At 36.4% G+C, this 121,896-nt stretch overlaps 1 protein-coding gene, 1 long non-coding RNA gene and 1 pseudogene across 2 annotated transcripts; 1 reads left to right on the top strand and 2 right to left on the bottom strand.

Annotated features, from left to right (window-relative positions):
• Positions 1–522: 522 nt before the first annotated feature.
• On the bottom strand, positions 523–104,925 carry Mms22l (MMS22 like, DNA repair protein). Its single transcript, XM_042679571.1, has 25 exons — positions 104,785–104,925; positions 104,247–104,479; positions 103,036–103,161; positions 100,896–100,945; positions 97,275–97,362; positions 97,008–97,185; positions 94,632–94,722; positions 93,019–93,149; positions 90,185–90,298; positions 87,784–87,960; positions 81,405–81,467; positions 78,355–78,474; positions 77,000–77,223; positions 73,938–74,447; positions 33,336–33,529; positions 27,738–27,888; positions 24,799–24,947; positions 23,610–23,752; positions 18,477–18,636; positions 12,375–12,544; positions 10,961–11,172; positions 7,590–7,753; positions 4,590–4,686; positions 2,675–2,842; positions 523–994 (listed from the first exon to the last, which is right to left on the bottom strand). The coding sequence occupies exons 2-25, from the start codon at positions 104,396–104,398 to the stop codon at positions 913–915; spliced, it is 3,714 nt and encodes a 1,237-aa protein (XP_042535505.1). The 5' UTR covers positions 104,399–104,479; positions 104,785–104,925; the 3' UTR covers positions 523–912.
• On the bottom strand, positions 38,235–40,185 carry LOC122107754 (annotated as a pseudogene).
• Positions 104,926–105,163: 238 nt separating the features above from the next.
• LOC122107756 lies at positions 105,164–118,477 on the top strand. The gene is made up of 2 exons (XR_006147410.1): positions 105,164–105,216; positions 117,405–118,477. It is a non-coding gene; the product is annotated as an uncharacterized LOC122107756 (long non-coding RNA).
• The last annotated feature ends 3,419 nt before the right edge of the window (positions 118,478–121,896 follow it).

Here is a 121,896-nt window from a genome sequence, read left to right as displayed (position 1 = left end):
ACAGTTAAAAAGCTAAGAAACTAGCTGATAAAGGAAATCAAACAGGTTCTGGTAAGCATTTAAGATATTAAATTATATGAGAAAGAGAAAGATCACCTGACTTCTTAGACTTCATTAGTAGCAATCTTAAGATGTTTCCAGTATACTATTTATTCTGTTTCCTTACAAGCTCTGTATTTTTTCCTACTGGTATACCTATAGTATTGACAACTCAAACAAAGTATGAGTCAAGAAAAGACCTGGAAATTCTTAAAACCTAAACACAAGCACAGTTAGTATAAGTTAAAATACTTAACATATATGACTGGTATAATTTGATGGTTAGATTCAGTCTATTCCTGACAGTGAAGTGCATTTGCAAGGATTTTTTTACTGATCAACTTGTCTTATACACAGTATACCAAAGGAAAACAAACTGTTCCATCCCCTAACAATCCCTGCTCCTTCACAAAACAATAATAAAATAGGGCAGTAAGGAAACAAACAAAAAACACAGTACATTAATACAGAAATTATATTTAAAAAAGACAACACAGAAGCTAAAAAACACAGACAAAACAACAATTACAACAAAAATCCAAAATCCAAAAGTCAATCACCTTATAGTAAAAAGACAGAACAGTCACTACAAGCTGCTTGATAAGACACAGATAGCAAACCTTCACAGTTAGAAGTCTTCTTTAATTAAATTAAAATCTTTTCAATAGAACACAGCTTTACAAAGTTCCAAAGATTCAATTACAGTCACTAATTAACTTTCATTATCTTATTTATAAATGTTGTACTTACAGGTATACAAGGAAAATAATCCTAGAAATTATTTAATGGAATATTAAGCAATTAGTTAAAAGGAGTTCGAGTGGTGCAAAGTGGCTTGAGACAGGGATAATCAATAGATAGAATCAGAAGAGATTATGTATTTTCACTTTCCAGCCTTTGCTTCTCATCTTGTCCCACCTGTCCTAGGTGAGATAGTAGTTTGCTATATGCTTCCCTGTTAAAGAAACAAAGAAAGCACATTTTTTTTTATCATTTCCATTTTTTACTTACTCATTTACTAATTAAGACTGTTCATCCACCTAGCTGAAAATGTAGCACAAGATTTTTAAAAATAATGCTTCATATACATATATGAGCAACCTTAGAGATGATTTGCTGTTTTTATTTTTGGTTTGCTGTTTTTAAATTGTGTTCAGAGATAATGAACTATGTTTATGAAATGTTGCTTAGGGATGATAACAATAGGATTATAATAGGAAGACTCAAGTCACAATCTTAAGTTTGTACATACAGGTTTTAAAACGTAAGACAGATCCATATAATGAAACTAGGAAATACATTATTTTTTTCCTTATCTTAGAAATAACAAAGATTAAAAATGAAATTCTGTTTCTCATACTGTTTAGTACTCTCTGTATTTGAGATGTCTTAAAGAAGTATTAGGCTTGTTACTTCATTAGTCTCAACAAACACTTGTGCTATTCAGAACCTTCAAAAACAGCACTTGCAAACATGCCTAGTTAAAGTGGTGCACTAACAAGCATTTGTCTCAACACCACACTGTGTTGAAAACTTTCACATAGTCTCTCCAATTTTTTCACTTCAGAAGCCAAATCTCAGAGAGGTCTTTGCATTACTGTTTTATGCCATTACATTAAACATCATTTCTTCAAAGCCAAAAGCTAAGATTTGAACTAACCCAATCTTCTGTCTCCAGAAGTCTGTAAGAGGCTAGACAAGTTACTATGAGAGGTGTTTCATCATGAATCAGAACACAGTCAAATAGGTGTGATCCCTGCTCTCCCCTTAAAATGTTCATTTATTGTGCTGAAAAGATGGATTACACTAATGGATGCCATTAGTAAGCTATAGTTATAATCAGTATAGTCATGCCTCCAAGCACAATCGGACACTGTACAATTTTTTTCAACTGAAATTTGGAGCATTTATATTTAAGCTGTGTATACACCGATACACAGGTTTAAGTATTTGATTAACAAACTATGACATTTAAATTCCACTATCAGTACTGACTTCTCTAAAATAATCCCTTTAGAAAGTATATGAGTTACTTTACAATGCTGAATTTTTCTAAATAGTCATCACTATTTTGGGCTAGTAAGCCAAAAAGAAAACAAAAATTTCAGACTGGGACCACACTCAAGTGGTAGAGCACCAGACTAGCAAGCTTTATTACCTATTTTTGTCCAAAATCCATATTATCTAATTGGGTCACTTATTTGCTGGATATACATGCTATAGTTTACTCAAAAATCAATCAGGCTAGAGGCATGGCTCAAATGGTAGAGCGCTTCCCTACCCAATGAAAGGCTCTTGAGTTTAAATCCCAGTGTATCAAACAAAATAAAAAGCAAGCAATCCTTGACTATGGAATTTATAATACAAGACACCAGAGGCTCCAAAATGTACTTCTTAATGAAGAACAAGAAGTATGTGTTGAGAAGCAGCAGCACTACAGGTAAACTGACAGTTTCTAAGGGGATACGTTAACAGGAATAACATGGAAATGGACATACAAATTTGGCTTAAGTTTGTTGAAAAAAAAAATCATACTCCAAATTTTTGAGAATGGTAAAATAAGCCATTTTTACATAATGAAATACAGATTTGGTAGTCTTAGTCCAAATGAATACAATTAAATGATCAAACATACCTTTGTGCAATATTCCTGCCAAGGCCCCACTTCAGTTCTGAATCCTTCAGAGACTGAGTGAGGGCAGGAATGAGGTGGATAACAATCTTCTGGTTCAGCGTTGCTGCTGTCTCTAAAATACTATAAACTTGATATGAGTATGTCATGCCATACTCCTGGATGAACAGCCTGAAAGTGAAACAGGCAATTAGAATCTAGTACAATTGCATGGTTCAGTATCTACATTGTGTCAGCTATAAACTGAACACAGGAAAGATCATTCATGTAAGATTTCATAGAAACAAACAAAAAACTATGGAATACAAATACTACTGGTGACATACTGGCTTTAAAATTCATGTTTCTTCAGTCTCAGCTTTCCAAGTGCTGAGATAACAGGTATATACCACCACACCCAGTTTGGTAACACTTTAAGAGATAAGACATGCCAAACTAATACCTCAATGATGGGGGCAAAAAGGAAGATGTGGAATTCTAGGAGAGAAAAACAAAGGGGGCTGGAGAATGACTTTAGTTCTTTCTACATAAAAATCAGTGAGTAAAGAGTATAAAAGATACCAAGGAAGAAAATGTTAGTAGCTCACACCAGTAATTCTAGCTACCAAGGAAGCTGAGATTTGAGGATCCTGGTCAGTCAAAGCTACCAAGGCAGTAAAGTCCATGAGACTTTATTTCCAAATAACCAGCAAAAATCCTGAAATAGAGCTGTGTGGCTTAAGTGGTAGAGAGCAGACTTGATCAAAAAAGCTCAATACCAACACAATGTCAACATACACACACACACACACACACACACACACACACACACACACACACAAAGAGAAGAAAGTCAGATTCTTTTTAGCCCAATTCATCTTTATATCAACAATAAACTTAACAAGAAAAATAAGTTAGTTATAATATGTACCTTTATGTTCATTAAATGAACAAAAGACTAAACACAAAGCCTTTACAAATATAAGATATGTTAAATTCAAAATTTCATAAATTTCATTTATCATAAAATAAAATCTATTAGCTATTAATAATAGAACACATTCAATTTTTCTCCCTTTTTTAGAATTTCACAGTATTCATAAATTCACCATTGTCAAGTAATCAATGGCAGATGAGAACCAATTATGATTTGAAAAATCCCCCAAAATTAATGAATCTAAGACCCAACACAGAATTAAAGAAATTGACCCCAAATTATTTACCAGGGTGGGTGGCAAGGTAGAGATAAGTACCATCAAGGGGAACTTGTAGGAATCTTGAAAAAAGCAACAGTAAAAAATGCTGCCCCAATAGAAAGAATGAGATTTTTTTTTTTTTGAGGGGGGGCGGCCATTGTGGGGCTTGAACTCTGGGACTGGGTGCTGTCCCTGAGCTCCTCAGCTCAAGATGAGTGCTCTACCACTTGAGACACAGTGCCACTTCCAGCATGAGATTCTGAAGAGGGCAAAGCAAGACAAAGGAGAAGGGAAAGAATTCTTGAACTGCAGTTATTTTTGTGAACCACAGATCCACTCCTGTAAGATCCATGCTTCATAGGTTAAACAGAAGGGAGCTCTGTGAAGCACAGTAGAGAAAGCAAGTCAGAGCACTAGGAACATGTGCTTTTCCACTGGGTTCTGAGGAGTGTGTTGAAGCACACTGTGAAGGTGCAGGCACTGGTCACTGTGATTCACATTTCCCATTCTTCCTTTCTAAAGCCACAAGAAATTACAAGTGGGTTTGCTTATCTTTTCCCTGGCACTTTTACTTTTCAATACAACAACACAGTGTAAGAAAACTACTGCCAAAAAAACAATAATTGAAATACTACACACAAGTAGTAACACATTATGTTTTGGATAATTAGTTATTTAAAAAACATGTTGGCTGTCAAATGGCTGGCAATCGTCTCCTGCCAGTTGGCTTGTTTTCCAGTTACCTAAACACAGAAGTCAGCTGGGCGGCAGGATCTCCCTCTGACCCCACTTGGCAGGTTTTTACCATGTATTGCAGGTTCTCTGTGGCCAGCCTTTTAACTAGGAGGAAAAATTACAGCATTACACAGTGTGTCTGACCATCTGGTTCCTCATTCTTAACACTCTTGATTTAGAAAAATATGTTGTTTCCTTGAAGGAAGAATATACTTTTTTTTTTCCCTTGGTAAATTTTCAAAGGAGAATAGTTATGAGTTTTTGTTTTGTTCTCAAAAATATCTAAGAAGTTTCACAGCCTATTTTTGAGTCTTAAAACTGAAACAATAGCATGTGATAGTAAAAGGGTCCCGTATTCAAAACTATTTCTCCATCCTAAGCTTGAGAATGAAACAGAAAGAAGCCTTTAAAGACATATATTTGCAGATACTTAAAATTCCTCACAACTTCTCACAAATATGTAAGTAGCAAACTAAATACCACCAACACTTCACTTAAAATGTGAATTCCAAAAAGTAGAAATAAGCTGGGCATGACAGCACACACCTGTAGTTTCAGCTGAGGACAGCCTGGGCTATAAGACCATGTCTCAAAAACAAAGAGAACATTTGTGCTCTTTAGTGTTTAACCAAGTTAAAGAACTTATGAACAATCATAATGCAAAAATATTGCTATAGCTTGATTCTTAAATGGTCCCAATGGTACATGTGCTATAGTCCCCCAGGCCATGGTGTCATTGGGAGGTGGTGGCACCTATAAGAGATTGGGCTTCATGAAGAAAGTCATTGGCTGGGTCCTTAAAGGGAATGGGGAATGGGGGGTGGCGGGTGGGGGTGGAGGATAGGAGACATCCTTTTCCTTTCATTGCTCCACTACCATGAGATGCACAGCTACTTCCCCTTACATGGTCCCTCTTTACTTAGAGTAGTTTATTTTGTGTAACATATTTTGGTACTTCATTCCCTTTAGGTCTGAATAATACTCCATCATATGAATTAACTGTATATTGCATAATCATTCAAAAGTTGATGGACAACTGGATCTTTTCCATTTTAAGGCTGTTAAGAATACTGTTGGGTTGAAATGAACATCCATATACATTTTCTTTTAAACTGACAACTTGATTTCCTTAACAGAGCTCAGCTTTAGAAATAAAAGAGTAATCATGTTTATTTTTTAAACCAACAGCTTTGTTTTCATAGTTTCTATATTATATATTTATCCATTTAAGTGTTTAATTCACATGCGATTTGATGGCTTTAGTATCTATAGAGTTCTGCAAGTATGTCACCATGGTCAATTTTTTATTTCATATAGAAACTACCTTATCCTTGTAAGCAACCACAAACTTATTTCTATGTCTAAGGAATGGTATTGATTTTATCAAGCTATTCAGAATGACACATAATTTAAAACTATGAACTTATTATTTATGGTATTCTCCATTTAATAGTTCTGATTTAAAAAAAATTTGTTTTTGGTAATGTAGTTTGAACTAGGGCCTAATGCTTGGTAGGCAGGTGCTACTTCAGCCATATCCCTGGGCACCATTTAATATCTTTGGACTACTTTTGAGGACAAGTGGCTAAAATCATGGAAAGCAAAATTGTGGATAGACAGTAGCTACTGTTCTATTTTCTCTGGGTAAGCAAATTTTGTATTAAACAGTACAACAGGTTTTTGCTGAGGTTCAAAGTATGCATAAGTTTTCAAGGAGAACAAAATTTCTATAGCATCTGGAAGCTACCAGTAGACAGTCTCTGGGGATAACTTGATGCTACCAATAAGTAAGTGTACTATATACAATCATTACAAATTTTTTCTAAACCTGAGATTTAGGAACAGTAAAGGAACAGTTTTAATGTTAAATAGATTTAGAAAAAAATGCATATGTTTTTGAGATAAAACACCATGTCAAAGAACTGATTAAGCTTTCCACTACCACTCTGGGTACTGTCATCAGATTCTTCCGGGCAATGTAGTCATTTATTTTAGCAGTTAAAAAAAAAGATAAACACACGTGTGCCTGTTTACATTAAAATTTCTTCAGGATAGAACTATGACTCCCATTCTGCATATTCCCAATAAGCTTATTAAACTATGTTACAGTAGGGATTAAATAAGTCATATTTCAAAGCCATCACTAGAAGCAAGAATGGTAAGATCAAAACCAAAGAACTAGAATCAAAGCATCCTTACAGGTACTGTATACAGACCAGCTTAGATATCCTAACAGATCATGATCAGAAGAAGTATGCTGACCCCTGACACTTGATAATTGATAATTGTGTTTAGTACTGGAGTTAGACTGAACAAACATTTGAGAGCCTAACAAGTATAATGAGAGGAAATAAAGTATTTGTCTCAAGGAAGAAAAACAACAACAAAAAAGACCCTAGAAAATCAAAACTAAAGTAAGTAGAAATCTAACAATTTTCAACCATTTTATCACACCTAACCTCAGCTATTACTTGGTGTCTGTTCTTTAGCCATGATATATATCAATGGATAAAAAAAATGATGTAACTCCTCCCCCACAGTATAACCCCTGCTTTCACTGTATTTGATGTCAGTATAATTTGTGGAGGGGAAGGGGAAAACAAGTCATTTAAATAAGGATACAAGTGGACCCGTTGCAACAATGAGAAGTACAAGTTCTCAAGTCGAAAACGAACTTTACAACTTTGGTAGGGGGGTGGGGTGGGGGGAGGATTAGGTGGGGGGGTGGGGTGGGGTGGGGGGAGGATTGGGTGGGGGGGGTGGGGGGGGGGAGGATTGGGTGGGGGGGTGGGGGGAGGCTGGGAAGGGATGGGAAAGGTAAACAAAGGAGGAGGCTACAATGCTTGATAAGAAATGTACCCACTATCTTGCCCATGTAATTGTAACCCCTCTGTACAGTATTTTCACAAAAAAAAAAAAAAATTGTAACTCGTCATTGATGGATATGGACAGTTGCTTGACTTGTCAACAGAAAGCAAAGACAAGAAAGAGCAAGATGATAAACTAACCTTGGGGCTCGTTGACCAACAGCAAACATTTTAATATGCCAGGGAGGAGGAGCTCCACCTCAGAAACCTCTACCTTGGTTTCCTTGAAGAGCTGGAGGATGAAGGCCAAAACAGATGCTAAGCGAGGAGGAGGTACGGACCCCTTAAAATCAAAGTAGGATTTCCTAAAAATAAGCAAAATTTTGTTTTTCTTTTGTTTAAAGCTTCAATAAAGTGAAGTAAATGCTATATACTTCAAAGATTATCGAAACTTACCAACTTCATAAAGTTCAGTTTAAAGGTTTGTGCTTCAAGCATAAGATTTTAGAAGCAAATATTCCACATCCTTCCAGTATGTGAGAAGGCCCAAACCATAATACAGATATAAATGAAATTTAAAGCAACCTGGTTTTAAGATGAACTTAATCAAACCTAATTGTTAATTTGTTTTTTTCTTTTCTAATATAAGTCTGATCTCCCTTATCAGCACCTCAATACTTCAACATCTTCTCTAATGTCAAATTTGCATAAATAAATCTCTACTCACATTATTTTGTTTACAATTTAGGAGGGAGTCTTATGTTTCCAGATAAATAAAAGAACTATTCTAGGAATTAACTTCCAGCATAGCTTTTACTTTCTCCTATAGGGAAAAGAACTAGAGAACTAATTTAAGATTTAATGCCACCTCTCAGGGCAAGACAAATTTTAACATTACAACTTAGCACAGATTGTAAGGAGCATAATTTACCTAACTTTATCTCTTAGCAACGGGTTGAATGTACATTTGCTGAATGAGAGAATGAGTGAATGGAAGTGAGATTACATAGTTTCTTTGAAAACTATAAACAATACAAATAGTCAAATATTTTTATTTGTTATGGTGCTAGGGATAGAACTCAGGACCTTGTCCATATCAGGCAAGTGGTCTACAACCAAGAACTACACATTTCTCAATCTACTTTGAGGAATTACAGACCTAAGTATTACTACATCTACATTAGATATCCATATGGGTATGAAAACAATAACTTACACCATAGGAGATATGCAAATCACTAAGGATCATAAACTCCTTTGAGGGTAGTAATCATGTCTATTCCATAGTGACTTTCAACAAATAGTAGACTCACTATTATTAATATTAGATTCATTCATTCTTTTGAGAAAAGGTTTAATATCTTTTGTTCATTTCTGAATTACTAATGTCTAGAACAAACATTTATTGATAACCTATGGTGTGCCAGGCACAAGTCTAAAAATAGGCAAATAAAATGAAGTTTTGTTTAAAAAAAAAAAAAAGCAGGTACCAGTGGCTCATGCCTGTGATCCTAGCTACTCAGGAGGCTGAGATCTGAGGATGGCGGTTCAAAGCTGGCACCGGGTAGAAATGCTGTGAGAGTCTTATATCCAATAAACCACTCAGAATACTAGAAGTAGTGCTGTGGCTCAAGTGGTAGAGTGCTAGTTTTGAGCTGAAGAACTGAGGGATAGCACCTAGGCCAGAGTTCAAGCCCCATGACTGACAAAACAACAACAACAACAAACCCCCCCCAAACAAACACTCTCCCTCCAAAAAACAAAAACCAAACATATGGTCTTATTTAGAGAAGTTGTTGGGGGGGGGGGAGACATTTACAGCGTAACAGGTGTTTTGGTAAAGACAGATGCAGAATTCTCAAGAATTAGCCCTAAATCAGATGGGGGATTGCAGAGTAGAGAAATAAAGATTAGAGGAGGTCACAAGGACCATCTCTTGAGTATTAAAAAAAAAAAAAGTGAAAAACAGAAGTGTTACATTTTTAGAAACTGAAGGGGGGAAAAAAACCAACTTTTTTTTTTTTTTTTACAAGATACTACGTAAATAAAAAAAGAATTAAATCAGGTCCGATCCTAAACAAAAGGCTATACATTTAGTTTAATTTAGATAAGACTCCTGAGATTACTTTCCCACAGTCTCAAACACTGATAGATACTACAGTTTGGCTGGAAATTTAAGTAAAGCAAAAATACCCAAAACAAACAAAAAACCCCGAAACCTATTGTGAATCTATAAATTGAGGTAAGCAAGGCAGATGACTTCAGAAAGCAAAGAACCGCATGGTACAATGAAATTTTAGGTGAGATTTAGCCCAGAGGGATGACATCTTGATGAAGAAAATGGCATGAACAAAGTCTCAGTGTAGGGAAGTATAAAAAGTTTTTGAGAAGCAATAACTAAAGCAATCTCACTAGGGATGGTACAGGGCATCAATTTTAATGCATTTGGAAAAAGGAAGTGACAGATTATGGAGAATTAAGATTATGAAATTTACCACATGGGGGAAAAGAGCCAATAAAAGTTGAGGACCAAAGAGTGTCAAAACTGAAAGGTACTCTAGGAAGACAAAATGAAGGACATGGAAAGACAGAATTTCAGCATTGAGTTCTGTAATGAAAGGTGATGGGTATTATTTGGTCATTAACAGAAACCCAATATTTGGTAAGAATTATATATATATACACACACACAAACACACACACACACACACACACATATACATATATATATGTATCACCATCACTGTTTAGGAACTGATTTCATATGAAGGTAAATATTACATGAAGACAAAGAAAGTTCTGTTATTCAATCTCCCCTCCCCTCTCTACCCCATGGAGCTGAGAACAGAACTCAGGGCCTTGCACTTGTCAGGTAAGTGCTCTTACACTGAGCTAAATCTCCAACCAAGTCAACCTTTTAATGTCACAGTTTAAGGACATGGAGTTGAGTTAAAAAACCTAAGTTTCATTTCTTTGCTTTACAATGAATTACAGTGAGTAGTTAAGATAGAACTTCATATTGTTTCCTTTTACTTACTAGCTTTCACCTTTTTGATATTTTTTATACTTACTGTTCATGGATGAAAATGAAAACACAAAGTATATTTTTAGAAATATATATATAACACATGCATAATACATACACATAATGTCTATGATACATACCTGAAAAATAATAGTGACATAGGAAAGAACAATTTTTAAATGAGCAAATGTCATTTTAATAAATTCACCTTTTTCTTGGGAAAAAGGGTTTCTAAACTACCAGTATCTTAAGGCTTATCAGTATCTTTGAGATACTGCAGTGATACTCGTTAATAAAGATGGATATATACTAGATGCAGGGGTGAAAACGAACTTTACAGCTTCTGGGGGGGGGGAGGTGGAAAGGGGAAGGTGAGGAGGGAAGAGATGGTAGGGGAAAAACAAAGGGGAGGTAACAATGCTCAATAGGAAATGTTCTCATTACCTATCTCATGTAACTGTAACCCCTCTGTACGGTATTTTTACAATAAAAAAATATATATAAAGATGGATAATTTGTACACGCATTCCTTAGTCCTGAGCTGTACCTTAATACTTGGACGACATGTTTCTTTAGAGATGACACCGGTGGAACACTAACAGAGTTTCTCAGTGCCAGTAAAACAGGATGTTGTCCAGGATTTGAGACATTCGGTGAAGCTGGAAGAAACCGTCCAATATACTGCTCAATAACATTCCCTAGCAAATGGTTCATATAGGCATTTGGATTCTGAGACTGACAGCACACAATACACATGCCCTACAGGAGAAAAGAAAAAAATTAAAACAAAATAAAAATAAAACAAAAAGAAAAAACTAAGAGGTAAAGATTCAAAAATAAGGCTGGAAACAAACTAATATAGCTGCAAGCATTCATACGCATGTCAGAATTTGTAATATCACAATCACAAGAACATCTGGCTTCAGGTAATACACACTTGAGCCTACAGGAGTTGAGTCTGGATAACACATCTGCAGTGGTATCTAAGCAAGCTGTGAATTTGGGGAAATGTGCAAAGGAAGATGGGAAAACATGGAAGAAAAAAAAGAGAGTTTCTTTCTTCTTGTCTCAAAAAGTTGATCACTATAATTATACACTAAACATCTTTGACATTAGTCTTTTTATGGTGTTTAAACCAAAGTTTCTTATATCATCACACAGAAATATAAAATGTGGAGGTAGGGGACTTTTAGGGTAGATGGGCAAAAGGAAGTTTTCCGTGATTTTTTTTTCTCTAAGAATATAGAAGTTGTGCTAAAAATGTTCTGTGTTTAGAAATGGTGTAATTTAAAAAATTAATAATGTATGAGAAAGAGTATGACTCATAACAACAATTAATTTGGAGGGTTTTTTCATCTATGTAAAGCACTGTGCCGAGTGCTTTAAAGTCATTATTTTATTTAAATATTTCAAAACCAACTATCTCTATTTTATAGCTAAGAAAACTAAGGTTTAGAAAAAAATAACTTTCTAGAGGTCACAATGATTCCATACCTGTTGATATGGAAGGGATTATTTCCATATATCTATATAGACACACATATACATGCCAGATTTTCTTAAAGCTCCTGCCCTTGCACAAGTTGCTTTCTCTGACAGCAGCATCCTGAATCCTCTCCAGTCTATTTTATACCTAATATCATCCCCAGTGCTTTCTCTCACATTTCCCAACTCCAGTCTGGCTGACAGACAGCTAGTCTCTAAAGAAAATATTGAGCACATCTCTGTAAGTGGCTGCACTAGTCTGCATCCTCTCTACCTCAAGCTTGAGGTGAAGCTGCTTTTTCATCTTTGTTTTCAAAGACAAACCCCAAGGGAAATTTAAGACTTGCTCAATGGATAAGCCATACACATGCATGTGCCCTTGAATTTATAAGGTTCACTTTTAAAAACTGTATTAAGTAAGCTATGTTTTAAAGCACACTTTCCTTTTTGTAGCTTTTAAGCAGCTGTACATATACCTGGAGATACAAAGGAAGACTCTTCTGGATTGCAGTCAGCATAGGTGCAGGCAATTCTTTTTCTTGCTGTAATACTACATGTGGTAGCAGTAAACAGTCTATGATCCGAAATAATAACTTCTGGGCTTTAGAGGTGGCAAAAATTTGTGCCCATGATTTAACAAGAAATCCTAATAAAGAACAGAAGTTTAATCAGTTATGGTTATCTTCTAACTTGAACATTTTGTTATCCCATAAAAAATTACTTTTAAAGCACACAGGACCAAGTTAATAAGACAATAAAATATATGCCATGAATCAAAGCACTTAACATTAAGGCACATATTTCATTAGTGATATAATTTCTCTGAGTTTTAGATTAAGAAAAACATAAATGTGGAGGAAAAAAATGGTGATATATAGACCTACAATCCCAGGTATCAAGTGATAAAAAGGCAGCCACACCATAGTTTGAGGTCAGCTAGGAAAAAAAAAGTTAGTGAGACTCTCCCCATTCCCATTTCAACAAAAATGCTGAATTGATAGCACATGTGAGAGGCAAAGGTGGCTTGAGGATAGTCCTGGGCAAAAAAATAGCCCTATCAAAAAAATAAAGCAAAAAAGTACTGGGTACATGGCTCAAGTAGAGTACCTGCCTGGCAAGGCTCTGAGTTCAAACTCTACCAGGACTAGGGGGAGAAAAAAAGAAAGAAAAACATAAATTTCTGAGCATGACACTTACACATACTACTCTGCATTTATATTCTTGATAGTTCTATTTCTTTGTTTTTATCTTACATTTAGTTTTACAGGCTTCTTCAATCTAACTTGCAAGAAAGAGAAGTATAACATGTAATTGTTAAAATAGGAAAAGTGAAATTCACTATAATACCTTGGAGAAACATTTAACCTCCTTGGATTATAGCTTTTATACCTTTCAATTACTTAACATAAACACAATTTTGTTTTTTAAAGAGAGACTTCTTTACTACTTGAAATTGGATCTTTTGGGGCTGAAGGTATGTCTCAGCGACAGAGTGTCTAGCAAGTATGAGGGCCCTGAGTTCAAATCCTAATCGACCCCCAAAACAAAATATGAAATAGGATCTCTTCCATCCTAGCACCAGCTGGCATGGTCAGCTGGCACCAATGATGACAGCAAAACTTCAAAAGATGAGTATGTTTTATTTAATAAAACAAATATGAGTGAATGTATAATTACAATTTAGATGTATTACTGTTACAAAAGTCCCACTTATTGAAGAAAAAATAAACTGAAGAGATTAAGCACTTTCCCAGATATCAGAGTGGCTTATCTGGTACATAAACTTTTATATTTTATTCCATCTTAGAAAGCAAAAAAGATGGTAACATTTCAAAGTCAAACAAAAACTTTAACATCCAAGCTCAGAAAGAAAACAAACATGCTTGGACTAGTATATTCATGTTTTCTTAAAAAAAAAACCAACAACTAATAATCACTTCTAGGAACAGCAGCATTAATCTTCTGTTATAAAAGGAAGTACAATAATCAATCATAAAGAAATACAATATTCACTTAGCAATATTTTAAATAATGATGGTTTGCTCCTCATATTTTTCAGTGGGTGGAAAACTTGAGTTTGACAGCAATATAAGCAGACCTCACATTCTAACTAACATTACTATATCATTAAAGGAACTGCCATTGTCATGAACATTTGAAATGATTCATAGGACTCTCTTGTGTCACAAAGGTACTACTTACTTAGAAGAGGCAGGGAATCTTCTAACCCAAAATGATCACCTACATTTGTACTTCATCTTTAGAAATGATAAAATATCTTGGTGAAAGTAGTTAAGTTTTATGAGTTCATAGAAGGTAAATGCTTTGTCTTACTGCCTTCTCAGATTCCTACTTTTTAAGCTTCAGTTAGAGTTTGTATAAGTGTACATGTTGCAGTGGTGGGGGGTAAGTTCAAAACTTGTAATGAGGAAAGATGAAATCTTTTCAGTTTAAAAAAAAGTTGGGAAAAATTTAAATACATGTATTTTTTTTTAAAAAAGAAAAAAAATCCTGGTTGTAGCTATATTATTTATTTACTGATGGAAACATATACAAAGAAATGTTAATACAAAGGTACTTTCTTCATACAAAGATTACTGCTATGAAAGTTTTTGTATAGTCTCTTGGGATTGAGGTACAGGAGCCACCACTCCCTGGGGTCATTTGCAAAGAAGCTGAGAATTGTTAAAGCACTATTATATATTCTTAAACCACTACTGGTGTTGGTGATGAGCCTCTCTCCATGGGCACCCCTTTTGATGTTTACTTTTTCCTTTAGTCTAGGGCTGAGTGATTTTATTCTCTGGTAGTCATTAGGATCTTCTGGGGTGTCATAGCTGCCTGGAGTGAGCTAACCAAGAAGCCAGCCAACTGTCCTCATGACAGCCACAGCTGTTTGCTACACTTAGTCCCAACTTCAACTACTCCAGATTGCACTTCATTTTTTACATAGACCTTGGTGAACTCTAGATGACACTGTAGCCATTAGCAGGGAGGCTGCAGTGTATATACACCCTCTGATGATCCTATGGAAAGCCTATGACTAAATGCAAACCAAGTCCTTACAATGTATGAAGGGACTGCCACTGCTGGTATAAACATCCAGTCCCACTCCCTTTCTAGTTGCATAAGTAGCCTATTTGGCTGACTTTAGGAGTCAGTTAGAAAGTGCCCTTCTGTACTGGTTCCTTCCTTACAATATTAGGTCCACTCAAAAAAGCTTCTGGAAGCCGGGCGCCGGTGGCTCACGCCTGTAATCAATCCTAGCTACTCAGGAGGCTGAGATCTGAGAATCGCGGTTCAAAGCCAGCCCGGGCAGGAAAGACCGTGAGACTCCTATCTCCAATAAACCACTAGAAAACCGGAAGTGGTGCTGTAGCTCAAGTGGTAGAGCGCTAGCCTTGAGCTGAAGAGCTGAGGGACAGCGCCCAGGCCCAGAGTTCAAGCCCCATGACCAACAACAACAAAAAAAAGCTTCTGGAGTAGATTTTTCTTACCTACTCTGGCTTTTGGTCATTAGCTAATAGGTTGAGCTGGTAACTCAGATAAATAAGAGATGGCAGTAGTTGACAACAGCAAAGCCAGTGGCAGAGCCTTGGTGACAGTATCACAGGCACAGTTACCATGGCAGAACCATAGGTGGTACATTATAAGTGGCAATAGTGGCCTTCTCAGGGACAGAGCAGTAGCAGAGTGGAGACAGCAGATATAATATTAGCTGACACTATCATAGGCTGAGGTACCCACCCAGAAGGCCCTAACATTAGAGCTCTAAGATTAGAATGCACCACCACAGGCCAAAGGCTACAAGACCCATCTGGGGCCTTGGGTTACAGCACTAGAAGAGCCTCTCCTTGCCTATCCAAGATTCCTATGTGGGCAAAGCCACATGGCCTCAGACGGCTGATTATTAAGTGTACTGTTATATATTTAAGTACTGTTACTTATATTCAGGAAATATTCTTGCTCAGAAACATGAACATAATATGTACTACTTCTAGTTTTATAAAATCACTCAATTTTGAGAAATAACAATTTGTATCTGCTATTCTTTACATCACAGAATTTTTGTTGCTGTTGTTTTTGGGTTATGATGGTTTCACTCAGGGCCTGGGTCTTGTCCCTGAGCTTTCTTGCACAAGGCTGCTATTCTACCACTTGGGCTACAGCTCTACTTCCAGCTTTTTGGTGGTTAATTGGAGATAATAGTTGGCTTTGAACCTTGATCTTTAGATCTCATCCTCCTAGGTAGCTAGGATTACAGGGATAAGCCACATTCTAATGTCTGGCAGAAGTTCTTAAACCAATATATCCTCAATTTCCATCCAATACTTGGTACAAACTCAGACAATAGTCCATTTTTTTGTTCACAATAAAACATGAATGAAAAATCTGAAAGACATGGACAGTTTAAACTTTAATAGGTACCATCAAGTACACAAAGATAGCAAATGAAAAGCCATAATAAAAGATGTCCTCATGAAGTACAATTGAGGAGGAATACCAAGTCTACTTGAGAATGTGAGGTGTGGGAGGGGGCACCTGGTCTGGGCACTCAAGGGTGGGGGTGAAATTTCATCTGGAAGACAAAATAGCTGAAGAGACAGGGATGATCAAAGAGGAATGGAAACAGAAACTAAGAGATATGAAGAATAAGAAAACCAAACCCAAAACAATCCTTCTTGTAGCTCCTCCTTAAAATGACATAAATAGAAGGGAAATGAAAGCTATTATTAATGTGTCAACCCTGTCCCTTAGGATATTACAGAACTATGATTAGGTTTAGGTTTAATATGGAGGGCTAAGGAAGGTTTATGATGATCTCTCTGCCTTGGTGGTTAAGATATCTCAACTCCAACTTATTTTCAATGCTTCTGAAATGTTTATACTTGTTCTTTCTTCATTTGATTCTAAATCATTAAAATGAAGAGAACATAAATTACTTTTTCCTAATTCTTAATGAGTAGATGAGAACACTGTAGCCACATACTCTTCCCAGTCTTTGGGATGTAGGCAGATGTGAAAGAATACAGATACATATGCCACTATATCAGAAATCAACAAGGTGACAACAGAGTAAAAGCTCTCAATTATTCCTGGGCAAAATCACAATTTCAATGTGATTTTGTATTTTCTGATAAGGCTATCATGTATTTTCAATGAAAAGGCATATCCTATAATTTGTTTGGCAAAAATCAAAATCTCATAGCATCAGAGAAGTTTTTCTTGTTTCAGAGAACAAATGCATTATAAATTTAAGCTTAAATGCTGAAATACGTACTAATCTAGCTTTTACTATATCAAATTTATAATAAATCCCTATTTATATTTTTCCTCTAAAATTAAAATGTCTGAATCGCAAGTGGTGCACATTCTACATCATTCATATTTACATATTTTCACATTCCCCTTCATCTTTCACAACAAAGGAAAAAGGTTTCAGACAGTCAAATCAGGTTTATTTATACATTCACAAGATTAAAGGGAATAGATACAAGGTTTTGGCCACAGAGAAATAAAAAACAAAACAAGAAAAAAATCTTAAATTCTATACACAAACTTCTAAGAAAGTATTTCTCAATTACTTTTATCCAGTTCCTATTTTTGGTTAGCAACATGGTTTTAGTGAGCAAAGATATTCAAATTACTGGCTTCCTAAAGAAAGATGAATTCCATTATTATAGAACAAGCACAGAAAAAGCTTTTTTTTAGAAGAGTGAAAACACAGTATAAGAAATTTGAAGTGTAAATATCTTTAGTGCTGTTTTAAACTCTCTCCTGACCTCAACAGAGCAGACCATAAAAATGAAAGGGAGTAATCATTTTCTTGTGCTTTTAATTCTAATCAAGTATAGAAAGGCATTAAAGAAAGGTCCATTTTAAGAAGTTAAGTACTCAGAACACAACTCATGACAATATTGATAGCAACTAGTTTTGGTATGTTTTTTGTGCTGAGTGTAAGTACTTTTTGTATCCATGGTGTATGGTATGGGTGTGTATAGGGTGTGTGTGTGTGTGTATAGGGTGTGTGTGTGTATAGGGTGTGTGTGTGTGTGTGTGTGTGTGTGTGTGTGTGTGTGTGTGTGTGTGTGTGTGTGTGTGTGTGTGTGTGTGTGTGTGTGTGTGTGTGTGTGTGTGTGTGTGTGTGTGTGTGTGTGTGTTCTGGGACTTGGACGTGGGGCCCAGGCACTGTTCCTGAGCTTCTTTATGCTCAAGACTGATACTCTAGTGGAGCTAGAGACACAGCTACAATTTCAGTTTTTTAAGTTGCTTATTGGAGATAAGAGTATTTCATGGACTGCCTTGGTTAGCTTCAAACCTTGATCCTTGGATCTCAGCCTCCTGAGTAGCTTACAGGTATGAGCCACTGGCACCTGCATAGAGCATGAGTAATTATGAAGACAATTTAATATGAACACTTGAAGGGCCAGAATGAATTATTTTATATCACCAAATTTCATCTTATTCTTAGATTGCACAGGGTAAGTAATTTGGATGGTCTATTTTGTCCACTTGGATGGATACAACAGGTTCAACTAAGCAAATATATATGGCAAAACAGCATCAATAGTACATACCCATCGTCTCGTAAGTTAGAAGCAGCCCTGCACTGGATGTTTTTTTCCCCAAATAGGGTTTGATGTATTTTAATATTTCACCAAGGTATTCTAAAGACTTTGTGACCATGGCAGATTTATCAGTAAGTATCTGAAGATTCCTGTAAGTTATACCAACAGCCTATAAGCAAAGGAAAACGGAAAATATCACTTAACTTGCCAACTCTTACACAATACAGACTCTGAAAATATTTGTTTTGTTTTGTTTTGGGTCCAGTCGTGGGGCCTAAACTCTGGGCCTAGGTGCTGTCCCTCAGCTCTTCAGCTCAAGGCTAGCACTCTACCACTTGAGCCACAGCGCCACTTCTGGCTTTTTTCTTTCTGCTTATGTGGTGCTGAGGAATCAAACCCAGGGCCTCATGCATGCAAGGCAAGCGCTCTACCACTGAGCCACCTTCCAGCCCGAAAATATTTTTTTCTTTCCAAAAACACACTATCATACTTGGGCCTTCATCCTTAACTATTGTAAAAGAACTTGTAGTTAAATCATGCACAGTTTTTCAACTCTAATGGCTCATACCTTCATTTTATGACTTGAAATCCCCAAATTCAAATCTCCAAATTCTTACAACAAAGACTTGTATGTTACTAAACTCTTACAAGAAAAATCTCTAAGAAATTTAGCTTTACTGTATGAATTGATATCCCATCACCCCTAGAATCTTCTTTATGAAGCATCAACTGAAGCTTAACTTTCTCAATGAAGAGAAAAAAGGTTAGAAATGTTAAAATGAAGAAGTTGTGAATAGAAATGTGAGATGAGGCAGTGAGAAAAGAACAATAAAGAGGAAAAAGAAGAGAATAAACTCAGGAAGATAAGGTCAGTTCAAGAGGTGAGAGGCCAAAATGAACAAAGAGAAGACTTTCCAGAGATGGGCTAGAGAGTTGTCCAACACTAATCCATGAACGGCACCAATGCACACAGTTAAGTGATCCCCTCCCCAGCTCTCAGTAGATAAGAGAGACGGCAGGTAGCACAATTATCCAAGATTGAGGGTTTGTGGATGAGAGTAAAAGATAAAAGATCAGACTGTGAGGGTATTATATTATAGATGATGCGAACCTCTTAAGGTGGAGGAGATAAAAAGTACAAGATGGAGAGAAGGCCACTTAAGGTGGAGGTGAGAAGTACAGGCTTGGGAGAATGCTCTGCTTCGATAAAGGGGAATGAGAGGTCATAATGTGGTTGCTCATGAGTTGGATGGAAACATGGTAGTAGTCTAAGCACTTTCTTATGACTCAAGTGATGATATAATTATGGAAGTGGGATAAAGCACACAGCACAAGTTAAGAACACTGAAAGACCATTCATTGGAAGATTTTCAATGACCACTTAAGGAGATACGCTGCTAGTAAGATATGGAATGAAGAAAAATTAAGGAACCCAGTTAAATGACTGTTAGAAAAGCAAGTAAGAAGAGACATACGCTTGTTCTGTTTGTTTTCCCACATTAATCTAAGCATTTCACATACGTAAAAGTGAGGACCTTAAAAAGCTTTGTATTATTTAGATTACATCTATTTGTATCTAACATAGTAGAATATTTTAAATAATTTATGTGAAGGCATATAAAACAATGAACAGTATATTCAATATATATAGGTACAAAATTATTTTCTACCACAAATTCATGAGAAGTGTGGGGACTTTGTTTAGTTATGGTTTTCTGACTTAGTGGGGGACTGAACTCGGGACTTCTCATTTCCTAGCCAAGTGCTTTAACACTTCAGTAATACCCTCAAGATCAGGAGTGGTATTTTCTGGGTATTTTTGCAAATCTCTTTATATCTAGCTTAAGAGAAGACAACTAGATTTCAAATCTGTGTCTATATGTAATTCTTACAATGTGCCACAAAGAAAAATGTATCTTCATAAACACATATAGCTGCAATATATATATATATATACACATATATATGTATATATATATATATATATTTGGTCAGTTGTGGGGCTTGAACTCTGTGCCTAGGTGCTGTCCCTGAGCTCTTCAGCTCAAGGCTACCATTTGAGCCACCCACCACTTCTGGTTTTCTGGTAGACTTTCTTGCCTATTCTGGCTTTGAACCACGATACTCAGATCTCAGTCTCCTGAGTAGCTAGGATTAACAGGCATGAGTCACCAGTGCCTGACTTGGAAGAAGTTTTTTTTTCAAATAACTATGAGGATTTCTCTTTAGTATTACGAGAGACTGGTAGTTCTTGGAGGCCAATCACAACTAAGCCACATTATTCTGAAGAATAATGGGATCTGAGACAATGTCTATAAATATTTTGTACTTTGATATATATGTTTGGTATGTTCTGTTCTTTGAATAAAATCTTTTACCTATGAATGTTTACTAAAAAGCCAGTTAGCAGTCATTTGGAAAAATTTGATTCACTGAGTTAGATACTACCCAGTGCCGACACATTTCATTATCTATATTAGAAAAGAAAATTCAAATCTATACCACAGTCATTCTCTTCAGAAAAGTATTAGGAGGCTCTCAAGTTCATGATGGCAAATATAAGTTTCCTCCAATTCTAATTTTCCTGAAAGCTTGTGATTATAATAATTATATTAGCAACAGACACTGTCAGTTGTTTTCTTTGAAGTGATAGGCTTGCTTTGCTTTCTTCATTCATTTTTGAAAAAATACCAAACACCCAAGTGGGAATAACCATATTTTGTCAGTTGTTCTTTCAAGATAAAAGCAGTCAGTGCAACTTGCAACTCAAATCATCATACAAGTCATTTCATTCAGACAACCACATTGCTTTGGCATGCAGCAAAAGTGCTTTATGTGCACTTTGCACTGTCATTCACAGAAACTAAAGTATACGTGGCTAGGGTCAAAATGCAATACAACAAATATTTTACAGCTTCATTAAGGATATTGTCAACAGTGGTCTGCCCTGTGACTACTTAGAAGTATACATTTTAGGTTGAAACCTTTTCACCATTTGTGCAAATGTCAGTGAGCTGGTATAACCTCTTGAGTTTTCAAGATTCCTAGGAATCTATAAACCATACTATTGAATATCAGTGCATCTCCATGCTTAGCTTTAAACTCCCCAGAGCAAAAAACAACAACAAAAACATGTACTTTTTACTTCTGTTACTATATTTGTATGTCATAGTATCATTCTTGTGCAGAAAAGCATCAACATATCAGGCCCAACAGGCGTTTTTTAAAAGGCCTGCTGGAAAGGAAGTGTCTTCACTGGTGTTTGGGGCTTTAGATTTTTGGAAAGTTTCTCCTCATCCAGTGAAAATAATGATTCGCCATATCTAAAATCATCTATGCACAGTCTGATTTATGTTGAATATCTGCTTTCTGCAAGTCTGGAATTCTGCTAGTGCAAAGTAAAGAGAACATAAGTAACCTGTCTAATAAATGAAAAATATTGTACTGAGTTGCTAATGAGCTTCCCTGATAAACAGTATTTCATGACTTGTCACAGTTGCTCCCTGGAAGAATCAAATATATCCTGTGTGATTTCCCTGGGAAAGAACTGTTGGAATCTCCTGACTTCATCTCATACAGCTTTTCCCTTTGTTGTTTTGTGTTTTGTATCCTTCCAAATTGGTCATCACTGCAACTATAACTATATGCTGAGTCCTAGTAATCCTTTTGCTGAATCAAGAACCAGAAGATAATATTGGGAACTCGGATATAACTGTAAACAAGTTTAAAAGTGAACCCCTTGTTTAATTATCCCTACCCTAAGGAAAATTTATAAGGTATTACCACTTTTCTAAAGGTAGTATGTGGTTAAAAATGACATTCCCTTTTAATCTTCAATCCTTCCTAAACTTCAGAGTTATGGCCAGTAGTACTCCTGCAGCTTTAATCTACATTATTGTGATTGATTTTCATAAAAAGTAATTTGATAAAATCAGACTTACTTAACAACTTTCATATTTTTCCCAGGATAAATTCTCAACATCGTATGCCAGGATGCTCTGAATTCTTTACCTATTGATTAATTTACCAACCAATTGGCACTAAGGATAAAATGCCTTGTACTGTGAGTTTAACCTTTGTATATGTCTTATATTCTCACACAAGTAAAAAAGTTCTCTGAGATCTACGACTTTTTTTTAACCTCTAAGAAGTCCTAAATAGGACTTTTTCCTTGGTAGGGCTTTAAATCTCTTCAGTATCTAGCATTTAGAAAAAACAAAAGAATTAAGGTTTGGTGATAAAATAAATTAATATGAGCTAGAAAAGACTTTGAAAACTAATGGAAAGCTTGACTTCTATTTCCCTTACCGATTCTGAATTGTGGGTTGAGATTCAGTCAACAACTAAGTAAAACAGTCTACAGAAATGTGTATTTTACATCTGTATATTAATAAGCATCATTAAGGCTTTTAGGACGTATTTAGTTGTTGGATCCCTGTACTTTATCTTGAGTTACCATTATGGAAATGGTTGATTGTTATAATTGTCTTCATAGAAGTTAATACTGATTCCTCTGGAAAAATAAACCAAAGACAAAACCAACAACAAAAAACATTAATCCAGGCACATTAACAACCTCAACTGGCTCATGAAACTAACGCTATTATACAACTTTTATTTCTTTAGTCACTAAAAACAAAAATTAGAATGGGGCTATTTATTTTGAAGAAAAATAAAAACAAATGGGTGAAATGTTAAAACTCTAGCCATGCATCCAATGAAGTAGATGGTGCTCGTGCTTAGTGTTTGCTTGAGTTAGGCTGGTAAGTATTCAGCTGGAGTTATTGTGAAGCCTGCACAACTAAATTTACTTCCTGGCTATCTAAAGAACATTGTTATCCATCAATGTCAGAGTATGATAGTCATAAAATTTTCGTTGTGTTTGGAACAAAGTTTTTATTCAGTATTCCTTAGTTTTATTAATTCTCAATTAAACCGAAATTTTCTGCCATCATTAGGAACAAACTACTCTAGACCCTTAGATTCCTATTTTTCTTGCAGAATTTTATAATAGCAGGCAACCAATAATACAATTCACATTAAAACAATTTATTTTATACAAAAAGATTAAAAACATTTCAAGATTTTCTGAAAAATAATTGTAACTGCATCTAGACAATTATAGAAATATATGAGCAATACCTCAAAGAAGTGAATAAGTGCTTTTTTAGGGTCTTCAGGGACGGGCAAATATTCAACTTGAGACTTTGAGAAAATAGTCTTTACTTCTGGGAGTTTAAACAGTAACCTTGTCAGCTCTGTCAATTGTTCCATATATTCTGTTACTGTTAAAATAAAATAAGATGAATGTTTATTATGTAAAAATCACATAACAGAAAGTTTTATAAATGCTGTACACACACATGTGAGGAACAATGAATATATAGGATTCTTCATTTATAATATGTTTTCTTTGAAAATTTACATTTTCACAAATTGAAGGCTAAATTTAGTTTCTTTCACTTATGAACAACTTAGCCCCCAAAATTACTCATGGAAAGCAAATGATGCAGCAAGATATTACAGAAAATTTAAAGCATATTTTTAGGCCAGGTTTCCTAAAATTTACAAATTACCATACATCACAGCTTTAGGAAAAGGCACATTCTACAGAAAACATTAACTGCCTAAGGTATTAACAAAAAAGTATCAGTATCATTCAATGACTTATACTAAGACAGAACACAAAATATCTAAGTTTTTAAAATGGGAGAAAAATGTTTACAGTTGGATGCTTTTTAGGGAGTTGATGGTATTATATGTGGAAATTTAATGCAGACTTCTGCTTTTTTGTATATGTTTTTCAGTTGTATGCACATATGCACACACACAATACACACACAATAAAAGCTTTTTACCTAAGAAATTTTTTTGATTACTTCCAAGAAAACAAGTTCTTTTTCTTTTATTTTCATAAAATAGAATTATACAGTTACAATTAAATATCAAGAAAGAGAACAGGTTACAAATTGACAGAAATTCTGTTTATATTCATTTACATTTAATATAAGTACATTTAATATATTTTCTTTTACTTTATAGAATAAAAAGCTCTACAATAAAAACAAAGCTTGGGCTGGGAAGTTGGCTCAGTGGTAGAGCGCTTGCCTTGCATGCCTGAGGCCCTGGGTTCGATTCCTCAGCACCACATAAGCAAAAAGAAAAAAGCCGGAAGTGGCACTGTGGCTCAAGTGGTAGAGCACTAGCCTTGAGCTGAAGAGCTGTGGGACAGCGCCCAGGCCCAGAGTTCAGGCCCCCCCAAAAAATAAAATAAAATAAACACAAAGCTTTTCATGCCTAGCCAAACAGAAAGTATGCAACACTTACTTACCAACTGCCTGTTCAGGGTTTATATAAATGAATATATCATCAGGCTCAGAGTTTTTCGTATACATTTGCAAAACACAACGGATCCATGATCTTACAGTTAAAGATTGAAAAGGTACATAGCCTGAATGAAAAAGTGTTTCACATAATGTGCTGTAAAAACAAGTTGATAAATATTTTTAATGGCAATATAGTCTGAGATTAAAGAATATATTCTAACAGATACAATCCCTTACCTCATTTACTTTCCAATAAACACACTAATGCAGATGTGCACTGCTGAAAATGAGCATTTCAGATATACAGCAAAAGACACGTAAGAGAAATTGTAGTTTCTGTCTGTAATGTTCTAATTTTTAATTTTGTGTTTCTCACTTATGGTTGAGTTTATGACAAAGGAATGATTAACAATGAATACAGTTAAAATGAGAATGAGAAAACGCACGTAGTTAACAAGGTAACATAACAAGGAAGTGGCACACAGATAAAAACAAAGTAAAACAAAACAAAGTAATGGGCCTTGGAATAATTAAAGAGAAGTCATGACCATGTGGGTTTAAAACAAAACAAACCCTGCAAAAACAGAAGGTATTTCTACATGTGTCTCCTGATCCTCCTATTATTATTATTATTTTTTGCTCCTCCATCCCACAGGTTTTCATTGTGAAGGATTCCCTCCCACTGGATTCCAGATTAAGGTCATCCATAAATTATAAAAAAGTTGTTTCCATGAGGCCAAATGCCTGCCTAGATCTCATCATTGCTAATTTCTTTATAAATGGAAGTGGAGATGAAGATTTGCTTTCTTGTTTTCTTTTGTCAGTCCTATGGATTGAATTCAGGGACTAGGTGCTGTCCCTGAACTTCTTTTGCTCAAGGCTAGCATTGTACCACTTGAACTACAGCTCTACTTCCAGCTTTTTTGGTAGTTTATTAAAGAATCTCATGAACTTTCCTGCCTGGGCTGGCTTTGAACCATCGTCCTCAGATCTCAGCCTCCTGAGAAGATAGGAATACGGCTTGAGTCACTGGTACCCAGCTAACAATGTAGATTTTCTTAACCTTAATATATACAAAACTGAAAAAAATATATATATATATGTCACAATTTTATAAATGCTGTTTTGAAATACCTTGAATAACAGTTGCCATAAAAAAGTAGTCAATACTCAGAGTGGCACTATGGCTCAAGTGGTAGAACACTACCCTTGAACTGAAGAGCTGAGGGACAGTCCCAGGCCCAGAGTTCAAGCCCCACTACCAACAACAACAACAACAACAAAAAAAAAAAAAGAAAAAAGAAAAAAAAGTAGTCAATACTAAAGAACACAGATTTGTCATCTATTAAGCTGCATAACTTTTTCAAAGCCATGTAAGACTTTTGTTGTATAAATCAATTTTACATAACAAATTATTTCCAATTTTAAAATAGTTATTAACTAATATAAATGTTCATTGTTATTTTACTTAAAAATAAATTATTTCCAATTTTAAAACATATTTTATAAATAATATAAATTTTCATTATTATAGGACTTGCAAGCCAGAAGAGATTTTAAAGCAATACCAAGTGCAAATGAAATCCCTTACTTTTTAACTAAAAGCTGAATGAACAGACAACCTTCTTAGGTAAAGAAATACTCAACAAAGAGCATCTTTCTTCATTTTCACTGATACAAGAACTACACAGTACTCTCATGAATATTTATTATATTTCCCAACATCTTAATCTTACTCAAATCTTCCTGATCATTCCACATTATTTCTATTACAACTTTGTTTCTTCAGAATTTTTTTTTTGTCCGTCATTGGTCTTGAACTCTGGGCCTGGGTGCTGTCCCTCAGCTTTTCAGCTCAAGGCTTGTGCTCAACCACTTGAGCCACAGTGCCACTTCGGGCTTTCTGGTGGTTTATTGCAGATAAGAGTCTCACGGACTTTCCAGCTTGGCTGGCTTTGAACCTCTATCCTCAGATCTCTGCCTCCTGAGTAGCTAGGATTACAGGCATGAGTCACCAACATCTGGCTCTTCAGAACTTTTTTTTTTTTTTTTTGGGTCCGGTCGTGGGGCCTGAACTGTGGGCCTGGGCGCTGTCCCTCAGCTCTTCAGCTCAAGGCTAGCGCTCTACCACCTGAGCCACAGCGCCACTTCCGGTGTTTTTTCTTTTTGCTTATGTGGTGCTGAGGAATCGAATCCAGGGCCTCAGGCATGCAAGGCAAGCGCTCTACCACTGAGCCACCTTCCCAGCCCCTCTTCAGAACTTTTATGTAATATGGCAGGAGATATTTAGACATAAGGAAGCCACTGTTCAGGTAAAGTCCTTTTGTTCATGATCTCACAAGAATTAAATCTTTAACAAAAATTCTAGCTGTAAGAGAACGTTATTAACTCTCTATATACCAGTGTCTTACAGATTCAGAAATAATAAGTATGTGATAGCCATCACAGTAATCACAGTAGAGAGTATAAAAAGTTTAGTTCAGAATCAGAATAAAACAGTTTTCAGAAGCCTTCCTTAGCAAAATTTGCCATACACAGAAGGAAAGAGAGACAAAGAGAGAAAAAGAGAAAGTAAAAGAAAGAAAAAAGGAAGATAGAAAAAAGACGAAAGAGAAAGAAAGGAAGCAAGGAGGGGGGAGGAAGGAAAGAAGGAAAGGAGAAAAGAGAAGAAGGAAGAGGAGGGAGAAGAGGAGAAGGAATAGGAAGGGAGAAGAGAAGAATAGAAAGGGATGGTAGTATAGAGATGTGGAGGGGAAAGAAAAGACTGAGAAGGAAGAGAGGAAATCATGGAACAAAAATTAGCATTCTTACAATTGTCAAAATGTTGATAGACTTAAAAACAAAAAAAGACCACCCTTACTGTGAGTCACTAAAGATCAGTTTCCATTTGAGATTTTTTTTTTAACCTTGCATTAATGTGTACGTCTGGAATAAAGGCACATACCTATTTTGTAGCACATGGCTTAAGTATCTTGTTACAATTTGAGGACATATGATATCATCCCAACCAAAAAGCTGAATTATTGATATAACTGGCTGCGGCTGCAGATCAGATGGGGCCGTGCTTGGCATATCCGCTGCTAGCAAAGTGAAATCTAGATTTAAAGTGAGACAAGCTTAAAGTGAGAAATTTTTAGTGTCTCCCCAGAGTACTACAAGTCAGGATATAGTATAGATACTTGCACATCCATGTTCACTGCTGCACTATTTACAAAAGCCAAGTTATGAAAACAGCCCAGATGCCCTCCAATAGATGACTAGATCCAAAAGAAATGTGGTACACATATACAATGGAACTTTATTCATCCATTAGAAAGAATATTATGTCATTTGCAGGGAAATGGATGGACCTAGAACAAATCATGTTAAGTGAGGTAAGCCAAGCTCAGAGAGACAAATGGTGCATGTTTTCTGGACACGATAACTTACACAGGATTCTAGACATTCACACATGAACTGTCAGACTAAAAGAAAAAAAATTTTTTAAATATGCTTTTTATTGTAAAAATACTGTACAAAGGGATTACAATTACATGAGCAAGGTAATGAGTATATTTCCTATTGAGCATTGTTACCTCCTCCTTTGTTTTTCCCCTATCCTTCCCTTCCCACCTCCCCAAGTCTCCTCCCTACTCCAAGTTGTAAAGTTCATTTTCAGAATGACATCGCCCCATTTTTTAGGAAATGGGAAGACTTGGAAAAATTATATTATAGAAGATTTCTTATGGGAGAAACCCAATGGTTTAACTCCTTTTGACATTAAAGAATTCTAGAATTTACGTTGTAATACATACTTCTGGTTGTTGTTGGTAGTGCTGGTGGTGGTAGTGATGATGGTAGTGTTTGTTTTGCTTTTTTAAAAAGTCTTTTTGCAGAGACAAAGAAAGGGTGCAGAAATGGAGGGAGGAAGGATGAACAGAGGCAGTCATGGTATTCGGTATACACTTTGTGAAAAATGAACTATGCAACATGTGGGCAGGGACAGGAAGGGGAAACTGAGAAAGCAAAGGAGGCGGTGACATTGTCCAGAAAAAGAAATGTACTCATTACCTAACTTATAAAGTGGCAACCCCTCTGTACAACATCTTCATACTAACAATAAAATTATGTTTAAAAAACAGTTCCTGCATCCATTTCTTTTTTTTTTGGGGGGGGGGGGGGAGGGGGTCCGGTCGTGGGGCCTGAACTCTGGGCCTGGGCGCTGTCCCTCAGCTCTTCAGCTCAAGGCTAGCACTCTACGGCTTGAGCCACAGTGCTACTTCCAGTTTTTTTTTTCCCTGCTTATGTGGTGCTGAGGAATCAAACCCAGGGCCTCATGCATGCAAGGCAAGCGCTCTACCACTGAGCCACCTTCCCAGCCCCCATTTCTTCTTTAAGTTACTTGTCACTTGCCACTAGGGAACAATTCACTCCATCTTAGAAAACATTATCTTCTTAGAAACAATATCTTCTTTTTTTTTTTTTTATTTTAAAGATACTATACAGAGGGTTACAGTTACATGAGTGAGGTAATGAGTACATTTCCTCTTGAACATTGTTACCCCCTCCATTGAGAAACAATATCTTCTATAACAATAGTGATCACTCACAATCAACAACATCTTACTTTCTTTAGAACCCACAAAGTCTAGAAGCTGGAATTTAGTTAACTATATTAAGTAAATATATTTCATGTCATGATTTTCTCCAATCTGTACTAGATTAACTTTTGTTTGTCAGTCAGTTGTTTATATAAAGCACTACTTCCTATGCAGCTCTTTCAAACGGTGGCTGCTACTTCTCACACTGTCCTCCAACCACTTGACAAGAGTCTTACACCGGGTGTTTCTGCATCTTTTCCATTCCTCCCTCTCTCCCCCAGGACTGGGGTGGGAAAAGAGGTTTTTTCTGTTTTGTGTGTGTGTGTTGTTGTTTTTTTTTTTTGTCAGTCATCGGGCTTGAACTCTGGGCCTGGACACTGTCCCTAGGCTCTTCAGCTCAAGGTGAGTGCTCTACCATTCGAGCTACAGTGCCTCTGGAAGAGAGGTTTTGAACTCAGTGCTTACCAGAACTTTTTAGTTACCTTTACTTTTTGAATAGGATATCACATTGTTTCCTGGGGTTAACCTACATTGTGATCCTCCCATTTATTTCTCCTTCACAGCTTGAATGACAAGTGCAGTCAACAAACTGGCTGAGAAAAGGTCTCATTAACTTTTTTCACCCAGGCTATCCACCAACTGAAAATCTCCCTAATAGCTACAGATGTGAGTCACTGTGCTTGGCCTGTATCTTTACTTTTTTATGTAGGGTCTTCTGTGAGAGACTATTTCCTCTTAGCACTAAAACAAGTACTTTCTGGATCATCAATTTTTCCTTCAGTATGAAACACTGCTATAGGCAGTATCAACATACTGAAATGTCTCCAATATTACTTAAAAACAAAAACAAGCACTTTTCTAGCTCATACCCCTAGCTTTTTCCTTCTTTTCTTTCTTCCTTCCCTTCCTTCCTTTTTGGAGACAGGGTCTCATTACATATATGTAGCCTAGGCTGGCTATGATCTCCCTTGCTTAGCCTTCCAAGTGTTGGGATAACAGGTATGTACCATCATACCTGACCATATCTCTATTTTCCTTAAACAGTGATATTTAAAAAGATGTATTCACATTTACAGTCTGTAATTCTTTTCAAACTTTCTCTTGAATCATCTCCAATCACTGATTCCCCACTGCATAAAATGTTACCAGTGAGACATCCCTCTTGTTAAAGTCAGTTCTATTTTACTGGACCCATCAACAGTGTTTTCGTTGTTATACGATTCATTTCTTCGTTTCCAGTGCAATAAATTTAACTTGGGTTTCTGTTACCCTGCATTCCCTTTTAGTCTCCTGACCGGTTTCTCCTTATTCTACAGACACTACATGAAATATTCTCTGGACCCATTGCTCAAACTTTTCTTTCTACATACCATGCGATTGCTATTCCATCCAGCTCCATGGCTTTTAAAGGACTGTGTATATATGAACTGTTTCCAAATTTAAATTTCGAACTTTGACCTCTTCTTGGAAGCCTAGGCTTATTATCCAACTTCCAATTTAATAGAGATCTTTCAAAATGTTCAAAATAAAATCTTAGTTTTCAACAGCAAATCAGAAGTGGTGCTGCAGCTCAAAATGTTAGAGCATTACCCTTGAGTGAAAAAGAGCTCAGGGACAGTGTCCAGGCCCTGACCTACAACCACCACCACCATGACCACCAACAAAAATCTTAGTTTCCTTTCACAAAATCTGTTTCTTCAGCAAATAGCTAGTTATCTTTATACTCTTCTCAGGCAACTATTTTGTTACTTCACCAAACCTACTTAGCAAATTGCTAGCATTGCCATTAAGAAACTTTCTGTAGCTTCAAATCTGAGCACTGATCACCTTAGTACAAAGCTACTCATTTCTAGGTTGTGGCACAATTCCATTACTTGCCTCCCTATTTCTTCCCTTGTCTCCATTGAAAGCTAGAAGAACCACATCAAACCTCTGCTCAAAATTTACTAACAGTTTCTAATATCAAAGGAAAAGCAAAAGTCTTTACAACTACTTACAAGGCCCAGTACAAACTAGCTATTCAATGTGTGATTGTGTTGTTCATTCTCCATACCACTCTATCTAGTTCATCAAACATGCCAGACATACTCTTGCCTACAGATTTCTGCATAACACGGTCTCTTACCTCCTTTAGGTCATTGCTCAATTGTTACATACATAGGCTGACCTGACTGCTCTATTTAAAGTTGCAATCCATCTCTGGCTTTCCCCACCCTCATCTTCATCTTCTGTATTTTCATAGTTTTCCATAGCATTTATCACCATATAACATTAAACATTTAAAAGTCTTACTTGCTTTTGGTCACCTCCCCAACTAGACTATAATCTTTATGAGAATAGGATTCTTCTTTTTTTTTTCTAAGTATATTCTCAATGCTATGCTATAGGAGTATTTGGTGAATTTTTTTTAAGTGAAAGAAATCATCTTCTCCTAAGCTATTAAGTATTTCCAATCAAATAAAAAAACATACATGTTGCTTTGTATCTATGCTCCATGTATTTTCAGACTCTAATAGATCACTGATAAATTGTTGCAATGCTATTTCTGTTGGTTGACTCAACTTGGGATAATAAATGTTAGAAAAGTAAATCACATTAGCTATCAGAGACATCAACTTGTTGAATATCAATGCTTACTTTCAGGATTATAGTATTTGAAAACCATTGCCTCTCTACAATCCTCCCACCTAAAATCTTAATTATACAAGTACTGCCAGAATTCAAGATTGTCTTAAGTTTTTATCACTCAACAGTCGGGGGAAAGACAGTTGTTAATTTAAAAATTCTGAATACATAAACTTTTCTTAGGCACAAACATATTTGAAAGTTAAGTAACAATTATGTCTAGGTTTAAGTAGTATATTTTCAAATGTATGAGAAGCTGTATAGATATGAGTAAAAGCATATAGAGTGAGAAGTACTTTACCATCAAGGGGAGTGGGGGGGTGGCTGGTGCTAGGGTTTGAATTCAGGTATTGGGCACTGTCCCTGAGCTTTTTTTCCCTCCCCTCAAGGGTAGCAGTTGACCACTTGAGCCATAGCTCTAATTCCAACTTTTCTTTTCTTTTTTCTTTTTTTGATAGTTAACTAGAAATCAGAGTCTCACAGACTTTCCTTCCCAGGCTGGATTCAAACTGCAATCCTCAGATCTCATATGAGTAGCTAGGATTGAGTACCAAGCTCATGCAACCTTTTAAGCAGCTGTTTTTTGTCTCAGCTTTCCTCATTCATACCAGGGTAAAATAAATACTAATAATTTAGATCTTAGACTTCTTTAAAACATTACATTCAAATACAAAATAACTTTAAATTTTACTTAAATATCTATAGTAATCATTATGAATTGTACTTTTAAAAATATGTTTTTGGTATAGTATCTATTTGAGAACAGGTAGTCTTTTCTTATAAAACTGAATATACACTCATATACTCAAAATCTTGCCTATAATTTCATAGGATTCATAGATACATAGGGCCTAGAGACATTTGTTTAGGTCAATAATCAAATTAAGTAGGAATTACAATATAAAATCAAACCTAGTAAAGTCAAGACATTAGAATTTTACATATTCAATCTCATTCTGATGTAATAACTCTTGGTGTTAAAGTACTACTCACTCTATATGCTTTTACTCATATCTATACAGCTTCTCATACATTTGAAAATACACTACTTAAACCTAGACATAATTGTTACTTAACTTTCAAATATGTTTGTGCCTAAGAAAAGTTTATATTCAGAATTTTTAAATTAACAACTGTCTTTCCTTTTAGCAATAATCGATTTCTAATATAAGTAGGCCAAGGGAACCCAATTTCAAAATACAAAATTTGTTTCACTTTTTCTGGCTGCCAAATGTTTATTATGCTGTTATAAAGCAAAAGTTTGTTACCAAGAAGACATAGGAAAATATTGGAGTTTGCAAAAAAGAGAAAGTGGCAAATTAACAATTAATGCTGACCTGCAGCTGCATCTGCAAGTAGAGAGAGTGGCACAATCTGTGCCATTCTCTGACTCTTTAAGAATGAGAAGAAATGTTTCCACAATACACTGGCGATTGCAGCAAGGTGGCGCTCTTTAGCCGATAATGAAGTCTGTGTAATTAGGTCCACATTCTCCCTTTGAAGTTCTTGACACAATTGTTGATGAATACTCCTAAAAAGAAATAAAAATACAGCTAGCACCGAAGAAATGCTTACAGAGATCTTCTTTAAATACATTTTTGCCTTTTTTCATTTATATCATGAAAGCTGAAAGACCATTTCATATAATTAAAACCTTTACACCAAGACATAATGCATTTCTGCTTATTTGATGGATGAATGATGGCATATTAAGCACCATAAAGTTAATGTTAATTACTAATGTCAACCATTAATTATATGCTTTTTAATATGTCAGATCCAAATGAGAAACAGGCAGCTTCAGAATGAAGGTCTGCATTTTGCAACTCATGTATGACAAGTGATTTTACTCACAATGTAGACATGAAAACAATTCTTCAAACCATTTTCTCCTGAGAGCTTTAGGACGCAGATGTACTAGGAGGGAGGTAAGTACATCTGGCTATGTGAGGTGTTTTAAACTATTTTTTTTCCTTTCATAGAAAAGATATATGATTTTTTCCCCAAGTTTTTCCATTTCCTAACAAATGGGGTGGTGTCATTCTTCCTGATAGAAGCATAGAATTCCATTTTGTGTGTGTGTGTATGTGAGACATTTTCTTGATCCGTTCATCTACTGAGGGGCATGTGAGTTGGTTCCATATCTTAACTATAGAACATAACATTGGTCCCATGGTTTCCCTTATTTGCAATAATTAGTATATATCTATAATTATCTTATCAGACAAGCAGAATAGCTCAACAGCTATGTACATATGACCATATAAGGTGATGTTAAGCGAAATGAACTCCAAAACACGGACACAATAGGTTTTTCTTTGTTTTTAATGTACTGTGTGATTTTTTTTTGTTTCTTTTGCATCGTTTTCCCCCTATGGTATATCCCCTGTTGTCACTGTATTTGATTTTGGTACGCTGGTATTGCATATATGTTTATCTGAATGAGGGAAGGGAAGGGGAACAACACAATGGTGAGACACGGACAAGGGGGGAGCCAAGGCAACAGCGACATACACAAGACAGTCTGTTGGAAATGATCTGTACAAAACGTGGGGGTGGGCCTCAGGGGGAGGGAAAGTAGGAGAAAAATGAGGGAAGGGGTAACAAGTTTGACGAGAAATGTACTTATTACCTTAGTTATGTAACTGCAACCTCTCTATACATCACCTTGACAATAAAAAAAAAAGACCTTGTGCTAGTATACAAAATCATAGTACATTGGTCCAAAAAAAGGTCATTTATAGGAGACAAGCAATAAAAAGTTGCTTAGTTAATCCAACTAATAAAAGGTAATTTCATGATGCCTTCAATTTTTCTTTTTCTTTTCTTTCTTTCTATTTTTTTGCCCATGCTGGTGTTTGATTCAGGGATTCTTGCTAGCTAAACAGGTACTCTACCAGTTGAGCTACTCTGTTAGCCCCTTTGGGATTGACTATTTTCACGATGGGGTTTTGTTTTACGACCAGGGCGTAGCCTGGACTACCAGCTTACCCATGTTTCCTGCCACTGATTGAGATGGAGTCTAATGTACTCTTTTGCCCAGGCTGACCTTGAACCATAATCTCTTGATCCCCACCAATCTGAGCCACCAGACCCAGCTTCCACCTTCAATTTTGATTCACCATCTAATTGCTTTTTCCACTTAATTATATAAAAAATTTAGACACCTTTATTCTCAACAGAAGAAAACTGAGGTCACCAAAGAGGGAGTGATACTAAGAGATCTTTCGTAGTGATATGGAAAAGAACACATCTCAGCAATGCCTCCAGAATTATGATTTATGATTAATCTATTATTGATATGATCTATTAAATATAAAATCAGGCTATTCTTGTCTTTGTCTACATCAATGTTATGACCTAACTCTATAGATAGATCCTTCCATTTGCTTTAATCAATTGTACAGAAAGAAAGTAAGATGTAACCTATGGAATGTTATTCTTCCATTGACAGGAAGAATATTCTAAGTAATGAGTACTTTAAGAAACATTATACCAATTCCAATGCAGTATTCTTGATGCTTTTAATTATATGTATACATACATACATATAATTATTTATACATGTATATGTATGAAGTAGACATTACTTGGAAGAAACACACAAGACATAGAATTTGTACCTAAAGCAATTTCACAAAATGATCATGCTGGTAGTAATCACATCTTGTTACGTAATTATTACACACAACGAAGTAAAGATTCTAAGTAAATTTTATACCCCTTTAAATTGATTGGAATCCTGCATAATCCTGGGCCAATATTTCATCCTACCTGAGGTATTGGAAACTGTGTACAAATGCCTACAGAAAGAGAGCACAGCAAACAAATCTCATAAACACTAACCAAGTATCTGTATGTCCTCTCTGTAAAAGCCTGCCTGAGATGCTTTCAACTGGAACTAAAGGCTAGAGACTCTTTTAGATCCTTTAGCTTATAATAAAATAATACACTGTAAAAATTCACTTGGCAACTAACTCAACTGCCTCTATCAACATTTGTACACTCTGAGGTCCAAGTAAAATCATACTACTTTCAAGTATATTGATCTCAAAGATAATAACTGCTTCATTATACTTTGATAGCGTAAGTAATTTTTCAGTATTTCTAAATAAGCCACTCTGTTTTCTAAAACCTATTATCTAGAAAATGATAACTTTCTTGATGTCTTCATGTGTTAGAAATTATTTCCCTTAAAAATCAGGCCCCTTTTGATTTTTTTAAATTTGTTTTTTTCTTTTTTCTGATGATTCTGTATTTTTTACCTTATATATGGTATATTCATGGGCATATCTGTGGGAGAGCGGAGGGAGGGCACATAATCTGAGAAAAAAGGGTGAGAAAGTACAGCAGTGGAGCACACTGGACACAGATGAAAGTGATCTATACAACTTGTGGGTTAGAGATGGGAGGGAGGGAATGGGAGAGAATAAAGGAACAAATGACACTCTAGAAAAGGAAATGCAACCCCTCTGTATATCACCTCAATAATAATACATTTGAAAACAAAATCAGACCCCTGCTAAAAAAAAATTACCAACTCAAAACTAATCAAGGATTACCTACAAGCCCACAAACTATAAAAACTACTTGCTTCATGCCATTGGAATGGTGAAGAACATTCTGATAAGAACTATCCCCTTAAAAAGGAAAGACACAAAAGAAAAAACAGGCAAATGAAGTTTCTGCACAGCAAAGAAAACAATGATGGGAGTGAAGATACAACCAACAGAACTGAAGAAAGCATCTGCATCTGGCTAACATCATTAATCATCAGGAAAATGCAAATCAAAATCACAATGAGCTTTCACCTCAGAAGAGCTATCATCAAAAACATGTAAGGGGGGCTGGGAAGGTGGCTCAGTCGTAGAGCACTTGCCTTGCATGCATGAGGCCCTGGGTTCAATTCCCCAGCACCACATAAGCAAAAAGAAAAAAGCCAGAAGTGGCACTGTGGCTCAAGTGGTAGAGTGCTAGCCTTGAGCTGAAGAGCTGAGGGACAGAGTCCAGGCCCAGAGTTCAGGCCCCACGACCGGACCCCCCCAAAAACAAAACAAAACAAAAAACATGTAAGGTAACAACTACTGGTGAGGCCGTGGAGAAAAAGGAACCCATACACACTGTTGGTACAAACAAACGTAAATTAATAGTCATGGAAAACAGTACGGGGGTTCCTCAAATAAGTAAAAACAGAACTGCCACCTGGTCCAGCAGTCTCACTTTTAAGACTGTCCTTATTCATATTGTTTTGCATATAGGTTTTTTTTTGTTTTGCTTTGCTTTATTTTTTCAAACATAACACAAAGAAGGTGTTAAAACTGGTGAAATAGTGCAACAGAATAAGTATTGCATAGAATTCTGTTGTGTATATATACCACATTTTCTTGATCCATTCATCTACTGAGGGGCAACTGGGTTGGTTCCATATCTTAGCTATCGTAAATAATGCTGCAATAAACATAGGTGTGCTGGTAGCTTTAGTATGGTCTTGTTTGTGATCATTTGGGTAAATTCCCAAAAGTGGGATTGCTGGGTCATAGGGGGGCTCTATGGGGAGTCTTCTGAGGAACCTCTATACTACTTTCCAAAGTGGTTGAACAAGTTTACACTCCCACCAACAATGCAATAAGGTTCCCTTCTGTCCACATCCCCTCCAGCATCTGTTGTTATTAGAGTTCTTGATTATAGCCATTCTAACTGGGGTGAGGTGGTATCTCAATGTTGTTTTGATTTGCATTTCTTTTATGGCTAGAGAGGCTGAGCATTTCTTCATGTGTATATTGGCCATCCCAAGATAAGTATTCAAATGTTTTTTCTTTCATGCAATTGTTTCTAACATATTTATAAGATGATTTCTTTGTTGCTTTGTATGTCCCTCCCCACGGTATAACCCTGTTTTCACTGTATTTGATGTTGGTATAATTTGTGGAGGTGAAGGGGAAAAACAATTGTTTAAATAGGGATACAGATGGACCCATTGCAACAATGAGATGTACAAGTTGTTATGTCGAAAAACGAACTTTACAACTTTGGCGGGGCAGGGGGCGGGCGGGGGGGAGTCATGGGAGGCAACAATGCTTGATAAGGAAGCACTCACTACCTTGACCATGTAATTGTATGGTATTTTCACAATAAAAAAAAAAAGAATAAGTATTGCAGATTTTATGAGGGATGAAGAGGGAGATATTCAGAATCCTTCACCAGAATCCCCTAATTTAACCACAGTGAATTAATGATGAGCTCTGTGGATGTGGTTAGTCAATGACACCAGCTTGATGGATTTTTGTTTCTGCACCAAATCCCATTGAGTTATCTGGTCCCTGGGCTGATGAACCATTAGGTGAGGAGTAGTAGCATCATCCAGGGTGATGTTCTTTAAGCTATCAACTAATCAATCAGGCTGAGGAGCTGCTACTGCCGTGGGGCCCTCACAGACTCTCCAGACATTACAAGCACTGCACTTGCCCATGCACTGATTCACAATCACTGGCAAATGCCATCCTGAACTTCTTTCACATACGAAAACAGCTGTTGCTATCTCCTAGTTCATAGTTAATGAAGCCAAACTGATCTTTCACGCCATGGTGGCTCTACACAGGGGTGTGATATTGTAGGCCACAGACAGTGCCCAGAACACACAACCAAAACTTGACACTCTCCACTTTGTTGGCCATCCCTACTATGCCAAATGGGTAACCTTAGGGTCCATATATGCCCTCCCCGACAATCTCAACCATTCCTTGGTACTCAATACGCACTGGATCAACACCCCTCAGGGGGTGAATGATTTTGCCAGAGTAGATGGTAAGGTCAGACTTCTCGGTAATGCCATTCACTGAGTGAGTTTTGTTTACTTTCTCCCCACTGATTTTGTTGCCTTTGCCTTTGAACTAGCTGTATTCAACCATATGTCCCTAAGTTCCAGGCTATCGACATCACCAGAGAATTCATTATAATGGAAACAGCCAATAGCTGGCTATTTCAGTGAATCCCAAATTATCTTTCAGAGTTGCCACATAACCCAAGAGCAATTTGGAGCTAGAATTGTGACCTCAAAATAACACATAAGCTGCAATCTGCTGTCCAGACCTACTAAGTTCAACCTTACCTCCTTGATAGATTCTCCTAGGTAGATCCTTTCATATCTTTGGCTTAAAAAGCAATGGTCAGCCTCACCCCACAGTCATCATAAGCAATGATACAATCCTCAGCCTCCTCTTTGCCTCTGTTTGGGTTAGTGGTTTTAGGATTGAAAAATGTGGCTTCTTTTTCTGCAGTGCTCAGACACCGATTGATGATCTGAATGGGAATGGAATGAAATCATGCCCTCAGTAAGTTTTTAAATCCTAACAGCATGATTTCTTTGGGCAGAAAGCATATCAGGAACTACAATAAACTCTACTTCATCTGCAATATGAAGCTGGTTCCCATCTAGCATTTCACTGAGTAGAAGAACATCATGGTCAGCACACTTTGATGAAGCCAAAACCATCTTGTATGGCCGCAATCATACCCATTTCTCTAGTAAATTGAAATGTAATTGGAAGAACTTCTATGTTGGTTGTTTATTTTAGTTTGTCATGTTGGTCTGTTGAAATATTAAACCTGGCGTGTTCACCTTCAAGCAAGGAAGTTCTTTAGGAATCAAGTTCTAGCAATGGGTCATTCTAGTTTTTACTGGGTACTTTTGGGATAACTTTGGTTATAGTTCCTTCAAAATGTTCAATACTGATGTCTTAAGGAAAAAAAAAAAAAACCCAAACTGTTCCTTGAGGCAACAGCTCAACATTTGTTACCAAATTCTTTTTTACCATTTCTGTCCTTGTCAATTCCCCATCATCTCTAGGCTGTAAGGTTTCTAGTCACCTTTAAATCCACCATAAGTCAACAAATATTTCTTCTACAACATCATCTCTTTCAATAGTCAACTGCCTACTTCATGGCATAAACTACCCCGAGAGCGGCCTGTTTCTTTTTCGACAGCAGAAATGTCTCAAGTACTTAGAGTACTTAAAACTTTGTTATCAATTACAAAGTTTATTGTGTCTCTGATCTCCAGCTGAACATTCCCATCTATACCTTTGGGGTATAGGTCAGGTAGAATACCTCTTGTCCACTCATTCATTCTTCAGTGTGGCTTTCTGGTTTTATCTTTACCAGTTTAATAGCAATGGATTTCCCAGTCTACCAGTCAGATGATACTTCAAATTTAACATCATCTCCTACACTTCTTGGTCCTACGGGTTGCCATTACATTGTGAACAGTGGAAGAAAAGTCTAACTTGATGTCCTGAACACTGAGTAAATCCTTAAGAGGTTAATAGTTTTTCAATAATCCCAGTTTCACTCAGTACTGCTGAAGTTCCACTGGGGTACCTGTTGTGTCCACTGTTGTGGAGAAGGTTTGGATCAAAGCTCATCTTGCAGTGATAAAAAGATACTGCACTTTCATTATCTGTTGATTCTTCCTTCGAAAGTTGCTGATCTGGACTTGAAGCAGCAGTTTCCAGCAGTAAAGTCCGTTCTGTTACAATTCATACCCAACAGCTCAGCAGCCCCTCCATAACACTGCCATAAGCAGCATGCCCCGATGCGTAGGCTTTTGTATGTAGTTTTGATAATAGTTTTTAAGAGAAAAAAAAATTTAATTCTTGCACATACATTACATAGCTCAGTCCATGCAGAGAAGCTCTCAGTCAGTCCTGAGTCATAATTTAATATGTTTAAATTGTTATGTGGTCTGCTGAGTATTTCTTTGCTCTTAATTTTGTGGACCATAACCTCCTAAAAAATAAATGCTGTCCAAAAGCAAGGTAAAAGCTATGGTAACTTTTCAGATACCAGTGGCTCACAACTGTAATCGTAACCAATCAAGAGGCTAAGATCTGATGATGACAATTAAAAGCCAGCCCAGGCAGGAAGTCTGTAATACACCTATCTCCATTTAATACCCCCACCCCCAAATGCCAGAGGTGGAGCTGTGACACAAGTGGTAGAGTGCTAACCTTGAGTAAAAGAGCTTAGGGACAGTGCTCAGTCACCAAATTCAAGCACAAGGACCAACATACACACATACATACACACACACAAAGTTATGATAACCCTCACACTCTCAAAGGGGCACTTGCTGTATATAAATAATATATACACATGTGTTTAGAAGTTGGGAGGTGTTACAGGGGAAATGAATCAAGCATCTGTAGCATAGTGGTGAATTCTATACATCCTGAACATTTAGTTTCTTTTCCTGGCAGTCTTGTAACTATATATATACTCTTAGATACCAAGTAGCTACTTAATATGAAATGGAAATAAAATCATATATTAAGGAGAGACTGTGGTACTATTCAAAATAACCAAAAAATGGAAATAACTATGTCTATTAACTGATGAAAGGATCAAGAAAATGTGGAATATAAACATGATGGAATACTATTCAGCCACAAAAAAAAAAAAATGTAATCCTGTCATTCTCAACAATATCAAGGGAACTAGAGATCATTATATTAAGTCAAACAAGCCAGGTCCAGATAATTTACTAAAAAGTTGATGTCAAGATGGGCTCTGGTGCTTCATACCTGTAATCCTTGCCTATTCAGGAGGAGGCTAAGATCTAAGAACTATGGTTCAAAGCCATCCTAGGCAGAAAAATCACAGAGACTACCTCTAAGAAATCCTGTAAGACGGTTCTTTATGGATAATGAGGCTGATAGCTAGAAAGCTAAACATGTCTAGAGGTCACACAGCAAAGAAGGGCACACTGCATAATCTGGCTTCAAAAGCCACATTTTCCTTATAAGCTTAGACAGACAGATTACATAATGATCAAACACTGGTAACTGTTTGTTTCCTAACTTAGGTTCAAGAAATTTCAACAAGGATTAGAAAAGCAGCTAGAAGAGCCAGTGTAGTCTTAGGGAAATGCCATAATTCTCTATTAGGAACAGGTACCGGAAAAACTGTATTCAAGACAACACTGAGAAAGACAACAAATCTGAACCATCTTTGAGTTCTCAGAATAAAATGTTGAGGTGCCACAGAATATATCTAATAGTTACCTTAGGTATGATAATTCAGCTATGTGAACATATTAACATTAAAAAAACAAACCAACAAAATATGTGAAAACTTAAAACTAGAAATTATATCCTTCAGTGTGGAGTTGATATAGAAGAAACAAGTTCCAATTATGTATAGACATTGGCTCCAAGTGAAATGTGTTTTAGAAATATGCCTTTACTTAGTATTTTTGGATTTGAAAAGAAGCAATATACCTAGGAATAGGAAGAACAGCTTCTCTCAATAGCTTGAGTGTTTAAGCAGCATTAGTCTGGGTAAGAGTAATGATTATCTTGTATATTAACACAAAATAATTTGTTTAGGATCTTATAGTAATTTCTCTATTCATGAATAAATCAACAGGTGACAAAAGATGTATCATGATTGAATCACAGAGAAAAATCAAATTTCTGTATTACAGCCAAGTAGTTAAAAAAATGTATCTGGCACATTTATAGGTACTTTTAAAAATCGTGTGTTAGATCAGAAAACTAACTATACACAGGCCTCTGGGGGGAAATAAATTTATTATCTTGGGCATATCTGCCAAAGACACATGTACAAAACAGCAAATACTAAAAGAAGTACCATCTCTAGAGGAAGAAAATAAAACCAAACATAAAACATTTATGAAATATTTTAAGGAATACAGGATAGTTCCAGATGCCATTCCTATTTTATGAGATACTATATACCTTCTTTAATAACCAGCAGGAAGAAGAAAAGAGGAAGAAAGCAAGGAAGGAAGGAAGCCTGGAAGGAAAGGAGGGAAGAAGGGAGGGAGGGAGGAGAAAAGAAAAAAAAGGGAAAGAAAAGAGGATGTATTGCACACAAAAACATATTATGAGATGATCTAAAACTAAAAGATTAAATGGAAGAGACATTAAAATTTCCAATGCTTGGAAACTGTTTTGTTCATATTTCACATGGGCTAAAGTCATTTTGGAGAGTCTTTAATTCCCATTTCTTGTATGGGGAACAGGAAATGTTTCTTTTTTCTATTTCTTGCTACTGTAACCATTAAAACTTTTTAAAAAGTCATTGGAAATATATCCATGTGGAAAGGCATGTAAGTAGCCAGCCCATTTTACATTATAAAACATAAAATACAGTACAGTAGAAAATAAATTTGTCAAATAGCAACCACTCAAATTGAGTTTCTCATAGTAGAAATAATAGCAACATCTAGCTTTTATTAGTATCTATTATGAATGTGGCAATATACCAACTGTTAAGTACTTCTCATTCTGTGAAACTAAAATACTCAAATCTTAAAGGATAAATTGATTAAAATAGATTAGTGCTAGCTAATTACTAAAAACTATTTAGAACTGTGTGACCTTAAAGGAAAGAGAATTTCCCAATTCCTGTTGTCTTAAAAATCAAAAGAGGAACAGTTGCAATCATGGTTGCAACTACCTAAACAGCGTTAATGTAAAACTTACGTGAAAAGTGTTCTGAATAGTTTGGTGAGTCCAGCATTTCTCTATGTAAGCACACACACTTACATTCCGGGTTATTCTTTCACATCTATTATTCTTAGCTCTCTTGTCCGGACTCCTTCGGCTTTCCTCACTGTACTCAAGGGCTTCCTGTTTTTATCTGCTTGCTATTTCTTTCCTTGATTCCATTAATTCACTTACCTATCTTGTCCCAAGGGCACAGAGGTACTTGAGAAGGAGCAGCTCTTCTCTAATAATATAGACAGACTTCTAGAACTCTCACTCAACTATACAGTATAAGTTTTTGTTGTTTTTTCTATGCTAACACTGAGGCTTGAACTTGGGGCCTGGGTGTTGCCCCTGAGCTTTTTTGGTTCAAGGCTGACACTCTTATTAGTAGAGCCATAACTCCATTTCTGGCTTTCTGGTTGTTAACTAGAGATAAGAATCTTACTCATTTTGTTGCCTAGGCTGGCTTTGAACCTTGATCTGAGCTAAGCCTTCTCAGGATTACAGGTTGCATGAGCTACCAGCGTCTAGCCCAAAGCTTCCCTTTGAGGAAGTAGTAGCTTCAGTCCTGATTCCCAGTCTCATGCATGCCCAAGTCATCAAGGATAAGCATTAGACAAGAAACAAGGCTAGCTAGGTTTCTGAAGCATCCTCTGCAGTGCCTCAGTTTAACAGTGCTTCAGATCCTGTGTGCATCTGTTCATAGGGCAGCAGGAAATGAGTTCTACGGTAGACAAAGAATGATTATGTAAGACCAAGGAAAGGTACTTATTGACTATTTTGATTATGCAAATGCTGCTACAGACTAAAAGGAGAGTGCCGGCAATCATGCTTTCAGTTACATATACTGTACCACTCAGGAAAAAGGAAAGAAAAAGGTCTCTTCAAGATGTAAGAACTGTTTAAAATAATGAAGAAAATAATAGTATGCATATTGAATTAGTTCATAAAGTACACACTGTATAAGAAGAGAGACCAACCTGTAACTATGGAAAACTTCTGAGACTCAAATTTCCATCTGTTAAATGGGAATAATGTCTTATTATTCTCCATGAAGCCACTAATGTATAAAATCATGGCAGTAATGGGAAAACACTCTGTAGACTATAAGACAAGACAATGTGAATTTTAGTCACATTGTACAGCTTCTAAATCCTAATAACCATTCTTAGAGGCAATAAAGCATCACTACAAAGAAGTGTCTTTGGACATAAACAGGCCAAAGAGTAAATCCTATTCTATTAGCTACTAGACTGCATGGCCATTTCCCCATCTATTACAAGTATTAAATAAGAAATTGATCAAATGGAGCTACTATTGTTAGCCAGAGAATTAAAGACTCCTTTTTCAAAATATACATACCAGTCATATTCTGAGTGTTTGACCTTTATGAACTAATTCAATATGCATACTAGTATTTTCTTCATTTAATAGATAAGGACTCTTAAATACAGAGGATAATTGTTCAGTCATTCTGCTAGTTTGAAGCAAAGTCAACAACTGAACCCAAGCAATCAGAAGTCAAATAATAATCACTATGCTATAGCTGTATCCAATATTTTATGAAGCAAATAAATACTGTTTCCAGTGTGTCATACTACTATATCCATTCTTTAATATGCTAAGTCCTTGTTAATGGTAGCTAGCTATAAAGCAGCCTAATAGCTGGCATATCATGGCATGTATATGTGTGTGTATAAATAAAAATTTAATTTTTCTGGGGGTGCCAACTATTTTGTAGGGATCTCAAAGATCAATGACATATGACATATGAGTTTTTTCTAGGGCCCACAAATGGGTTAGTAATACAAGTCCAGGAAGAAAAAAGGACAAATCATAAATCTAGTTATACACGTAAGAAACCAAGCATGCCTTTTGGCAATAGCCAACTTTGTATAACAGTGACAAAACTTCTGAGATAACCTTAAAAGGAATGGTTTATTCTAACTCATAATTTCAGAAGATTTAATCTGCCAAGTCTTTGCACTGTTAACATGGGCTTATGTTGGCCGAATACACCATGGTGGGGACATGTATCAGAGGAGGGTAGCCAGCAAGCAAAGAGAAAAGAGTGGGGATGATGACATACTTTCTTCAATGTCATATTCTAGTGACTTGAGTTCTTTCTACTAGGCTTTTTCTTCTTGGAGGTTCCCCACCAATAAAGGGCTGGGGACCATGCTTTACATGTGGGTTACAATAATGCTGCCCCTGGGCTGGAAAGGTGGCTCAGTGGTAGAGCACTTGCCTTGCATGCTTGAGGCCCTGGGTTCGATTCCTCAGTACCACATAAGCATAAAAAAAAGCCGGAAGTGGCGCTGTGGTTCAAGTTGTAGAGTGCTAGTCTTGAGCTGAAGAGCTGAGGGAAAGCGCCCAGGCCCAGAGTTCAGGCCCCACGACCGGACACCCCCCCCCAAAAAAAAAATGCTGTCCTGTGATTTTACTCAGCAATGCTTAAAATGAGGTTGTCCCTCTGTGAAAATCAATGGCTACCAGTGGTATGAAATTTTGCCAATAAAATATTAGTATCTTCAGAAATTACTTACACTTTATTAGTGTTACAGTTATGGATCTTAATATATTTATAACTGTTGCTTCCAATTTGACTATCACTGAAATTCCTATCTACAGTGTTTTCTAGGAATATTGATACTCTAATCTCACCAAAAATCATTCTGCCTTTTGGCAGGGGCCTGCTGTGTAGACGGAAACCGGAATATTCCATGGTCAGGCTTCACCAAAGAGGCATTACTAGGAGGCGGTAGAACATTTAAGGGATGAGGTCTGGTGAGTGGTCCTGAAAACATGCTCTTAAAAGGATTGTCTGAACCCCAGCTCCTTCTTCCTCTTTTTTATTTATAGGCCCCTGCCTCCGTGAGGTAGTTTTTTTCTACCACATACTTTTACCATGGTATGGATGATATGCTGCCTCGCTAGAGGTCTAAAGCAATAAAGCCATCTGATCCCTGACTGGAGCATCAAAACCTTTTCTTTCTATACGCTGATTATCAAGTGTTTGTTACAGTAATGGAAAGCTGACAGTATATGTAGGCATATTACTGTTTTTAAAAATTCTGACTCAACAGGTCTGGGGAAAGGTCTTGCAAGAGTCTGCATTTCTAACATGCAGCACTGCTAGGCCACAGACTACATTTGGAGCAGCTACCTGCTTTCCCTCTAATAATGATAGTATGTTAATGATGTTATGTTAATATGGCAATATTAACATATGTTAACAAAGACATCATTTGGCATAGGGCTCAATTGTATGTGTGTGTACATGTATATATACACACATGTGGATACACATACATAACCAGTAAGTAACCTCTGATTCTCTGATCAACAATAATTGTACCATTTATTAAACATATACTATTTCATTACTAGCACAGATAAGGAAATGGCCATGGATCACACGAAAATGCAAGAGTATAAATAATTCTGTACTAGAGGAGTGTAGAAAGCCACTACTCTTTCTGTACTCTATAGTGTACCCCTAAACAATACAGAAAGTTGTTTCATTGATTTGTAAAATATTAATGAAATCACACAAGTGAACGACAAGTAAGGCCTACTTAGGTGAGAAGGAAAGGAAAAGTACAAAGGTATATAAAAATCCATACACTTAGCTATAATCTGACATACACTGCATGTGTTTTAGAACAACAGAACAAAAATCTCTGTCCTTCAGGGGCTTCTATTTTGATGAGAAAAAGATGAGTGACAGGAGCTAATATTTCAATTAGGAGGATCAGCAAGCACCTTTTGAGAAAGCAGTATTTGGGCAAAGACCCCAAATAAGTAAAGCTGAGAGCACATGGGTCTATGGAAAAGAGCATTCCAGGAAAAAAGAAAAGCTTGTGTGAAGGGGCTGAAGGTGGCAGGCTACACAGGATCAAGGAATGACAAAGAAGTCAATGTGCCAAAGCACAACTGGTAAGAGAAGGCATAGCAGATAGACCCAGCGGCAGCTGGGGTCCACATCATCTAAGGTTCCAGAAGATTAGTAAGGATTTGGAGAAAAAAAAATCAAAGTGAATGATAAGCCACAAAAGCCTCAGTATAAATATAATTCACATCTTGAAAAGAACATATAAAAGAACAGGTTGGAGAAAAAAGTAGCCATTATGATTACAATAAAGAACTGTTATAGTAGCATCAGAAGGCAATAAACTTAATAGAAATAATGTCCCATTTGTACAGTTAGATGTTTTCTTCATTTACCTCATAAGAAGTTAAGGTCAGTAACTAATATTAGAGATATTTTTAGAAAATAGTTAGAGAGGACCTTAGTGCTAACAATGTAATCAAAACTTCATTCTGATGACAGTAAGAAGTCACTGAAAGATTCTGAACTGGGAGATGGCATTGCTTTGGAGCTGAGTGCAGGTGTTGTTTACCTGTCATCCCAGCTGCATGAGAGGCTGACATTGGGAGGATCAGGAAAAGTTCATGAGATTTTACCTCAACAGAAAAAAGCTGGATGTGGTAGTGCACACCTGTTTTGATACCTGTGAGACCTGTGAGACCTCTGTGGATTGGGACGGGTGTGGAAATACAATTCTATTAGAAACATAACAATAGGTGCCACTTAATGAAGCAAAGGCAATATTAGACAACATAGTAACCTAAATGCCATCTACAATAATCCCTCCCCCCAAAAAATTCTACACTATTTTAGAACAAAAGAATGGCAAAGATCATTTTAAGATTAGCTATTTTCTCCCAATTCAGCATAATACCTGTATGAAATATATGCTGAGACATTTTCTGTACATTATTCTCCATAAATTTTACTTAGTTCTTGCTGTTAATATACTTCATTAATAACTGATAGTTTTTAAACCTTCTTACTTTTTCCCTAAAGGCAAGGCATTGTTTGTCAATGTATAGAATTCATTTTGTAATCTTATTAAAGAAAACAACACTCCAAAAGTACCTTAGTTTGCACAATTCTAGAAGTCAACCCCCTCGCCCCCCTTCTACCCGCAGTCATGGAGCTTGAACTCTGGGTGCTGTCCTTGGTCTCCAGCTCAAGGCTAGCGGTCTACCACTTAAGCCACAGTGCCACTTCTGGTTTTCTGGTGGTTAACTGGAGATAAAGAGTCTTTCTTGTCCAGGCTGGCTTTGAACTTCAATCCTCAGATATCAGCCTCCTGAGTAGCTAGGATTATAAGCATGAGCCACCGGTGCCCTACCTAGAAGTCTTTTTTAAAGACAGTAGTACACAGTCAGTCATCACCCTCTAAGGACAAATGCATTAATTCCATCACTTCTTACATATGTTTGCTTCATTTCAAAAAAAGTTCAGTAGTTATTTTATTAAAAGTAAAGACCTAAACATTATTGAAATGAAATATTCTACAACAAATAAGCTAGTTGGTTAAACTACATGGGTGAGAATCTTCCTAATTGGTGGTAATAAATTCCTAAAAAAGAAAGGTCTAATGGTAATGTTGACTGATTCTTAACTATATCAACTGAAATGTTCCTGTCACAGTGAAATTCACTCTATAATTTATCTTAATGGACTAGGTGTATCAATAAATATTGAAAATGTCCAGTCTCTTTTCCCTCTCCATCTAAATCAAATCCAATTCTATGTCAACAAATTGCACTGATGTATAATTACAAAAGCTAATGCACTGGGAAAAGTAGTGTTCTTTGATAAATAATTTTTCTAAAACCTCTTAAGCATTCTGCAGCTCCAATATTTCTCTCACACTCAAGAAATGTAGTAAATTATCCAACCAGATACTACTGATCATTGGCAATTGTTAATGCATTTAAAAAAAAACAAAACCCTTATCCAACAACTTTTAATCTCAACTCAATCAAGCAAAAGATTAAAAAAACAAAGCACGTTGGAAAATTTGGAAAAGAAGCTGTTTTCATCAAAGGCATATCCAAACTCTAATACAAACAATAGCTTAGTCACCTCTGTAATACAAAGCTCAATCTATGGCTTTATATCTTACTACTTTCTTCAGCAATATTTCCTAAACATCTTATAAGTACAAGATACATGTGTTCTCTTGATTGCTCCCCTTTAATTCCTTTCTGCCTAGTTGTAACCTCACCATTCTGAGCATCCAATGTTCCCAACAACCCAATTCCAACCCCAATATACCAAAGACACTAATTTAAATAAGAGTGCTTAATCTGAATTCTGTATGGAAAAGACTAATTCATGTAGAAGATCAATTTACAAAATCAATAAAAGTTCATATTTATTTAGAACATATCTACATTTAACAATCAGCATTTGTAAAAAATTATTCTTACTCCAGATACTTAAACACATACTTCTCTATGGAATTGCTACTTCTACTTTCATTATAGTACCTTAAAAGAGAAAAAAAGATGGTGGGGGGGGGGGGGGGAGTTTTCCTAAGAGTATCCATTGAATCAATGATGTGTAGATTTATTATAAAGCTCTGTTATGAGGGCCGAGAGCCTCACAGGCTTTTATTATATCACTAATTTCTTTTTTGCAGGGTTTCAGCAAATGAACCGATTTATCTGGTTCTGCATGCTTGGGGCTTGATGTATGCTATTTGTACATGACAGGTTTCATCTGTACAGCACCATTGATAACATTTATCTGCACATCAAAAAGGCATCTCCTGATGTTAAAAAAATGAATATGCTGGGATAAGAAATATTAAAATAGAGAATAAAGGATCTGTGATGTCTCATAAACTGGAACCAAACTACAATAAATTACCAACTAAGTATGAATGCACAACAGTATTTCAAAAGATACCTTAAGCAGAAAAGGAAAAAAAAAAGAGGGGGGAGTAAATGGTTCTTTCTTACACTGATAAAGTAGTAAACAGAGCTTGGTTAGTATCCTATGAACCTTATCTAGAAGTGGTAAAAATTAACCTACCCACAAACAAGAAAAGATGGTGCCATTTTTATAAAGCTTCTTTTATTTTATAAAGTGGAAATGTTTCAAAATACATTTTAAAGTAGTATCCATTGTTTACAACTATCAGAAGGAAAACCAACCCTTAGAACTGGGTGGGTGCAGGTGGCTCGCATTTGTAATCCTTGCAAAGAGTTGAGGATTTAGGTTTGAAGCCAGCCTTATCTCTAATTAACTACCAAGCCAGCAGTAGAGTTGTGGCTCAAGTAGTAGAGCCTAGATCCTGAGTTCAAGCTCCAGGACCAACCAGCACAAAATGAACAAACTTCCTCTGATGGAAAAAAATATTTACACTGTTTCTGTGCTCCACATTGTAAAACCTTTCTTAAAGGAAGGAAAAGGGGAATAAGTGAAAGGGGCTGAGGACAATGGGACATGTTATATGTATGTTTGGAAATGTCACAATGAAATCCACTTACATAACTAATGTATGCTAATAAAAAAACTTAAAATAACAAAAAGGTACATATAGCTTATAAGCCCTTACCAAAAAACAATTCTGTAAATACAAAGAGGTTGCCAAACCTAAATCTGTATCTATTTCAGAAATAATCATCTTAAAAGCATCTGCATAAAATTCTGAAAGGAGGGAATAACAGTGCTGGGCGCTGGTGGCTCACACCTGTAATCCTAGCTCTTGAGGAGGCTGAGATCTGTGGATCATGGTTCAAAGTCAGCCCAGCAGGAAAATCTGTGGACTCTTATCTCCAATTAATAACCAAAACTCTGGAAGTGATACTGGGGGCTCAAAGTGGTAGGTCACCAGCCTTGAGTAAAGAAGTCAGGGGCAGCACCAATACCCTGCATTTAAGACCCACATCTAACAAACAAACAAAAAAAGGTTATTTCTAAATAACCTTAAATATAGATGATTTACAATACATTCTTAGGAGAAAAAGACCCAACATTTGTCTTTATGAACAAAGTATACATTGTGTTAAAGAGTCTGTTATAGTAATTCATCATCTTTCAGAACATGAGGCTCCAATCATCTCCTACTCTTGCTCTTGCCAGCATTGGTAATATACACAGTAGAGCTAATTTTCCATCATTCAGGAAGAACTGTTGGATCGCTAAACTTGTATCATCATTACCTCTGAAACACAGTGAAAATCACTGTTAGAACCAATGGTTTATTACATCGAACCCACTATCAACAATGTCAACTCTGCCTGGTCGTGTTAACAGGAAAATGCTTTACGAGTTCCACCACTGGGCATCAATTTAACTTCCAGCACCAGCTCTGCTGTAAAACCGTGAACGTAATTTATATGGTGACCCATGTGTGTGGGAAGCAATATCTAGGTGAAACTTCTCACAGTCTGACAAAATGCTTTGATTTGCACCATTCAGATGATTGAGCAAAAAGAGTTTAAGCAATCACCACCAATAGCCTTTATCTCCAAATGCACTAAAAATTTATTACTCTATGAGTACAACCTATTGCTTTAGAGCCTAGCTTGATAGAAGAAAAATGATTGGATAAATATTACATTTTCAACTGGTACACATCTTGTCCATTAGGTTTAAATATTGGACAAGCTATGTGTTTAAGATAAACATCAGTCTTGGCTGATTCCATCACACAGTACATTTAGAAAGTCTCCAAATGTTTCCATAGAAACATTTTGTGCTTACTTATAGCTGTGGATACATGTTCCTTAACAATTAGGATGGAAAAAAGAAGAGACCACTGTATTATTTTGAAACAATCTACCTTTGTCCATAATACTTAATAGAGTTGACAGTATTAGACTATTGCTGTATATGAAGCAACTGATAACCACTTGAGTTGGAAGGGACTTAAATAGAGCTTACCTTTCTATTTCTAAATACATCTATTACATAAACCTTCTTAGGAATTTTAAACTTTGAGTATTCCTTCATCAAAACATCCGGAACCAAAAGTGTTTCTGCATTTCAGATTTTAAAATATTCAAATACATAATGAAGTCTTGGGGATGAAACTCAAGTTTAAACATCAAATTTCATTTGTTTTATACATGCAGCTTGTTGGTAATTTTGTACAATATTTTTAGGGTATCATATTAACCCTAACAATGTCTCGATTTTTGGATTTGTGATATTCAATCCATAGTATGAATTTTATACATAGCTTTTCCAGTGCCTACTGCTATGTATTAAGGGAAAGTTAACTCTGTATCTACCTGCCTAAGAACATATTCTTTTAAAGATGGCAATGGAGGATTATGATCTATAGTGATGAGCTTCCAGGGTTACTGCAATGAAACTTTTGATACATGTTCCTTAACAATTAGGATGGAAAACCTAGGTAGGAAGAACACAATTCGTATAATCTTCAATGCCTTTGGGTGCTTGAGCAACGACAGTAGTCTCGACTAACCTGATTGCCTTACTTTCTACAATTTCTATTCCTACTATTTAGTTTACTACTATTTAGTACTACAAGGTAAATAATATTTCCAGTTTGGTGATGAGAGAAAAGTGCACTCAAACAGGTTAAATAACGATCAGTAAGAAATGGAAATGGAATTTTAACTCAGGTCTCACAGCCATCATGTTCTGCTATTAGCCACCTTTGTTCAGGGTCAGACTGCAATAATTAAATTCTTACATCTGAAGGTTTAAGAAAGTATCTAGCAAAATAGCAAAATGAGACTAAAACAGACTAATAAAAGGTCTATCTTTATATTCCTAATCATCAGCTCTTCTTTATTAAAGAAATATACTACTAATCAAGGGATTATCAAGTAAAATGACTATTGGCTATTAGCTGGCAGCTGAGGTTTTTTTCTTAAGATTCCCAGCCTTGTTTTCATTTGTTATCTGCATCAAAAAAAAAAAAAAAAAACTGTGCAAAAATAGATATGAAGTCAAAACTTACCATTTAGAAATGTCATTCCATATTCCATATACAAAGCCATTTGTTATACAGTACTACTAGAAAAGACTTAAGCATTTAGCTTGAAATGCCTAGCAAGATCTTTTAAGCTGTTTTTCTTATCTTGTTCTTCAAAATTCAAAACTAGAAAATCCTACTTGACTGGAAAGGGTGAAAAAAGGTTGTCCTTTCTAGGGTTAACAGATGCTTTTTGTGAGATTTTAGGTAAGATTAACCTTTAGCTCACAATAGGAATGGTTATTGGCTTTATTTATTTATTTATTTTTACTATCTTTAACTCAGGTAAAAATCAATACAGAGCGAGACAAAGGGCTCTAGAGGGTCTGGCAATACCAGCTTTTGGTTGGGCTCCTGTACAATTCTACAACACGCTGAGGCTGGGAGGGATTAGTCTGCTTGTGTTGAGTAAACCGATGATACTCAATAAACAGTTTCTGTTGTAAACCCCTTAGGACGTGCAAAGCCACACTAGTTGGCAATAGACCAGATAAGCAGCAGAACCAGCTGTAATCTCATTTAGACCTGAGCTGATCCTCCTGTCCTTTCATTCCACAGGATCAAAGCAAACCACGGAGGAGGCAGCTGTATTATAGCAGCTCTGTTTGCTGGATGCAGCCAACATTTCATAAATTCTACTCCTCGAAGCAAGTTTCTACCTAATCTACCCAGAGCTGGGGCAATCAATGAAATTTCTGAATTCATAAGACTGATTATTACAGGGTAACCCTCTTCTCTTTGTAGAAATGTGATGATAGTACTCCAAATTACTTTAGAAAGTGACTTCTATTCTAACTATTGGAATCATCTTTCTGTAAAGATCTAAATTTTCCTTACGTTATCAAATAAAAGCGACTTGAAACTACTTAGCTAGCTTATTATCTTTAATGTATATTAACAAGAGATAATATATGATGCCAAATTCCTGCATACAAGAGTAGCTGACTACCACTCCATACATCCATGCTGTATCTGTGTACCACATTCCCATGCTCAGTGACACAGGAAGGAATGACCTGCTGATCCAAACTGCTGTTCAGAAACATTTATTTAAAAAAAAGTATTCCACAGTTCATTAGCAATTATTATTTAATATTTATTCAAAAAATTTCCATAACATAATTTTTAGTATTCCAATGTTTGAATATTGTTAAGTGTTTCAAAATAAGCTGTTTCATCCCTCCACTCCTTTCAACAAAATTGATAATTCAATCTTACTTTACTTGGAACTTCCATTAATAGAAATATGAATTTAAAGCTAAGACTATTAAAAGAGGAGTTAAATTAAGACAACACTAACTGGATGTATAAGTGAGACTAAAGAGACAGGTATTGGACATCACATTACAAATCAGTCTCAACCATAAATAGAAGAATAACTGAAACTCAGAACAGATACCCAGGGCTGTTTCCAGATTTAAAAACAGATTCAAAAACAATCAACTAGTTAGATACCAGTGGTGCACACCTGTAATCCTTGCTATCTGAGAAGCTGAAAATGAAAAGATTGCAGTTTCAGGTCAACACTTGGAAGCAACAGCTAAGAAATTCCATCTCAACAAAGGGAAACTGGACATGGTGATAGATGCCTACCATCCTAAAAACCATAGGAAGCCTATCTGGGAAGGGGCTGGGAATATGGCTTAGTGATAGAGTGCTTGCCTAGCATGCATGAAGCCCTAGGTTCGACTCTTCAGTACTCCATCCATAAAAGGCCAGAACTGGCGCTGAGGCTCAAGTGGTAAAGTGCTTGAGCAAAAGATGTTGGGGGGGGGGGGGGGGGGCTGGGAAGGTGGCTCAGTGGTAGAGTGCTTGCCTTACATGCATGAGGCCCTGGGTTCGATTCCTCAGCACCATATAAGCAGAAAAAGGCAGAAGTGGTGTTGTGGCTCAAGTGGTAGAGCACTAGCCTTGAGCTGAAGAGCTGAAGGACAGCACCCAGGTCCAGAGTTCAGACCCTATGACCAACCAAAAAACAAAACCAAACCAAAGAAGTTCAGGGACAGTGCCCAGGCCCTGAGTTCAAACACACACACACACACACACACTCACACACACACACACACAGAGATACAGATATATAGATATATATAAATAATCTGGCAGAAACCAGGGCTAAGGGTGTGACACACACACACACACACACACACACACACACACACACACACACACACACAGAGATACAGATACATAGATATATATAAATAATCTGGCAGAAACCAGGGCTAAGGGTGTGACTCAAGTGACAGAACATTTACCTTGCAAACCTGAGGCTTGAATTCAACCCCCCAAAAACAATCATTTATAATTTAATGCTGAATGTCAATAGATGAGAAGAAGTTGACAAGAAGTTGACAAAATTGTGTACTTTCATAAATCTGTAGACTTTAGTGCTACATGTACAGTTGCCATCTTCTTCTTGTTTCACTAATCTTTACAAATTTAAAAAATACCGCTAAGCTGAATAGCTGTGTAAAAAGAGGCCATGGGACAGATTTGAACAAACACAAACCTTCAAGAATGTGCATTGCTCTGCATATCTAGCCAGCCATGTATCAACAGTAGAATTTAGGTCGCCCAAGTCCTGTTACAGTTTTTCTCTAATGTGCACTAACATTTACCCTGCTTCTAGAAGAAACAGTACAATTATGCTGTTCTGTAAGAAAATGGCATACTCTACTGTAATTTAGGAACATTTAAGAATATAAGCAAGAATACCTGTAACAGATCAATGTAGACAGCATATCAATGTGGCAGCACATACCACACTAGCAAATACTACATTTAATGACTCACCTTCTTTTTATCCATTCTCCAGACATAAAGGGTACCATTTATCATAATTACACAGTAACAGAGAAAATGAAAAATATCAAAACCTTAACTCTTATAATATTTGTAAAATCCGGATCTTTGTAATAATACCACCACGATTAAAAACTGCGAAACTGTGTAATTATACTTTAATTGTATTGTGAGGCATGCATTAATCACAAAGTTTAAGTACTATAGATAGAATTATAATAATTCTGTAAAACAAATTTAAGCTAGCTAAGTAGGTCAGAACCACTAACATGCAACAGGAGACCTCTGGGAATTTATCAGTTAATGGCTATTTATGTGCAAATGAGTGCCCTCCAACCCTCCAAAATCCTGTGTGGCTGAAGGGTATTTCTGTTAACCAGGAGCACTGCTTAACTGCACAAGCATAAATTAAACTATTTTATTGAAACGGTTTTTACTTCTCCTACATTTTACAGGATATACTTATAATTAAGAAAAAGTATTTTAACAACAACAAAGGCTGCTGGACACTTTTCAAAACTGATCTCTCCTGATCCCTACATGTACAGACATACACCTCAGACTAAGATTCTTAAAATATTAAGAATCTAATAAGCATTAAATGATTATCTTTTTTTACAATCAGCTACAATAAAATAAAGATTTATCTTGTATATTCATATTCTTATTTTGCAGAACATAAATTCAATTGGAGTTTGTATATGAAAAGCTACTAATCTATTAAAGGGCTAGGTATTCCTGAGACTGTATTCCTCAAAAGGGAAGATCAGGAGGATTATAATTCAAGGCCAGAATGGACAGTTAGTGAGAATCCAAACAGACATACCTTAACAAGCCCAGTGTCATAGCACAAGTTTATGATCCTAGCTATACAGGAAGAGCAAGTAGGGAGGACTGTTGTCAAAAGGCAGCCTGAGAAAATATGGGACTTTATCCAAAAAAGGCCAAAAAGAAAGAAAAAAAAAGAAAGAGATGGGGGTTGTGGTTCAAGGGGTATGGCTCAACTGATAAGAGTACCTGTCCAGCAAGTACTGTTAACAAGAAGACCCCTTCATGGTTTGCTTCTAATTTACCTTAAGAAAATTAAGCATTTCCGATTCTTTAAAGGAAGGTAAGATGACTTGGATCTTAAGTGTGGGCTCAGGGCTTCTTGTGTTGAATGAAGGCTTAGTTTCCAGTCCACAATGGAACCTTTAAGCAAGTGGGAACTAGTGAAAGCAAGCTGGTTATTGAGGGAGAGCCCTCAAGGATACAGTGAAAGCCAGACATTGGTGGCTCATGCCTGTATTTCTAACTGCTTCTGAGATCTGAGGAATGTCATTCAAAGCCAACCCAGGAAGCAAAGTCCATGAGATTCTTATCTCCAGTGCTGTAAGGCTTAATTGGTAGAGTGCTAGCCTTGAACACAAAAAGGCTCAGGGAATGTTCCCAGGCCACCAACTCAAGCCACAGAACTGGCAAAAAATAAAAAGGGTACAGTGTAACCCTAGCCTCTCTGCTTTCCTTTGCCACAGACCTAAAGCAACAAGAGCAAGCAAACATGGACTGACAGGAAGCAAAATAAATCTTTCCTACTTATAAGTTATTTATATCAGGATTCTGACACAGTGACCAGAAGATGACTAGCACAAAATAGCAGAAAAGAAGAATACAATTTTTTAATCACAAAGTATAATTCAAGGATTTTTTAATCACAAAGTATAATTCAAGGAAACCATCAAATACCAGCAACATCACAGTAGACACTGCAGAAGCAGCAGAAAACTAAGCATTGTGTAACTTTTAAATTTTAGATGGATAACAGCTTATTTAAAATTTTTAAGCTGGGTGCTGGTGGCTCTTATCTTTGATCCTAGCTACTCAGGAAGCTGTTATCTGAGGATCTCAGTTCCAAGCCAGCCCGGACAGAAAAGTCCATGAGACTCTTACCTCCAATTGACACAAAAAGCTGTAAATGGAACTGTGGCTCAAGTGGTAGAGTGCTAGCCTTGGGCACAAAAGCTCAGGAATAGCACCACAGCCCAGGGTTCAAACCCCAGGACTGAAAAAAAATTGTTTTTAAAGGATTTGATATTTTTATGAATTATTTTTATTCAAGTGCATATGCATATACGTATAAACTAGAATATTTAAAATTGTTTTAATTTCCTGGTAAATGACCTTTCAAATACTTTAAGTAGTTGTATAAAGGGGTGCCATTGAACCTACCAGTTTCTATGTACAATATATCTTGATTGATACATTATCCTTTTTATCATTTACCCCATCCGTCCCAATTTTAAAAGTTTTTACACAGTAACAATATTATATGTCCCAAATTATACAAATACTTCCTTAGAACTCAGTCATCATTAAAAAATAAACCAGTGCTAAGTTTAAGACAAGTAAGGGTCAAAATATATAAATTATATATAGTGCCTGTTCTTAGGCTTGAGCTCAGAACCGAGCTCTGTTCCTTAGCTTTATCACTCAAGGTTCCCACAATACCACTTGAGCCACAGCTCAACTTCTGGGTTTTTGTTAGTTAATTGGAGATGAGAGTCTCGTAGATTTTTTTTTGCTTGGGCTGACTTCAAATAGCAATCTTCAAACTCAGCCTCCTGAATAACTACGATTATAGGTATGAGCCACTGGCACCCAGCTTTATATCTTCAAAATTAGATACTGTATAATACAATGAAGCTTTAGCACTTCAAGCTAGAGTTTAAAAGATTAAATGTTTGTGGGAAATCTACTATTTTAAGCATCTAGATAATAAAAACTTCAAAAAAAAGTTCACATGCATATGTGAACATATATGCACATCCATAATCCCAATACTAGAATGCTGAGGCAGAATTACCATTTGAGGCAAGTTTAGGCTAGAGAGTTCTAGGCCATCTGGCTTAGTGAGAGCTCAGCCAAAAAAACACTTTTTTTTAAAGTTTCATTCATCTTTTCACACTGAATTTCCCAGATTTGTAAACAAATTAGAGCACAGCAAATGATTCTATCAAGTTTGTTTTGGATTGGTAAGCTTTGAAAACGTACCACTCCTGGAATCAGAGGGTACTCATGGATGGCAACAAATGCTGCACTCAACAATGGCTTTTGTAGATGAAACAGAAAAAACTTTCTGGCCTAATGTCACATTACGTTTAAATGTAACATAAGAGAATGATGAGGTACTTCTGTCCTGAAAACATAATTTCATTACAAATTTTAATGTCTGCATCTGCTTTTAGAAAGAAAAGCATTTAGTAGAAAAATAAGTCACCATACAAAAATAACCACCTGCATAAGACCATCATTGTCTCACAAGGAAAACTGAGAAGCAACACAAAAAGGGCTCACTGGTCAAGGGCAGTGCAACGGTCATAAGCAGACTCGCAGTGAGATCTCAGAGTATCAAGCGCTGCCCTATGACTTAATTACCCCTTTATAAATAATAAGGCTTTCTCTTACTAAAGATACAACAGAGACAGCTAGATGGAGCATCATAATTAGTAGGTCTGCTTCATACTTAAGCCTATCCCTTCTAGAATCACATATTACAGAAGGAAGAGAGCTGCGTGGATATATGAAAGTCACTGGAAATTACTAATCTCTGCATTTACATGAATGAAATAACAGTTAGGATGACATGATATCAAAGTGTTTTGACATTCTCAGAATAATGAGGTTTAGAGTATCAATGACAGAAATCATGTAACATGCAAATAATTATTTTATCAGTAGCTAAACATACAGAAAAAGAACATTTGAGAATAAGACATTTAAGACACACTTCCAAAATTTTCCATTAACTACTCAAAATATCACTTAACTGTTACTGTCTTACTATAGAATATCAGTCTGGGTCAATCAGATCACCCTTTCACTTTGTTTCTTTTATCCCTCAGTCCTAGCCATGACCTCAAACTTAGCTAGACGCTGATGACTTATGTCTATTATCTACTACTAGTTACTTGGAGGGGGCGGGGACAACCTGAGAAGTGAGAAGAAGATCAAGAGTCAAGGCCAGCCTGGGCAGAAAAAGTTTAGTAAGAGATCCTACATCAAAAATAACCAGCAAGAAAACAATGCTGAAGGCAAGGCTGAAGAGTTACAGCAACTGCCTAGCAAGTGTGAGGTCCTAGGTTCAAATGTTAGTACTATGAAAACACATAAAATAGAATGTCCCTTCCATCTTTCTATATTCTCTAAAAAATTACTTTGGCATTTTAAAATATGTATTTTATACAGTGTATAGCCTCTATTACCACAATGGCAAGTTCCCTTACCTAAAGGCCTATTTCAGTTATTGTGCATATTGGTGGCAAAACCATTGATATAATTATCATCCACTCATTCAACACCCATGTTAAGCAATACTATATGTTATGCTGGATACTTAGGTAATATAAGACAGTTACTGTGTAGTGTTGAAGAGCAGCAACTGTTTTTATCTACATATCTCTATTCTTTCCAATGTCAGCATAGTCTGACATAGCAAGTACCCAATGTGTTGACCGAATGGTCATTTCTGTTAAGTATATAACTACAAAATTAGCACAACAAAGTTCTCTCATAAGCCATGATACAGATAAACGGAGATTGAGATTTGACCAAGGTAGAATAATTTATACAATTACGGAAAGTATGGCTAACATTTCAATGAATACCATGGAAGTAATGCATGACAGAGTTCTACAAATTTTAATTTACAGTGGGAAACTCCTCACGACACTTCTCTGAAACCAACAGACAAACTAGACAATAAAAGCAATCATCTTTAGGTACTCTCTTAGACACATGCACTAACACTTTCATTCTTCAAGTTAGCATTTTTAGTATGTATTCATTCACACACACATACACACACATATACACAGACACGCTTCTCCTAGGGCTTGAATTCAGGGCACTTTTTTGCTCAAGACTAGTACTTTTACCACTTGAACCACAAGTCCATTTCTGGCTTTTTTAAGTCTCATGGACATTCCTGCCTGGGCTGGCTTTGAACCACAATGTTCAGATCTCAGCCTCCAGAACTGCAAGGATTATAGGTATAAGCTACTGGTTCTCAGCTCCATACACATTTTACAGATTAGAAAAAGTCAAGTTCAAAAAGGGTTATTTTTATTTTTGCTGGCCCTGGGGCTTGAACTCAAGGCCTGGGCATTGTCCTTGGGCTTCTTGCTCAATGCTAGCCTCTACCACTTGAGCCACAGTGCCACTTTGGTTTTTTCTTAGTAGTTTATTGGAGACAGAGTCTCATAGACTTTCCTGCTCCAGTTGGCTTCAAAATGTGATCCTCAGATCTCAGTCTCCCAAGTAGCTAGAATTACAGGCATGATATACTAGCTCCCAGATTAAAGTGCCAAACGTTTAATGCCTTAGATCATATAAAGTATTTTTTCAGGTTTTTAATTTTTTTTTAATTGTAAAATACTGTACAGAGGGATTACAATTACATGGGCAAGGTAATGAGTACATTTCTTATCAAGCATTGTTGCCTCCTCCTTTGTTTCCCCTTCCCATCCCTTCCCATCTTCCCCCCCTCCACTACCCACCCTGCTCCAAAGTTGTAAGGTTCATTTTTCGACATAACAGTCTTGTATATCTCATTGTTGCAATGGGGCTACCTGTACCCCTATTTAAACAATTTGGTTTTTTCCCTTCCCCTCCCCAAATTATATTTATCAAAATTAACTCCAGGAAACAGAAACAAGGTTTTTTTTCTGTTGCTGTTTTTGTATTTTCTTTTTGTCTTGTCTGTTCATCTGTCTTTGGGAGAGCAAGGGAAGACACAGAAATGGAGAGACAAAGGGTGAACAAATTTGGCAGCGGTATTTACTAGACACTGTTGAAAATGAACTATACAAATTGTGGTAGGGACAGGAGGAAAAAACTGGGAGTGAGGGAAGGGGTGGCATTGTCCAAACAGAAACATGCTCTTTACCTGACTTATGGAACTGCAACCCCTCTTTCTGTATATTATAGTACCAATTTAAATTTTTTTGTTAAGTTTTAATAACTTGAATACTAAACAAAACACAAACTATTATAAACTTGCTGGCTAAATTAAGTAAGCAACCCAAGTTTTCAAGTAACAAGTGCCTTCAAATATTAGATGGGTACAAAAACAAAGCCCATCTAAAATAAATATTTTAGATAATAATTAGGAGATAATAATCTCCTAAATGCTCACTGGGTTAACAAAGTGAAATTTTGTACAATGAGAGATTTGTTGGGATTAACAATCTGTACTTTTGTCCATAGAGAAATATCTTAGATGTTTTTCTCTTAAAAAACAAAAAACAAAAAACATGAAATTGGTTGGGGATGTGGTAATATACACCTGTAACCCCAGCTCAAGGGAAACAGCAGGGGAATCACAAATTTGAGGGCAGCCAAGGCTCCCTAAGCAAGTACCTGTATCACAACAAAAATGAAACAAGAAGTTACAGATATTTTCCTTAGTATAATCTTAATTGTGTTTCTCTCTTTCCAAGTAAAAAAAGAGGTGGTGGAGGAGGGGGTGGGGTAAAGCAGCAGTTAGAGCAATGAAGAATCCCCTCCACAGTATGGAGAGGATTCCTTTTGGGGAACAAGTTTTCTATATGTACAACTCTCCATTATTTATTTACCTGCTGCATACCTAATTTTATATAAAAATATAAGAGGGCTGGGCGCTGGTGGCTCACGCATGTAATCCTAGCTACTCAGGAGGCTGAGATCTGAGGATCACGGTTCATAGCCAGCCCCGGGCAGGAAAGTCTGTGAGATTCTTATCTCCAATAAAACCACTAGAAAAACAGAAGTGGCACTGGTAGAGCGCTCACATTGAGCTAAGGAGCGTAAGGACAGCGCCCAAGCCCAGAGTTCAAGCCCCATGACCGACAAAAAAAAAAAAAGAGGGCTGGGAAGGTGGTTCAGTGTTAAGAGTGATTGCCTTGCATGCATGAAGCCCTGGGTTTGATTCCTCAGCACCACATAAGCAGAAAAAGCCATTAGTGGTGCTCTGACTCAAGAGGTAGAGTGCTAGCCTTAAGCCGAAGAGCCGCGGGGCAGGCCCAAAGTTCAAGCCCCATGACCAAAAGAAAAGAGTAGCTGGCATTGGTGGCTCACACCTATAATTCTAGCTACTCAGGAGGCTGAGATCTGAGGATTGTGGTTCAAAGCCAGTCCAGGCAGGAAAGTCCATGAGATTCTTATTCTAATAAACCACCAGAAAAACCGAAGTGGTACTGTGACTCAAGTAGTAGAGGGCTCGCCTTGATTTGAAAAAAGTAAAAGAAAAAGTAGACGAGGAATTAAAAACTCACTAGAACTTCCAAGTGTTTCAGGAGTTTTGTATTTGATATTCATACAATAAAAATTTAAATGATAGAGGAAGACCCCTATACTGGCAAACCCAGCACAAAACTTTCTTGGACATGAAGGCTAATTTGTTTACCCTTTTATGTTGCTTCAACACAGACTCAAGAACTTCCTATTTTTATTATTTCAACACATAAATCTACCATTTGTTCTTTTAAAAAAGGGACATGTAAAAATCTAGCTTAAATTAAAATTTTGTAAAAATTCCCTTTTGTCAGATGTATACAGTCATTTATGCAAGTATATGCATATGTATAAAATTTGGGTTGAAATAAACCATGGCTTTTCTTTTTTAGAATTCCATTTCAGGTTTTATATTATTTTTTAATACCTTCCACTTATAACCAAACAAATGTGTGAAAATGGAAGCCTTATTTCCCAATGCTATGAACGGTGGAGTCGTACATTCATTGTGTAATACTGAAGGGCCTCCTGAACCACCCACACATTCCGCACCTGAATCAAGCACTGCCTTTTCACCACTTTCACCAGTAACAAATTACCAAGCAAGTAACAGAATCTTATGAAGACATCAAAATAACGCAAATGTTATTAACGGAAAGCTGCTTAATGATAGAAAGAATGGGAGAAAAAAAAAAGGCCCCTGAACAGCATTTAATCTCACTAACCCAATTTGGGATGGGTATATGACCTATGAGTAGAGATTGGGTGGATCGCATCGAGGCTAGCCAGCCCAGGAAAACTTCATAAAACCTCAACCAAAAAACTAGACAAGGCAGTGTGCTCCTATAATCCCAGCTACTACCAAAAGGCAAATCCAGCATTGGGCAAAACCATGAGATCTTATTAGGGACAGAACTAAAACAAAAAGAGGCTAAGAGTGTGTGGTAGTCTCCTGCCTTGCACCGAAGGATTTGAGTTCAAGTTATTGTACAACCAATATAATTTTTTTAATGTACATGAATGTGGGAAGTATTAAAAGGATATAACAAAATAGCAATAGCAGTCCTCATAGGGTAGTTCTTTAAAAGCTCGTTTACATTTTCTACATTTAAAACCAGAAACATAACTCTGAACGTTGGTATTTTAATTGTAAGTGTAGCAGTAAAATGAAAGCAAGAAGTCTCAATATCATAGGAGTTTGGTCAATTTTGTCTGTCAAGTCTTTTGACTTGAAGGAGAAATATTTGTCTACCATCCCACTTCCTAGGAGATAGCTTTATGCAAGCTAGCTCCATAATCAGGGACATTTTTTCACTTTGTCTTATCAAGTCTAATTCAAACTGTGCCTAACACTGGTTGGTAGCCTGCTGTCGGATTTTAAAGATTAGTTGTAAGCAAAGTGCTGTTATTGATAAAAACAAATAATTGAGAGATCAACCCACCTACCTGAGGTCCCCTGAAACACTATTCCAGGGGAGTATATGAGGGTTCTTACCCTGAGTAGTTTCATTTTATAAATGGATTAACCTTTGTTTCAGTACAAAATTCTGGAGCAGCCAATTTCCACATATTGATACTTTTTACCTAATTTTACTATTACGTAAGCTCTCTCTCTCTCTCTCTCTCTAACACACACACACACACACACACACACACACACACACACACACACACACACACACACACACACACACACACACACACACACACACACACACACACACACACACACACACACACACACACACACACACACACACACCACGGCCCCTTTGTTTTGAATTCTTTCACTAGCAGCTCTTCAGCACTGAAGCACCCCAGATTCCTGGGAACCCAGAGAGAAGGCTATTTTCTTCATTATATTTTACTGGTTTCCAGGAAAATGCCAGTAGGAGGCAGCAACGACTGGCTGTGGCAACAGCAGCTGCTCAACTCACAGTAGTTAGCTACTGGCTTCATTCTTCTGTCATTATATAAGCAAGATGACACTGTTCTCTAATCCAGCCAAAGCTGATAAGTACCATCAACCTGTCACTTCCTACATTTCAAATTCTAACATCACAGCATCAAAGAGTTTTTACATTTCGATTTCTTTTGCTGGCAGCAGCCGGTAGCCTCTCATTCTCCCACGGTGTTCTAATGCTGCATTTGCACACCGGGGTTACTCCCAGACTGAATAGCAGGTCATCCCCTGCTCACTGAGCTCATCTGTGGCCCATGTGCTAGGCAATTTAGATCCAATCAGCCCTTATTTAGCTCAAGAGTAATGAGCAGCATAGTGACACAGACTTAAGCCTGACCCTCAGGACACTGCTCATCAAGCAGTAAAACTGTGACAAAATCATTCATCTTCCACCCGCTGGCAAGAAATAATACTTGCACTCACTGTATTACTTTTCAAGATAAAAAAAAAAAAGTCCTGAATTTTCATGATGTGAGACATTAATTTGCAGAAAGCTGAATTCCCTTAAACCCCCCTGTTGCTATGAGCTCACCAGGGGGAAATAGGCCTTAGGAGACTGAAATGGAATAAAGAAAATTGTTCCAGCTTTCTTTTCATTTTAAATAAGCCTTAAATCTGACAAGAGAGATATCCTAAAGAGAGAAAAATATATATCTTGTAAGGGAAAGAAGAAACTATTGAAATTAAGAGTTCCAAATGCTATTTTCACTCTGTATTTGTTCTCAATTTAGTTAAAATATAAATAAAGTCTGAAAAAGGACAATTATTCACCCTTCTCTACAAGACTGATGAAGAAAGGTAAGGTTGTTTCCTTATAAAACAGTATGGTGGCAAAAGGAAGTCCATATCATAAAACAAAAAGGTACTCACAGGTGTTTCTACAAAACACATTAGAGAAAACAGATTTAGGGTAGCACGAGAAGATGGGAAGATAGCTAGGACTGTTTTAAAACTCATGAATTTACTTCATCCATAATTTCGAGAACCTTTTGGGGTTGTATTAAGCCAAAAATAATGATGGAAATAGTTAAAAGATTTGTTTCCTTCCCTCATCTGGCATGTCACATTTCAAAAACAACCTATCAGGTAGCTTACTGTATGCATTTACAGGACATAAATGATCCCACTGACTACTCCCAGATTACCAAAAGCCACCATGCATGTTCCTTCAGATTTCATCCACTTGTTAAAGTCACAATCTCAGTTTTTTTATAGGTGAAGACAAGTTGGCTTTAGCAAACCTGTCACGAATGGGATTCATTGGTCTTCAATGTATTTATTATGACAACATGTATCTGGTTTAAAAAACAGCACTGTGTGGTGCCGGTAAAGCACAGGAGCTATGCTTCCTACAAGCTCACTGCTGAATTTCATCTAAAGTTTCAAAGATCTGGGTGGTCTGCAACCTATAGTGAACCACGGGATTCAGACAAGGACAACAGTGACATAAATAAGATTGGGGAAAGTGGCTTTCACCTCACTACAACATCTTTCAATTTATTACCATTTCCTAAAAAGAAATATTCCAAGGCTTGGCAGAGAAAATAATCATGCACATCTATTCTCTAAACAACCAAGCTTTCAAAAGAATAAAATGGTTTCTTAACAAAGTATATTTCTTTTGTCTCTCTCCCTTTATCCAATGTTCTTCATCTCAATATCTGCTTCAAGGTTCTTTCTCTACCTTTTTCTTCCCTCTTTTCCCTCTGTAATCTTGAAAGGTAGAATTTTTTAGTTTCATCCGAGAAAAATCAGATTTGGGCTAACTTCAAACTTTGGTAATAACTATGAAGCAGAAAAAAAAAATCATATAGGTCCATTCATCTTCTTGAAAGGAGTTCATCTTGAAAAAAGACACTTAACATAAAGTTCCATTCATCTTCTCTTAAGAATTTTACAACTACTGGGAATTAGGGTAAATATTAAATCTCACCTAGCTTATAAACTGGACATTACAAGACCACAGGCACAACAAATACAAAAAATGAAAGAGCAGAAGGGTAAGGAAATCCACTGGAAGCTCTACCATCTTATTTTTGTATACAGTATTCTGCATCTCAAATTCTGTTGTCACTGTATTTTCTTATATTAGGCATCATCACTCAATAGGCCTTTTCCGTGCAGATTTTCAATTCTGGGATAGTTTCTTAAATTATTTAGCTTATTATTTCCTCTACTCCATTTAGTTCCCCTTTCTAAATATTTTGCTTCCCATTGAATCCCACTAAATCTCTACTTTTTAGATTCAAAGAGTTTTTATAGACCAAGCCTCCATGAAGTACTTCTCAAAATCCTTTGAAAGAAAGATCAAAGGCTCATTGGTGTTCACTTGCTTCCATATTTCAGTAGAAAAATAATTTGATTACTACTAAATTAAGAAAATAAAATGAAAATGGTACACCAAAACTCAGCTAGACTACTTTTTTTGCTTTTCAATAACACAGAAAGTCTTTCAATTAAAAGAGAAGAACGGATCTCTGTGGTGCTTTGGAGTTCCTTTTTGCTGATGAGTGCTTAGTAAGCAACCATTACAGATGATATTTAGGCCATACATAATACATATTCAACTGCACAGGTACTGTTGTCTCTTTTCATTTAAATATGGATAAAAACTGTTTTATAAACAGCCAAAATTTAGGAACAGTTATAAATGAGTATCAAGTAAGGGTAATGACAAATAGAATAAAAAAGCTTTCTAAAAAGGTGATGGTTTGAATAAACAACTAGCTTTCTTTCTCCATTCTTAAACTATCTTTCATGTAATAAACATATAAATGTTTATTCAGATTTCATTTAGTTTGATCATTCTATTCCAAGTGTCACCAATTGGAAAAGGTACTTAAAATATTAGCTGAATTTGCTGAATAAATACTTTTGAATGAATATGCATCCACTGGAGAAAATAACTGTAACACAAACTAGAAAGTAAGGTAAGTAATTACAGAGTTAAAAATTAATAGCCAGGTGCCAGTTGCTCATACCTATAATCCAAACTACGCAGGAGGCTGAGATCTAAAAATCGTGGTTCGAGCCAGCCTGGGCAGAAAAATCCGTGAGACTTTTTTTTTAATCTAACTAATCACTCAAAAACCAAAAATGGAGCTGTGGCTCAAGGTGGTAGAGCGCTAGCCTTGAGTAAAAGAGCTCAGGGATAGTGCCCAGGCCCTTAGTTCAAGCCCCATGAATGACCCCCTCCCCCCCAAAAATCACAATTGCTATACACAGATGTTTACTGAATAGAATGCATTAACTCTTCCCATGTATGTTCTCTAATTCTAATCTTGATCATGAACTAACTTCTATCCAATTCTATCTCCAATTATCTCCTAACTTCTGAAACCACCTTTCCATTCACTCAAATAATTCCAACAGATTTTTTTTTCCTTTTCTAATAACCCAGCTCACCTAGCACTGACCATTTCTGCCTCCTGATTTTAAGTTACATCATTCTCCTGATTTAACCCTTTTCTATACATGTGTTAGCTTCCTTAGCCCTCAGATTCAGCTGTTTTTTTGGCTAGCCTCTCAAAACAGAAACAAAGGTAGGATTCCAGATTTCTTAAATACTAGTGAAGGCATTATAAGAAAAACATGCAAAGGACAACTGGGTTGTGGATAGCTCTTAAGGCTATAATTATTAACACATAACTTTTTCCTTGTGTTCACATAAGGATGTTACTACAGGTTATAAAATAAGCGGATGTGTCCTCTGAGGAGACACATTTGATGAGAAGAAATGAACACAATCAACAAGAAAAAAAATACATGGGCCTTTATCAAAATTTTTAAAAAAATTGTGCAACAAAAGATAACAGTAAGAAAGTGAATCCCCAGAATAGAAAAAAAAATCTGTAAATCATGTATCTGTCATGTGATCTGTATCAAAACCAAATAAAGAACTCAAACTCAATAATCAATACAAGTTTTAAAATGGACAGAAGGCAGGGGGAGGGGGTGCAGAGATGGGAGGGCAAGGATATAAAGGGGAAACAAAGGAGGAGGCAACAATGCTTGATAAGAAATGTACTCATTACCTTGCTCATGTAACTGTAACTCCTCTGTATGGTATTTTCACAATAGAAAAACTTATTAATAGAAAATAAAATAAAATGGACAGAAGATCTTCAAAGAAGATATAAAGACCAAGAAGCATGCAAAATAGTGCCCAGTCATCAGCAAACAAACATTAAAACCATAATGAAATACTACCTTACATCCCCTGGAGCACAATTATAGAAAAGCAACAGTACTGGTGAAGTTGTGGAGAACTAAAACTCTGACATACCATAGGTGGAAGGTAAAATGGCACAGCCTTGGAAATGAGGCATTTTCCTCAAAAACTTAAAACAGCATATGACCCAGAATTCCACTGCTAGGTATATACCAAAAGAAAAGGATATATTCCCACAAAAACTTGTGAACCTTTTACATGAATCTTCCTGACTCATTATATCCAAAAGGTGAAAACAATCATTAACAGAGAGATAAATGTTGTATGAACACACTGAAACCTTTTTCTTTTGTCCACAAAAACCTATGGAGTACTAGTATATCCCACAAATAAAGATAAACCCTGATCATGTTTATCAATGTGAATGAAGCCAGTCACAAAATAGACAAATTGTCATAGGTAAATTTAAGAAGAGAAAAGTAGATTAGAGGTTGCTAAGATTGCTGTCATGTTGGGGAAAATGGGGAGTGCTAAAAGGTACAGGTACTGGTTAAAAGTGTAATAATGTTTTAAAGTGGTAGAAATGATTGTATAACTCAAATATAGTTAAAAACGAATGGATACTGTATGAATTGTTTTTGTTTTGTTTTTGTAGTTGTTGCCTGCTGGCAGTAGGGCTTGAACTCAGAGCTGACCCTTAGCTTGTCTCTTAAGGATGCCATTCTACCACTTGAGCCACACTTCTCACTTGTAGCTTTTCCTTGTTAACTGGAGATAAGAGTCTCCCAAGTGGTCTGTCCAGGCTGCCTTTAAATTCCAATCCTCAAATCTCAGCCTCCTGAGTAGCTAGGATATCAGGCATGAGCCACTGGTGCCTGTCTTGAAATTTCTTAATAAAATCCTTAATAAAGAAGTAAACTGTATGATATGTGAGTTGACTCTCAATAAAGCTGTTGAAAGAATGAGAAAAGCTGAGAAGAAAAAGCTGTGGAAGCAGAGATTAAGGCATGCTTTATTAATGTTTTATAAAGGTAATGATGTCTGGGAAAATAAAATGCAATGTTAAAATGATGCCAAGACATTACAAAAAAAAAAATAAGCTGAATAAAAAGAGAAGAGCAAACATATATGCCATATTTAACTCTACTTAAAAATTTTACTACTTTTTCTACTAAGAGCTTCTTAGTAAGAATTGCAATTTTCAACAATTCCAATATAGCTCAACAATGTTGATGTTTTCTACTGCCTTAACTTTTTCAAAAAATATTGTTCATTACAAACACAAAAATGCTTCTTAAATGGTCACTGCAATAGGAATGAATTACAAACCAGCCTCTGGACTAAGTAGGATTATGGGCAGGTGCCACAGGTACCCAAAATAAAACTTTTTTTAAAAAATTTTTAAAGCTGTAATCGAGTTATACAAAACATTCAATAACAACAACAAAAAACATGTCTGCTGTCCAGATTACCATTTGAATTTTTCCTGATATTATCATGTAAATTATTTGGCATTACTGATCATTATATTGTTCTGTCTCCTTTCTGGTAGCCCTCAGTTCTCTGACTGAAGAAAAAAGAAAAATAATTGCTTAGTAGAAATGATACTTATGAAATATTAGTATGGCTCAAGTAGTACAGTGCCAACCCTGAGTGAAAAAGCCAAGCAAGAACTTGAAGCCCTGAGTTCTTGTACACACACAGACACACACACAGACACACAGACACACACACACACACACACACACACACACACACACACACACACGGACATACACATATAAGCCTTCAAGTATCTAAACCAATAAATAACACTCATCTCATGAGAAGAGAAAAAAGTGGATTTTAGAATTTTCAAAAATATATTTTGAAGCAAGGAAAAACAGCCTTTACCCTTTCAGTAGTAATACTTTTAATGTACAGGGTTTTTTTTTAAAGGAAAGAAAGTAAAAGTATACCCTTTGAACTATTTCCTTTGTCTCACATTTGCCTTTTTTTAGGCAAGCTCTCAAATACCTTTAGATTCTTTGGAACTAGGTTCTTGTTTCCTACAAAATAGGATGTCAGTTGATCAATAACCATTTTGCTTAAATTCCTAAGTCCACAACTTCCCTTAAGTGTTAGAACAAACAGGTACAAAGCCTGAATATTTATTGTTTCTTTTTAAACTCCAAATGATATCTGCAGATGCCAAAAGGCATTTTGAAATCACTCACCCTTACATTAGTAAAAATGAAAATAGGGGATAGGGAAGAGAGAGAAACTCAGGAGGCCTTATATGTCAAGTTTTTGCCCAGAGCTAATTTTCATAGCTCTATTAGAAAACTCTGAAAAGAGAAGTTTATAATGGAAATGCTGACAGACCTTAAGTATAACAGCATGAATAAATATAATTAAAGAAAACCTTTTGGCTACACCTAACTCCATTAAGTGAAAGATGCCATTTTTATATTAACCTAAAAGAACAGTGAGAACTAGAAATGTAATTCCAGAAAAGTAATGTTCCATGTTCAAAAGTAATGTTAAAGATGGCTGCAAAAAATATTTAACACATGAAATTTTAAACACAGAGGCATTTAGTTTACATAATCAAGTGAGTATTTTCATAATGCTACTTACTCAGTAATGAAGAATGCTCTAGTGAGCCATCAGTTCCAGTTACCAGAGAGTGGCATATGAAGTTATTATCTCTTAACAGGCCTAGAGGGAGCTACTTCTCCCTTCAATCAGTGATTTTAGTTCCTTCCCACCTATTATTTCTCGGTCATACAGTTACAAACTATTAGTTACACAAACACACACACACACACACACACCACACACACACACATACATACACATTTATGTAAGAACGGGTACCTTATTCCCAAATGAATGTGAAAACAGAGGAGACTGTTAAGGTAAAGTATTTTATTCTTTCCTTGGCAGAGATGTAGCCAGGAATAAACATCATCTTCCTTACCTAAACCAAAACCCAAAGATTTTAGCTTTGTTCTCAACTTTGAACTGTAATGATAAAAAAGGCTATTTTTAATTTTTAGAAATGTTTCAAAATACTTTTGACTTGATAATACTAATAGTACATTGGATACTTCAGAAACTTCAATAAATTCTGGATTCTGATGTAAGAAACCAGGAATAAATTGGTATGATCAAATAGCTAAAAGGTTTATCTAGTTTGTTTTCTCCCCCGTTCTTTTTAAGGTAAACCATTTTTCATATTCTCCCCCATAAAGATCCCAATTGAAATGAAATACTGTGTGGATTGTATTTGCTTTGGAAATGCTAAATCGTTGGTGGAATAAAACGGAACTACCCAAGTCACAGCTCCTCTTGTTAAACAATGTACACCAGTTTCACTGAAAATGCATAGAGCTGACTATCCAAGCTTCAAGAAAATATTTTAAAGATCTCAATGCCTAAATCGTAACTGCCTTAATAAAGACCTATACATTGTCACAACATTCTTGTTTACATTCTGACCTTATATTTCTTTTAAAAAATGGTCTATAATTTTGGCACCAAAAGTTATACCATACATTCTTTTATAGTTATTATTATTATAGCTGAGCAGTATTTTTTAAAAACCCAAAATACAAATTTGTTTAAGGAATCAAAATGTTACCAGCAATATTTATGTCCTTTGTAAAATCAGCAATCTGCTCTAGAGGAGTGCAAACTACAAATTCAATAAAGATTTTTTTAATATTAATATAAACTTCCTTTCACCTAATCTCTAGTCTTCATCTTCACCTCTTAACTTTACCTCTACACTTCTGAACAGTGATCACAAGGATGAACAAAGACACAGACAACTTTGAAGCTTGCAGTATTTTTCTACTTCCTGAAATGTTTCGATTTTAATGCTAAACAACTTCTACTAAATTGGATTTTAAAGAGTAAAATTTAGTTTGTATTGCAAGCAAATATTAAAAGACTGATTTGGCGCTAATAAATCAAAGAAAAATATTATAAATAAAAAATAATTTACTTGTCTCAATATTTGTTAGCTCATGTTTTTCAACTGATTCCTGAACTTGCAAAATTATAAAAGCAAACTTATCAAAAGTCCCTCAATAAGCAACTACTTTATTTTTAGTAACAAAAGTAAAAGGCAAAATGTTTAGAAGTACAAGAACACCTATAGAACACCTATAATTTCAGGCTTGCAGACACTGCAGATGTCATGCATGTAACTATTTCCAATTTTTTTAAACAATTAAAGTAACGCCAATAGTTTGGGTTAAGTTACTTATAAAAGCTTTTTGAAGAAAGCTTGTTTGAAAACTAATAATTTGTCCCAAATGCAGTACAAAAACAACTCTTCTATACTTGTAGTTCAAATTTATGTTGAGGGAAAACTTACGAACATGTTGTCATCTTTAAAAACAAAAATTAACTGATTAGCATATTGTTGTAAAACATACCTGATTCTTGCTAGAATAGCTTGGAGAAAGTTCAACACTGTCCTTAGTTCAGATTCTTGACAGGCTGGCAGAAGCATAGTAAATCCATCATTAAGCAGATTTTCATGGGAAGGATACAAGCAATAACTGGTCTCAAACACTTCCTGAACACCATCAATGTAGATGGAAAGAAGTGTCCATAGAGCATGTCTCTGTACCATTTCATCGTTCTTTGACACCAAGAATTCCTTGGCTTTCTCTTGGAACTCATATGCAAATTTTTTAGCCAAAACACTGATGTCCAGATTTTTCTGGGCATACATCAAGAGAAATGCCATTTGACCTTTCCAAATAAGGACTCTCTGAGATGTTAGGAAGGCAGGCTTAAGGAAATTCAGAAGATCCAGAACACGACTTGCTACATCTTCTGTCTCTGCGACAACTGCTAACAGCAGAAATAGGTTGAAAAAGTTCTGAAGACCAACTTCAGTCAGTTCTTCCATTCTTTTACGATGAAACTTAGAATATATTCTGTAAAATATACATACAAGAAATATTTTAATAAAATCAATCCACTCAAAAAATTTGCCTTTTACAATAAACCTTCCTTTGGTGTTCATAACATTCTAACTACTGTAAAGTTTTAGCTAATTAGCTGAAGTTGCTTTATCACTATTTTGCCACTACTTTGCTTAGAAAATCAATTCATATGATGATAGCTCTACCTTCAACTTCCCAGTGATGAAGCAAATGAATGGATTCAGCAGCTTTGCCCGAGAATTGTAGTAGTGTTCCCACATACAGTATGTGGCTCTTACTTTTCAATTTCCATCAACTTATTCTTATTTGCAAATAAGAAACAATATCTGCCATAATTTGCACCTGAATGATTCCCAAAGGTCTATGTGGCTTACTTAACAGTTTGGTACTACTGGAAGGTAAAAGAATTTTTAAGAGCTGAAACCTGGTCTTGAGGTCACTAGGTGAGTGCCCAAAAGGAACTGGGGCCCGGATCCCGTATTCTTTTTCATGTAAAGGGCACAAGGTAAGAGGATTTGCTCTGACATATATACTCCTGCCATGATGTGCTGCTGTATGTAAACCAACTGGATCAATGGCTCACAGACTGAAACGTCTTATACCAAATAAACCTTTCACCTTTACGTGACCATTCTCTCACATATTTGTCCTAATATGGAATCTTTTTTTTTTTTGGTCGGTCGTGGCGCTTGAACTCTGGGCTAGGGCACTGTCCCTGTGCTCTTCAGCTCAAGGCGAGTGCTCTACTGCTTGAGCCACAGTGCCACTTTGGGTTTTCTAGTGGTTTATTGGAGATAAAGAGTCTCATGGACTTTCCTGCTCCAGCTGGCTTTTTACTGTGATCCTCAGATTTCAGCCTCCTGAGTAGCTAGGATTACAGGAGTGAGCCACTGGCACCCGGCAATATGGAATCTTTTAAGCACACTTTGATGGGCTCTTATGGAAATTCTAAAAATTTTTCATAAGCTGTCTGCCTCTGTCTCTCACAAAGACCTGCTCTTATTTTTTACTTATACCTTAAGAAAATTCAAAGTGTTAGAACATTTTTTACCTATTTTCAAAGAAAAGCTGCTAACTGCTTAAATGTATGAGGGTAGTCATTAAGAAAATCTCTCAATGCTACTTAATACAACTTAATAGTTCATGCACTTTTCTCATCAGTTAAGGGATTAGAATTGAAAAAAATTCATCTTTTAAATTCCTACTTATAGATTGTTAAGTTTCATAATTTCTATAATTGGTTTATTCAGGCCAGAAGTAATTAAAGCTCAGGAGGTTAAATGTTAATTTATAAAGAGCTATATAAAAGCTGATACACTAATCAAAGTAAAGATCTGTTTAATTATCTTTGTATCCTCTACCATCTTCACTATAGTGGCTGAATATCATATTTGTCTAATAAACAGACCTATTAATAAGTGATTTCCAATAATTTAATGACAAACTTCTGAGAGATTATTTTCCTGAAAGTGTTTAAGATTCAAAAACAAAGCATCCAAGCACAACAGTAACAAAAACTACTAGCAGCTGGGGAAACAGCCTGATGGTAAACTGTGTTTTAGCACAGGTGAAGCAGAGTTCAATTACCACTGCTGTAAAAGAACATAACAGAATATAACAGAAGGGGGCTAGGAAGGTGGCTCAGTGGTAAAGCGCTTGCCTTGCATGCGTGAGGCTCTGGGTTCGATTCCTCAGCACCACATAAGCAGAAAAAAAAAGTCGGAAGTGGTGCTGTGGCTCAAGTGGTAGAGCACTAGCCTTGAGGTGAAGAGTGAGGGACAGCGCCCAGGCCCAGAGTTCAGGCCCACGACCGGACCCAAAAAAAAACAAAACAAAACAGAATATAACAGAAAAGAAAACAAAAGCAACAATAATAAATAAAACTAATCTGAGTTATAATTTCTGAATGTCCAATAAAACAGCTAACTTTAAAAATATGCATAAAAAATCCAAACTCTTTCCCCATCTTTTCACATTATTTATTATGGGAATCAAATAAGAATTTCATTTAACAATTTTTTAAACCCCTCTCCCTCAGAACAGAAAGTACTCTTTCCTGAGACCCCACGAAAAAAGCTGAGGAAGGGCAGGTGGTGGTATACTTTATAGAGGACCAAAAGGCAGCGAGCAGGCAAAGAAGAACATAAACAAGTAAGTACAAATCACATCTTTTGAACAAGGAAGACTCTCAAGAAAAAGAGAGGAAGAATAAAGGAAGACTCTCAAGAAAAAGAGAGGAAGAATACACAAATGTAACCAAAAGAATAATTTACCACATAAGAGATAAAAACGGATTCTACTATGCTCTGGACAGTTCTCATTTGAGGAAGAAGCACTTGAATTTGCTGGACTCAAAGAACAGTAATATTTTATACATCTGAATCTATCAGCTGCCAATGTCAAATTGGCAGGATCAAAGGTTCCATATTTTGCTCTCCTATGTTATAAATTTTTAAGTGTAAAATATTCTAACCACAACTTAAAAAAAAATGTAATTAAGGTAAGATATTAATAAACTTCCATGACAAAGAGACTGTACTTACCTTCCTTTGACTTGTTTCCAAGTATGAGGGCCATTGTTCTTCATTGCTTTCTTGACAACTTTTGCCAAAATGCAGAGAAAAATTGTGTAACTACTGCTAGACTTATACAGATCATGATCTTGTTTATCCTGACAGCAGGTCTTCACCATTTCAAGCATAGACAAGGGTGATTTGATACTCACAAGACCTTTCAGGGGAAGCCAAGAAACACTGAAGGAGCTGTTCTAAAAAAAAAAAAAAAAAAAAGCTGAGAATCTAATGAGCTGATCAAAAAGTCTGACCCACTGTAATTAACATACATACCCCAAAACTTTAAAAATTCCTGCAAAAGCACAACACATCAAGGGGTAATCAGATTTTTGGTTTTTTCATCAATGTGTTTCTAACTATTAGTTTGACCAAATCAGGACACAAAACAAGGTTTACATAGCATTTGAAAGTTTTGTACCTAAAGTTCTGTTACTCCATAAATTTCCCAATGTTACAGTTAAACCACTTTTTTGGGTCTAGATGCTTGGATCCATCTAACATCTCATAACACATTGTTTCATATCTTTTTGTTCTTCAGGAAATTGAAAATTTGAATTGAATTTCTGTACATCATTATTAGATTATTCTTCCTAATTTTTTTTTACCTGGATTTCTTTTTGGTTCTTTTGTTTCTGTGCTAACTTTTAGTTGCTGCATCTACAGGCTTGATCATTCATGTTTAATTATTTGGCTAGAATTTTGCATTAATAAAACTGTGATTTTCCTTATTTCTTCTTTCTCCTGTAATCACTCAGGCCTACCATTCAGAACTTACACCACAGCAATAAACTATGCTTTTCCACATCCCATGCATTTATCCACTGTTGCTTCAGCCCAATCTTTTTCCCTCTAAAATTCTAAAATTTTAGTTATCCCTAGTGCCAAGTTAAAATACTATGAACTTTTAAAATCTTCCCACAAGTCTATACACTAAGTTAGATACTCTTTCCTCTGGTGTCCTATAGTTTTTAACCTTTCCCCTCACAAGGTGCCTGAGTAGCCTACATGAGACTCAGACTAAGTCTTATTTGGAATAATGGTGCTCACAGTCTGAAGCAATCAATAATTCTTAGAATTTTTTTTAAATCTATGAGTGAAAATAACAAAAATCTAAAATTTTAGCTATTTTGTTTAGACTAACTTTAAAAGATGTCCTTGTCAATCTGTATAGACTGATGCTTAAGGTAAAACTACTTCTTTAATCTACTTTGAACAAAAATAAATCTAAGAAAGACATAGCTAATTATAAACCATTAAATTCATGTGTCCCTCAAATATCATGTACAAATGATTAAAACTGTTGTGCAAATCCATGAGTTACTTACCAAGTTCTTACTATAATATTCCCATAGAATGGTGACAATTGAAATGTTTGACTCCCAGACATCACAAAGTGTCAAACAACAGTGAAGATACATTCGTAATTGTTCTTCTAACATGCCATCCTAAAAAAAAAAACAAAAAACCAGGAGGACAAGAGAAGTACTTTAGAAATAAACAGTGGAACAAGAAGTAAGAAGCCTTAGATTTAACAATACCTAAGTCAGTGATGACTATATAAACAGTTCTTTGGACAGGGTGAAGCCAGAAAATCAATTTCAACAAAAGATATTTCAACAAAAAATACGTAAAGTCCTTAAAGAAGTGAGAAGGGACAATATCCAGTGCACATGGAAAAGAACTAATTCTTTATAGAAACACTGATTCTTCTGTTACAAAAGAACAGCCATCTGAGTGGCTGAGTACATAGCAACTAAGTTGGGAGCTGAAGATGCCATGATGGAAAAGTTTTCATCAGAAGGTTCTCTCTTCTCAACAATGTACCATTCAAGATGTTAAACTGAATAAATTAGGGAAGAACATGTTGAACTGTAAGTTGAAGTTCTGAAAAAAGTCATTATGGAGAATTTATTTAAGAAACAAATATTCAAGAGCTAACTGCACTGCCACTTGAAACTTATTATCAAAAACCTAAGGTCAGACCAGTCAGCAAGAATGGTTGATTGTTCCAGCTGTATTTAACTGTGGGTATGAGCTGAAGGTAGCTGAGGTTGAACAGATTAAAAACAGAAATTGAGGAATTAAGGAATAAAAATTGTTTGTAACAGAGTGACTATTAATGATGGGTTGTGTTATTTACATTGCTTAAAAAGAAAACAGAAAGGAAATGTAAAGGCCAATGTTGATGGGCAGTATAAACATGAAAAACTATGGAGTATAATCATGGGAGGAGGTCAGAGATGTTCATAAGCTTTAAGCTCTCTGAGGGCTGTCATGATACAGGTGATGACAGTCTTTCTTACTGTTCTTGACCAGTATAGATGTTTCCCCATATAAATTCTTAAAAGCCTCCTGAGAAAGACTGTACTTAAAACCTAAATGAAGAAAAATCATAAATTAACATACTATTAGCACTGAGGGAAATTTTAAAATTATTAAATACAAAAGAGGACCAAGAGAAGGAAACTTAAATCAAAGTAGCAATTACAACTTATTCTGGAAATTAAAGCTCCCAGTTACTGACACAGATGCACTGTCAACATAAACTATAACACCATATTGACTTTAATGGTTTTTTTTGTTGTTGTTTTAATAAAGCTATGTTAAGGCATTGCTACTGAATTAAAGCTAAGATTGTGGTGAGGCACTTGCCTATAACCCCAACACTTAGGAGCCTGATAGAGGAGGATCATGAGTTTCAGGGTAGCCTGAGCTACATAGCAAGACCTTGTCTCACATAACTACAGAAAATTTAATGAGTGACACCAGTGGAAATGACCACTGTAATATATATTTACTTTACAATCACTTCTCAGTGATTCTCTATATTCATAAAATTAAATAGACACATTAGGCATCCATGCCTCATGACTGTAACCCTAGCTACACAGGAGGCAGAGACCTGGAGGATTACTGCTTAAAGCCAGCACAGGCAGAGAAGTCCATGAAATGTCATCTCTAGTTAACCACCAAAATGCCAGACTAGAGGTATGGCTCAAGTATGACAAAAAAACAGCTGAGAGCAAGCCCAAACCCACAATTCAAGCCTCCACACCCATTAAAAAAAAAAAAAACACAGGCAAGGGGACCAAGTATGCTTGCAATCATAGATACCTGAGAGATCAGAAGGGTCTTGGTTCAAGACCCAGGCAAAAAGTGTTGAGAATACATCTCAACAGACAAGCCGGGATTGGTTCAGCTATGTAAAAGATTTAAGTTGGAGGATCATGGGACACTAGCCCTGGGGCACAAAGTGATTTTATTTAAAAAGTCATTAGAATAAGCAAGAGGAAGCTGGTATAGTATGCTTACCAAGTGGGAAGCCCGGAGATCAAAATCCCACTCCAAATATATACATAAGAAACTTTCTGAGTTACTAAATTAGTATGCTCTCAAAAAGTATAAAGACTAAATAAGATGATATAAGAAAAAGAACTTTTGCAGTAGTTAGAAAAAAATTCTTTAAGGAATATTAGGCCTTCACAGTTCCTGATAGAAGTTACACAATGTAGAATTCTTTGGCATCTTAAGCTAGAATTTGTAGCTCATAATTATCTAAGAGTTAAAACAAATATAACTTAAAACAATATGATTTTCAAAGACAAAGCTACTGTAAGTATACAAAAATTTTAATCAACATTCATTAACCAAAAAATATCTATTTACCAAATTAAAAAAAAATCTTTACACTAATTTTCCATATGCTTTTACATAAACTAACATTATCAAACTTTACAGAGCTAACATACCTGTTTAAGATATGATGAGCAGCACACTTAAAGCTATTTTAAAAGGAGGTCAGGCTTGACCTCTGGGCCATGAAGCACTATATTAACAGCTTTGCAGCAAGAAAAATGATAAGGTTTGAAATGAGTGCTCAGAAACTAGGACCTTATCAGTTAGAATATGATTCGAGCCTGTAAGACAAATTGCTCAGCAAGGCAAGTCACCTTCCTGCTGTGACGAGGATAGAACTGAATTTCCAATGCCACTGCCTATCTCTTGCTTCGTGTCTCCTGGTTTGATGTCACATGGTCAAGGAATGGAATACAGCACTGCAGTATCAACCACTTATGTTGCATACATTTCGTCCAAGTCACAATGTAGATAATTATCTTTGTCCTTTAACCAACAACTTCAATGTTAAAAATAATAATCTTTAAAAGCTACCCACTAATAGGAACTACACTGAGTTGACCCTTCAATTATTGTCAGGGTTGTAATAAGTAAATTGTTATTTAAATCATCGTACAGCTAATTTGCCTTTTGCAAAAAAAATATATAGTCATGTTAATAGTTTGCTTGTTTTTAACAAATGAAATGTATAACATGAAAATGGAGCACAGCTAACAAATAACCTCACTTAGTTTCATACCTGAGCAGTGATGGACTGTTTAAGTAGTTCTTCTATAAAGTTCCAATTTGATTTCATTTGTCTCTAGAAAGGAAGATTCTTGCATCAAAATTATTAAGCATGATTATTTACATATCAATATTATGAAATGGCAAAGTACCAAAGTACATTTTCTCTATTATTAGACAGCATTGCAATTTCTTGAGTTTCCAACATTTTGGCAAAGAGCTAGTTAGCAGACTTGGTAGAAAAACAATCTAGAATTAGTCCAATCCAACATAATCTTTACTGAGAATACTTTTAGTTCAAAAAAAAAAAAAGTTTTCTGTAGAATTATCCCCTCTCTACCTCCATTCCTCCCTCCCTCCCTCCCTTCCTTCCGATGTTGAAGTACTGGGGTTTGAATTCAGGGCCTCTCAACTGGCTCTCTACCATTTGAGCATTTGAACCTCCACCCAGTTTTTTTCCAGATGGACATAGTCTAGCAAACTTTCCTGCCCAACCTGGCTTCATTTCAAACCACAATCATCAGAATGACTTTTGTGTTCTTCTTGTTGGTTGTGGTGCTTGAACTCTGCGTCTGGGCGCTGTCCCTCAGCTGTTCAGCTCAAGGCTAGCACTCTACCACTTGAGCCACAGCGCCACTTCCAGTTTTCTGGTGGTTTATTGGAGATAAGAGTCTCACGGACTTTCCTGGCTGGGCTGGCTTTGAACCACGATCCTCAGATCTCAGCCTCCTGAGTAACTAGGATTACAGGTGTGAGCCACCAGCGCCTGGCTTATATGTATACTTTCTTAACATCATTTTTCCCTATTTTACATCTACTTAGTAGAGGTGTTTTTCATTTCATTCAATCATAAAGGCCCTGAAGCAGCTTAAACTAAATCAAAATATGGAAAAATAGTACAGTACTAGCGTTATTTACCCTATGGCCACCTACCTGGCAATGTATCTTGCTGATTTTAATCTATATCCTTCCTTTGTAATAAGCAGCAACCAGTGAGTTTCAGTGAGTTCTGAGTCTACCAAATTACTAAACATGAGGCTAGTCCTAAGAACTCTGAAGTATGGACAACTGGAGTCAGAGATAAAGATAATACTATGTCCTGAGACCTGAAACTTGGGAGTTGGCCCTAATAGTCTCTAAAAAGGGAGAGCATTTTGCTCCATTGGCATTGTATGTAGACTGTGTTAGACTAGTACATATGCTAAGGGAGAGGAGGATCTCATTTCACAGAGAATACAATTAAGTCTCATATATGCACCAGTGAGAGAATGTATTCAAATCTAAATTGGTCTGGCTCCACAGCCAATGTTCTTCTATGATATTCTGTAAAAGTAACTGATTTTAGCCATTCATTTTTAGATATAATTTAAGTCTTAGCTTTGCAACTAGTGTTAATGAGTACAATTCACTTGTTCAGCAGTAGCAAGGTACTAAATCACAAGAATTATAGAGTAGTATAATTCTTACCCTAAGAATTTTAACAAGGTAGATCAACTTTGTGACTAAAATTGAAACAAAAATAAATTGTGTCAGAGGAACAGCAGCAACCATACCTCACCCAAACCAAGCATAAGAAAATACATACTGGGCTGGGAAGGTGGCTCAGTGGTAGAGCGCTTGCCTTGCATGCATGAGGCCCTGGGTTCCATTCCTCAGCACCACATAAGCAAAAAGAAAAAAGCCAGAAGTGGTGCTGTGGCTCAAGTGGTAAAGCGTAGCCTTGAGCTGAAGGACAGCGCCCAGGCCCACAGTTCTTGCCCCATGACTGGATTCCCCCTCCCCCCCCCCCGAAAAAAAAAAAACCATACCAAAGAGATAGATCTTTCAAAAGAGAATTTAACTTGGAGCAGTTAGTTGCAGTATTTTTTTCTACAGGAGTTTTACTATTATAATTTCATTTGTAAAAATCAAGTTAATTTCAGGTAGGAAGTCATTTATTTGGGGCTATGTTTTTTTATCTTTTATTCCATTGTTAAAAAATAAGACATTCATGCCACATGTTGGTGGCTCATGCCTGTAATCTTAGCTAACTCAGTAGGCTGAGATCTGCAGATCACAGTTCAAAGCCAGCCCAAACAGGACGTTACATAAGACTCTTATAATAAACAATAAACTACTGAAAAATTTGAAATGGTCCTGTGGCTCAAAGTTGTAGCACTAGCCCTGAGCACTAAATCTCAGAGACAGTGCCCAGGCCCTGAGTTTAAGTCCCAGGACCGACATAAAAACAAAAAACAAAAAAGACTATTTAAATTTCAATTTAAATAGTAGCTCCACCAAAAATATAAAAGATTCCCCAACTCTCAACTTCCAGCACACTAAAAGCCTGGTGCAATTCTCATTTGTAAGTCACATTTCACATCTTTTATCTGGTTGTCATTTCATTTCAAGTGTTTCAAGGAAAAGCATCAGCCTACCTGCCTGATTGCCCTATATACTTGGCAGAGAAAGCACTGATAAAACTGACCCCCACTATAACCAAAAGGAATTGTCCTCTAAAACTGTATTTGATTTTAAAATAGATGACCATGTTTTTAAGAGGATAACACATTCTCATTTAGGTTGAGATAAAAGCATTAAACAGAAATATATGAAAAGCTAAAGCTCCTTCCTCCTAAGAAGTGAGATACAATTTTTTTGTGTGTGGGCTTCTAAGACATTGGCTAATTTTGTGATTAAATCCACATATAGCAGAACTTCAACTTCTAGAAACTCTTAAAATTTAAAAAAAAAAGTCACATCTGAAACCTATTTAAAAATGTAAAATTTCACATTAACCTTCAGGGCAAATCAGTTTGAATTTCAAGACTGACAGATTCCCATACTGTGACAAGACGAGAGGTATTTCTCTGTGAAAGCTACAGGACTAACCATATTGCTTCCTAACTTCTCTCACACAAGATTCTTCTTTATAAGAATAAGACATGCTTACTACATAACCTCTAGTTATGCTTACTACATAATCTCTAGTACACTTGGCTATACTAATACAATATGAGAAAAAGAGTAGGCAATTTTCAAAATTGTCATCTAAATATGCTATAGATAGAAATTCACATTTTATATATTTTCTCTGAAAGAATGAGCCAATATACCTTTCTGTTCATTTACTGATCATTTATTGGCCAAAGACAATTCTGAAAGTAAAAGTGAAAACTCATTAAAGAGGTTGAAAGGAAAAGTAGGCATAAACTGGGACAGTCCTTGGCAAACTAAAACACAGCTACCCTGTCATAGACATAGAAGGCAATCCTGAACACTCTAGCATCAAGATTTTCTAATAGGGCATCATTAATCCCTGTGCCTCTCCCCAACTTCATAATATGTTCTTGATATTAAGAATGTAAGAAAGCCCGATACTGGGGGTCCACACCTATAGTCCTAGCTACTCATGAGGCTGAGATTTGAGGATCACTGAATGTGGAGCTGTGGCTCAAGTGGTAGAGCATTAGAGGAGCACCTAGGCCTGAGTTCAAGCCCCAGGTCTACCAGAAAGAAAAAAAAAAGAAACTTGAATAGTCACTATGAAGTGTTAAATATCTTGCAAATGCAATGCATTTTCACACCTTATGAAAACTATCAATAACTGAAGGGCTTGAATTTTTCTTTTTAATTGTTTTTTTGGGGGGAATCCAGTATAATGTGCTTTAAATATATGTACCCTCATTCAACCTCTCCAATGGTCCTCTCCATTCCTGTTGACAACTATCATTCCAATAGAGACTGCTTTACTTTCCTGGCAGATTTTTATTTTAGTGTACATTAATTGTACAAAGAGGTTGCTCTTCCTTTCCCTATCTCCCCCAATCCCTACTGAACAATTTCCAGTGATATGTGTGTGTATGCATGTGTGTGAGTGCATGTGCATGTGTGTACGAGCCATAGGGGCTTGAACTCAGGGCCTGTCTATCATTTTGCACAAGGCTAGCACTCTATCAACTTGAGGCACAGCTCCATTTCAGAATTTTTTGTAGCTAACTAAAGATAAGAGTATCACAGACTCTCATGCCCGGTCTGGTTTTGAACCATGATCCTCAGAACTCAGCCTCCCGAGAGGGTTGAGCTAAAATTACAGGTATGAGCCACCAGCACTTCTTATTCCATCTTCCTATAGAGACACAATGTACTCCAATATAATTACTTGGCCATCATTCTCATCTGCCTCTCTCTCATCTACTCTATCTATCTATCTATCTATCTATCTATCTATCTATCTATCTATCTATCTATCTATCTATCTATCTATCTATCTATGGTTTTGTTGTGTTTTTGACCACTACTAGGGGTTGAACTCAGGGTGTTTTTGCTTAGCTTTTTCCATTCATGGCTGGCACTCTCCCACTTGAGTTACATCTCCACTTCCGGCTTTGGCTGGTTCATTGGAGATGAGTCTCAAAAGACCTGTCTGTGCTGGCTGTGAAACATGATCCTCAGATCTAAGCCACCTGAGTAGCTAGGGTTATTGGTATAAGCTACAAGTATCCAGCTTTGTTCTAATATTCTAGTAATTGAAAGATATAAAAAATTACCACTGTAACTACACAAAAATACTTATTAGAAGTGCTACTGTAATAATAACAGCAATTGCTAAAATTAATGTGTTTGCTCTGTATTAGCATGAATAGAAACACAGGACATACGTACAATTCTTTGTGAATTCATTCCCATTGATCTCGCTCAATAAATGGGTAGCAGCTTTAATACACAGATAATGAGCTGTGTGTGAACTTCTCAGAGCATTTTATGACTTATTTTCCTTTATCATGGGTCTCCTAAAAGACCTTTTTTATAGTAAGGGAGTCATTTAGAGGACTTCCTGAGGAGTGTTCCTTTTCTATGATGCTGTGCCAGTACTAATTACCCTCAGATTCCACGAAGGAATTCATAGTACTGAGTATGCTCAATATTCTAAAGAGGAAAGAAATCTGCTAAGCCCATCAAGGAACATAATCCATTAAAATATTCAAAGAAATAGCTCTTATGCCTTAGAAGATGAGAATCAAAATGCTTTTTAAAAAAATAAAGATTCTCAAATATCCAATCAGAATTTCTAGAGTTGAGGACCTGAAGTCTGAACTTACAATACCAATAGAGAAAAATAAAATTATAGTAGCCTAAGCATGGAAGAAATAATATACAGCTAGAGCTTCCAATAACTACATCAACCAGCTGGTTTTATTCAGAAGGCTTTTTAAATAAAAAGCTTAAAACACTGTAAAACCATGTTTTGAATTAAAAATTAGTAAAACTAGTTAAAAACATCTATCTTCCTATATGAAGCAAACCTAATAGTGTTTTGCAGATTAAATAACCTTGTGGAAGTAGAGCATATAGCTTAACTAGTAGAACATCAACCTTGAGCAGAAAAGCCAAATGAGAGAGCAAGGCTCTGAGGTCAAGCCCCAGTACTAGGCCAAAAACAAACTAATAATCAAATAAATCTTTGAGAAAACCACCTCTGAAGAAATGTTTTAAAGCCAGACAATAGTGATTCAAGCCTCTAAGCCTCGCTACTCAGGAGGCTGAGATCTGAGACTCATGGTTCACACCCAGCTTATACAGATAAATCTGAAAGACTCTCCAGTTAGCCAGCAAAAAGCCAGAATTGGAAGGGTGGTTCCAGTGGTAGGGTGTTAGTAGTGCGCAAAACTGTATAAATGGTCAGAGGCCTGATGTTCAAGCACAAGTACTAGTATCTAGAAATAATGAAGTTTGGAAACACAGTTTTATTACATTAGGCAAAAAGAATGACTTAATTTCTTGTGGAGACATATGTTTTCCCTTTACCACTCTTGCAGATTTTGGAAAGGAATCTTTGGAATAAATCCAAGACCACGATTTTTGGATGAAGAAACTGAGGGTCAGAAAGGCTTAAGCAATGTACTTAGTCACACAACTATTTAGAAGCAAAGCCAGGATTAGAGGCCACCTCTTATAAAATAATTTTAATCAAACACTAAAAATAGCTGGGTGGGGTGCTGGTGACTCAGGCCTATAATCCTAGCTACTCAGGAGGCTGAGATCTGAGGATTGCAGTTCAAAGCTAGTCCAGCAGGAAAGTCCGTGAGACTCTTATTTCCAATAAACCACTAGGAAACGGGAAGTGGAGCTATGGCTCAAGCGGTAGAGCTCTCGCCTTGAGCTGAAGAGTGCAGGGACAGCGCCCAAGCCCAGAGTTCAAGCCCCACAACCGACCAAAAACAAAAAATCTAAAAACATAAAAGAGAAGGTCTAGGACTATTTACAGAAACATCATTATAAAGTAAAAACTTATCCTAACAGGATTATGATCGGATTTCTTATTTCTGCTTATTTAAGTCTGTTTTACAAAAATAACAAAGAACATACTGACATTATAACAAAATATTAAAAATCACAAAATCACGTCTTACCATTTTGTCTGCTACTCCATGGCGATCAAACTGGTAAAATGATGCTACGTGAGTAATTATCCACCAACTAAAACCTAATGGATCCCTGGACTGGATTACAGGCACGGGAGGTCTTCTTTGGTCACTTGATTTTTCAAAAAGTGTTTTCAGTAGTTTATTCAACCAGTTCCAAAATGACTATAGAAACAGAGATATTGTGAGGGTAAGTGAGAATCTTGGTTGTTTTAAGTGGTGGTGATATCTTAACAAAGGACCTAATTTTTTGCTTTTTTCTCCAATGTTACTCAGTCATCCAAAGTATCAATACTTTCCTTTTATCTATTCTCCAGAAACTCTGCCTTCAAAAATTGTCTCCTCAATACATGCATATTTGTATGTTCTTTACCTGCAGGCAGTTCTAGGACTTACAAGAAAACTTTTTTGGCAATTATTTCACTTTTTTTTTTAAATTTAGCTAGCCCTTTTCTTTCCTTTGACTAGTTTTTCCTCAGAATTTCGTGGCTTGTTAGGAAGGCTTTGTGGAAGGAGCTCTGGTGGTTTCTAACTTGTAACTGCTGGCCCTAAGGAATACTGTTTTGCAGTTGTGCCATCAGCAAGTTGAGGGAACAGGGGTAGTAATCACCATTCTTAAGCTATTATATGTGATGAAGAGACCATATGATAAAATATAAGGTTAAATACCACTTAATATCCTTAATACCACTACATAGAAGTGAATGGCTTGAAATTGAACATAAACTGCAGACAATTTGAACTGGATTGCAATAATAAATGCACGTACATAAGTATAAACCTTCTGTATCATCCTAGTTTTAATATACAACTTTCTATACAAATTTGGTTGAGTTTCTATTTCAATGTTATGGCTAACTAACTTTTTAGACAGCTAGGTATCAGTTGGCTACTAATTTAACTCTGAACTTTATTATCTATCTCTATCAATCAGTGTTGGCTTACTTATTTTTTTACTGGCAATACTGGGTTGAACTGGGTCTTGTGGTTGAAAAGCAAGTGTGATCCCACTTGAGCTGTTCCCTAGCCATTTGTCATTACTTATTTTTCAGATGAGATCTCAAATTTTGCCCAGGACTAGACTCAGACTACAGTCTTTCTATCTGTCTCCACAGTAACATAGCTGGGATTATAGACATAAGCCCCTGTATCTAGCTAATTGGGTTTGCAGAAAATGGAAAAACTGATGCTTATTCCACTGAAGAAATTTTTTCAAAAGGTAAATAATGAAAAGCAAAAAAAGAATTCTGAAGCTGGCCACCAGTAGCTCAGACTTATAATCCTAGTTACTCAGGGGACAAAGATGTGACGAGTCAGCCTAGGCAAGAAAGTCTGCAAGACTCTTATCTCCAATCAATCACCAAAGAAGCCAGAAGCAGAGATACAGTTTCAGTGGTAGATCACCATTTTTGAATGAAAAAGCTAAGGAACTATGCCCACAACTTGAATTCAAGCCCTAGTACCAAGACAAAATAAATTACTTGAGACTTTGTAATATTCAGGTCTCATTTTAGAAGCCAAATTTTACTTTATAAATCAAACTGCAAGGGAAAAAACAAAACTTGATAAACAAAAACACATGAAATTTACTTTTCTGCTAAAGTAATGACAAAACAAATTTTCAAAAACAGTGTATGTAAAGCTGCAAAAAGTAGAGTTCTTACTAAAATTAAATAACATCTAAACCCCAAAATATTAATATGGAAATATCAAAACCTAATGAAAAGAAAAACCTAAAAAATTTTCCATATAGCATAAACCATGTTAGTATAATTTGTAATATCCTGTTTGTATATATTTCTGTGTATCAGTTTCCTTTTGTTCAGAAATCTTAAAAATTCAAAGCTCCCTTCTGAAGCCTTGACTCAAAATGAATTGGAAGAAAATTTCCCATCCTTCCTTTCCTGCTTGTCTCTATTCCTTGAAATAAGATCAAATAGCAGAAATTTAAATACCAAATCTAAGTCACTCCAAATCTAAATCTGTCACATTTTCTGACTATAGTTTTTTTTCTGAGTTACCAGAAGTTATTTAAGTACTTTATCCTAAAATATTTCTGATAGATTAATGAATTAGAGAAAATGGGACAGTCAAGTTTTATATTACTTCATTTTTCTTATTACTAAGTTAGGATTAAAAAGTCTAGAAGCAGTAGGAGTGGCTCAAGTAGTAGAGTGCCAGCCAGTAAGTGGAAGCATCAGACACTGTTAAAGTCCCAGCCTTGAACCAAAAAAAAAAAAAGCAGTAGATATTCAAAGTTAATTTAATTCATATTCAGTGGCTGTTACAGTCATACCATAAAACACGTTAGAAAGATTTTTCTTGGCCAAACACATTGAAAATATTCAGTGAAAGAGTTGGTAATAACTAGACATCTTTTCAAACTTACTTCAGAGAGAGACCATTTACTTCTGTGGTCTAGAAGATGAATGAGTAGAACCCATAATTCTTTAATGCATGCACAGGGGCAGGGATGACTCGTTAAGCTTTCAAAAGGCCTAACCTGTAGAAAAGAACAAAACCAGTTATTTTCAAGAGGAAATTTTACGTGCTATAAATGTAGCTCTTTTTGTAATTGATAAAATGTACTCTCAATGTATAAAATTCTTCATGAAAGTCATTTCCTTTTTCAAATAAATTTCCTTTAAAAGTACATAATATATCTAATTCTTAACTAAAACACAATAGTGTCTAACTTTAGGGATTTAGTTAAGTGATCAACAAAATTTTTTAATAAGAATAAAATAGTAAATATTTAGGACTTCATTGGTAATAAAATCTCTGCCACAATTACTAACCTCAGCCACTGAAGTAGCAGCTACAGACTAAGGGAGAGAAATGGAGAAAGCGGTGTTCAAATAAAACTTTATTTATAAAACAGGTAAAACTGGTTGAACTGAGCATCAGTGTCACCGTATAATGACCTAAATCTAATCTATCTGCCACACCAAAGGAAAAAAAAGACTTCTGATGAAATGTTAGAAAATAAGCTTGAATTTATAAGAACAATAAATCATCTTGTAAGATATAACAAATATAATTTCCTATTTGCCATTTCAATAACAAAATATTCTAAATGATACTAGATAATTCAGACAATTTTACTGTAATTACAAATATAGCTAGACCACAGAAATTCATAATCTATTCAATTTCACATATAACATGCACATACCTACCATAAAATAAACAGATTGATTGATAAGATGTTACTGGACGTTCTAGACAGAGCAATTAGGTACTGACACAGAAATTTTAAAAATCCAAATTTAAAAAGAAGTGGTTAAACTGTCACTGTTTGCAGGTGACATGCTTTTTTTCTTCTCAGGTTTTAAAGACAGGTAACCCCATACTGGACTGCAATTTACAATTGTTTAGCCTTAGTCTCCTTAGTTGTGGGAAGTGGTAGGATTCTAAACATGTGTCATATCTTGCTTGAAATATTTTTATATGAGAAAACTCTAAGGTACTTGCTCAAATTATGTTAGCTAGTAAATTTATTAATGCTGCAGGATATAAAATCAAAATACAAAGATCCACATTTTCTTTAAATATCAATAAATAATAATGATCTTATTCATAACAGTCAACAGAAAGAAATACTCAGGCCGGGCGCTGGTGGCTCACACCTGTAATCCTAGCTACTCAGGAGGCTGAGATCTGAGGATTGCGGTTCAAAGCCAGCCCGGGCAGGAGAGACCGTGAGACTCCTATCTCCAATAAACCACCAGAAAACCAGAAGTGGCGCTGTAGCTCAAGTGGTAGAGTGCTCGCCTTGAGCTGAAGAGCTGAGGGACAGCGCCCAGGCCCAGAGTTCAAGCCCCACGACCGACAAAAAAAAAAAAAAAAAGAAATACTCAGGATAAATTTAACCAAGTTAAAAACTGGTACACTAAATACTACAAGATAATCAAAGAAACCAATTGAAGACCTAGTACATAGAAAGATATCCATCTTTGTTCATGGGTTGGAAGAATTTAGTATCGTTGAAATGTCTTTACTACCTTTAAGTACTTAACAGCTTCAATCAATTCCTACTAAATATTGAAGACATATTTCACAGAAATAAAAGAGAGTATTTATATGAATACATAAAACCATCCCAAATAGCCCAAACAATAAACAACCATCACCACACACACACACACACACACACACACACACACACACACACACACACACACACACACACACACAAAATCCCTAGAGACATTGTACTTCCTGGCTTCGAAATAAACTATGAAAGTACAATAATTAAATCAGCAGGTACATAGTATAAAGCCGGGCACTAGTGGTTCACGCCTATCATCCTAACTACTAAGAAAGCTGAAAACTGAGGACTGTAGTTCAAAGCCAGCCAGGGCAGAAAAGTCTTATCGCCAATGAACTACCAAAATGCCAGAAGTAGAGTAATGGTAGAACACTTAGCCTTAAGTACGAAAGCTCAGGAAGAGCACGCCCAAGCTGTGAATTCAAGTCCTTGGACCAGCAAGTGTGAGCGCACACATACATGCATGCATGCACATGCATGCATGCACGCACGCATATCTACGCACGCATATCTACACACACACACACACACACACACACACACACACACACACACACACACACACACACACACACACACACACACACACACACGGTCAGAGCTCCAAGAACACAGAGTAGTGAAATGACCTTCTCAGAAAACACCTCTAGGAAACTGTATGTATGTATAAGTTGAATGGAAGTTAGACCCTTATGGATTATAGACTTAAATGAGAGACCCAACATTGTAAAATCACACAAGAATGCATAGAAGAGAAAGTTCTATGACACTAGTCTGGGAGTTATTTCTTAGGAAAGCACGGACAACAAAAGTGAAAACAGATGAATGAAATATCAAACTAAAAAGCAAACAGTTTTTTCAGCAAAGAAAATAGTAAAATGAAGACAAAAATCATATTCAATTATTATTCATAATAGCCCAAACAAAGAATCAACCTATGTATTCACCAATGGATCAATTAAAGAAAAATGTGAAAAATGCTTACAATGGAATACTATTATCCCTAATTGGAAAGAAATCCAGCCACTGACCAGATTATATTACATAGACTAAGCCCTTTCATAACAATTGCTATACAATCTCACAAATTCAGGGTAAATAGAGATTAAACTAATATACTAAAGACTACTATAACGAAGTATGAAAACCACAAATAACCCTTAACACATTACCTTGTCATACCTGTTGAGTGACAGCCTTATTAAGTCATATAGAAGATTTTCACAATGTTCTTCAAAAAGGCCAACACTGGTTAAATTGTCACCTGCCAGATTGACAAACTGCTGACCATACACAACTCGTTCTGAAAAGTAACAAAAAAAATTTTACTTAAAACTACATAAGGTTTTTACTAATTCAAGAGTAAAACTATACTTCTTTAAATTCTAAAAAAAGAAAAACAAAAATTATTTTTGTAAAAGTTACATTTGAGAACAATAACTTATTTACATAAGTACTGACATTATATAGAAAACATTTTCAACTCTTCTACACATAATAAACTTCTCTGATCCTCATTAATACTGCATCACTTAGTGGGAAAAAAAATCTTCACTCACCTTTAGTAACATACCATCTAAAACATTATTTTTAATACTGATAAACTGAGTATGTTTGTTTTATGGCATAAAATAGAGCATAACAGGGTAACAAGCAAAATTGTTCCTTTGTCATAGTAAGTCCACTTGAATACTGTTCAGAGTAAATATGTGAAATATAGTCACCATAAGAGGAAATTATATGCACATCTTTGTATGTCTGTATGTATATAATTGTAAACATACACATGCATTTTAAAAATTCATTAATACAAAATCTGGTATTGAGGAAATGGCTATCTTTATAACCTAGTTTGATAAGGATGTTGAATACCAAACTGCAAGGTCATCAATAGGCATCGTAAGAGAAAGGATTGTTATCCACTAATAAATGTACAGTAAAATTATGTTAAGATGTTTACATGGACAACCAGGAAATCACAAACACACACAAAAAATACAAGTATAATTTGTTTGTAGTCAGAAAATAATATTCTCTAAGGTTAAGAAAACTTGCAGCTGGCTAAGATTTAATATACAACTGATGAACAGCATACACAAAACCCAAACTACAATGTTCCACTGCACTTCCAAGAATCTGTTTTACAGAATAATGTATACAAGGTATGTTTAGGTATGTGCAGTAAAGCATTACTTAGAAGTAACTTAATGTTCAAAAAATAGACAAAGGTAAGTATAGAAGACCCATAAAACATTTAGGCCTTAATAAAGTACAGTAATATACTAATATGACATTTATCTAAAAGCCTACTAAATGTCAGATTTACTATTTATATAATGAATAATGAAAAGGGTATAAAACTGGTTTAGGAGATGGAAGTTTTTCAAAGTACACCATGTACTTGTATGGAAATACTAATGAAACCTCATATTACAAATACATGTTAACACAAAAATCAATGACCAAGCTGTTCCCAAAACCTCGGTGAAAGAGTAGTAAAACTTTTACTTTTTTGGTTTTATTTTATTTAAGACATATACATCATTAAGTACACATGACTTATGTAATTCCCCATCTTCCTTCCTCCTATCCTTTCCCTCTTCCTCCCTTCCTTCCCTGTGTAAGACTAGGTATCACTTAGCTCAGACTAACTTCAAATTTGTGATTCTCCTGCCTCAACCTCCAGACTGATAGAATTAAAGGCAGCACCAGTATACCATTACTTATGTTATTTTTTAAGTGAAAGTTTAAATTTTAGAAAAAGAATATAAATCCATAAACTTACTCAATTTTTCACCCAGTATGTGAAGAATTTCTAGGACCTGCCAATGAATATCTAAGTGGAGATGTAATAAATGCCAGCATGGTGGAAATTTCTGTAAATGATAATAACTATTATTAATAATTCTTAATACTTTATCAGACATTTTATAGCATGTCAAAACTCCAAAACATAGGATAAAGAGTCAAATAACCTACCAGTATTCAAAAGTTCATCTGCCCTATTTTCTAGAGGATTTTTTCACTGAAGCTCTTTGAATTGCAAAATGTATTTCTATTTTTTGTTTTAAGACAGTGGGACAGCTGAATAGATTTCTACAGTAAACATATCTCTCAATCAAATTTTAAAACCCAAACCTCAGGGCTGGAGACATAGGCATAACTCAGCAATAAATAGATGGTACATCTTGCATCAGTACCATTAAAAAACGAAATACTTCCAAGTGAAAGATTATCACCAGTAGGAAATAAAAGGACATGATTAAAATTATCTTAACTACATTTCAAAACATCAGAATATACATCATGATACAAATGCAGCTTTGATAGTATGATTTTGGGTTTTGGTGTGTTTGCAGTGCTGAGGGTTAACCTGAGATCTTGAGCAGGCCAGGCAAGCACTCCACTATCGAGAACATTTTCAACCCTAAAACATAATTGTTTTTTATAAGGTAATTTTCCTGACTCATTATACAGCTTTCCTAAACTTTTATCAATGAGGGAAAAGCTACAAAGTGTTTAAAATAAAGATTACTTAGCCTGAAACTTTTTTTTTTTTTTTTGGGTCCGGTCGTGGGGCCTGAACTCTGGGCCTGGGCGCTGTCCCTTAGCTCTTCAACTCAAGGCTAGCACTCTACCACTTGAGCCACAGCGCCACTTCCGGCTTTTTTTTTTTCCTTTTTGCTTATGTGGTGCTGAGGAATCGAACCCAGGGCCTCAGGCATGCAAGGCAAGAGCTCTACCACTGAGCCACCTTCCCAGCCCCAAGCCTGAAACTTTTAAACATTTACACTACTATATAGAAAGACAGTAACTATTGACTTAGTATCTGCTAATGAAAGTACTTTAGACAGATTATTGTACATTATTCTTTTGTTAAGAAATTATATGCATTACCCATATCATATTTATTACAAATTATTTACCTTTAATTCTATGAAGCAAACATCACATTGGCAAAAAAATACTCAACTGTGAAAAATGTGTTCTGTTTTTCCAAACACGGAAGGGGGGAAATGACAACACCATAAATTTACAATACACACTTTTTACAGTTCAAAATTATTTTAGAGTTGGGTGCTAGGGTCTCATGTGTATAAACCTAGCTATACAGAAGGCTGAGATTTATTTTTTTTAATTTACTTAATTGCTGTTTTAGAGGTGATATATGGCAGGGTAACCGCATAAAAAGTACATTTCCTTTTGCACAGTGTCATCTGTTCCTTCATTCTCACTCATTCCCTCCCTCCAACCCACAAGTTGTATATGGAAGTGAACTATGCAACATGTTCTTAATTCATAAAAAACATACTTAATTTGTAAAACCTTAGACAAGTTATATAAGTTAAACAGATGGGGATGCAAGAGATGTCACATGAACCAAAACACATAATAAAGAGACTAGAATTTCATGGGTGTGTGTGTTTGTGTGTGGGTGTATACCTGGGCTTGTATGCAGAACCTGGTGCTCTTGCTTAGCTTTTTCTCTTTCTGTGTGTGTGTGTGTGTGTGTGTGTGTGTGTGTGTGTGTGTACTTGGGCTTGTATGCAGAACCTGGTGCTCTTGCTTAGCTTTTTCTCTTTCTGTGTGTGTGTGTGTGTGTGTGTGTGTGTGTGTGTGTACTTGGGCTTGTATGCAGAACCTGGTGCTCTTGCTTAGCTTTTTCTCTGTGTGTGTGTGTGTACTTGGGCTTGTATGCAGAACCTGGTGTATGCAGAACCTGGTGCTCTTGCTTAGCTGTGTGTGTGTGTGTGTGTGTGTGTACACTTGGGCTTGTATGCAGAACCTGGTGCTCTTGCTTAGCTGTGTGTGTGTGTACTTGGGCTTGTATGCAGAACCTCGCGCTCTTGCTTAGCTTTGCTTAGGTGTGTGTGTGTGTGTGTGTGTGTCTGTGTGTGTGTGTACTTGGGCTTGTATGCAGAACATGGTGCTCTTGCTTAGCTTTTCCATTCAAGATTAGTACTTCACCACTTGAGCCATACCTGTCCTGCTTTTTGGTATTTTCTGCCTCGGCTGGCTTTGAACTAAGACCCTCAGCCTCCTGAGTAGTTAAGTCACCAGTGCCTGAAGCCAGAATTCATTCTTAACTAATTAATTTTGTTTTTGAAGAAATATCCTTTATGGAAAGAAAAGGCTGGTAATAAATTGTAAAAAGACAAACCTTAATATGGTTTTGATTTACAAATGCTCCTAGATTAATACTGGGAAGTTCATATAGATGTCCAATATACAAAAGTAATCCATGCAGTTCATCAATCAGCACTGAGGGAAGCTGAGACTCTGAAGCTTCATAGGGATGGACAGGAACTTGGTCTTCAGCAGCCTGTACTTTCAGACACCTAAAGAGTGGCAAGATAGAATAAACCAAGTCTGAAAAATATACCCACAGAAAGACATGCAGTAAGCAAATATTCATTTGCCATCCTACCTGAAGATGAAAACTTTAACGTAATGGAGAAAGGTCACACACTGCTGTCTAATATTGTCTGCTCTGCTGTGTAGGCTGGATATCTTCCCTGAAATAAAAACAGACAATGTTAATCATAACCTGAATAATTTTCAGTGCACAATAATTTTGTAGGCTACTTCTGCAATGGTTATCTTGTAATTTTCTCCACTGATTCCCATGTTCATTACCCACCCGCACTATTCCTCCAAAAGCTGATCTTGTCAAAGTCATCAATTGTACTAGGCAGGATAATGGGTATTACCTAACTCTCAAAGTAGCACTGACCATATCTGGCTTCACTGAGGAATACACTATTAGCCTTTCTTTGCCTTGTGTCATTTTTTCCACCTCTTCTTTACTGACTCCTCAGTTCTATTACAAAAAAGCCTCAGAACTCAGTCCCAAGTCAGCTCTTTTCCATATATGTCCTTAGACATGATTAGTTCAACTCCTTTATTAATAACTGATATCCATTCCAAAAGCCTGATCTATACCTCCTAACTTTCATTTGCATTCCAGACCTTACTAGCCAAATTGGCTAACATCTATGCTCAGACAATACTATGTTAATGAACAGAAGAAGTGCTAGGTAGTACCAGCATTATATCTTTTTACTGTTTCCCAATTCAGTGCATGTTATCCGTGTGATCTACATCGTTCTTCATTTGCCTCTTTCTTTTAACCTCCTATCTTATCCGTTAAGAGTCCTATTAAGTTTATAACCATATACACCTTGAAATTACCTATTTTTTCTATAATCTCTAAAATTATTCCAATAGGACTAACAGACCTTTCCTGTAACTCTCCATATCTACATACAAAGTATGAACAGCATGTATATTAATTCCTGATGTTCCCAGATCAAGACTCTTAAAAGTATACCAACATTAACTATACTTAAAATTAGGGTTGGGAATATGGTTTAGCAATAAAGAGCTTGCCTAGCATGTATAAAGCCCAGGGTTCAAATCCTCGTACTACATAAACAGAAAAAGCCAGAAGTAGCACTGTGGTTCAAGTGGGAGAATGCTAGCCCTGAGCAAAAGAAGCTCAGGGAGAGTGCCCAGACCTTGAGTTCAAGCCCCAGGACTGGCAAATAAAAATAAAATAAAAGCTCTTATAAGACCTTAAATGGAATCTTTCCCTCAGTTACCTTAACATTCACATCAGCAAGAAATAATCCAGGTAGCTATTATATATAAAGCATTGATAACCTTTCTGATAAGACAGCAAACAAAAATAAATGAAAACGAAGAAAATACGATGAGAACCACAGGAAACAAGTTCTCATCCATATTAATCATAGAATAAATAAAACCTACGTCTAAGTTTGAATTCAATTTGCAACATATGACAATTAATTAGTGTAACCAGATGAGTGTGACATTGCTATGCTAACATATACATATCAAATTGCACTTGGGACTAATTTTACCAATAAAAAGCCATATAATCCCTATGGTTTGAATATAGTATGTCCTTTCTGGAACTCAGGTTGAAATCTGATTGCTATGTGGTAGTACTATCGGGTAGCAGAGGGCATTAAAAGCTGGTTAGGTCATGAAGAATTCTATCTCATAGGGATTGTCAGTACTCAGGACTGGAATAACCACTAGGGCAGTGGGCTTCGGTACAGCAAGGCCACTTTCATGTTTCATCTCTTTTTCATGTGCCTATGATGCCATCTGCCACATCATGATGCAGCATGAGGGTCTTGCCAAACACAGCTGTCACATCTTGAACTTCTGCATCTAGAACCATGACCCAAATAAGCATCTTTTCATTACAAATTATATTTTTGGGTATCCTCTTACAAAAATAAAAATCAAATAAGACAATTCTCAGCCCCTAAAAGCAGCTATCTCTGAAAAATAACTGCTGTGCACCACTGTAGTCAAGTAATAGGGAATAATAATTATTTACTCTTAATAAGTAAAGCATTAGATTTATCCATCTCTTACCTTTAAACTTGGAAAACAGGAAATAATTTAAAGTAAGTTTCAGTACTAGACAAGATTGTTATCCCAGAGGAAAGTGAGTCCCATGACCATATCAGCATTCCATCTAGAGTTTCCAAGCTGAAGTACAGGGGGCAGAGCCCTAACAAAGATCAACTCACTGAGTAGTTGAGATATGAAATTGGAAAGCCTAAATTTACAAGAAACAAAAAATACATAAGGAGAAAGGAGGCTACAAAAAGGAATTGGGAAATGTACGGGTCTCACTTAAGGCTTTGAGGGAGTACTGTTCATCCAACAATTTAAAAAACAAAACCAAAAAAACAAAACAAAACAAAACAAAACCCTAAGGCTATAGAAAAATGCCAGAAAACAATTCCCAAAAAGCTTATACCAGTTAGGGACAGTTCCAAGTTCCCATTTGTAAAATAGAAAAACAACAGAATAATCCAGAGGGAGAAATCTTCAGAAGCCTTATCAGATTACTGGGCTACATGAAAATTACAGTAGTGATTATCTTTGACAACGCTTAAAAATTAACAAGCTTCATAAAGCGTCTGTAGATTACAAATATCCCATAGCATGCTAGAACTAAACTTAACATCTAAAAAAATATAAGAAATTCAGGCTGAACACTGCAATTCATACAGATAACTTCAGCTACTCAGGAGGTTATCAGGAATATTTTGGTTTGCGGTCTGCCTAGGCAAAAAGTAAAATCATGTACCTGAAGCCAGGAGTAGAACACTTATGTAGGAGGCATAGACAAGAAGATCACAGGACACCTTTGCCCAGGCAGAAGGTATAAGACCCTGCCTGAAAAATAACTAAAGCAAAAAGAAAAAGAAAAAAAAAAGAGAAGAGGAGAGTGAGGGACAGGAAGGAAGGAAGGAAGGAAGGAAGGAAGGAAGGAAGCAAGGAAGGAAAGAAGGAAGGAAGGAAGGAAGGAAGGAAGGGAGGAAGGAAGGGAGGAAGGAAGGGAGGAAGGGAGAGAAGGAAAGGAGGGAGGAAGGAAGGGGCACTGGAGGCATAGTTTCCTAACAAGTCCTTGAGTTAAACCCTAGTATTTCCTCTCACTAAACAAACAAACAAAAAAAACAAAAAACAAAACAAGTAAAATTAGAAAATAGTAATGTAAAACGTGCATCACTGCTATTCAAACACTACTATTCAAATAAGCAGAAATAAGTATGATAGCAGCAACAAAAAAACAAATCAGACAATACAAACAGGTCCAGAAACAAAAGTAAGTAAAGATCCAACTGACTCCAAACCATAACTACACATATGTTCCATACTTAAGACAGATGAACATAAACAGGAGGACAGAAATAGAATATTTTTTAAAATACCAAATCCTAAATACTACACTGTATGAAAATTGCTGGCAAGCAGAAGCAACTAGCCTCCAATAAAAATACTTCCCTTCCAAGTCCTTTACTACTTTAACCATATCAGTTTTCCTTAAACCAGTAACCCCTTAAACGCAAAATTCAAGCAAAACGTAGAAAGCGGAAAAAATGAGATACCTCATTTCTGTTCTACACCTACTTCCCACCTCCAGGCAATTACAGACACATGTACAAGTCACCAAAGGAAACTGCATTCTCTTTACCACTGAACACATGCTTCCTATACTCACCGAAATCACAGTTAGCATGTAATAAGCCTTCCAACTTGTATAGATGTTGCCTAATTTTAAAAAAGGCGAGTTATTTTCAGCAGTTTAAAATATGTAACAATTACACAGCTAGTATTTCCTAGTCTATTACAAAGCTTCAATATTTCTTTGCAGTTGGTGTTTTATATTTTGTAAATGTTTATTAAAGGTCAGCTACAGGTAGTGAAAATTCTGAGAGAATATAAAACAAACTGATGTTTAACATTCCAAAAATAGTCATTGAAGGACGCATACACCCCAAAAATGATTTCAAGTATCATTTGAAATTTCAGTATCAGGGGGCTGGAAAGGTGGCTCAGTGGTAGAACGCTTGCCTTGCATGCCTGAGGCCCTGGGTTCAATTCCTCAGCACCACATAAGCAAAAAGAAAAAAGCCGGAAGTGGCACTGTGGCTCAAGTGGTAGAGCGCTAGCCTTGAGCTGAAGAGCTGAGGGACAGCGCCCAGGCCCAGAGTTCAGGCCCCACAATCGGACCAAAAAAAAAAAAATTCAGTATCAGTGGAATAATACTGTTTCTACCTTTAGGAAATTTATATATATATATAAATGTAAAATTATATTATCCATGGCTCAGAAAATGAACAGAACTCTATAGTTATCATGGAAGGCAATACTTACCTTCAACAATATTCATGACCTAGATCCTGAATAAAGATTCATTCACTACTATTTTCAGGATTACAGAAAATAAATCAGCTTGCTCTCTCTAACACACAAAAGTGTGGGAGGGTCACAGTGAGTAATGTGATGAAATGTAGGTGAGAGAATGCTGGAACTTTCCATTTTCATTTAGGCATACTGCATATGTATTTTAAATTGTTTTGGGTTAATTTGCCTGTAACAACTTTGATACATCATCTTAAAGCTAACTGTTCACTTTATTTTCCATAATGAACTAATATAATTTTTAATTTTTTAAGGGCATAGTGGAATTTTTTAAGTTCAGTTATTTAGTTTATTTATTGTTAGTAAAAGAGATTAAACTCAGTCTTGTGTATAAGTTCTCTACCATTTAGCCAGGCCACTACTTTTTTTACTTGTTTTTTCAGATAGGAACTTATGCTTTTATTCTAGGGGTGATTTTGGACTGTGTTCCTCCTATGTTATGCCTCCCATGTACTGTTTTCTCAGTCAAAATAAAATCAAATTAAACCCCTCCTAATCTCTACCTTGCAAGTAGCTGGGATTACAGGTGTGTACTACCATAACCAGAAAAATGTTCAAATTTCAGAAATATAGTCTAAAGTATTTAAAGGTAATATGGCATAACTCTTGGATTCTGTTTACAAACATTAAAGTCAAGAGAATAGGAGATGTGACAGATAACATTGATTCTTACTATAAAGGGAGTATGTGAAGAATAATAATACCATTGCCCTTACTTTGTATATATTTGAAAACTTCCATTATGCTTTTCTTTTTTGCAATACCTAGGATTGAACTCAGGTCCTTATACATGCTAGGCAAGCAGTATAGGCCTAATGCTATGACTCTACCCTCTTTATTTGTATTTTATTTTTGAAGTTGCATCTTTTTAACTTTGATGGGGTTGGTTTGGAACTAGAAATCTTCCTGCATATGCCTTCTGAGTAGCAGGGATTATAGGAGTATTTCACACTCAGACAAATATTTTTGTAAATGTTGTCCAAGAACAAACATAATCTTATTTTTATTACAGTCTGAAAGATGTATTTGGAAAGCCTACTTTCATTCTCTAAAGATCACTGGAAGATTACAGCTTTATGGAAAGCTACATTTATGATATTTAAGTAACAAAAGTATTTTATTTTTCTTCTACAATACTAATATAGTTCAGTTTCTTGTAGGTGTTTCCAATACCATGATATCAAAAACAATTAGTTTGGGATGTAACTTGATAAAGTGCTTGCCTGTATACACACAGGATTAAGTTTGATCTCTGCAGAGCAAAAAAATAAATAAAAAGCAAAGGATCTGAAAAATCAATAAAGAACAACACAGTAAAAACACTATTTTTCTCAGTCATGACGGCCTGATCATTATTACTAGTAAAATAATCAAGTGAACAATGAGTATCAAAAGCACTTTGACACAATGTACTTTACAAAACTTAAGTTACATACCTGCATAAATGAAAAAGCTCTCTACATGAATTTACTAATGCTATTTCAGTAACCCATTGGACACCAAATAATTCCACTGTATCCTCTTCAAAATTAGTTGGCAAAGGATCAAGATTTAAAAATAATCTGAAATGAAAATAACAATTATATCACTTGAATTCATCCCATAGATGACACGTAAAATAAGTCAGAAAATGCTTTGATTCCTTACACATTCAGGATTACTAAAGCTAGAAGATGTTAAAATTGCATTCTCAGTAGGGGTAAAGAACTGGCCATCAGGTTGCATGAAAACCATGGGGGTCATGATGGGACAGGCATGCTTTTCATGAGTGAGTGTCTATATTGATAATTTTGTGTGGCCTGAGAATGATGTTATTAAATAATCCAAGTGGCTCTTGGCAGAAAATAAAGGTTTCGCATAACTTTGTGATGATAAAGTATAGCTAAAAGGCAACACATGTTGGGGGAAAAAGTTCAAAAGGATTATAATCATCATGAGTTACAGTATTTATCTTTGAAAGGGAGATGGCTAACAGTTACTTTGAATTATGTCTGAGGTACAGCATAAGCAAGTTTGTGTAATCTCTTTTTAGGTCTGTAACAAGGTACAACTATAAAACCCAGATAAAAATTTCCTTCCTAAGTGAACATGCCTCAGCAGTATTAGCACAATATTTCAAAAGCAGTTTTCCTGAGGTATGTATATACACCTAACTGATGAAGAAAAGGCCCATGTATTAATTATACATGAATCGATACTTAGGAGTAGAAGGAATAGACAACAAAAAAGTGTGTATCTTAAACTTACTGAAAAGTTCTAATATGATGTTCTTTCAGAAGGAAATACCATTTCAAAAAGCCTCAGTGGTTCAGAATTCACTAAATAAAACCTAACTGAGTGACTAGCTCCCTACCTCAAAGCTGAGATTGTAGTAAAATAGGAGAAAGTCAGTTACCAAGGAAGTGTCTCTTAATATTCAAAATACTCTTAGGTATGCTCTAATCACGAAGATAGCAACAAAAACAATATAAATTTGAACTTTTATGACACACTGAGCCTCTATTTTGCAAAACATGGCTTGGCTAACACCAAAAGTTTACTGGGCTGGAGCAATAAGTAAACGTCCCTAACAAACGGATGAATTACTTCGATAAGGAAAAAAACAGTCTTCAATAGCTGGGTTTTTAAATTTTCTTTTTCCACCTACCGCTTAAGGGATCCACTGGCTAGGTAGGACTCCCCAGAAAAATCTTTCCCTCCTCCTCCTCTGTTGTCAAAAGCACAGGAAAAGCAAGGAGGCTTGCACCATTCTGTCTCCAGCTCCAACTCTAGGCTGTCGGTCAGGAACACCGCATCCATTATTTACATCTTGTCCTCAAATACTTGTGGCTCGTTATGGTTCTCATTAAGGCTCCGACGAGAAGTTGAAAACTTCCATTCCTAGAAATGGACCAGCCACAAGGTTAGGAAGTCAAAAAGGAACCCCCAAACGCCACCCCCCCCCCCATATTCATAGCACAAAGGATACGCCGAGAAACCACAGCCCGTTCCCGGCAGCCACCCCAGCCCACCGCCTCCCACAGGCTGAACACCCAGACCAGCAGCTACCCCTCACAGGTCGGATCCACAGCCAGCCTGGGGCAGACAGGCTGCGAACGGCAGGAGGAGGGAAGAAACGACCAGGTGGGCCGTGGACGGGCCCAGCACTCACTGCGGAGCCCGCCTCGGGCTGCGCACGCCCCTACCTCGCAGGACCCCAGCACGGCGCGTTTCCCGGGGGCCAAGGTGCAGGAATGTCCCGGCAGGGTGACAACCAGCGGCGGAAGGGGAGGGGAGCGGGTGTCCCACGCGGGAGGCTCCCGTGGTTCGCGGCACACCGCGTACCGGCTCACACTTCCAGCCCGAGAGAACCCGGTGCCGGCGCTCAGACTCCCGGGGACCAAACCGGAAGCCGACGAAATTCCCGCCACACAGCGCCCCGCGCTCTGGGTGGGCGGGGCTACTGGGAAGCCCACCCCTGGCTGATGTCCTTCTCGCGAGATTTCCGCCGTCGCGGCTCTGGCTCCGCGAGTTATCGCGAGATTTGCCCGTCGGCGTTGAGTATTCAGTGACGCCGTTTCTTCCGTAGCTTTAGCTGGCGCGGCCTGGAAGGCGGGGCCTCGTTAGCGAAGGGATTGGTAAGCCATGGCGGGAATGTGTAGGATTTTAAGGACTGCTGGGGCGAGCCATAGCAGTCCAGCTGTCTGCCTCTTCCACCCGTATCCTAGCCGCTCTTCTGTTTAGGTGGGGCAGAGCCCAAAGCCCTGGGCTCCCGACCGTGGGCCAACCCAGCACAAGAGAGAAACGAATCCCATTTTTGTGGAGCACTAAACAGGCCAGGCAGCCTTCTTTTTCTGAAAGTGTATTGATGTGTTTATGCATTTATTTTTTTGTTTGTTTGTTCTTATCCCGAAACTTGAACTCGGGGCCTGGGTGCTGTCCCTGAGTAGTATTGCTCAGGCCTAACACTTTCATTTGAGCCACAGCTCCACTTCCTGCCTTTTGGTGGTTAATAGGAGATAATTGGATTTTTTTTTTTTTTCTGACTGGGCTGGCTTGGAACTGTTATCAGCAGATCTCAGTTTCCTGAGTAGCTAGGATTAACTGTGAGCCACCTGTGTCTGCCTTCTTGGCCTTTTTCTTAAGTATAAAAACTGTTCCTTCTTTTTATTTGCAGTGACTCTCGGCAAGGTTCGTTCTAGCATTTCATTCTAGCACCTTACTTGTCTTGTGAAAGTGTTACGTAAAATTGACTCCTATAGCTTTTCAGTGTAACTCAGAGATCACACACTGCACTGTAACACCCACTGTCTCTTAACTTTATGAAAAACAGAGTCAGAATTGCTGATTCACATGTCATCTGTAATTTGAATATTTGACATTACCCCATTCCCCTACAATACAGTTTACCTTATGTGCAGTTTCTGTATGGAGAACCTATGATCATTCATGTCTGTTTAAATCAAACACCACATATTTTCTGACAAATGGGATAAAAGGAGGAAAAAAACAACAACAACTATGATCTTGCTATGGACCACAGCTTAAGGCTACTGTGGTAGGTGTTATATTTTTCCATTCAGTTGGTGTACTGTGAATGTTTGGTTGTACTACGGAATCTCATTTTTAGTTGTAGACTCTAGTTGTAGACTGGCATGGTGTCTCTCAAAAAGATTCCATGATAGAATACTGTGTTCTGACATTGCATTTAGGAGAAGTTGGTCAACGATTGACTATTTTTATGCTCCTTCTAAGCATCAAATATCCTAATACTCTCTCCTGCTTTTTTCTTTTAAATGTTAATGTGGGTGATCAACTTGCGGGAATATAGTGAGTAGAGTGAAAAACCAAAATGAGCTCTTAATTTACTATTACACACATTTTAATTAAAACATGTCAGGTAACAGAAAGATGGTTTGAGCATAGTCGATGAAAATCCATTTACAAATGTGTAAACAGGGGTGGCAGAACATAGAAAGTAATGAAGAAGCACCCAGAGCTAAAGAAAAGGCTATTATTACGCTTAGTCCTAAACTGATGAGAGAAGATGGGATTACTAGAGAGTGGTGAGGGTTGTTATGGAAGCAAACACCATGTACCTGATGGCCAGCCACACTATAACCCAGTTGAGAGGAAGCTATAGGGATTGAGTCTCCAAAACTCTTTCTTTCACACTACTACGTTCTGGCTTGCATCTCTTATTGGCACAAACTAATCTAAAAACAAGAATGAGGAGCAGTCTATAAAGTTCATGTTTCTGGGATAGAGTTGAGGCTGGAAGTTAACTGGCTGGAAGAATGGACAGTGAATCTGATACAAAAAAGTCATTTTTATATATGTAAGTGCAATACTACATGTAATAGTTCAATATTCACAAGGCAAAGAAAAAGTATTACAGGAAAAATACTCAAATTACCATTTCCTTCCACTGACCCCCTCCCCCCAAAAAAAAGAACTTGTTCTTATAACAGTTTATACTCTAGGGGAGATAGAAAATAAACAAGAAAACAAGTCAGCATGAATTAAAATGTTAGGTATTGTTAAGTACCATGAAGAAAATAAGTATAGTAGAGCCAATGAGCCTAATAGCTATTCCATTAGGATTTTTAACACATTGCCATTCCCTCCCTTTTTTTACTTCTATTGTGGTAAAATAGCTATAAAAGTTGTGCTTTTAATAATTCTAAAGTGAGACAATACATTTATAATAAACAGCATTTTTATAATTTAGTAATTAAATGCAAGCTCTGGTGCTTGAATTCAGAGCCTTGAGCGCTCTCTTAGATTTTTCACTCAAAGGTGGTACTCTGCCACTTGAGCCCCACTTTCAGTTCCAGCTTTTTCTTTTTGGCTGATTAATTGGAGATAAGGTTTTCGTGGATTTGTCTGTCTTCTCCCCTTTCTTCTCCTTCCCCCAGCTTTGAACCTTCATTCTCAGTTCTTAGACGCCTAAGAAACTAGGATTACATATGGGAGCCACCAGGACTAAGCTTAGCACTTTTTAAAAGTTTCTGTGCAAACTGGCCCCAAACTCCTGGGGCTCAAGTGTGACTCCTATCTTAGCTTCTCAATTAGGTAGGATAATGAGTGATCACCACCACACACAGCAATTTCAATTAGAGAATTGATAGAACAAGTAGGTAGAAAATTAGTATAGTTATAGAAGATTTGAATAACATCATCCCTCTTAAGCTAATTGATTTTATTTTATGACTCAACCAAACAATAGCAAAATTCATACTCTTGACAAGTGAACATGGAACACTCATGCAGATAGACTGTGTTCTGATCCATAAAACAAATTTACACTAATTTTAAAGAACCTAGACGGATGTGGCTGTAGCTCACTGGTAGAGTGCTTGGATAGCATGTGTAAGACCCTCAGAGTGAGCCTCAGCACCATAATAAAATTTGAGCTGGATGCTGTTGGCTCATACTTAATAATCCCTAGCTACTCAAGAGTCTGAGATTTGAGGATCTCATGAAGGAGAAAATCTGTGAGACTCTTTATCTTCAATTAAGTACCCCAAAAAGCTGGAAGTGGAGCTGTGGCTCAAGTAGTAGAATGCTAGCCTTGAGCAAAAAAGCCCAGGAACAGTGCCAAGGCCCTGAGTTCAAGCCACTGAATACACACAACAAAATAAAGTTTGAAACTAAATATATGGCCTGACCACAATGGAATTAAAAACTACATTAGAAAAAAGAGAAGGCTTAATTTCTTTTAATATTTTAAATTTATTCAATATTTCAAATATCCCTTTCGAGAAAGAAAGTGATTACTAGATATTTGAGGGGAGAAAATATGTGATATGGTTGTATTGGAAGAAATATATTTACTGGGAAATAAATATAGTAGGAATGTCTGAGAGTGGTAAGTAACCATTTAAGATTATTAGTTTAAAAAAATTAAGAGTTTAGTCAGCATGGTTCTGTCATCTCCAGCAACATTCAGCTACTTGGTAAAAGAGGGAAGGACCTAGTATAGAATTTGAATATGATATTATTAGTGAAATTGTTTTAATACTTTTAAATATATTCACAAAATATCTTTGACTAATATATTATTATGTTTATAAGTATCAGACTTAAATAATTTCATATATTTTAGGGAGAAATTTTTACAAATTTACCTGTTTATAATGTATTTCAACAGTTAAAAGCTCTTATTTCAAGAAAGTAAACAATTATTTTATAATTATTTTAATTGAAATTTTATTTTAAACTTAAGGCCATTTCTTTTTTTTCTTTTCTTTAAGACAGCATCTCATTATACAATCTAGGCTGGCCTAGAACTTTGTATATAGCCCAGACTAGCTTCAAACTTGCAATCTTCTTGTCTCCATATCCCAAATGCTAGTATTAGAAGTGTGTACGATCATGCTTCTTGACAAGGCCATCCTTTTTATGCTTTAAATGAAACCAGGGATCACCTAGCATATGCCTATAATGTGGCTCATGCCTAGATCTCAGATGAGATCTCTCATGATGAGATCTGAGGATGGGTCCAGCCTGAGTAGGAAAAGTCTATGAGCCTCATCAATAACCACCAAAAATACAAAAGTATAGCTGAGGCTCCATTGGTAGAGTACCAACCTTTAATTAAAAAAAAAAGGGGGGGGGGCTGGGTAGGTGGCTCAGTGGTAGAGCGCTTGCCTTGCATGCCTGAGGCCCTGGGCTCGATTCCTCAGCACCACATAAGCAAAAAAAAAAAAAAGAAAAAGAAAAAACTGGAAGTGGTGCTGTGGCTCAAGTGGTAGAGCGCCAGCCTTGAGCTGAAGAGCTGAGGGACAGCGCCCAGGCTCAGAGTTCAGGCCCCACGAGCTGACCACCCCCCCCCCAAAAAAAAAGCTAAGGGACAGCAACCAGGCCCTGAATTCAAGCCTTACTACCAATAAATAACTAAATAAATGAAAACGGGTCAGTTTGCTATAGCCACTTTAATATAGAATTGGATTCAACACTTTGGTATATGTGGCTTCCATTAACTATAGTTCTAATTTTTTTCAGACATGTGATGTAGCTCATGATAGCCTGAAACTCCACTTGTGGTATAGGCTGTCCTCAAACTCAAAATCCTCCTGCCTTATTTTTCCAAGTACTAGGATTACAGGCCTAACCTACCATGTCCAAACCTGAGATACTAAACTCAGTTATTGTTTTTAGTCTTGTGCTACAGAAAAGTATTAGATTATCTTTATAAGCTGTCTGTGTAAGCATTTAGACAACCCACTTTCAGCTGACTTACTGTTGATGCATGCTATTTTACTACACTAATTTTGTCCTTTGTTCAACACAGAATGACTTTTTGTGTTGTTCTTGTTGGTTGTGGTGCTTGAACTCTGCATCTGGGTGCTGTCCCTCAGCTCTTCAGCTCAAGGCAAGCGCTCTACTACTTGAACCACAGAGCCACTTCCAGTTTTCTGGTGATTTATTGGAGATAAGAGTTTCATGGACTTTTCTGCCTGGGCTGGCTTTGAACTGCGATCCTCAGATCTCAGCCTCCTGAGTAGCTAGGATTACAGGTGTGAGCCACTTGGACATAATGTCTTTTTATCCTCCTCACCTTTCTGTCCCATATATTGTGGGACAAGTATTTCAGTAGCAGCTCTATGTTTTAGTCAAGGAACATCTTTCCTACATAGTAAAAGAAATATTCACATAATTTTCTGGGGCATATATCGTTAACACTATAATATACCATATAGAACCTTAAACTAAGCACAAGAGACCATGTATTCATTTTTTTTCTGTATCTGTATTTTCTCCTCTTGCATGCCCTTTTATTCTATTTCCTTCTACCCTCAAGTGCTTAAAAGGTTCATTATCCATTTTCTTTTAAGTCTTCCTTCTCCATATCTCCTAACATGATTCCCAGCAGTATCTGCACATGGTATTCATGCCCTTGTATAATCTTCTCCCCTAAGAGTGGCTGAAACTAGTGATTTCTTGTTTCAAATGAACAGAGTAAAGTGAAAAGTAAAGAGTTTCATTTTGTATTAGCATTCTCTCCCTCTTTCTTCCTTCTCTTGGTCAACTTGATGCCTAAACTAGCAGGCTAAGGAGGCCAAGATGGCATAAACTGAAAGAAACGATGAACTATGATTCTCAAATTGAACAGTCCACAGAGCTGAATCCATGTAAGTATGCTTGTAAAGCAGATGTGTCCTCAGCTAAAATTTGTAGAGTTTTGAAGGACTTGCCTCTAGGCCCATTCCACATTTTAAAAAGGATCTAGCCTTTCACCTTGACTTCTTTCTTAGTGGTACTAGGGTTTGAATTTAAGACCTCACACTTGCTGAGGGTGTTTACTCAGATGGTGCTCTACCACTTGAGCAATGCCTCCAACTTTTTGTTGGTTACTTTGGAGATTATGTCTTACAGATTATTATTCTTCCTGGGCAGGTTTCTAATTTAGTCCTCTAGATCTCAGCCTCTACAGTAGGTAGGATTATATACTAGCCCTCTGCTTGATCTCACTAAGCCCTTGAAATGTCCAATCTGATAAAAGTGTCCTTTTTATTTTTATTTTTTGCCTGGGGCCTAGGATCAAACTATATAGTATAATAAAATGATGTGGGTTGGCCATGCCTAAAAGACTATATAATTAGGTTAACAGTTTTGGAATCGGTCAACCTAGAAACTAAGATCAAATATTAGGAAAATGTGTGTGTGTGTGTGTGTGTGTGTGTGTGTGTGTGTGTGTGTGTGTGTGTGTGTGTGTGTGTGTGTGTGTGTGTGTGTGTGTGTGTGTGTGTGTGTGTGTGTGTGTGTGTGTGTGTGTGTGTGTAAATCAGGGCCTGGATCCTGTCCCAGAGATTTTTTTGCTCAAGGCTAAAACTCTACCACTTGAGCCCCAGCTTCACTTCCATCTTTTTGGTCATTAATTGGTGATAACTATCTTACAGACTTTTCTACCCAGAATCTTGATCCTCAGATCTCAGCCTCCTGAGTAGCTAGGGTTAAAGGTGTGAGCCATCTGCGCCAGATAAGACATCACTTTATTCTTATATAATGAAATTCTGTTGCAAGAAGAACACTAAAACTTTCCTGGTTGGGAGTTTTCTGTGCATATCATTACATATCAATGCTAGGAAAATAATGCATCCTGACTCTACCAGAAAAAGATAATAAAAGTTTCATTAAAAAGCAGTTTTATACTACCTTAGAATTTATGTGTTTTTTTTTCCTTTATTTTTTGTTTGTTTTCTCCCTGGGCTGATTCAACTCTGTATCCTTTTCTGGTAGTAAACCATGACTGAGAATAAATGCCTTTCATTGAGTTTTTTGGTATGTGTGTGTGATTTTCCTCGGACTTGAACTCAGGACCTAGGTGTTGTCCCTGAGCTTCCTTTTGCTCAAGGCTAGCACTCTACCTCTTAAGACACAGCTCCACTTCAAGAATTTTCGTGATTAATTGAAGATAAAAGTCTCATGGACTTTCTTGCCTGAGATAGTTTTGAACCAGGATCCTCAGCCACAGGCATGAGCCACTGGCATCCTGCTTTTTTTTTTTTTCCAATCAAAACTGAAGGTGGTTTTGATACCCTTAAAACCTGCCAGTAGTGTCAAAAAAAAAAACGAGAGCATTCTTGTGTGCACTGTTTGGCTAGAAAATTTGTAATAGCCTAAATTACCTATAGCAGTATTGCTGGTTGCTGACTGTGGTTGACACTTTCAATGAAGCTTGTAAAAGATTCTCATGCCAAGAACACTGCTAAGTCATACCTTGATTCCTGGATTAAAAAACATTATGTTGAGATCATAAAATTTTGTTATCTTGAACATTTATGGGATAAATTTGTTTCAAGCCACTAAAATTTTGGTGTAACTTATATAGTGTTTGACAACAAATACACTTACTAACATACTAAATAAAAAAGATAATAAAATTTAAAAAAATATTTAGGGTATCTCAATAGTCACTTTGATTCTGAGTCTAACCAGCTTTCAGTGCTCACTCTCATGCTTTGTCCTTCCCTCTCTCTCTTTCTTTCTTCTCTTTTTCTTTTCTGTCCAACCACTTTCTATTACTAATTCTATTTAGATTATTCTAAAATGTATATCTTTACTCAGAACCTCTCCTGATAATCAGATCTGTAAATACAATTTCCTGACTTAACATTATTTCCTCCTGCTGTTTCACAGCAGAAAAGATACACGTCAAATTTGATGGATAGCAGGGTGCCGGTGACTCACACTTGTAATCCTAGCTACTCAGAAGGCTGAGATCTAAGGATGGCAGTTCAAAGCCAGCTGGGTCATGAGCTCCTGAGACGCTTATCTCCAATAAATCACTCAAAAAACAGAAGCAGAGCTGTAGCTCAAAGTGATAGAGCCCTAGCATTGAGCAAAAGAGCTCAGGGACAGCACCCAAGCCTTCAGTTCAAGCTTCATGACCAACAAAAAAAAGATAAATACATCATTATTTCTTCTAAGCCAGATCTTTCTATAGAAATGTCCATCTTCATAAGTATTATTCTTCTGTGGCACAAAGCCTGAAGCCTTTAAAATACTCTACTCTGACAATATTCTCTCTTTCATGTCCATATCTATTTCCTCACCAACTACTTGTAGTTTTTCTTAAACTCCTCAGAACTCACTTTTCTCCATACTACTGTCCATGACTACTATCCAAACAAAAGCCATGAGAGCTATGAATATCTTTCACTAAGAGCCAGAATAACTTTCTAACTTGTCAACTAACATCACTCTGCATATGATCTCCCCCTCACCTCATGTTTTTCTCACAATTTATTTTGGAAACAAAAGTGATATTTCTTTCCAAAATGCTAGTATAATGTCAACTTCTATTTTTAGGCTCACTGTTATTAAAATTCAGACAAAACTAAATAAGACTAATAGAACACTGAGTGTTCTGACTCCTAACTACATCTACCTACCTTCCCATATTGTTAACTGTACCTGTGTGGTGGCTATCCTGGTCTGCTTTCAGTTTTTCCTATCCTCCCCTGAGATCTTTGTCCACCCTTGTCTACTTGTCTGCAGTGTTCACATTATGAAACTAGTTGGCTTTCTTGCCCATTTGCAACCTGAACTTCCAGGTTGTACCAAAATATACTATGCAAATAAAGATGAATTGGTAATGCTTATTTGATGTAGACAAAACTGTCCTTTGCCCTCGAAATTCCTCTTCCCATCTCATATAAAAGATTCAATGGACATTTTTAAAAGGAATGAGCTGGCACTGGTGGCTCATGCTTATAATCCTAGCTACTCAGGAGGCTGAGATCTGAGGATGGCAGTTCCTGGGCAGGAAAGTACGTGAGACTGTTTACCTCCAATTAACCACCAGAAAACCAGAAGTGCTGTGGCTTAAGTGGTAGAGTGCTAGCCTTGGGCAAAAGAGCTCAGGGACAGTGCCCAGGCCCTGAATTCAAGCCCCATAACTGACAATAAATTAAATAGATTAATAAAACAAAAGGAAATGCAAGTAATACACCTTAATTGTCAATCTCTTTAAGACAACAGGGAATCATAAAGGAGTGATTCACTAAAGCCAAAGCTAAATGTTGCCTAAGGAAGAAAGGAAAGATGCTGTTCAAATGAAGCAACAAATCCTACACTCTTGTCCCCTTACCTGCCTCCTGGAATTTGCTCATATTCTTCTACATCATTATTAATATTGCTGTCCTTATGGTATCACTTGATATTAAAGCAGGATAGAGGAGGCAGAGAAATGTATGAAAAGGACTAGACCCAGACATTAGAACTAGTACGTAATTTTTAAAGTTCAGAGTAAGTATTTAGTACTTTCCTTATCTCTCTGTCTGTCTGTCTGCCTAAATTTTAGTGAGGATACTGGGGCTTAAACTCAGGACCTTGCATTCTTATTCTGTTTTCTTGCTCAGAGCTAGCATTATCTTGTATCATGCCTCAAGTATGTCAATTTGCTCATTAATTGGGGATGGAGTCTTGCATTTCCAAGTAACAGACGTTAAGCCTGCTTCTGGGATAGATAGTTTCTACATTTTCTATCTTCTTCAACCTGCCTTTTAAAGTCTTTAATCCTGGTCACCTCCAACATTATATAATAGGACTCTTCACTTGGGCCTGTGGCTACCCACTGGGTAACTGTAATCAAAATAAAAGTTAGAAATTTCTGCCTTTGTTTTGATTTGTCATAGTTGCTATCTTAACATTTGGTCAGATTCCTGTTCAACTCTGTCCCAAGATACTTTAAGGAACATTCCTCTAAAACTAGTTATACTTCTCCTTTCAAGGATGAAGATGTCAAGATAAAAGTAAGGTACTTCTGAGATTTGTAGGAACATCATAATAAGCAGATGAACAGGAGGCTGTCAACCACCAGCTTTTACAATATTGTGTTTTGAACTACCAGAACAGTGCCAGAAATTTCCAGTTAGGGCCCTGAATCTGCAAGAAGTAACTTCTCTTTCTGGCTCATTCTTTCCTTTGAGCCATTCTCTCTTGCGGTCACTCTGGATTCTAGTAATAATGGGTCTAATCAATAATCATCTCATGACAAGTTGAAACTGTTCCCAAGCAGCAACTGTTTCATACCCAACAATATCCATCGCTGTTCTTGAGATAATGGTTGACCCAGCCACAATTTGACCAAGCTTGTTTGACTATGCCACTCTGCTTTTGTTCCCTCCCCTACAAGACTTCAAAGCTCTTATCAACATTTGGAAGACTGGATTGATGATGCTAGGTTCCTGTTCTTTACCAGTGTAGCTAGTGAATACATTCCTATTTTATCACTATTTTTTCCATTTCTTTTTTGAGAGGAAGATGCCCAAGCTTTGTCTGTTGGGATCCCTAGAGTCAGTCTTTTGCCCTAGGCTTCTAGTTAAAAATTCGACTTCTCTGATCAAAGGGTTATATTGAAGGCCTTTCTGATGCTTTGTAGTTCTTTCCTAAATATCCCTGAGGTGGTTGCAGGTACTTAAGCTGCTTTTGCTCAGAAGCACTGACTCTTTACTTGGATCCACAAATTAACTGAAAGTGGGATAGGCATCCTAGCTTCCATTTTATCTGTGTCCTTTGTACTAAGCCATTCTCTTCTCAGTCACTTTGCCCATCTTGAAACCTAGGAAGGACGACCAGCTGGGCATCAATGGCTCTTACAAGGCTCTACCTGATCAATCCTGAAACAATGAGCTGTCAGACTGTCTGTGGCTGCTGCCAAAGCCACTTGTGACCAGGACAACATACCTATAGCTGTGACTATTTAATAAAGATGCATAACCTTTCACTTTGTCCCATTTCTTCCTTCTATTTGCACCCAAAGCACATGTTTGTTGAGGAAGATGAGTTGAAATACCCATTCTGTGTTATAAACTTTCTTTCACTGTCCTTCAACACAATTTGTCTTTTGTGTGTATTTAGTGTATAGAAGTGAGTAGCTGGACCTGAGCTCTGAAACCCTTAGCCCTAAAAAATCCTGTGATAATCATAGTTATGACATAAAAATAGGACATGAAACCTTTTAATTTGTAACACAATCACACATACCTCTTGAGATTAGTTCATTATTACGTTCTTAGTATCTAAGATAATATCTGCAGGGTGAACTAATTTAGTAGTCATACTTACTAGACATTTTGTTGGAAATGAACTATATAACTTGGTGGGGAATGGGGTCAGGAGGGAAAAAACTTGGAGAAAATGAAGGAGGCGGTGAGACTATTCAAAAACAAATGTACTCAATACCTGACTTATTTAACTGTAATCCCTCTGTACATTGCTTTTACAATAAAAAATTTTAAAAGATCCTAAATATTTTCAGATTATTTAAATAAATAAAATATTTAAACGGTCAATGGTATTATCTGTATTTGGGGATTTTTGAAAAGTGTTATATTGGCATTCTCTTAGTCTTAGGCATGTCAACCCAGGTACTAACCTGAAAAAAAAAATAGCTATAATATACCTGGTGCTCTAATCAGGGTGGTAAATTACTTTTGCTCTTGTCAGCAAATTTGCTTTAATTAGCTCACCATTTACTATTTCATGTATTTGTGTGAGAGGTGAATTTATAAAGTACATATATTCATATATATTTGTAAATCCACTGGGAGTAGAGTTTCTAGCATGATGTTTTCTTTGGCTTATATATAGAATATTGCAGTATTTCCTTGTTTGGGGCACTTGAGAGAACCACTTACAGACCAACATGTATATTCTGGCATTTGTGGCACACGGAAATTGGTCTTTATCTCAATACTGACAAATCTAAAAGCAAAATGTGGGCTGGAGTGGATTGTGAGAGAATAAGGAAAAAGCACTGTGTACAAAGTGATTCTTTCTGTCATTGGAGTGGTAAAACAGTGTAAAACAAGAAAACAGTGCCATTCTCTCTCATATGTAACTCATGCAGTCTTTCTGGCCTGGCTGACTCTCTGGGGTATCCAGAAAGAGAAAGAGTTAAGTGATACCATTTGTATTAGTCAGAAAACCATAGCCTAAAGGTAAAATCTAGTTTGCCATCTGCTTTTCTAAATCAAGTTTTATTGAAACACAGTCACACTTATTGATGAAGTACTGTTTAAGACTGCTTTCCTATACAATTGCTGACTTGTAGGTTTGCAGACAAAATTATATTATCCACAAGTCCTGAACTATTATCTATCTGGTATTTTATAGAAAAAGTTTATTAATATAATGCATGAGTTATTATTTGTTGGGAGCATCTATTTATAGGTATTTGTTTCCTCAGGACAGTAACGTTCTTCCTCTGAAAGGCAATAGTTAAAGCTATTTAACTACATTTAAATCTGATCCTAAAGCACATTATCATTTCCTTTATGTTCTGTATCTTCTCAATGTTTCTGTTTTGGAGAAGATGGTGGTGGCTGCAGAACTGAAGCTGCTGGAGCAGTCTCTGGGGCATAAATACAGAGCAAATGTGGGCCCTTCATGAAGAGTTGCACCAAGATGGAAGAAACTGGTCAGAATTTCTGGGCCACCTCTCCAGATGGTCTTCCCAAACCTTACTAAACTTTAAATTCCAGTTCTTCACACAAACAATGACCCAAGTCTAACAGAATTGACCACTATGGCAATTCACCGAGGCAAGCAAGTCAACAAAGAGTATTTGCTGGCAAGTACTATAAGAAAGGTTAGAATACAAGATCATTCAAGTAGATGGACGCTACAATAAAGAAGATATCCACACTCTGTTGACGGATCTTCATTGATATGTTTAAGACAAAGTCTATATTACAGGATATAATTTACCTTAGCAGATATCCTATTGTACTATGTATAGGCTTTCTTGTTTATAGTTGAGCTGACAGTTCAAGAAGTGGAGAAATATCTTAATGTGTACTGCTGGTTTTGTCACATTCAGCATTACCCAGGCATCAGGTAACAGCTGTCTAGTGTTGTCTTCATCAAGAACAGACTGTATACCAATTACCAATAGAAGATACCCCTGCTGGAAGAAATATACAGAAATGTTGAAAATGTTTAAAGAAAAATGTATTCTGGACCTCAGTACTAACCTTAATTGAGATCGTCATTGTTTGTTAAATTTGGTTTAATTTTTAAAGTATAAACTACTGTCATAAGTGCCTTATTTGTTCTATAGTTGAAGTTTTGCAGTTTTTAAGGTAGAAATTGAACTGCTATCAAAAAGTTCAGATCAAGTTATAAGTTATTTTGTTTCATAGATGAGATTTATTTTAATGAAAGCTGAAAATCAGTGACTTAATTTTAAAAATAGGTAATGCTTACAATGGTTGAAATGTGTGACTATTAACCTCTCTTTCCTATTTTAAAATTTACTTTCCTTTTGTGGATATTTATGGCTGCTTGTTTATTAGACTCTTCAATAAATTATGCCAAGGATACAGAAAGGGAAGACAAATCTATTGTTTTCAAGTATTTATGTGAACTAATAAATGTGATTGAAAACATAATATTTCTCTTTTGTGTGAGATGTGAGTTGAAGACTTAGTTTCTTTCGCTTGGCATTTTCTAGCTAATCTTCACACTATCATTCTAGGAATCAGTATGTCATAACAAGAGGGACCTTCAATATGGGACACTCTGGTTACCACTCAGATACCAAATCCCCCCCACCCGACCTTCCCTAGGATAAAATACATATGTTCCTAGCTGCTGTTTTACTACTATCAGTTCTTTGTTGTCAATCATTTTCAGAATTGCTTTGGATAAGGAGAGCATGCTTTCTCAAAGTGGGCTATGTATCATAAATGTATCACATTTGTGTCCTTTCCTTTTTCCTTCCCTAATTTGGAATACCTAGGACAAGCCATCTCAACTTTAGAGTCTACATAGTTGGCTGAGGCCTTTTTGAGACTGCATTGCACTCCCAAGTAGCCCCCTGCCAAACCCAACCTCTTTTCACTTCCTCCCAAGATTATTCCTTGATACATTGCTTTCATATTAATCTCTACTTCAGAGTCTACCTAGGGGACTATAAGCAAAAATAAAATAACTTCTTGGTTTCAGAAACCGGAAATTCCCATAGCATTTACTTGGGAAGAGGAAGACAGAATTTTGAGTTCCAAGTTCAATATCATCCCTACAATATGATAATCTCTTTAATTACAAATGACTTTTAAGCACTGTCTAATTCTTTGCTTTCTATAAGAAGCAGTCTTTACAAAAAAAAAAAAAAAAAATCTGTGAAGCCGAGTGCTGGTGGTTTATGCTTGTAATCCTTGCTACTCAGAAGGCTGAGATCTGAGTATCGTGGTTCAAACTAACCCAGGCAGGAAAGTCAATGAGACTCTTATCTTCAATGAACCACCAGAAAATTGGAAGTGGTGCTGTGGCTTAAGTGGTAGAGCGCTAACCTTGAGCTGAAGAGCTCAGGGACAGCACCAAGGCCCAGAATTCAATCCCCACAGCCGACAGGAAAAAAAAAATCTGAATTGCCTTTATATGCTCTTTCTGATATTTTGATAGTGTAGTTGTGTGTGTGTGTGTGTGTGTGTGTGTGTGTGTGTGTGTGTGTGTGTGTGTGTGTGAGCTTAAACTCATGGCCTGGGTGCTGTCTTTGAGCTTCTTTTGCTTCCTAAGGCTAGTCTACCTCTTGAGCCATTGCTCCACTTCTTGCTTTTGGGGGGCAGTTAATTTGAGATAAGAATCTCAGACTTTTCTACCTGGGCTGGCTTCAAACTGTGATCCTAAGATCTCAGTCTCTGAGTACCTAGGGTTATAGGTGTGAGCCATCACCTCCTAGTTGATAGTATAATATTAAGAGACTGTCAACTAAGTTCCACTGGGATCAGTTAGCTTATGATAGATAGACTAGAGTGGAGATCATTAAAAATTAACATGACAGTTTGATTTCCACATTCCATATTTCTTAGCTGTATGATCTTGGCCAAATTTCTTAAAAATTCAGGGTATCAGATTTATTATCTGGGAATTGGGTGTCAACATTACTCATTAGAGGCAAAAGGGGTTTTCTTCTTATTCCATTGCTTTCATTTATCTGAAAGATATTATCCATTCTATTTCATTTCATTCAGTTTCAGAGGGAATTGCTCAGGATTTTAAGATATTTCCATCATTATAACGGTTACAGCATTCATGTTTTCAAGAAATCTGTCAAGGAGACAAAACTTGAAACAATATATTATAAATGAGTATGCACATATGTAAGTAGTATATACCTTGTGGATATATGCAATAGAACATATATATGAATACAGATGTAGTATGTACATATATAAAATATATAAATACATATTCATACATGAAATCTTCATAGCAAAAATGATGTCCAAATGATATTAAATGGGCATTGTGTTAGGAAATGCAGATCAAGTACATGTAATATGGGAACATTTTCATGTTATCAACTTATAATTATTTTCTGATAGATTTGCTGGCAATAAATTCACAGTCTTCATTCACTTTTATTCCTAAGAGTATTTTCAGAAGGAATTTTATTCTGGATTGATATTTATTTTCTTTCAGAGTTTTAAATGTGCCTTTTTTTGGGGGGGGGGGAGTCAGTTGTGGGGCTTGGGCGCCATCCCTGTGCTCTTCAGCTCAAGGCGGGCGTGCTACTGCTTGAGCCACAGGGCCACTTCCAGTTTTCTAGTGGTTTATTGGAGATAAGAGTCTCATGACTTTCCTGCCCGGGGCTGGCTTTGAACCATGTTCCTCAGATCTCAGCCTCCTGAGTAGCATTTACTATCCCCTGACCTCAGTATTTTGAGATGAGAAGTCTGAGTCATTTAAATAATTGTTTTCTTACTATAATGTGTCAATTTCTCTTCTAGGTTTGATATTTTGGTTTCTGTTTTCCAGTAGTTTCATAAAGTTGTGATATGTAAATTTTGCTTTGATTTATCCTTTTTGAGTTTCACTGGCCTCAATTCTGTAAATCTGTCTTTCACAATATTTGGGCTATTACAGCCCAATAAATAAATGGATAATTTATGGATAAGAAATAGTAATAGAATGAGTGAACATGATCATAGTATATTATGTGCATATATGGAATTATTATAGCAAATCCTCTTGCTAGGTACAATTTATAATAATTGTATTTATAAAATACTTTTTTTTTTACTAATTTCTTCTTTTTTTCTGAATGTTCCATTACATGAGTTCCTGGTCTTTTCATACTGTTCCACAGTTCTGTGACATTTTGTTCATTTTTTTCCCTTTATTGTTTAGACTATATTATAATTTCAATTGGTTAACACATAACTCACTGACATTTTCCTTTGTCATCTTCATTCTGCCTTTGTGCACTTATGTTAATTTTGTTATTTTTTGGTTCTAAAATTTGGTTTCTAAAATTTACTTTTAATTATCTACTCCTCAGAGAACTACTCCTCAGAGAACTACCTTTCTATTCTGGAGAATTCACTTTTACAACTTTGAGGATGATTATAATGATTTCTTTATACCTATGTTTGAAAATTCTAGTATCTGGTCATCCAGAGTACTGTTTGAGTCCATCTTCTGTTTCTGTTGCTGAATGCTTAAGAAGTATATTTTAAGAAATTAGATTTTCATAAGCTGAATCTTGGTGGTTCATGCTTGTAATCCCACATACTTAGGAGGCTGAGATCTGAGGATTGGGGTTCAAAGCCAGCCCGGAAAGCAAAATCTGTAAGGCTATGAACTCCAATAAACCACCAAAAATCTGAAAGTTGGTCTATGGTCCAAGTGGTTGAGGGATACCCTTGAAAAAAGAAAGCTCAGGGACAGTGTCCAGGCTCTCAGTTCAAGGCCCAATACTGGCATACACTGGCCGGGGGGCGGGGGGGGGGGTAAGAACTTAGATTTCCTTTTTTTTTTTTTTTTTTTAATATACTATCATCTTCTGGGCTGGGAAGGTG

This window comes from Dipodomys spectabilis, unplaced genomic scaffold, assembly GCF_019054845.1.
Source record: "Dipodomys spectabilis isolate Male_0828 unplaced genomic scaffold, ASM1905484v1 ptg000053l, whole genome shotgun sequence".
Taxonomy (NCBI): domain Eukaryota; kingdom Metazoa; phylum Chordata; class Mammalia; order Rodentia; family Heteromyidae; genus Dipodomys; species Dipodomys spectabilis.
The sequence above is the reverse complement of the archived record's forward strand: the minus strand, read 5'-3'. Positions and strand labels throughout refer to the sequence as shown.

Excerpts from the sequence above, each read along its gene's own strand:
- Mms22l (XM_042679571.1), bottom strand. The coding sequence starts at position 104,398 with ATGGATGCGGTGTTCCTGACCGACAGCCTAGAGTTGGAGCTGGAGACA. Across the intron at positions 103,162-104,246 it reads GCCAGTGGATCCCTTAAGCG|ATTATTTTTAAATCTTGATC; the intron begins GTAGGTGGAAAA and ends TTTTCATTTCAG. Across the intron at positions 93,150-94,631 it reads CATACTGGGTGAAAAATTGA|AACGAGTTGTGTATGGTCAG; the intron begins GTAAGTTTATGG and ends GTTACTTTTCAG.